Raw genomic sequence first — 121,896 nt, forward strand, 5'->3', positions numbered from 1 at the left:
ACCAAGGGGGAGCCTTGGTGATCCATCCCTTATACACTGAGATACCATGCAAAAACCCATTGCTTTTTTTATAGCCACAGATACATCACTCCAGAGAATAATCTTACACAAAATCTCTTCTCTATGCTTTGTATTAAAAATGGGTATTAAGGTTCCCTATTTGTCACCCTCCCAGTGGGAAGAAGCCAATGACCTGTTTCAGGCATGACCCCTCAGTGCTGTTATTGCAAGGCCATGTAACTCACAGCTGAATAGCTTCCCCCCACCTATCCTTACTTAGGGGTGACAGGTATGTCATAGAAGACCCTAGACAGCTGAGATAATTTTGTAGTCTGACAATCTCCTGCTCCCAGAGTGCCTCATAGGATGCTGGAGTCTGTCAGGAAAGTACACCTGAACCTGCGGAGTTTCCAGCAGGATCTGGGCCTCTTCATCTTAATGGCAGTGGGGACTGTGTTGGAAAACAGTCAGCTCACTCCAGGGAGCTCTTCCTCCTACAGTACAAAAGTGCATGGTCCTTGACCAATGGTGCCATTTCACAGACAAGAGTGTTAGTGATTCCTCATGCAAGGCAACCACATGTTAAGATTTTACAAGCTATATCTGAAATCCAGATGTGTTTGCAGGTTGGCTAGATATCCTCAGTATAAGCAGGCTTTCAAATAACCTTAATCAATGATTAAATATAATTACATAAGTAATTCACAAGGCACTAGGTAGAAGGAGCAGGCAGAAAGGAGTATCCTAATGCTCAGCAGGTCCTTTGTCATTTTTGGTCTCTAGATACTGACCCAGTCGCATGAGATTCTGGCTCACTATATTTAGATAGGCTTGGATTGGTTACATAGGGCCAAGACTAGGGTTGGAAGCTTCCAGAAATAATTTTCAAGTACAAAGGATATGTACATTTAATCAGTTCTTCCACATAGTTTCATAACATTGCATAATTTTTCTGCACGGCTCCACGTGGCTTTTGTTTCTCCCCTTTGTAGCAATTGATCAATCAAGACACTGTCAGGTTAATAATTTTGTTTTCTTCTTACCATACCCCATTTTTAGTGCTTTGTTTTGACTCCTATGACTAAGCAAATTAATATTATGATTCCGCTTTGCCCCAGGAAAGTAACTGAGACCTGTAATTCCAGCTTTTGATGAGATTTGTACAAGATGTTTGCAGGAGTCTCCTAGAGAACTGTATCAGAAGTAACTTTTCTATTAAGGTAGTCATGTTTCAGTTTAGCATTCCAAATACTCAAAATGAAAGTGCCCCTCATTTGTTTACAAAGGCTGCATCCTTTGATGAGAACCAGCAGCTCTTCACAGATACCAGAGCCATGCTCTAGCCAGAAGCCACAGGGCAGGCAGGAATGGAACAGGACTAAGCAGAAACCTCCCTTTTCCAAAGGAGGGAAAGCCAGGCAGACAGTTTGAAGAGAGCCAGTCCCCAGGGAAGCAGAGCTCACTCACAGATGCTTGCAGCTTAAGAAATATTACCTTGTCTTTTGCAAAGCCAAGGCTAATCCTAGAATCTAACAAAGGAAGATGTAACAAAAGCCACGCTGTCAGAAGATCAACTATTTCATAGAATATAATCACTTCAGTATTATCAAGCAGTAACAAGTAGCTGAGAAGGCTGTTTCAGATTAAATTTGCATGTCATGCTTATTAACTTCATTAGTCACAAGATCTCCCTTGGATCTGCATGCAGTTTGACAGCCCATCTGAATGTCATTGGCTGAACAGAGCCAGCCTTTCAAGACCCTGACAGATTATGACCACTCTTTCTTTCTGCCAGTGTCTACTAACATTAAAGAGACAAAACACAAGATAAATTTTGGCTTGCCAGCAAAGCCCCATGAGACATTTCCTGTCATCTCAAAGTTTGACTCTTAGGAAGCAGAAGCAGCACAGTAGTTACAGAAAAGCATTAAAGCAGGTCCAGTATATAGTCCAGCTGGATATCTCCAAAACAATATTTTATGCTAGGTATGCTTCAAGCCCTCCTCTTCTCTTTCTTCCATCTTTATCACATCCTCTCTCGCCTATATCCCCAAAATTAACAATACTAAGCATGATACCTCTGCAGGTTTGCAATGTGAAGTGCAACACACTGCTTGGAATACAGCATCAAAAGTGTTCTTGTAGAGTTTTAGGTTACTTATCTGAGGGTTGCTAAAGAACATGTGTGAATAAAATAACCCAATGGCATTTCAATCAAGACATATGATGGAAATTTAAAAAGAAACAAACAAGACTGGTTCAAATATTACATAATTCAGCTTCAGAATTTGTAGCCAAGCAATTAGCAAGATTCAAGAAGGATATTTATATGAAGAGCCAGAACTTCCTTTAGTTACTTATTTAGTTAGAGCCCTCAAATATTTTGAAACACTAATCTTAGAGAAATTAGGATTTTAGTTAAAAGTTAGAAGAAACTGGGCTTGAGATAGTTACCTGAAATTTAAATAATTTATTGCCTGTCAATTTGTGTTTGCTCAGCTGTGCTTGCAATGGAAAAGGATTAAACTAGTAGTTAGCTCCAAAGAAGACAAACAATTGCAACCAGAAACTCATTCTTTGCAAAACTGGAGTTGCCCCAAAAGCCATTTGTATTGTCATTAATAGAAAAGGTCAGGGCGAGGAATACTCGCCTTACTTCCTCCTTTTAAGACCCCTCCCCACAAAAACAACCCCAGACTTAATTCAAGAAGTCAACCATGCATTCTTAATAGCTATTCAAGCTAATTACCATAGGAAGCAGGGGATGGGAGGGGCTGGTATTATGAATACGTATTTGTTTGAACCTTTTGTCAATAAATAGACTCTGTGATCACCTGTAATTTCGCAGTGCATATTAGGGGGGGCTATCCCACGCTGCTGTCCAGCGCTGAATAAACATACACTTTCTAACTTTAAATTGTTAGAGAGTCTTTTGTCCATCACAGTTGAGTATCAGTATTAGACCAATATTTTGGTAAATCAATTTTACACTATTACATTCTTCATTTCAAGACTTAAGCTAAATCTAAAAACCAAAATGGGATTAAATAATAGACATCAGCGCTTCAAACACCTTTCAATAAATCATTTGCATTGGCTTGATCCGGGGATGAAATACTGAATATTGTGTACTTTTGATATCATTAGTTCAGACTTCAGGAATTGCCATGATTTTCTGTACATCAAAACAGCACAATGTGGAAGATAGAGGTATTCATTATTACAATTTTATGTATAAGAAAACAATCTACCAAAGTGAAAGAACTTTCAGCTTCGTGCAAATAAGGAGCAGGACAGATCATGGAAGATTTTGTTATCAAACTTCTACTCTAACCATTTCTTAAAAGCAATTCAAAACCACAGTGCTGTGATGCATTTCATACAGAACATGGCTGACACAACCAAGGGTCTATTTCCAGTGTGGTTTATGTTCAGTGTATGCTGAAGTCAGTCTGTTGCAGTGTCCCTAAACAGGACTACATTACAATGTGCTTTGCTAGCCACAGAATAAACTATCCATCTTATTTCTTAAGCCCTCTCATTAAATTTTCTTCCTGTTACCTTCTAATATCAAATTAAAATACAGCTTCATTATTAACTGTTTCATGTTATGACAACATTTCTGCCTATACTGTCCTTTCAAAGGGCAGAAAATGCAGTGTGAATTATTTCAAGCATCACTCCTCTTAAGGCTTTCCAAAGTTATCTGCAAGACATCATGTGAATCTTTCCTACCTGCACATTGGAAGAGCAGCAGCAAAACTTTGTGAGAGCCCAACAGAGTAGTGTTCAGGCTTTTTCAGCTCAGCAAAACAGTTTCTTGGTCAACCCTGCCCTAAGCACTCATCCAAAGTATTTGATTCTTGTCTCTCTGATGAGATGAACCTGGATCTCAGTTCAACAGGTCACTCTGCACCAGTACTGGATTCTAACTGTGGCACAAGGTAATGGGCACATCTGCTATGCAGGATCAAATGGTGTCCAGGTGTGGTTAGAGGTGACTGTGGAACAGTTGCTAGCCAAAATAAATCTGCAGAGGTTTATTTCTCCAAAGAGTTATGCAGACTTTATCCACTAGAGTTACAGTTCAAAGTGCAAAACAGATTTGTGAGAAATTATGAACCCTACTTAAAGAAGAATGCTGAGTGCTACTAGATAAACCCTAACTTCTTGCCTAGCAGCACCTATAAATATTCCTGCTGCCAGTTATCTGCAGCATTAAGAAAGAGAACCTAAAGGAGCAACACATCTTAAAGACCATGACAATCACAACATACTATTGTTATTGACAATAGTAAGGATGAACACACAGCTTCAAAAGGAGCAAAGAGAGTGGTAGATGTACCAGTGCTTTGAAAACAGTTTCAAAAATAGATGACAGCTGGCAAACTCCAAGTCATTTTGTGGTTTGTTCAACAGTCATAAATCATATTTTTTTCTTCACCTTTTACAACTTCTAAAGAGCCACAGCTGGCTTCTGAAGCCTTCAAATTGATCCACTCCCCGAGAATTAAAGCCATTCAAAGTTAAGGTGTACGGACTCAAAGCTTTGATTTCATCTGGCTCAGATCAGGTGTCTTAGTACAGGTTTAATTTGTATGTGAGTTCCTAAGGGAAATAAAGCCCTTTATAGTTCTTACTTCACTGAAAACTGCATGCCAGATGCTATGGAAATCCAAATGATCTGTGCCAAAATTAGGAAAGGAGAATGGAAGAAGAATAATAATAATTATTATTATTATTATAACAGGAGTTTCAACAGTGTCCTGGAAATTTCTTCTCTTTGGTGATTTAAAAAAATTAGGTATGCACACTCAGTTTCATAATAATAACCAGTTACTTTTCACTGATTTAAAATTTTCTTAAAGAGCTAAAGTTTGGCAAGGGCCCAAGCCAGACAGTTACACACCACACATAAGCTTCCAGGACACCATTACAAGGATCAAAGAACCTGTGTCGGATTTTGTCAGCTGGCTCTGTATTTCCATTTTGACTTGTAACTGACACTGTACAGAGTGCAGAAGTGCTCCCAGGTCCCCAAAGCAAGTCACACCATCCAGTTCATAGTCCAAGGGCTCACAAAGCCTAAGGAGACAAGGCACTGTCAGGCCACCTGTCCTTATCTGCAAACACAGAGGCAGAGAAGTGTCCTCTTCCCATGCTAGAGACATGGGCAGTGGGACTGAGTGGACCTTCAGTAAGTTTGCTGATGACACCAAACTGTGTGGTGTGGTCATCATGCTGGAGGGAAGGGGAGCCATGCAGAGGAACCTTGACAGGCTTAAGAAGTGAGCTGGTGCAAACCTCATGAACAACACCAAGTACAAAGTCCTACAGCTGGGTCGGGGCAAACACGAATACACACTGTGTGTAGAATGGATTGAGATCACTCCAGAGGAGAAAGACTTGTGGATGTTCATGGACAAGAAGTTTGACATGACCCAACAATGTTTACTTGATGCCCACAAAGCCTGGGCTGCATCCAAAGCAGCATGGCCAGCAGGTCAAGAGAGGTTCTCCCTCTCTGCTATGGTGAGACCTGATCTAGAATAGTGTACCCATTTTTGGGGCCCCCAACATAAGGACATAAACTTTCTGGAGTGTGTCCAGAGAAGTACCACAAAATTATCAGAGGACTGGAACACAGCTCCTATGAAGACAGGATGATGGGATGAGACAGCTGGGGCTGTTCAGCCTGAAGAAGAGACTACAAGACACCTTCCAGTGCCTAAACGGCATCTATAAGGAAGTCAGAGAGGGACACTTTAAAGTTGTGCTGATAGGACAACAGGGGATAGCTTTAAACTAAAACCAAATATGTGTAGGTGAGATATTAAGAAGAATTTCTTTACTGTGAGAGCAGGGAAGCATAGGGACAGGTTTCCCAGAGAAGCTATGGATGCCCCACTCCTGGAAATGTTTATAGCCAGGTTGAACAGGGCTCTGAGTAACCTGGTCTATTGGAAGGTGCCCTTGCCCTGGGAAGCAGGGTTGGAACTAGGTGACCTTTAAGGTCCCTTTCAACTTTCCTAATCAACAATTGTGGTGACTGTTCACTTTTTTCCCCTCAAAGTGTTATTTCACTTGCAGCACAAGAGAGAAAGCCAGTATCAATTCTTTCATATCACTGATCTGAGCAGGACAGGATGACCACACCTCTTTGCCTTTTGATTCTACCACCTCTTACAAGCACTGGAGAGATGAACAGGTCAGAGCTTCACAGCATGTCATTCCTAACACTTCTTAATACGCTACCCATCAGCAACACCCTTAGTAATTACAGTAATGTCACGACTGTAAGGCGCACCCTTTTGACTAAAATTTGGTCCAAACCTGGAAGTGCGCCTTATACTTCGGAGCACGTTATATATGGACAAAGTTCGGAAATTTGCCAACACAGAAGTGTGAGTTGCGAGTCGAACCGCAGCCGAAACAAACCCTAAACACTGATAGAGTGTCTTGGACTACAATACAGGATGTGATCAAAGTTTCTATTCTATCACTATCTGCTGTGACCAGGTGGGGCAGTGATCCTTATCTCCGTGGGAGATATTTTGCTAATGGGCCATCCACTGAAACCAGTAGGGCATTGTTCTTTATCTTTCCGCCCCTCATCCTTCCTCCAGGGAGTTATCTTCTGCTAATGACCCATTGAGTCCCACTGTGTGACTGATAAAATTACTGCATCCCATTGAGAGTTGCTCCAGCCAGGGGGGAGAACTCAGCCTTTCCTACCTAGATAAAAACTGGAATTCTAGGACATCAAGTAGCCCTTTCTCTACTGGACTCTAGAAAAAAAATGAGATTTCTCCACATCACTACTAGACCTCTGGAAGGAAACTGCACCTTCTACAAGACCACTGCTTCAACTAAACCACATCTGTCACTGCAAGAAGACTGCTGCCACTATTTAATCAAGCTGTTACCAACACCCTGCCTGACGGGGTGTCAGGTTGTACTCTGACTTTGTCAGAGTTTGGAGTTTGTTTCTTTGTAATACTGTATTTCTATTTTAATTTCCCTAGTAAAGAACTGTTATTCCTCATTCCCATATCTTTACCTGAGAGCCCCTTGATTTCAAAATTATAATAATTTGGAGGGAGGGGGTTTACATTCTCCATTTCAAAGAGAGGCTCCTGCCTTTCTTAGCAGACAGCTGTCCTCCAAACTAAGACACAAAGTCAGAGCACAACCTGACACCCGTCAGGCAGGGTGTTGGTAGCAGTCCCATTAAATGGTGACTACAGTCCTCCTGCAGTGACAGATGTGGTTCAGTTGAAGCAGTGGTCCTGTAGAAGGGTGCAGGGTCCCTCCGAAGGTCCAGTGATGATATGGAAAAAAAGTCTGGCTTTCCTCTGGAGTCCAAGGAAAAGAGGGTGACTTGGTGTCCCAGAATTTCAGTTTTTATCTAGGTAGGAAAGGCTGGGCTCTCCCCCCTGGCTGGAGCAACTCTCAATGGGATGAAGTAATTTTATCAGTCATGCAGTGGGACTCAATGGACCATTAGCAGAAAATGACTCCCTGGAGGAAGGATGGGGGGTGCAAAGATAAAGAACAATGCCCTACTGGTTTCAGTGGATGGCCCATTAGCAAAATATCTCCCACGGAGATAAGGATCACTGCCCCACCTGGTCACAACAGATAGTGATGGAATAGAAACTCTGATCACATCCTGTATTGTAGTCCAAAACAGCATGGCTGGCGTGATTGTTACTAATTCATTACTTTGTTGTGCGGGGATCCTCACTGCAAAAAAAAAGTGCGCCTTATAGTCCGGTGCACCTTATATATGGACAAAGTTCAGAAATTTGCCGACTTCCGGAGGTGCGCCTTATAATCCAGTGCGCCTTATAATCGTGAAATTACTGTAATCTCTTTAGTTTTTCTCCAACCACTTCCAACAGCACAGGACAATAATAGCTGAACTCTCATAACTCTTCAGATACTTAAATCTATGACCAAATCTGGGAGTGCCCTTCTGTCCCACAACAGTGAGCCACCAATTCCTCACCTTTTAGGTCGCTCAACTGCTCTCACCTCAGGCTAATCAGTCCTTTTCTCTCTTAGAAATTGGTTTCTGCACCATACTTACTCATAATAAGGCAACCTCTTCTCACATTATCCATGCTCATTTGCATACCTAACCCCACAATTTCTCAATCCTGAGTACTCCTTTCCTCCAGGAGATGGAAGTCCCAGACAAACATACATAACAGCCTTATCCTGCCAAGTATCTTTTCTCTCGTACCCTTCCTAGTAGCTGCCTTCTGTAGCCCTGTTTTTACATTAATAAGACCATTCTGGTGCATGACTGGACTAAGGGAGTCCCCAGGATGCTCAGCTGCTTGCTGAATCAAAATCCCCATCCTTGCAATGCTGCTATCTGCTAGAATAAGTCAGGTGAAGGGGACTAGTTGATAACAGACATTTGGATGTGGGATGTCTCCTTCATTCATCAGTTCTCTCAAGCTGAAAAACAGGTGTAGGGACTTTGTCCCAGAACTACCACAGCTCTCTCTCATTATATTTCTTTTACATAATATCAGAAAAAAAATGTTTTCAAAAATTATCAATGCAAGGATGACTATGCCTGTGTAGGAACAGTAGTTCACTAGTTCACCTCAGCAGTGAATGATGGACAACTGTGATGCTCATGCTGAAGGTAAAGGACTGGCATAGTAACTACGGCACACCAAGTAAAACCATCCATGTCTGAACACCAGATAGGAAAAATCCCAGTTCTGTGGTGGCTATTACCTTTAAAAGATAAAATAACAGCTTGCTTTGTACCTTATGAGCAGTCTTGTAGCATAAAGAAGGAGATTTCCGGCTTGTTGGAAATTAAAAACCTCTTTTAGGTTTTCTCCCTAACTGTAATGGAGACCCTGAATTCATTAATTTCTTTCATCAAGGAGGTGTTGTTTCAGAAAGTACAAAAAAGTTCTTGCTGATCTTTTTGCAATCACAGAGATCCAGGATTCACCTTGAGTCCCTGAGACTTTTCCCAGCCTGCTGGGAGATTCCCCCCAGGCAGCCACTCTCTGGAGTCATGAGCTCAAAAACCCATTTAGGTTCTGGAAATTTCTGCCTCTCTTTGGAGAGCTGAGGTCACCTCTGCAGAGCCATGCTCTCCTGCAGGCTCCTTCTACAAGTCACATTAATTGCTCAAAAATTCAACATTCTCCTACACATTTTTTGAGCTCTAGTACTGTAGTTAAGAAAACCTGTTATGGAGTTATGAGCTGTAGCTATATGAATTCTTCTCTCTGCAGCATGCAATGTTATAAATAGAATAGGAAATATATAAAAGTTTCATGTCTTACCCAAGTCCTTTAGCTGGCTAAATTCCATGTCCACAGAACATGTTTCTTCTTTACTCTTTGACTCTTTCAGTGTGTAGCTGACATTTTGGCACTTTCATTCTTTGTTCACATTGGCTGACAAGCTCCAAATTGGCCAGAGTCAACTCGATAATATTTTGCTTAAAAAAAAAAAAAAGGTTCCTGTCATGGCAGCCAGGATGCTGATCACTCATCAGTTCATTTTGGTAAGCCAGAGGTGTCACAACTGTACTCCTCATCTAGCCAACTGTTCCTTCATAAATAAAAGGTTTTATTGTGCCTGGAAGTATTTTATCTGGTCTTTCTAGAGAACCTCCAAGTCCAAAGCTCCTTCAGTCCTGTGAAGGCCTGCCTGCTCTTCAGTACTAGCCTTAACTACATTTGCAAAGTTTCAAATCATTCACATGCTATTTCCATCCTTTAGATCTTCATTGGTTACTGCAAGCACTCCCATTTTTTGTCCCACTTCATACGAACAGGAATATGCCAGAAATATCCTAGTTAAATTTCCTTGTCAAATGTCTCCTCTTCCTCCATCAGTTTATTTAGTTGCCCCTTTGATCATTGTCCCATTGGGCAGGTGTTCTGGGCTGCTGCTTTAGCTCAGTTGGCCAGAGCATGATGCTAATATCACACTGGTTATGGATTTGATCCCCAAATATGCCATTCACTTAAGAGCGGGACTCAAGGATCCCTGTGGGTCCCCTTCCAACTCAGAATATTCTGTGATAACCATCCTCAGACACAGCAATCTCCTGTCAATCACAGCAAGCCTCCAGTGCTTTCCACCTCTGCCAAAAAGATGGGAGATGCTACATCACACCAGGAATTGTCCATTCTTTTGCTACCATCCCCAGGACACCTGTGTTCATGCACCCTTTCAGGAAGATAAGGACACCTCTTGCAGTGAGACTTCCCATCAACAGGGCTGTTCCAAGAAGGACATGCCCACATCTGAACATTCTGCCTAACATTTGCAGGTGAAAGCAGGTGAGGGAAGAACAAAAGGGCTCCGTAGCCAAAGGATTAGGGGCCAGGTCCCACCTGTTGTGGGTGAGCTGTTGATGAATTGGTTGTTGTTTGTATATGTTTACCCAGTAAAATGTAATTGTTGTTAATATTTACCATATGCTGCTAATGCTTTGGTCCCCAGTTGTCTCACCTATGTGCCCTTTCCCTTCTGGGTAATGCCTCTGCTGATCCCCTAAAATGGCGCCTGTGAGGAGGGTGACGTTATCGAGCTGTAGGCCAATGAAAGCATTGCAAAGGACATTGGGACACTATTTGGCACTAAAAACTCCTTAAAACAATGAGCCCAAAGTAGCATCTGGAACTGAAAATAGCATTCCCAGGTTGAAAAAACAGTGCAGAACACAAATTTATCATCTCGAGCTGCTTTGTTCCGTCACCATGACCTGAACAGCAACCTGTAAACATGACCTCTCTCTTGACTACAAGCCAGAAGAGTCTTCCTACAGACCCTGTGAGGATGGACGGCCCAGCTCTGCCTTAGGACAAAGCTGCACTCCTCCTCCTTCGCGTCGTCCAAAGGGAACAGCAGTGGTGTGCACAGCCCTTCAGGTTCCCTGACCTCTACTAAGGGCCTTACAAAGGAGCAGGTCTCCTGGCCAATTTATAACACACCTATTCTGAACCCTAAACCTCCCAGTTCATTCCCCAGTCTCCCTGAGGTTGCCTGCTTCCCACACAAACTACCCATTCACCCTTGGAGATGTGAATATGCTGATCCATGCAGAGGTTGAACACAGGTGAGTTGCATACCTGCAATCCATAGGCAAGAAGGGCATAACACACCTAAGCACACCTAGAGAACTCACCCAGAGAGCAGATACATGTTTTAAACTGCATAAACACCTAATGCTGGCTGCTGCAAACACCTTTTCATAATGCTAAATGAAAGCAGTCATAGGGGCCTTGCACAGAGACTGCTGGCAAGGCATGAGTCCAGGCAGTCATTCCATACTTCCCAACACTATGGGGACCACCTGCCTCAGAGACCGGAAGCAAATGAGTATCTGGTGTCAGCCATTGCAATCAGGGCTACTGGTAAACTGTCCTGTATACTGGAGCCAGGGCTGGAGTCACACTTACTCACCAAAGCCAGATTAGATGCAAATTTAAACACTGAGGTGATGTCTATACAGCTGTGCACACATGCTCACAGCAAGTTCATTTATCTCTGCTGGCCAAAAGAAATAAGGTACAGTCTGTCCCAGGGGTACACCCTTTTAGACAGACCTCTCCCACACTGATGGGGCCTTCTGGAACCCCTCTGACTCTGTCAGCCTTCAAGGACATCCATATGAGAGGAGTCTGAGGCAGATAACCCTGAGAAGAACAGTCTATGCAGTGATCTGGCCTTTAAAGGCAATGAGGACCAAAAGGTGATAGCACAGTGTCCCAGCCTCGAGGTATTCTGCAGAATTCACAGCATAATAAAATTAGCACCAGTCCCCTGGGACTCACCACATCATTCATCAAGTCTCTATCATCACAACATGTACATTTGTGGCTAGGACAGTCCACCCCACAAAGGCAAAAGCGAAGGAAAAAAAATGACTGCCAGGATCCCCTCTCAGCCTCCTCATCCAGCAGCTTCCTCATTACCCAAATCCACCATTGCCAAGGGATTTCCTTGGGTGATAGCCCGCCAGAAAGGCAGACAACATCTTAGATATTTCCTCATCCATCTGTTGAAGGCAAATCCATCTGTTGGAACATCTTAGGAGCCAGTGAACTCAGGCAGCAAGATGCCCAGCTTGCCCAGATGGCTGCTTGGCAAAGACATGGGAATTGTCAGCACAGTATTGGCAATCCCACTGCTGCCACAAGCTGCTGAGTGTACTGACCCCATGCCAGGCACACTGCTCTGCAGACACTCCTGAGGGTTCCCATTCCTATTTTCCTTCCAGGCAGCAGACATCTCAACTCCCTTCTGCAGCAGGAGGGCCATCCTGGGTATTGCAGATATTCCATCTGCTCCTCTGCCCTGCTCCCCAGGCACAGGTAGGAGGGGATGGCCAGCTTATTGCTCTCCTCCATGGGGAAGCATGGAAGAGCGTCAGCTTTGCTGCCAAACAGAGCCCATCCATCCTGACCTGATAGCATCCAGGTGAGCTTACAGGTAGACACAGGCAATTTCTTTATGCAGCCTGAGACCCATGCACAGACTACAAGTGCTGTGTGGTCAAGCAAAAGGGTTCATTCTGGGAAAGGATGTTAGTACAAGCTTGAGAACAAAAGCTGGTCCTAGCACTGTCACCTGGGTTTGCCTCTATCCTGCTCGGACGACGAAAATGCAGGACTCCAGTGGTCCCTCTGAAAATGTTGCACCTCTTTCCTTCAGGTTTAGGACATCCCAGTATTGACTCAGATAAACCACTCATTGTGCCAGGTCTCCCTCTGACAACATCAGTCTCCAGGAGCACATCACCCACAAAATTCTTGCCATGTGTCACACCTGCCATGCTGGCAAGGGGACATGACAGGGCTGACAAGGTGGCCACAGCATCATCCCACACACAGCAGTGGCAGCCTGGGACATGCTCAGGAAGGTGACAGAAACAGCAAACACCAGACATGGCCTCTAAGATTCCTGCACCAGTGCTCTCACCAGCACTGGGACACTGGTGAACCTGCACCTCATGGAAAAACAGGCACAACTGAGGGCTGAGCTAAAATAATACTTGATTTAAGCCCAAGTTAGTATAAATGGAGACTCCACATGCATTTTTAAAATTATAAAATACACCTTTTTCTGCAATCCAAAAGCAAGTTTCAATTTATTTTTTTTTTTAGAAAGTGAAAGTCTTGCAATAATTTTTGCTATATTCTTTTTGACCAGAAGGTTAGCTGGCATAAGTTACTCAGAAGGAACATGTTATAGGAAAGGGAACATATGTGCCTAGAAAATAAAAAGGCATAGATAAAATACTCATTACCTCATTTGGGCCATCTTATGTGAGTTACTGACCTGGAAAGCAGAAAGTCTTTGCTACTGAATATAGGTGGAAAACCTAATTTGCCAAAAAATCCTATTGAAAGATGAAATAAAATTCCTTAAGCTAAAAGAACTCAGATGTTAGAGAATTTGTATCCATTACTTATTTTGGCAAAAAATTATATAGCTGACTAAAACTTTTAAACAAATACTGACAAAAGCAGAGTACATCTTTATAATACTTCTTTTCATGAAAAAAGGGCATTTGTTCATACTTGGATCCCCAAGTAAAGCATTTGCCATTGTTTAGCAAACACCTTTTCAGCTGCTTTTAAACAGCTAGGGCATATCCAAGGCATTTATCCCAGAATTACACAATCAGAGGATAAGCTGAGTTGGAAGGTACCCCCAAGGTTCATTAAGTCCAACTCCTGGCCCTACACAGCACATGCTCAAGAGTCACACCATGTGCCTGAGAGCACTGAACTCTGTCAGTGCTGTGACCACTTCCCTGGGGAGCCTGTCAAGTTATACTTGTCCAAGTTTGCCTCTGAAATATCTCTCCACTCCATAAGTCTCATCATGAGAACTGCAATTTGCTCTACATGTCCTGCACATTTTCTCATGGAACTAGCAGAGGTTAGTTTGGTTGTAAGCTCCCAGAATCTATTCCCTGCACTGAGACACTGGAGGTTGCCCCAGCAAATACAGAGAAAAGGCTCTAGTCCTTGGGAACAGGAGATTAAGTCCATTGCCAGAGCAGCCAAATCAGAGAGCAACCCAGGTCCTTGATGGACATCAGACCTTAAGAGAGGCCTGTCTAGATGGTTAAGACCACTCATGAGATGGGACCAATGTCCTATTCTTTCTAAATATAAACAGGAGTATCACCTCCTCTCAATCTCAGGCATTCTACAGAAGAAAAAAGTTGTCAGACTTTAATAATTTTATTTCAGTCACCAGTCACATACGACTCTTGATTTATCTCACACCTCAAAAATTTCTGATGACAATAATGGATCTGATACAGAAAGTTTAAAAAAAAAATCCAAAAAAATACCTCCACATTTAAAATTCCAGTTAGGAAAATACTATATTCTCATTTAATTTCAGGTTTTAAGATTGCTGAGGGAATTTTTGTTTCCATAGTGTGATGTTCATTTAAAATAATCAATCCAACAAACAATCCGGGATCCACTGAGGAGGAATCTCTCTTGCTTTGGGAGCCATTGTGATGTCTCAGTGATATTAACTTACCTCATTCTATACTGCATGCAGCATGAGCATGAAAAATATCAGCCTCATCAAAATTTTAAACAGCAAAGAACCCCATCATTGACTACATAATACTATACTGTACAAAATGAAACCTAAGTACAGATTGCTGAACTTTTCTGGGTAAAGATTTTCCTATTTCATCTCTTCTTTCATCACAGAGGTCATTTATGTCTTCTTGGTGTCTCCTCTGCAAGACTGAAAAATAATTAACTCCTATTCTGATCACTGCATTTTCTTCACACTCTGAATGGAGATTCCCAAGGGCTGCCCACAAGCTGATGTGTCTGCTCACAGTGGAGTCTGTCCTGAGGTGAGCAGGGCATTTCTGGCCATGCTCATCTTCTGCACAAAATACTTCCATAATGATGTCCTGTCTCCCTTCTGCCAAAGTCTCACACCTCATTTTCAGATGTTCACCCTTCCAACCCAAGACCAAACTCTCTGCAGAGAGACCACACATACAGAAGCAGCAGAATTTCTTCCACTTACTGTGCCAGGCTCAGTGATAGACTCAAACTTGGCTACTAACCTCCAGCTGGGGATGTGATTAAAGCCAGATGCCCTGCCAAGCACATAGTCTACCTTGAACTGCATTAACCTGCTTCCTGACCACTTTCCTCTGCTGTCTTTCCAGACAGCAGCAGGAGCCTCACAGCGGCTTTCTGGGGAGGGATTTGCTGGTAAGGCACAGCTCACACAGATCTCTCAGCTACAAAAGCCTGAAAACCCTATTGTTTCCTACAGCTCTTCATGATGGGGAGCAGGAGTACAGCCTGGGTACCTGGGGGCTGACAAGGTGTTTCTGGATTTCAGCTTTCCACTTTCATTCAGAGGTTGTGGTAGTGAAGACCACTGTGTTCTGCTTTCTCTTCTTGGTATTTATATTGAGGTTTGTGCTATCCTAAGTATCATTGGTCTGATTCTTCACAGGCAGTGACATCTCATAGCACTTGTGTTGCCTATCACCATAGAAAATGTAGTGACTGAAGTCTGTGGTAAATTTTACTTTCAAACATTTTCAGTCTAAAACTATAAGTAATAACTACTTCTGGAGTCCTCTGGCATCCATGTGGCCATCCATAAACTGCTTCTTGCACCTGGAACATGTGAAAAGCTTATTTCAAAGGAAGTTACTACTCATGCATGGACTAAGTTGGTAACAGACTGGCCAATGGATTGCTTCCAGTCCACTTCAGCTAAAAATAAAAATTGTCTGGAAGAAAGTTTTCCTCCACTTGCTGTAGATTGCTAAGTAGATGTGCTGAAGAATTATGCCTTTCTCGACAAGACTCACCTGAGAGTAGATGGATCATGTTTTAAGCCTTGAGAATGACACCAAAGCTTTAAATAGCTTATTATTCTTTAATTTGTTGTACAATCTTTGAAGGCCACCTAACTACATCACTCCCTCTGTTCTGGGACACCTCTCACCAGGTGTGAGACAGGCTCACAGACTTCGGGTGTTAAGTAGAGAGGTAATCAATGTAAAATTAGAAGAGATAGGAAACTTCTGACTGTGGAGTTTACTTATCTTTATAAAAAATGCCTTACATAAACCAGATCTATGCCCAGAGCTGAGTCTCAGTTTGTAGTAAACCCTTAGGAAAGCATATGTGAAGCTAATGGAAAACAAATGTCTATTTTGGCAGGGCCTGCAGCTAATGTCAGTTTTTTTTCCCCTTTGCTAAATAAATAAAAAATTGTCACAATGAAACTGGCTGACTGAAATACTTTGGTTTTCTCTTAACCGTTTGAGTGCTTCTCTGATACACAACATATGTGACAGACCTTATCTCTGTGGTTCATGAAGAGGAAAAAAATGCTAAAGAAATCATGTTCATTTTCATTAAAACATATAATGTCCTCAGGAAGGAAGTTCAAGTTGAAAACATAGATATGCTTCATGACTTGATAGCTCTCAGCAAAGGACTGTTTTAATTACTGTGTCATTTCTAGACTTTGTTTTGCTGGAGTCTGGCCAAAAACAGAACAAGAGCACCACATAATCTTTAAACTGTTTTCTAAAGAAAACAAAAGCCTAGAGAGGGCAGAATTATTAGCTGTGGCTAATACCTCAAAGCAAATTAACAAAAAGTATAGCTATTGTTCATTTCTGGGGCAAGAGCAGTACTGTCAACACAAGCATAGAAACCACCAGAAAATAATTCATCATCAGGATTATGGTCTAACTTATAGAAACCATACCAAACCACAACTCAGAACACAAGAGTCTGACTTTAACTCAGTAAAAACGAGAATTGAGGGTCACCAAACAGCTTGTAGGATGTTGACTCATACCATGGTTGAGAAATCAGTAATATGGAAATAGCAGGGCTGGTAGGGAATTCTGTGAATTTTACCTTTCTTGGGTGTGAAGTATCTGATTTCCCAAAACCTTGTCTCTTCTGGGACAGCAGATCCCAACGGCTGCAGGGGTGTACAGGAGAAGAATAACTCCTCTACCATGCTCCCTTTCTTTAAGCAGCTGCTGGAAGCATGGTTACAAGGAGACCAGACTGGTCTTGGTTTCATCAGGCCATTGCAGTCTTCCAGTCTTCCCCAAGCATGAAGTTGAGGAGGCTCACATCCTCAACCCAGATGCAGCACCTTGCCCTTGGGCTTCCTAAATCTCATGAGATTTCCATGCACCCACTTCTTGAGCCTGTTCAAGATAACACAGAGTCAGAGTGACACTGGGAGAAAGCCACCAGAGTGTTTTCAGGGATAGATCTTAGAAAACATGCCTTGTGACTGTATGAAAATAAACAGTCATCTAGTTTTTTACTAATTTCATGTTAAAGCAAATAAGCCTCTTCAGCCCTTCAAAAATAAGGGGCTTTCACCAGAGAAAGTAGTAAGGCAAGTAGGCATTTCTCTCACATTTGAGGAGAAATTCAAACCACTAGCGTGACCTAACTTTTGGGGAACAGACTTTGCAAGAAACAAAAGAGGCCAGGAGCTTTTGAACTGATCTGGAAGTTACTAACATGAGTTTTGCTGAAGTGACTGATACCTCAGGCAGCCATTTCCCTACCTTCAATACATGGAGTAATCTTCCACAAAATAACAGCTCACAGCCAGCAATGACTGAATGAATCTTCTTATAATAACCCAGACATTGAGACATTGTCTCTTTGCTCTGACCTTCCATCTTTCTGCTTCTGCCCAAATGCCTTTGTGCATCAGAGTTTCCTGACTCCTCTGACAGAGGCTTTGTTTAGCCTTTACTAAGGTCTAACACCCTGGTCTTCAGGTTCAGTGGGCACCACGTCCCTGTACTGCTCCTGGGACTCTGCTGCTTCTCTCTTCACTACAAATTTAACCTCAGATTGCCAGTCTGCTGGGCTCCTCTCATATATGCCAGCAAAGACCTGCCAAAAAAATTATGGATGTAAGAGGCGTTAGCTACACGAAAAAAAACTAAAAGTAAAGACTTCAGTCAAAAGTCAACAGCTGGGTAGTGAATTGGACTCACCAGAGAACTTTGCTACAATAGGAATTTCACAATCTTTTTGTAGCCTATACAGGTTCAGGAAGTAGAGTTCAGATTGCTTCAGTTCAAACAAGGAAAACAACTGCCATTTAGGAGGACCATTTGCTAAGAAGCCTGTTTCTCTCAGTTATTTATCCAGCCACATAAATTGTTGGGAAAAGGAACAGAAAGATGTCTCTATCTTGAAGATGCCAACTCTGAAAGACAAAAAACAATGAAGAATATTCTAGGCTAGAAGCTCCCTGCATTTATTTGGATTCAATTTTGTTCAGTATAGTGTGGGGTGAATCTTAATGCCTTCAACACCGATGAAAGATACATTTTGTTTAGGAACTGTCCTTATCTCAGAAATTATCAATCATAAAAAGACTGAATCAGAGGGAAGATGCTCTAGAGACAACACATCATCGTTTAGTAATTGTAAAGGACAAAGTCATCTTACAAGTCATTAATGACTGTTCAGAGACTTTGGCCATTCCTTAGCAAAAGAAAAGACATCAGAAACCATCTAGACCTGGCACAGAGAAGTTACCAAAGTGACCGTGAAGGAATATTGTATTCTGTACAGACACAGATGTTACCCTTGTGTGCAAGAGTGGACCCACTTATTTTTCTGTGCTGTATTTTAAAAGCAAGCAATGACAAATGGACCAGAACATGGGGGAAAGCCTACAGCACAAGAGTCTGAGTCAACAGAAAAGACTGTGGTTGCAACAGCTTGTAGAACACAGATGATATTGGAATAGCTGGCAGACCTCTCTAACCATCTTGGCTAAATTTAAATTCCAACATGTTGCATGCTAAAAAAAACCCCAAAAATCCAATCCAAACCAAACCAAACCAAGAAAACCAACCAAACAAGCAAAAACACAACAAAGAAGCATGATCAGCAAGGATGAAATTTCTGTCTACAAAAGCAAAAAAAGACTGTGTAAAACCAGCCAAATTTCCAGCTTTACACATGTGTAGAGATCTGTAGGGCTCTGTCATGACAGAAAGTACATTTGAAGCTTCTACAGGATCCTGGAAAAACTTCCCATACCTAGTGGAAATAGAAGAATATTTCTCTGGTCACCTGAATGCAATGAAAATTTTCTGGAATTTTAAGAATCCCCCATGATCCCTTTGTCTTGGTTTTCTTGTATCTTGAAATTCTTAATACTGGACAGGGATGCTACTGCACGTGGTTTGGGGACAGCATTATGATACAAGTACACAAAAATAATGAAATAATGCTGATTTGGTACAATATAACTTAAGAACTCACAGATAAACAATTACATCACCCATAAAAAGTATCTGAATATAAATTATCCTTGGCACAGCTCTGGTGTTTTCTAGCAATCACAGCTATTTCAGAAACAAAGCTTCAGACACACAAATTGGGAAATAGAAACCCTTGTCAGCAGCCAAAATCCTGATTAATAGGTGCTGTGCCTATCCCAGGGTCTTCTGTGCATTCTTCCTTGGACCATGTATATGCTTTGCATTAAATACGACCATAGTGATTCAGAAAATCTCCCTATTTCTTTTTCCTCTAATTGTTTTGCCTCAGAAACCTACTACTGTGCCCATAATCCAATGAGAAGTCATTGGGATTCAAATTGGAGTTTTAACTTCCTGTAATAGTAGTTTTCAGGGATTTAGCTCTCCAACCAACATCCCTGTACAGCTGGCTTGTAATGGACTTGCAAAGTGGTAACACCAGGACCTCTTCTGGTTCAGTAAGAACCAAAATCTTATCACCCAAATGACTTTATTTCCTTGAACCTGATGGAGTACGTTAGGAAACAGCCTTCTTAGGAGCTCATGCTCTCCACTCACCATCTTTCTGGGCCTCTATGAGTCTTCCTAAAGTACCTGGCAAGTGAGTGTTTCCAGATGTTCTGCAGACTTCAAGGTTGTGAGTGGTGAAACCCTAGCATGAAGTGGGTACCAGTGGGAGCACAAGACAAAATTTCACCCAGCCATGACTGACAGGCCTGCTGAGACACCGCCTGAGTATCACTTCTGGCTACACCAGACCACCTGTTCTGCTGACATTAGCCAAGTTTTTCTGTGTCAACCCAGATTTCTTGAAAACATTGCCCTTGGGCTGGTACCTCTCCTTCCATGCCCAAGTGCAAGCAGGAAGAGGGGGACAGATCTTTTGCTCTGAGAAGAATAATATTGTGAAGGATTAGGTGGTTAAATCTTCTGACTAAGCAAGCAACTATTCTTCTCAAAGATAAGACATGGGAACTTTTTTAATGGGGAAAAGCAGATGATTAAAAAAACTGCATGCCTCTTCATTCTTTTAATCTAGAAAGCCTTATGGAAAAAACAAAATCACTTTTTCATGTTGCTAAAACCAAAAGGTATTTGTTCTTTTATTCTCTTATCAAGGACAGGATAGAACATATCAAAAGATCTTTCCATCTTGTCTTCTGTCTCCCACCTCTTTCCCTGCCTCTGTCTGTGGCCATAGGGAATCCTGCTAATCCAGCCTTTTGCATGGAGGTGAAGAGGTCATTCATAACTGTGCACTTAGAGACGCTCTAAGAAATTTTCCAGCAAGCCATTCACTATAGACCTCTGAAAAAAATGCGTTAAATAATCTCTCCATGTAGGTATTACATTCTTTATGCTTCATTCCTGCTATCTCCTTATTTCCTGTGGATAGCACAGTAGAAAACTGAAAGAGAGATTTAGCCACCTACTCCCCAGATGTACAGTGGCTCCAGCTCTATGGCATCTGTGTAAACATCAGCAATAAACATCTAATTTAGATATTAAATGGAGAGTTTTCCTTTTACCTCCCATTCAGGCCCCTTGCATTGAAATCTTTTAAAGGCATCTCTGGCATTTTTTGTTATGAAAGCATTTTTCATGCTATTCATCAAGGAAGTATTTTCCCAGAAAACCATCCACCACTGGGAGGCATCAAGTCATAGGACAGCCCCGGTGTCAAGGCTGTGATGTTCCCACCAGGAAACATGAGACGGAAGAGCAGAGCTCTGAGCTGTGCAGCAGTTAGACACGAATGCCAAGGTTTGGTTGAGCTGTGGAGGTGTCACTACTGTCACATAAATGAGGATGTTATAAGAGGGGTCGTCCTAGGGTATTTAAATATTATCAAGTTAACCATGCTATTTAACTAATGGTACTTATTTATACGTAGAAAGAAAAACAAACAGAAAAAAAATACCAGCAACTTGTTGCCTATCAACACAATTATTAATTCCCTGAAACCAGTGATCTGTTTGAGTATCTTATAGGAGACAAAGCAATGCTTGTGTTTAGCAAAATACTACTGAAATGGCCTGGAGGAAGGGCACCAGTGGAGCATATCTTCCTTGAGAAGTGCATCATCTGGAAGGCTCCTTTTCACATGAGACAGGTTCAGTTCATTACCCTAATGACATTTTTTTTTGTTCTACTCAGCTTGCACAAAACACACCACTGTATTTGGGTCCACAGCTTGCTGGGGGATAGAAGAAGGGCTGTTGGAACAAAAGGGATCAGCATTTGTATGGAGCAGCTAGCAGGGCTGGATGAGGACAGAGCAGCCTGGTTCACACTGACAGCAGCATTTTCTTAATTGTAGTCTACTGCAGTAGTGGATTTTGACCTGCAGGACTCTGAAATGGGAGGGCTGAAGGACTCTGTTATCTTCCACATCACTCACTTTTGACTAGATTTACAACTGCTGGCAAAAGGGGCTTTGGCCAGGGGCTGCACTGGTTTTCCTGGTGCTTCAGTGCTTGACTTCTCAAACATGGAAATACTTACATACATTTTAATATAAGAACTGAAGTATTTTTCATTTTCAATGAGTTTTTCTCATTAAAACCTACTTAAATTGCCATCTTCAATGATGAGTTTAATCCTTGAATTATTAATACCCACCAATGAAAGACAGGAGATTGATTTTATTTCCCTGAGTTAGTAATGTTGCTGGAAGAAGAAAGCGCTACACTAACAGACAACAGACAACAACAGTCAAAGGGCTGTAGACTTAGCTTGTGTGGCTAGCTTTTCAGTTCAGCAACAGCTGATTTCAATCACTTCTAAACAAACTTTTGAAGTATTTTGTCCAACCAGCTAATGCCTCTATAAATATCTTCTGTTTGACTATGGACAAATTAACTCCCAGCTTGAAAAGCTAACCAGGATTTTTTGATGGTTTCCTTCATCTGTCTATGACAAATACTTATCAATAAGACACAAACTGTTCCTTTGGAGCTCACACAGCTGAATCCTGCCATGTGTTCTGTGTAGCTATAGGATACAGAACCACTGTGTTCTATTTATCTTTGTAACTCTGGAAAGCTCCTGCAGCCTGACAATTAAACCTCCTGCCTTGTTAGGGGATACTTTCTGAGTCAAATATTAAAACCCAAGAGTGCCCCAAACATCAACTTAATGAGGGGAGTCTTTTGGCCTTACTTCACTTTAGAGTGGAGTCCAAGACCCCAGGCAATGTATGGTCTCCTTCGGCCAGAGCATGTCATTGGCCAGCAGACTGTCCCACAGAAGGAGCTGCTGATCATCTGCATCCTATCAAAAAAATTGCACAAGATAATGTCCTTCTGAGTTAACCTCAACTTTGTGGAGCTGTCCAGAGAACTTCTGGGCTAAAGCACCAGCTTCTGGGAGCACTGATCATTATTTGTCCCTTAGATGTTTTCTGCTGTTTGTGTGTCCATCCCATGTGTCACCCCAGTACCAGGTGAGCTGTGGACAGGAGTTTCCCTTCCAAACAGACAACAGGCAAGCCAAAGAAGACAGGGAGCCAGGACTCAGCTGGCTGATGCAGGGCAGAGCTCAGTGGTAAACAGCAATGGTCAAGGATCTCTCACTTCTCACAGCCTCAAACCTGCTGCTTGTACCATCCTCAGAGGAAGATTCCCACTGGGAAAGGGAAGATGGTATAACACGGCAATATCCTGCAAGCCCCTTTGCCTTGGTCCCCTCTCTCCCCTCCTGTGCCAACAGGCATAAGAACATAGGTTGGGTTTTCTCAAACACACATTTCTTGACATGTTTTGATGTAAGCAGGGCCTTCAAAACTATTTTCACAAAAGCTGATCTGGCTGTGAGAGACATTATATGTTATATTTGAGTGAAAGCCATGTCTTCCTTTGGTAAACAAAAACCTTCTTAAATATCCTGATGGGAACTACTCTAAGGAAGCTGGAGCATTGACCATACCAGCCAAGGCAGAGAGAGCCTGAACAAGCCCAGCTCTGAACAAATTACTTCTTTCAAATTTTCCACTAGGAACTGTGGGTGTGCCATAGAACATGACTCCTGACAAAGGAATTTGTCATTTGAAAATAATCCCAAAACACTACTAAGGCTTAGGTATGAGACAAAATGAAAGCATTTATATTTCTGTCTTTGATAAATTCAAAATAGATGGTGTTTTGAAAGTGCTGTATCAAAATTTAAAGGAATTGTTGACATCTCGATTTATGCTACTCCTAAACCCAGCTTTGAAACATCTGCTTGTCAATGACTGTATCATTATAAGCAGATGCTGTCTTCAAAGACTCAGACAACAAAAAGGGAGGAGATATTTCTTTTTTCCTCTCTCCTCCGTATATGTGTGTACACCCATATATAACAATCCAGAGAAATTGCACTTGAAGAAAAATATGGAGCAATGCCATGGCACCCAGGTATAATAAACATATATGTCTACAGCCACCCATTACACATGAGTACTATGGCATATATCTGTAATTTTATCGCCATGCAATTCCCCTTGATTATACTGACAGCCTTAATAAGTTAGAAAGAATTTGGCTTCCATTATATCCTGCAGCTGTAAAAGCTTGGCAAGCAATACCTTAGCAGTAAACTTCAATTTCCCCCTACTTTAAAAAAAAAAAAAATTTAAAAAGAAAAGAAAGAAGGAAAAAGAAAATTTTGGCATAATATCCAGGTGTAAAAATAATACCATAGCAGTAGTGAAACAATTATCCTATTATCTGCTGGCAGAGAGGTAGCAAAAATAGTCTGTGTATGTGTCACTGTCTTCCTCCTTTTAAAGACATGTAAGACAATCCTCCTAGTGAGATAATAAAGAAAAAATATACCTGAACCTCCTTCTTTGCAAGCAGGAAATTCTTGTATACTTGAAAGCTCCTGTGCACATCTATTACCAGAATTTTGCTAATATTATCACAGAGTTATCTGGGAATGCAGTGATTACCAAGCAGCAAGGAACACATCTGGAGTATGTCTACATAAAGGGTCCAAAAAACACATATCTTGATGCTCTGTGTCCAGAAGAAAACCTTCTCTGTTACTGTTCATTAACCAATCTTTTATGAAAGGCACAGTTCAGTGGGTTCACATATGAGGTCCTCATCAGGCTGTGATTTGTGGATGACATCTAGCACCCCAGCGGTATTTACATCACCAGAAGTAACCAGGGGGCATGGAAAAGACTGCCAGCACCACGTGCAAGAAAACTAGGTTTGGAGTTTGATATTGTGACTCAGATTTGGTACAACAGGAATGTAAAAGATTATTTACACAAGCAGGAAAAAAACTACCCAGACAGGATCTCAAAATCACCTACAAATGAGACAAAGAAATGATTGCTGTTGCTGGCAAGGGGCAAACAGACTCACACTTCATTCATGTGGCTGCACTCTCTTCTGCAAGATCTGGGCTTCCCATGAGAAATAACGGAGTAAGAGAACAACTCAGAAGGTTCTGGTTTTACTGATCCAATCTTGTCAATTACTATGCCTTTGTCCTTCACTAATGAACCTGCTCTCTCCAAATGACATAGGTCTGCTTTCTTCAATGCAATCTGATTCAACATTATTACAGTAATTTCACGACTATAAGGCGCACCGGACTATAAGACACTTTTTTTTTGCAGTGACGATCCATGCCGCATGCAACGAAATAATGAATTAGTAACGGAATCCTGCGATCGTGGAGTTTACTGGTAGGTGCTCAATTTGCAAACATTTTTCACAGATTGGTGTAGCCTTTAAAAGCAGCCCCAAGCGCCCTCCCAATGTGCAGGCCCCAGCACTCCCACCCGCCCCTGGCTGACGAAGCAGGGCTCGGGGCGGCTGCTGCAGTTTGAGGCAGCTCGGGGTGGCCATGGCTTGGGGCGACCATGGCTCACACCTCAGGGTTGCTGCGGTTCAAGGCGGCTCAGGGCCACCACGGCTCGCGGCAGCTCAGGGTTGCCCACGGTTCAGGGCAGCTCGGGGCCGCCCGTGGCTTGGGACAGCTCGGGGCTGCCTGCAGCTTGGGGCTGCCCGCAGCTCAGGGCGGCTCGAGGCGGCGCGGGGCCGCCCGCTCCCTCCCTCCCTATGCGGCTCCTGCTGGCCGGGGGCCGCTCGCTCCCGCGCACCCCACGCGGCTCCTGCCGGCCACGGCCGCCCGCTCCCGCCCCTCCTCACAGTTCGGTGCTCCCATGGCACCACCCCCCCTCACGGCTCGTCTCACAGCTCCCACTTTCGGGTTGGCAAATTTCGCAACTTTGTCCACATATAAGGCACACTGGATTATAAGGCGCACTTCCGGGTTTGGACCAAAATTTTAGTCAAAAGGGTGCGCCTTATAGTCATGAAATTACTGTACTTGGGTTTCCACTATGTTGCCACAAGACAAGGCATTCAATTTTAGAATAAAAGCCACTTTTTCAAATGTACACAGAACTTGAATACTCATCATTAATAAAAGTGCACAGGTAAAATTTATTTATCATTGCAAGGCAATATAAAGATTGACTCAATTATTTTCTGCATGCAAGTACCTAGAACACACCTTTTTGTTTCCCACTTACAGAATGAAAGGGCACAAGTCAGTGAGGTCCTCTGTGTCAGTGGGGCCCCAGGTGCAAGCACGTGTGGAATATTCTCCTTTGCACTCATTTTTATGGATAGCCTACCAAGTGTCACTTTCTCAACATCCCTGGAGAATAGCCTTTCTCTTCATATAGACTTCTCATCTACAAGCTTTTTCCATTCCATGAGTCTGCATGATACAAAATTTGGTGTTCAGATGTAAAAATGTCTTCTGCTGTCTGACCTGTCCTGGCCTCTAGAGCAACAGGAAGACACCATAAGCCAAGCAACAAATCAGTCCCTGGTGTCACTCTTCAAATGCTGACCAAATTTATGCATAATCCAGGATTACAGTTTTAATAATAAGTTTCTAGAAAAGTGTCTGCATTTTATTCCAATCCAGTGCAATAGGCATTATTAAGCCCCTTAAAATCCTTTGCATTAATAGAGTAACGTTATTGCTCCTGAGTAGTTTTTTCTGTCCACAGTGAAAAACAGTCTTGCTAAAAAGCCACTCAGAGGGTTCCAATGGCTTCACCTTCTACATAAAGATGTTAAAAACAGTCTACCAAAATCTCATGTTTTTCAACCCACTATTAGCATCCCTTTGTTTATAACAGCAACATAAAGAAACATAAATTCCTCTTTCCGAGAGTCACCACAACCTATAAAACCGGACAGGCTGAAAGATCAAAACAAAAGCTTAAAAAAAGATGCAATATCAATTACCTATCCAAAAATACTTTAAAGGTGGTTTCATAAAATGTCAACACATCCACATTTTTAGAAAATGATGAAAAGGTAAGTATCTAAAAGAATTTGATTTATACTGACTGCATGGTTGTTCTCATGCCAAAACTGAATAGTACTCATAAAAACAAGAATAAAAAGATCCTCCATACTTTTAAAGCAAGATAATGTTTTATCTATCGTCATCCACCCTTCCAAAAGTAAGTTATACTACAATGCACTGTGCTGAGAGACATTAAACCTGGAAAACCTATCAAGTGACTACAACATATTTTAAAAAATAATCAGTGATAATGCTCTGCAGAGAGCAGTGAAAAATAATGACATCAAACCAAATACATGGCCCATGCAGTTAATACATTTGTTTGTGTGCTGGCTTCGTACAAAGGAAAGAGCACAAACAAAACAAAACAAAACAACAGCAAACAACAACACCCAGAAAAAAGCTCAGTTAAACAGACCCTGAATCAAAATTGCAGATCTGAACGATTAAGAAAAAAACAAGTAGTCTAATCAATGCAGATGAAGTGAAATTTCACTGTTTACTCAGTGAAAGTCACTAGAAGAAACAACAAACCAAAATGAATTTGATATCTGTTTTACATCCACCCAAATCACTCCATGGGTCTCAAACATGACCATGTAGGATTTGGTATAATTCTATGTCTTGGTCTTGTTACAACTTTCTGTGGGAGGTGCTTTCCTGCATCATGTGCCAGATGGAACTCAAGTAACACTGAATCCCAACAGCTCAACCTGATGTGTTCTCCACAACAGTACTGGACATGAGTATGTTTATTTGACTATAAATAAAAAACTATTATTTTGCTGGAGCTCAGGCTTGTTCTGAAAGAATAACTTCCTTCCAAATCACTGGGTGACAACAAAGAGGGGATGTCAAAAAGCCCATGTCAATAATCCCTTTGGACAGGAACTGTGCTTGAAGGCATCTCAGCCCATGGGCTGAAATCTCTCCTCTAGGCATATTGCAAAAAGCAATTTGGGAAAAAGCAATTGTCATCACCCTAAAATCACTAAGGCAATACAGTAAGAGATAAATTGTGGCTTCAGCATAGAATAGCTGATCTATATTGAAAGCCAAAAGGTTTAAGGAAACCAGGTGGACCATATTATACACACTGTGGCCAATGCTGGCTGTCTGCTACCAGATAAGATTTTCATGCAATAGTTCAGCAGAGAAACTGGAAACAATGAAATCTAAACTAGACAAGAAAGCTCACAATCTAAAGCTGCCTGATGTCTCTCCAGCTTCAGACAAACTTAAGATCTCTGTTAGAAGAGGAAGGTTAAACAGACTGACACCTCCTGAATGAGCACAGGATTTAACCATCCCTCCATCTTGGCCCAGTCTGAAAGATTCCCTTCCCCTTTTTCCTTGTTTTGGGCAGAATGCCTTCTGCTTGCAGCACCTCACCATCTGGTCCAGCCCAAAGGTACATCCCTGCTTTATCAGTTCAGCACCTCTTTCCACAATTTCACTTGAAAATGCACATGCCAGATAAGGAGAAATTTCTTCCAGATGTCAGGAACTGAACATGAACTTATCCTTATACAGAAAGAGGTGATACTATGTGATGAGAACACTGTGGGATAATTAGAAAAAAAGTCTTCTTTTAGAGGTCAGAGTTGAGCTGTCTGTCAAAACATTTTAAGTATTCAATGTCCCCACAGAATTCCCCACTCTAACTATGCCATCCAGAATCCATCTAAACAGAGACTTGGGAACATTTCAGAAATATGGTCTATGTATTGAAAAAAAACTTCAAAAGATGATAAAGAAAAACCTCCCTTAAATCCACATTGGTCCTAGGATTCGTCTTATCCAGCTCCAAGAGAGTGTCTTCCATGCTCACAGTTTACCTAAGGGAACTGGGTGCACCCCCCCATGAGATACCAACTCAGCATTCCCACCTGTGGGGACAGAAGTGAAAAGACACCCTTTGAGCTGAAGCTACAAACTCCAAATTACACAAGTGGGGCATTTTCTAGATGCAAGGCATGTTTCCTTGGCTTCTCACCACAACTTTCCTTGTACAATGGGAACAAAACAAATGCACCCCTTGTTCCAAAATCCAAGCGTGGTACATGCACATGATTGAATGCTTGCTGCCATAGTAGTGGTTTATGACTTACTACATTTAGCCTTGTTCTTTGTAGCTGTGTTAATATATATTCTTTTGCTTCACATGAGACTAAGTCTGGTTTTGATTAGGTTTGCAGAGAGCTGTCAGAAAGTCAGACTCCAGCAAATAAGCCCCTGTAGGTTCTCTTGGAAAAGCCCATAAAATGTCTGCTGTTCATTTAAATTAGGCTCAGAAAGAAACACAAACCTGAAGGCTGCCAGTGTTTATACATTTGTTTAAGATTTTTTTTTTTTTTCTTGTGGGGCAGAAGAGGTTGGGAGAGGAGTTATTCTGGGAATAAGCTTAGTCAGAGAGCAGCCATGGGCTCAGACCCTCATTCCTCCACACAACGCAAAGGAAAAACAGGCTTATGCAGGCACCTTGAGCTGTAGTATAAATCCCTCCCATGGATTTAAGCCCAGCAGTGGAGGAGCAGCACAACTACTTTGCAGACATTACTGAAACCACTAGGTTGTGGCAGTAGCTAAAGTGAGTTCTAAGGATACTTTCCTAAACGCGGCTTGCTTAATCACACATCTACACATCTCTGAGCCTCCGTTGAGGATATCTGCCTGGGCAACAACCCAGATGGCAAGGCAAGATTTCCCATGGCCCCTGAGCTCCTCCACGTCTAGCTCAGGTCTTCCCATGGGGCTGCCATCCCCAGAATGTGGTACCTGTCCTACACTTAAATGCCCCTACACACAGTAACATTTTGCCCTGCTTAGAAAGGATACATCAACCTTTATCTTGTACTGTACTTTTATTTTCTTAAGTGCTCACTGATTTCTATTTCCATGCTTTAGCTGCCAGGGGTGAGGTCTGCAGCGCCAGCTGAGATGATGACATTGCTCTGTCATCTTCAACTCTCACTCTGTGCTGTCTGAAACTCTCCTTACAGTTGGGTTTACTTTGGAGGCATTACTTGAGTGCCTGTCTCTGCTGTTTCTGAGCCAAGCAGGCTGGCTGCTCCCTGGCCCTCTCCCCTTATGCATGCACATGTGGATCCTCAGCTCTCCCACACCCCTGACTCACACATTCTCCATATGAAGATAATAGGCTCAAAACTTCATTTCTTTGCTCTGTCTCGTCTGGGTCCCACAGGCTCCAGCACGTCCCTTCCCCTGTGCAGATCCATGGCTGTCCTCCAGAGCCTTCCTCCGGGCACCTGCCTGCACATTTTCTACCCAGCATCATCCCTCAGGTTTTGGGGTCACATCTCCTACTGCTGGGCTGCCATAAATCCAGCATTGCCTCCCAAAGCCTTTGGCTGCATGTTTTTTCCAGGGAATTCACCTGACCACTGCATTCATGTGCACACACTGTTTTTTTCTGCTGCTCCTGCTCAGACCTTTCTCAATGTGTTTTTGGCCTCCCAAGCTGGGACAGAGGACAGGCACAACCTCTGAGGTCTCTCAAGGTGAAAATCCTCCCCCAGGACCTCCACCAGCTGCTAGTCCTGACCTCTTCAGGGGTTAAATGAGCCCTGTCCCTGAACAAGTGGCCCAGCCTTGAGGCTGCCCCTCTGGGGGGCAGAGAGGACAGATTTCCTCAGGATTTTGATGACTGATAATTATGTAACAGTTTGAGAAATAAGTAGCTCTAAACACAACTTGGAGGTTCTACACATGTCTTTGATCACTGTAGATCAGCATTTAAGTCCCCAGCAGGGAAATTAGTACCTTGGACCCCAGGGGGAGAGAATTTCTCTCTCCTTTCTCTTTTTCCTGTCTGGCCATCCACTCAAATGTTTACAGAGATGTTGTAGCTGCTGCATCTAAGCTATCAGAACAAGGTCCCTTGCTGCCCACTGCAGAGTCCTGGAGACAGTTAGGGAGTCTCTCAGTACTAAAACTTTCTATTAATTGTTCTTATTGTTGTTAGCAGGAAGGTGGGAAGGTACTAGTTGGCTCAGCAGGGCAAGTGACAGGTGCTGCCCTCCATGCAACCCAAACCTCTCTTTCCTACCACATCAGGGTCAGGCTGCATTTGGCTGAACACACACATGCTAATTGTGCAGTTAACAGGCACAAAACATTATCTGTATCTTATCTATTGTCAGCATTTGATTAATTGCTCCCAAAGACTGAGGCTTTTCAGACTTTCATTTTAATTAGGAGGAACAGTTGCCAAAAGCAATTTCTCTCAGGCAACTTTCACCATTTGTTGAAATATTAATTTATCTGATATTATTCCAAGGGCGGGTTAAAAAAATAAATGAATAAGCCAAACACAAAACAACAACAGCAACAAAAACCACTCTGTAAGAATAGCCCATCTATTCAAATTCTGAGAAGTCTCCTAGACAGCAGCTAGGAGGGAAGAGCTGATCTTGTGAAAAATCTCCTGTCCTTGGCCCAGCCGTATCTCCCAAGCAACTTTGTTCCCTGTGTGCACCCCATGCTTCAGGGAGATAAGGAGGAAGCTACTTTTTAAGTGTAATCAAAAATAAGGAAAAGATGTACAATTACCTTCAAGAACATTTAAAGGCCCAGGAAGGCTTAGGAAGGCTCTTAATATAAGAGGCAATCTGTCTTTTGATCATATTCCCTCTAATCCTTCCTCCCTGCCTTTATTATGCACAGGAATTTGTGCATGTAAACACTCCTCCATATGCCTGGGTTGTTTTATTTGTATGAGAGGATGGAGCTGTTCTACGTGCACAATACTGGGGCACAGAAAGTGATTGATGCTATCCAACAGGAGGGGGATGGCACCACAGCCAACTCATGGGACTAGGGGAGCACATCACACCAAGCACTGACAATGGTAAGGCTGCATTTGCTCTGCAGACACATTGCCTGTGAAATCCAGCCCTGCAGCACAAAAGGTAAGAAACTGTTCCTGACCCAAAGATTTTAGTCTGAAAATCACACAGTAGATGGACTGCGAAAGAAGAACCATGAGAACAATAACCACATGCTGTGGGTGCACCGAGATTTAGATATACATTAACAGGATATTTCAGTGACAGAGGCAATCCTGTACATGTTGACTGTTTGCCTATTACTGGTTGCATGATTCAGACAACAAGCAACGGCACCAAATAGCCTGGGGAAAGCACCATTAACCAAGGGAACAGACTTCAAAGCCCTGGATGACCCAGGACTTACATATAAACAGCACAAATCCAGAATCATGGCAGAAAATACTTTTAGAAGGGCATTTTATTTGTGACAAGTGCCACACAGATATATTGTGGAGATGCCTATGAAGGCCCTTGACAAATTTACGAGGTAGGCAAATTCAACTAAGAAAAAAAGCATGAGCCATGTCATCAATAAATCAAAATTCAAGGTTAGATGACTTATAAAAATTTCAATGTTATTTAAAACTCTTGCTGCAAAGTATCAGGTACATAACTTCCATTCTTTTCATGAGGATATTCTAGTATTTCATTGTTAATACTGACAGAGACCTGTCCATTGAATGGTCTCAAATATTTCAACAAGTTTATAGTGAAATCTTCACATTTATTTCTTCTCTAGGCAAAGTGGACATAAATAGAGCTAAGTAAGATATTTTCCTTTGCATCATCAAGATCCAGGTAGCTACTTTGAAACTCTGTAAGGCAGGTTACTAAAATCTGTTCGGGCAGCTTAATGCAAAGAATCACCCTGCAGCAGGTTTTAGCAATAGAGGACCACACCATGATGCATTATTGCATTCACAGACACCATTGTCATGGTATGTGTCCAAAGTTCAGCATTTCTAAAAGAACCATGTCATTCATATAAAAAGCATTTAGACATCAGGAGTCCACCAAAAAAATGCATGGATGAATTAAGTTCTGGGCAGAAAAGGCTCATCAGTTTGAAACAACTGAGGATAATAAAGCTTATTAACTGTTCACAGATATTGAGCCACTTCCCACAGGCACATCACAATGGTACAATGAAACTGGTAAGTGTATGATACAAAGCTCTTGTCAAGCCTTATCCTGAATACTGGGCACTGTTTGCACTCAAGAAAGATGGACTGAAACAGAAATATACCCAGAACCACTCAAAAAGGAAATCAAGGCAATGAAAAACCTCTCTTCAGAGGTGATGAAAAGATTTGGTGGTTTTAGTTCAGAGAAACAAAAACTAGGAGAAAAGACGATTGCTCTCAACAGAAGGGCAAATACCAAAGGTGGGGAACAAGAACTTCTGAAGATAATCATACTGGCAGAAGAACAAAGAGATATAGCCTGCAAATTCATAAATTTGAGCTGGATTCAGAAGAAAACTTCCAAGCATTAGAGAAATGACACTCTGGAACAACATTGCAATTAAAGGTAGGGCATGGTATTAAACAAACTTTCTTTTAAAACAGTAATTAGTAAGTTGAAGAACATAATTATCCAAACTAGTTCCTGTGACAGCAGCATTCCCTACAGCTGTATCCCAAGGCTTCAGCAGGTGCAATGGACTCTGTCTTTGATTAGAAAATTAACAGAGGTGCAGCAAAAAGCAGGAATCACATTCCTGATTCAAAGACTTTGCAGACTTCATTAGAAAAACATCTATTTCAGTCACAGACAAAGGGAATACTGAAGCAACTTGCCAGTCAACTATCACAATTGACAAATCACAGAGAAGATAAAAATTTTGCAAGCTGCCATTTTCTTGAACAGGGTAAGAACTAGAAGTAATTTTAAAAGGACAAATGTTGAGAGTAGTTAATTTTCAATCTGAATTTCAGTTTGGGATTTGTTTTATATATGTTTTTGAGAAGATTGGTCACAATACAACCAAATAAATACCACTCACTTTGGAAAGAGTCATTAATTTAATTTTCCTTCAATAGGAAAAAAACCTAAAGTCAAATAGTTTCTCCAATAATATATTGATAGTGATGTTCATCTTACAACACATATGTCAGGATTTCCATATTCTTATCAGGCAGCAAACTTCAATAGTTCAATCAGCAAGCTAATTCTCCATTTGACATCTATTGATACTGCTCTGATCTGTGACTATTATACATTAACTGGCAATACATTACCTCATTATGGCAATAGCTTTTAAAACTGCAGTTGAAATGAAAACCTGTTTTTTCTGTTCTTAAGGCAATAGTGCCATCTTGTGGGAAATATTCAGCTTTGTGTCCTGTGCTGGGCAAAGGCATCTGGAGCCTTTCTTAGAGAAGAAAATGAGATTTTTTTTTTCCCCTTGAGTTGGCTCCCTCAAGTTAAGACCAAAATTTTCACCTAAAATGCCCACTAGCCCTTTCTAGTCACTATGGTAAGGTTTCATAAGGTTTTTGCTCTTCTCCAAGGTGTTCTACAAACCACAGCCCTGTTTGGGTACACACCAAGGGAGCACACAGTCTGCATCCTGCCAGAAGGGTCCCATGGGCAGAAGAGAGAGCACCCAGCCCAACTGCAAGCAATGCTACTCTGCATTGTCCAGCAAGACCAGCCTTCCTGACCAAATCCATGCTGTGAGTCCTCGGCTCTGCTGCACGTTACACACACATTTCCAGTCACATCTTAATCTTGCTTCTTCTGACAGTATTTTCAGATCGTTTTATCTATTTTGGGCCTCTTCTCCTTTTAATGACCTTTTCCCTCAGTTTCTGCAGAATCAAAACAAAAGCAACATCTCACAAGCCAGAGAGCAGCAGACATCTTTTTACATTTAAGATGCTGTCAGCCCAGCAGAGTGTAAACTATGAGGATGCATCTGCTTTTTCCACAAGCAATGGCTCTTCTTTATTTCCCTTTTTAATAATGGGGGTTATGTTTGCACTTTTCCAGTCCATGTGAATTTCATGGGACTGCCGTGACTTCTCAAATATGATGGACAGTGCCTTAGTCACTTCCTTGGCTAGTTCCTGTGGATGTTACTCTTGTACGTATTCATACTGGACTTGTGCACTTTCAGGCTCCTGAGATGTTTTCAAACTCATTCTCTTTCTACAGCAGACAATTTTTCATTCTCCAAATCCTTGATTTCACCTTCTACAACTTTGGCGATGTTGCTGGAGCACTTGCTGGTGAAGACTGAGGCAAAAAAGTCATTGACTACCTCAGTCTTCTCCATGTCCTGGGTAACTAGGTCTCCTGCATCCTTCCTGACAGGACCCACATTTTTTCCTAGTCTTTCTTTTATTGCTATTGCACCTGAAGGCTCTTTTTCTCTTAGTTATGATGCTCTTGGCTGGATTTGCTTCTGCTGGTAAATCAGACCTAAACAGATCCTTGGCTTTTGGGCCAATTTCTCTATTTATCCCAGACTACCTTTTTCCCTGTTTCCACCCTCTGTAAGCTACCTGTTTAAGTTTGTCCAGGAGCTCCATGTTCATTCATACAGGTCTCCTGGTGTTCTTCCCTGATTTCATCTTTGTAGAAATACATTGCTTTTGACCCTGGAGAGACAATCCATGAATATCATGCAGCTCTCTTGGGCCCCTCTACCCTCCAGGGCTCTATCCCACAGCACTCTTGACAGGGAGATCCTTGAAGAGACATAAGTCTGCTTTCCTGAAGTGCAGAGTAGCAAGCTTGCTTCTCACTCTTCTCATCGACTCAAGGATCTCAAACTACACCACTTCATGGTCACTGAGGCTCAGGCTGTCCTTGAGCTTCACATTCCCCATCAGCTGCTCCATGTTGGTGAGAATGAGGTCCAGCATACACCTCCACTCACCAGCTCTTCTGTCACTTAGAGAAGGAAATTATCATCAATGCATTTCTGGAACCTCCTGAACTGCCTGTGCCCTGCTGTGTTGTCCCTTTAACAGGCATAAGGGTGGTTAAAGTCCCTCATGCAAACTTGAGGCTGCTCCTACCTGTCTGTAGCAGGCCTCATTGACTCAGTATTTCTGGCCAGGTGGCTTGTAGCAGTTTCCCACTAATAATGACACCAGTTCCTGCCCTCCCTTTCATCGTTACCCAAAAACTTTCAGTCAGCTCCTCATCCATGCCCAAGTAGAGCTCCATGCACTCCAGCTAGTCAGCAGACAGGGCAACACAGACGGGGCAACACAGACAGGGCAATTCATCTCCCCTGCCTTTCCCTCATAACGAGCCTTTGCCCTTCCATTCCAGCCCTCCAGACACAGGAGCCATTCCACCATTTCTCAGGATGCCTACAAGATCACAGCCCTGCAGGCTTGCGTATGTCTCTTTCTCCTGTTTACTTCCCATCCTACCTGCTTTTTTCAGAAATTTAGGATTTAAGCCAGGCCCCTGGTGAAGCTGACTTCCTGCCTAGAGTGGCAGGAATTCCTTGGTGCTGTTCCTTCAGGTGTTCCACACTGATCTGCACACCCTCTCCAGACTCTGGCCATCTCTTTCTGTCTCGGAGAGACAACTGGTATGAGTGGGATGGCATGTCATCCCACATCTTATCATTGTTAAATCTCTTCAGATCTCTCCAATTTTTACACTTAAAATGTAATAAATTTTTTTGAATTTTAAGTAAGAGATAACTGGATAGGATTTTTTCACTGTATTCACAATTACTGATCCATCAATATAGTATGAAGGCCCATTAAATGAGACATTGAAGAGGCCTCAATCAACATTTCAAGCTTACAAATACTCAGCGGCACACTTTCAAAGTACTTCCATTGTCAAACTACAGATTTTTATAATAATAATTTCTAAGTAAAAATGTATTTAAACAAGGACTATTACTGCCTTGCTAAAGGACATATGTGCATTCACACATAAATAAAGTCAATAAAGCCCTGGGGATTGTTGGAGTATTGGCAGTTTATGACTGTTCTGTGCAACTTCTGCATTGTAGTTAGAAAATTCAGTTTATCACAAGGATATATTTAAAAGGTTGGTGTGAGACTAGCACAATTCATGATTATCGCTATTTTCTAAAATTGTAAACAAGCACCAATTAATTACAGTAATTTCACAACTATAAGGCACACCCTTTTGACTAAAATTTTGGTCCAAACCTGGAAATGCGCCTTATAGTCCGGTGTGCCTTATATAATGTACAAAGTTGCAAAATTTGCCAACCTGGAAGTGCGAGCCATGAGCCGAGCCGCGAGGGGGGGCGGCGCCACAGGAGCGCCGAGCCACGAAGTGGGGCGGGAGCGGGCGGCCATGGCCAGCAGAAGCCGCACAGGGTGGGTGGGACCAGGCAGCCCCTGGCCAGCAGCAGCCGCATGGGGACAGAGGGAGCGGGCGGCCCTGAGCCGTGGGCGGTCCCGAGCTGCCCCGACATGCTCCGAGCCGCCCGTGGTCCCAAGGCGTCTGCGGTCTCGAGCCACCCTGAGCCCGGTGAAGCAGCGGCAGGACCAATGCGAGCCCGCACAGCATCGGCAGGGGGGCGGCGGAGCTGATCCAAGCCCGCACAGCCCCAGCAGGGGAAAAGCGGGACCGATCTGAGCTTGCTCAGCCCCACCAGGGGAAAAGTGGGACCGATCCGAGCCCGCCCGGCTCCGAGGCGCCCCGAGCTGCAGGTGGCCCTGAGCCACCCTGAACCACAGCAACCCCAAGGTGTGAGCCGCAGCCGCCCCCAGCCGCGGCAGCCCCAAGCCGCCCCGAGCCCTGCCTCGCCAGCCAGGGGTGGGTGGGAGTGCCAGGCCCCGCGCATGGGGAGGGCGCTTGGGACTGCACTTAAAGGCTACACCAATCTGTGAAAAATGTTTGCATTTTAGTCAGGTGTGCCTTATATAATGTACAAAGTTGCAAAATTTGCTGACTCCCGGAGGTGCACCTTATAGTCTGTTGCGCCTTATGGTCGTGAAATTACTGTATATTGTTTCCAAGTAACAGCTAACCTCAACATTCTGCAACATTCACCATTTAGGTTATATTAAACATCAAGATAAACTGCATCATTTGGAATCCGTGGAAAACAAACAGCCTAGATGTAATAATTCTATCTCCACCTGCAAGATTACATCATGAGTTCCTGAGAGCTTTGTAAATTTTTCCCAAACGTTCCTGCACTGCATGCACCTTTTTTCTAAATCAAGAGAGTTTAGTTTCTAAAATTACAAATAAGCCTTCTATAATTCTAAAAAGCACACTGAACACAAACTCCATTTGAAATGACAATTGCCACTCGCATTATGAGAGATCAGATGTATTTCTGAAGAGAAAAGGCACCAGCAAAGTTGTTGAATCCAGATGGGACTGCATAGACAGGAACACGTTCAGTTAGCGCCCTATGGAAGAAAAAGTTACATTTCAGTACAACTGTATTTTCTAAATCTTTAAATTGATTTGGCTTCAAGATAGGCACACATTCATACTGCCCGAAATCCCTCACTTTGCTGTCACCACTTCACCATTTCCTTGGAATTTGAAAGGCAGGAAGCCAGCAGATGTGCAGCAGCAAATTGTCTCTAGTGTAGGGAAGGAAGCAAGTTTTACTTACCACACCACTGGCCACAGTGAAGGCAACCAGCAGAGAGAAACCAGTGGTCCAAGTAGAGTGAAAAAACAAGCTCTTCTCCAAGTCAGAAATCTCAGCCTTTTTCCACACATAAAAAAGGGCTGCCCCATTTAAAAATAAGACTTGGGCAAGTATTTTAGAATCAAAGACATTCAACATGTTATTTTTTGTCCTTCGTTCAATCATTCAGGGGCTTAATGTGAAAACCATGAGTCACTAGGAACCAGTATGCCCACTTACTTCTGGCCCTTGTTGTTGAAAGACTGCGGCTTCGATTTGCCTGCAACACAAACAGAAAAGGAAAATCAGGTGTGCTAAAGAAGTGTACCCAACAAAGCCACCTGGGGACCCCTCAACATTCTGAAAATTGGCACATGTATATATAGAATGCAGCTCTACTGTTACAAGTCAAGTTCAACAACTTTCTCATTTTTTTTCACATCCTGAACACACACAAAAAAGTGAGCCCTATCCAAAGCCTCTCACATTTTCAATATTCACATTTTAATTTGAGGGCACCTATGTTCATTTAATAAGATGGGGTAACAATTAGAAGAATATACACATTTTTTTACAGAAATAATTAAAATGTTGTGTAACCACACCATATGCAAAATTCTGCTAAAGTTTCATATATCTTATTTGTACTACCTTCCCTTTCTGCCCACCCTACACTTATTTCCCACTCCTTTGATGCATTTAGTAGATTAGGAGTAAATTTAGGTTACTAATTCCTGAAGGCAGGAAGTGTGTTGTATATGTACTCCAAAATGACTGAAACACTTCCAGATTATGCAATTATTTATTCAGAAGGGCGCTAAAGCAAGGGGAGTAGGGGGAAAGCATTCCAAGATACACAGTTGATACTTCTGAGAATTCAACTATGATCTATTTCTCATACAGTAGCTCTACTGATCATTATACTAGGCAATAACTATCTGTCACTTCAGCTTCACCTCATTCAACACCATCAAGCAAAGGCATTTACTCCCAGTGTTAAAATGTACATGTGACACATCAGCATTTTTAATAGGCTGCCTACATTCCTAGTTAAAATACTTGATGCTGTCAACAGTACAAACATTCAGCTGAGGCTTACTTGACCAGGCAGGAGACGACGACCACAGCTGCAGCTTCTGCTTCTAATTTTGCATCTCCGAGGACACTACAAGAGAAGAGTTTGACAAACCACTTCTGAGAGAGAAGGTTTAATAAAGACAGACTCTGCAAGCAGACTTGCCATCTGGAGACAAGGTTTGAGGACAGAGAGGAAACACACTAAGCTTTCTACTTAGAACAGTCTCTGACAACAATCATATATCTGCATAATTATTGCATTAAGGAAAATAGAACTATTAATCCTACATACAGGATGAGGCACTAAAACCTAGCCGGTATTTGATATACTACTCCACCCATATAGGGAGCAGTTAAAAATTTATCTTTTTAGATTTTAAAAACAGTGCTGAAATCCACTTAACATATTCCTTTAACAAAATACATACCGGAATCATGTTTTTTGTGACTACCTCTCCCTTTACAATTACAGCATCATTTTCCAACAGAGCAGGCCAGACATGATAGGCCACAAAGGAGGCTGAGAAATCTGAGTCAAAACTACGATAGTACCTGTTGAAACAAAGAGTACAAGAAATGTCTGGATAGAAGTGCCATAAATAAGTTTCAAATCATCAGTGCTGATAAAAAGCAGCTACAGCTCTAATAACTTTCCACATCACAAAAATACATATTCTTTATGTGATCCTGTAAAAGAAATGGACTTGGAAGACAAACTTAGCAGAACATACTATATACTGACAGACATTCTAATAAAGCCATCTCACACTTCAGAAGGCCACTAGACGTTAATTTTTGCATAAGTCCCATACAAGCCATAGCCCCTGTGTCCGCTGACAGATCAAACCTTCTGAGCAGCAATTTGGCCCTCTTCCTGGAATATCTTGCTAAAACAAGCCCCTATAAAGGATGTTACAGAAATACTCAACAATAAAGTTACATCCTAGTATCTTATGAGACACAAGGCAACTTGATTAAGATAAGGTCCTCATATATTGATAATGAAACAGTGACATTTTAGCTATGAAAAATTAATTCAAAGGTATATATACTACTACTCTACATCTGGAATATTGGCTAAATAACACATCTGGCTTTATGGATTCAAACTCAGAACAAATACCAAATAACAGAAATTTTTAAAAAGCCATTCATCTATACTTTAGCATGTATTACAATAGCAAGTTATATAAAACAATGTCATAACCACAGGCATGAAGCAAGGCATAGGGTTAAATGATGTTTGGCTGGTCTTTTATGGAATGCCATCACACATAATAAACAGAGATATTTTAATTTCTACAAGTTTTGTTTCATGTCTGTGTAGCACATATACATGCTATGTATGTAAACATATATATGCACCACATTTATCTAGATAAACAGACAGATGTGTGTCTCCCACAGCAGCACACCAAAACATATTACATGTGGTTTCTTAAGCCCATACACACCAAGTAGGTGGAGAAAGCATCCCAGAGCCTTGGTGCTTCTTAATTTAGCCAATAGCTTTGAGTGTCAAAAGCGAAAGCTAAGTCCCATATTGAGTAGTCCTGTGTGACTTTGCACTCTCCTTTTGAGAGTCTACTTCTCTATTTCTCTCCTTGACTTCTCAAGCTCTTCACCACCTGTGTTCCATTCTAAATTATTACTAGAAACCTCCTTAGTGATGTAAGGTTTTTTGCTTTTGAGAGCAATTTTTTATGACCTATCAATCCCATTAATTTTCTAGACAACATGGAAGCACCCTACAGTTCTCTGCCTGCTAAAAAAGCAGCTTGACCCTATAGAAAAAAGAAAAATTAAGTCATGGTGTGAATTTTTTTTTTTTAACAAAATTCCCATTTTTAAGAGGTAGATTTGGTTTTGCTCAGCTCTAGACCAAAAGAGATGGGAGCACATTAATACTCATATGTTGTGCAGCAGCCACAGCCTGGAGGTTTCACCAAACGTGTTGATGATCCTGGTAATGACACCAACTGCCAGATCTCAGTAAACATGACTTTTACAGAACAGACCAGTAAGGAGGAACAAAGATGCAAACATTTTTTAAAAGGCAGACACAGACTAAACAGGGAAAGCAGATGATCATTTTCCTCTTAAATGATAAATTCAATATGCTCTCGAGCCTTAATTTTATCCAGAAAATTGCTCTGCTGTTCACTAAAAAAAATTGTTAACACTTATGTACATGCTGCTATTTATACACTATCCTAAACCTTAAAGACATACCAAATACACTACAGGTCAGGGTGTTTTTGCCTCAAATTAATGTTTAGCAATCTTAAACTTTTATATTAATTAGGAAACAGGTAGACTAAACAACATTTAATGTTTAGAGTCTGATTGAATATAAAGATTTCTTACATGCTCTTATTGAACATTTCTCCATCAACACCAACGGCAATATCAAGAGGAGGAATGAGTGTCTGCATTTCAAAAGCCAAACAGCATATCTCTCGAATCAAAGAGCTGATCACAATGAAATCAACTTCTGCTGGACATGGAAGCTTTGGGTGTATGTTCATGGCACAAATTACTTCCTGAAAATAAACATACATGACTACTTTGCACTCGCTAACAATTTTATTCACAAGCAAGTATAGAAATCCCCCCTAAATATGCCTCTCAGCTTTCTACATTTAAAAATCAGTATAAAAAGCTCATAGTAATGTTGCCCTAGACTATACCAGAAAACAATGGCTTCAGAAAAACTGTGCTGGTATAAACTAATAAAACAAGCGATTACTAAGTCATACATCTACTAATCCTAGCATTATTGTTCTGCAAAGTAAACTGCTACAAGACAAAGTCCATACAACAATTTTTTTCTCCTTCAGGTTACAGTGCATTTCTAGTTTACATATTCTGAATTTACGAGCTCCTGAAAGAGCTCATCATGTCACTTCCCCACTGCCCTTGACTTACGTGGATGCTGGAACAAACATCAAACAGATCCTTGTGGCAAGCTATATAATCCAGGGTAGCAACTTCAACTGGCGCAAGTCCATCGCAGGGATGCAGAGCCAAAGTCTCTTTTACACTTACTTTGACCTTCCAGAAGGCCAGCTTTGCTGCATGGAAAGATTCCTGCAAACATAAAGAACATCTAGTTAAACAAGGAGACCTGTATTTAACTTAATTTTTATCACCTATCTGAGAAAATTATTGTAACCCACTATCATCATAATAAGGAGGAATATAATACACTTCTATAAAGGAGAAAGTTAACTCATCAGGAAGGAATTCTCTGATTGAGTGTAATTTATTTGCAGAAGATTAAAAAGCTTCCCACCTAACCGTCTATATTTGCACAAGATGCCATCACACACTCATGATAAATGCAATCACATAATGAGCTTTATGCACCACAGCCTAACATGTAAGACAGGAACACTTCATTTGCTGGGAAAAGAGGTTGAATTGGAGAGTGTAAACTAGAATGAGAGTCGAAAGAAAAGAAAAAATCTTCAGTAATTTAAATGTGCTTGGGATTACACACAAGAGATGCTGCTTCTCTAACACACGTATGCGTTATATCATTTTTACAAAAAAGAAGATTTAATCAAGAAAAAATGAAAACAACTTTTTACGAACTGAGTTCATGGTAAATATGGGTATCTAGTGGTTTCAAGGGACACAATTAAAACTAAAAAAACACATAGCTACAAGCATGGGAAGATTTTTAGTGTTGCAGTACTTAATGCAGCATTCCCAAAAGAATTTTTCTAAGGCAATGTCGATCACTGCAGGCATCATCTACTTTTCAGACCAAATCAGTCTTCTTTTAGTACCTGTACAATAAATCATTGACCCTGTTCCAATCTTGGGACAGGTCAGGTAGGACACTACACTGAGAGTTCAATGTAGAAATGTGAGGGGAAGAAAGAAAAATCAAAATAAAAACAGGAAGAAAGCTTTTCTTCTCTGCACTTGACAGAAATGCTAATTTACCCACAATTTAACCCAATGCAGACATAGGGTTTTACAACACACCTCCAGTTTGTAAAATGAGAAGAAATACTATTTCTTTCTCACCACAGCTGCAACGTATATTATCTTCTGCACCACCTCCGTGTTACAGACGTATGGTCTCAAGATTGACTCTGCATCCAAGCGTTCTTTAGCATAAATGAAGTTAAAGCGAGCTATGAGGCAGGCTCGACGTGAAGCACATGACCGCCTGATCTCACAAGGTGACCAGGTCCTCATGGTAACGCAGGGCTTGCTCACGCAGGGCTTGCTCACACAGCACGGGGAAGGAGAGCAGCTCTTGCTCCCACAGCATGGGGAAGGAGAGCAGCTCTTCCTCCCACAGCACGGGGAAGGAGAACAGTTCTTGCTCGCACAGCACGGGGAAGGAGAGCAGCTCTTGCTCGCACAGCACGGGGAAGGAGAGCAGCTCTTGCTTGCACAGCACGGGGAAGGAGAGCAGTTCTGCCCAAGCCTACGACACACGTGCAAAGAAACTTCATGTCACTTTACCATCCTCAGGTGTTTTTCCCTAAGGCAGATTTTTTGGTCAAGGTAATTGAGTAAAGTGAGATGTTGAGCCAACATAAAGAAGCTGCAGCTGGTTAGTCTAATATGAAGGCATTTTCATCAACATGTTTTATGGGCTAAAGATTAAATGGTAAAAGTAAAGTAATTCCTAAAGCATGTGTAGCCAAGCACTTTGTTCCTAGGAAACACACCTTTAGCTAGTAATATTTTGGAGATTTGTTCTTCTTTCAGTACTGCTGAAGTCAAACAAGGGAAAATTGAACACTGTACAATTGCAGGGTAGAACTTTTTATATGAGGACTCCTCAACAAAAAACCTCTCTTTTTATTCCATACAGTTGCTTTCTATGTATTTTGTAAAGCTGCATTATTTGCTGTTTTGTCTGAAACTTAACATAGTTGCTTTAAAATAAAATATTTGGGCACTAGAAGAAATCTTCTAAAGAGTTTATGTTCCTTCATAACAAAGCAAAAATCTTAGCTTTTGTTTATACTTCAGTTTCAAATGAGGAGGAAATTTATGCTACCCAACACAACCGATTTCTATGATTCAGGGATTTCTCTGTGTAAGGCCTCTACCTGCGCTGGAGAACAGTTTTTTGAGCATCCAGGGCAGACATCTCATCCCGCAATTGTTGAATCCGATGGTCATAGTCACAGTGGCGAGGTACCTTCTTCGAGTTGCACCCTCCAAGACGGGAAGCGGTAAGACTTAATCACACAGAACAGTCAGTCACAAGATGTCCTATCAATGTAAACTATCTATCAATTAATCCTCATCATCAAACAGGAGCAGAAAAAAGAGGAATATTATTGAGCAAGCTCCTCATGTTTGCTGAATAATTTCAGCATTCTTTCCTTATGCTGAAATACAGGAAAAATCAGGAGTTTAAAAACAAGGGAAACAAAGCAGAGCTTTGATCTTACTTTAAATTGTATAAGTGTATTGTGGCAGGAAAGTGAATATAGCACTATGTGCTATAGGAAAAATCACTGGTGATTTTTAACATTTGGTGTCCTTACAATAGCTCAGATGATCAGGTCTAAAATAAACCAATTTCTTTCTCATATTTAAGATGTTAACTAAACCAGTTCAGTTTCTTTCCTACTCATTAAAAACCTAAGTATTTTCTTCTACCCAGCTCTTGGGCTCTTTTCTTCGCTGTAATATATTAGCCAGTCAAAGGATATCACAGATATTACTCAAGTCATACCAAAAGCTAACAATTCCTCTCCTGCTGTCCCCAAAAGAAGGAGTGTTTCCTAAAGATTGGCAGACAACCAGTGAAGCAAGTTTATCTTCTGTCCTTCATTCCTATTTAATATCAAAAACTATCCAAGCATCTCTGCTTTCCCTCCAAACATTGGTATTACTGTTGTTTTCCTCTTACCAAAAGTGGAACGAAAAAATAAAAAATACACTTTCTATTTATTATGAAGGTATTCATTCCAGCTTTCCTTTTTTTTACTGGAGGACCCTGGTGAGATTTTTGAGGACCTAAACTGATGAAAGCTCTAACACTTATCAATTTACAAGATTCCTGTTCCACCTTTTTAGGGAGCACGCTGACTGAGATGACCACAGGTAGTAAGGCCAGCAATGTCTGCTAAGAGGAACGACTGCTCAGTTCCATCCTTAGTCAGCTCCTTCAGGAAAGACTTCTACCGGGAATAGTAGTAAAAGAGGATTAAATAATTCTACTATAAGGACAACTGGGAAAAAAAACAGATTTGGAAGATGAGTTCTAGAAGTAGGTATGCAAAAAATCCAAACTGATATTCTTGGAATCACTTAGTAAGGGCATGAAATTACATCACTTAATGTACTGACCCAAGACTTGTGAATATTCGTTGTTCTCATGCTGATAGGACGCATGATAATCTATCTGCCACTTGGAGTTACCTCTTAAATGGTCCTGGAACTGGTAATAACTTCACAAATTTGTATCTGGAGCAATTTACTAATTTTTATATTATAGTTCTCAACAAAATATGCTTCATGCACTAGGCAAAAACTGTTCAGGCCTAGGCACTTATCTGGAAATCCAACTGTCTTCGTCCATCTTACGACAGTGGATTTTATTTTCTTGGATATTTATGTATCGATTACATTGCATAATTAATTGTGACATGTTGCAGGTCCTTTAATAAATGTTATACTATAGCTACCCAATTGATTTTTTTATTTAGGGTTTGCTCAGTCTTAAACACTTCATAAACTATAACTCCACATGGGATTGTGATGGACTATACAAAACCTTTTTATGTAGAATACTGGCATGTTTTCCAACACCTCTGCCAGAAGCAAAACCTACCAAGTCAATTTATGAATGTGGGTGTGACTGTATCATTTGTACCCCACTTTGGATACAGGCATGCATGATACAGAGCCTAGATGCATTTTGAAAATCTGGTTTTAGGCCAGAAATTATATATATCAAGGGAAAAAATTGGCTTATTGAAAAATAAAAAGCAAACAAAAGGAATTGCAGCTCATTTCCCTACTCTCGTTCCATCTGGTTGATCTCTATCCGAGTTGAAGTTAGTTTGTCCTCCAGCGCTTGCAGTCGACATTTCGGATTGCAGGTCAAATCTTTCAGCCGTAGCTCACACCCAGGTGAATCCTACCAGGAAATGAAGTCACACTGTTTGAATGCTCTACCTCATAGACTACCTCAGCAAAGTACAATAGCATTATGGGCAGATGTGTTTCTAAATATTTCAGCAACAACCATGTCTAAAGAAACTGAGAACAAAACCAGTTGCATTCTCTCTGAGACATAAGCAATATCTTTCAGGCACACCAAACAAAGATTCAATTATTTAAAGAAAAATATTCACTTATTTTATACCTCATGGTAGAAATTATGGAAGGTCTGCATATGCAAATTTACCACGTGAATCATCAGAACACAGCCTATTGCAGATGTGTTGCACAGTTGGTTTTTCTCAGTCAACTTCTGATTGACTACATCACCAACTGAAGTAAACTTTTTGGGAATTCATGTACACAAAATAACAGAAAAAGTTATTAGAACACAGGAGGCAAGTATTGCCATTCCAGACAGCACACTACTATACATGCAGCTGCCTTTAACAACCCACAGAATGGTCTGATAGTACTGGAATTTAAAAAGTAATTGTGCAACAGGTTTTTCTTTAACTTTTTAATATCACATCCAACTACAAATCTGTAACTGGTGTGTTTGGTGTACCGTCATTTAATTATATAGTTATTTTATATTTTGTGGGGGTTTTGGCAGAACCCCACTCCTGCATTATACTAGACTCTGACTCTTAAGGGATATCACTTTTTATTTGCCCTATTTCAACTGTGAAAGATTTTGACAGAGCAGATGTAAAAATGAGAAACCAAAGAACATGGAGACATCACTGTCAAATCTCAGGATCTTGAAGATCTTCCCCTAGTCTGAATTAGCCAACTCTCTTATTTTCTTTCAAAACAGAAAGTCACAACATCTCTGTCTTTTCTGCCAAACTGTTAGTATTACAACCCCTTCAGTACATTCCAAATACATAACAAACTCCAAATATCATGGCAGGAGCATGGTGGTATCATGACACACATGAGCACTTCTTTTTAACGCTTCATTAGATAATATAATGTTAAGATATTCTTAGCGATTTTTCTTTAAAAAAAATAAAATAAAAGAAGCTCACAGATTAATGCATGGAGTTCATGCACACCTTCAGCTTACACATGTATTTTCACAGTGTTATTTTTTTCTAAAATAAATATGACATAAATACTTCTATGATGTCTCTGCAAATGTAAACATAGCAAATATTTACCTAGAAAAGGAAAGCTGTATAATAACACAGACTTCTTATACAAAGCAAATTCCACCACAATAGCATGGTTATCTCCCTAGGTGTCTCCACAAGCAACTAAGGACATTATTTCATTAAGTAAAATCTGAGAGGGAGGCTAATATTAACAGAAAATCATTAAAGCTCTTCTGCAGGTATAAATTCACATAGTTCTATTCCCTTAAAATAAGTTTCTTACACACCTGAATGAGGTTGTCACATCTTGAAGGAGTACAGCATATGCTTGACATGGGACACCTTCTTATTGTTTCTGTACAGTCATCTAAGAAAACACATACATTAAGAAATGGTGAGAACGCTTACAGAAAGAGCCAGAGTTGGAAAAAATGCCACATGCAAAATGTGTGTAATTAGTAATTAGACAAGATACTGATTTACCTTCTCGAGATGTATCACTGAGAATTGAGTAGAGGCGCTTTTGAATCTCATTGTTCAGTTCCAGTATTTCATAGCATCGGTTCATATTTTCACCACTGGAATTCCTCTGCAAATTAATGTGAGTTACTACATCTGTGTGGGTTTTCTTACTTAGAGTTATTCCTATTACAGTCATGACATTTCCCCCCCTATAATTACATCTTCCCAACCTTTTCTTACTGGAACCATTACAATATTCACTTTTTAAAGTTCACTATTTTAATAGGCAAATGAACAAGACATCAGGACTTCTGTGACCCAGTTAATTCACTGCTTGACAAAAAGTACTCCTTTGCCATCATAAAGAGGCTGCAACCACAAGTGTCTCTAAAAGAAGAATCATAAAAATTATGAATCTGAGTTAAAATATTTTAACAGTTATTAAAATAATAATCTAGCAGATTGTTGGATTAAAAATAACAGTCCAAAATCTGGTTTTTCATATTAGCTGAAATAATACATACAAGGCTCTGATCTTGCTTTGTCAGCAGTCACATGCCTCCAAGCAATTTCACCTGATCTTTAAGAGTTACAAAACTGAAACATATACTACTGAAGGAGAAAAACCCAGCATTATGCCTAGGAAACAGCAAAACTATATCACTTTCAGTAAATGGAATTTGAAAAGGAGTTGATGGGGTTAATCTGTCCAGGATACTACTGCACCTGCCAGGAGAATACACACTTTTTACTTTATCTATAACCTGTGTATCACCTCCCACATAAATAATCCTCTAGGTCTTCAGGTTTTAATGACTCCATATGGTTTTCACAAGCTTCCAAAACAGCTGAAATTTCCCCCCCCCCATGCCCTCATCAGTGTTTTGATTATTGCAACAGGCTTTCCTCGGGCCTTGGGGAGCACAGTCAACCTGCTCACTTCCACAAGAACACGACCGCAAAGTACATTTTTCCAATTTATTATAGCAACATAACAAGGTGTTTCTATCTGCCAGCTCCTGTTTTCCTGCAGCCTGAAACTGTTCATTTCCCAAGACCTGAAAGACTATTCCCAACCAACATATGATGGAGAGGTCAACCCCCACTGCTGCTCAGCCCTCCTAAGGTCTACCTCCACCATCCACCTGCAAGATTTTGAAATACATAGCACTGCTCCTCCTCTGGCCTCCTCTGTGGTAGCTTTACCAGCTATTCTCAAACTCCTTAAAACTATCCTTTGCAGTGAATCCTGCAGAAAGTTACACTGGTTATGTAACTGTAACTCCCATCCAACCATGAAGTAAAAGAAAATAAGGGATTTTCCCTGAAAAGGCTGCATCACTTCTCTCACCAGTCACAGCACACAGTAGCTGGTTGACCAACCATCTGCATCCTGAAGGAAACCTGTGAGTGGAAACCCGGATGCAGGAGTGAAAACTCTGTTAAGATTTTCCACTGAGCAAAGTCACGGCTATCAACTCTCATGTTCCTTCGCCTCATCTTTCCCTCATTTTACACCTTTTCTACTGCTTCCACTGTTTCACCTCCTCAGTTTCCTGGTACCCATCTGCAGCCTTCTCCTCACATCTTCCCTCGCCGCCGTTCTGAAGCCCTTCGGCGGCCGTGCTGCCAGGCAGCAGCCTCCCATCTCTGACAGGTTTCCCCAGCCAGAAGAGCTGGGATGCTGGATAACACGTTTCTGGTTTTAAGCACCCTTTTTCCTCACGTTCTCCTGACCGTTCCTGGGCCTCAGCCGATTCCTTCGGAGCACAAACCCCACCCGTGGTCCTTCCACCCGCCGCTCTTTAACTCCAACGCTCTCTTCTGTTCTAAATGCAGCCAGTACCGCTCAAATCTCACTTTTAACCTTCGACCCTTCTTTTCAGGGGACCTTGTCATGGACAAAAAGCCAAACAACCGAAGCTGTGGGTGCTTAAAAGGTGTTAAAACTGCGCTAACTGGATGCGCGTGCGGGGCAGTGCCTCAAACCGGCGTGTGGAACGCCGAGCGCCGGCCGCTACCCCCGGCCCCGAGGAGTGCCAGGACCCACCTCGAAGTCTTGCTGCCAGTTCTCCAGCTTCTGCTGCAGCTCTCGGACGCTCCCCGAGTTCACCAGATTCCTTAAGTTGTTAGCCATGGTCAGATGTCAGATCGCTCCCAGCGGCGCAGCGCTAACTCTCCTGTCCCTCCAGGAGCTCTCCTCGGGCGGCGCAGGTGTAATACAGATGTTAGAGGCAGTCCGGCCCCCTTGCCCTGGGCTTGGCCGCGGCCTTGGCCTTTACAGCCGCGGTGGTGACGGCAGGGCCGGCGCGGCGGTGGCGGTGCCACGGTAACGCGGTAACGCAGCGGCGATGGTCGGCGGCCGCCAGGCGGCGCTGCTGGGTAACGCCAGTGGGCGCGGGCCGCAGGGACCCGGCCCGCGGAGCGGCACCAGGGGGCGCCCGCGGCCCCTGCGCAGCGGCGGCGGGGGAAGATGGCGGCGGCCGGCCCCGAGCAGGTCCGTCCGCGGCGCCGCACGGGCACAGGGAGGCGGCGGCGCCGTCCCCGCCGGGGCCAGGGGGGAGCGGGGCCGCGGGGAGCAGGCGGTCCGGCCGTGGGGTGCTGCTTGCGGAGAGGGTGCTCGGCGAGGGCGCTATTTTCACCGCGGTGGGCGAGGCTGGAGTGCCGGAGCGCTCCGGCCGGGGGCGAGAAAAGCGCTCGGGCGACGCTGCCCGCCCCGCGCCTGGCGCTGTCCGGGCAGGACGGGCTCGGCCGTGCCGGGGAGAGGCGGCCCGAGCCTGCTGTCCGGGCGGGGCGGCCCGGAGCGGCGCTGCCCTGCCCGCAGGCAGGGTGCGTGACAGAAATAGTTTGTGCCCTGGGAGTGAGTGAGTGAGTGAGGCGCCTGGCATTTGAGCGCTGCGGGGTCGCCGCCGCCGCGCGTACCGAGGCGCTGGGCACTGACGGGGGTCGGGGTGCCTGCGGGGTCGTGTGGGTCTTGAGTGAGTGACATCTCCGAGGATCGAACCCTTCATAAATTCGTCCAGGTCGAGCACCTTTCTCAACACCATCTCTTACTGATTCTTCAGCAGCAGCAGAAAACACGGTGTTGCTACTCGTTACATCAGTGTAGACGTGAGCAAGTGCAGTTACTTAAGGTGTAGCTTTAGGATTCACTTCAAGTGGACAAACTTAATTCCGTCCAAAAGATCTAACGCCTTCTTTGAAGATGTGAATCCCTAAATAGCAAACTGTTCCATTCAAAGGAAGGGGAACAAAATTTTGGACAGCTACGAAAATACATTAAAGGTTTCTTTTCAGTGTGAATGTGTACAAGAGTTTCCTCTTTTAATTTGTTACATTGACAGGATATCCTTTACAATCTCATAACTTCAGATTATTACATGAAAGCTACTCTGGCCAAGTTCACCATGCCAGGTTTGAAGCCTCACAGTATCTTTCTCAATGCTGCATGTAACAGCAGGAGTTGAATGCAATCCCTGTGCTGTCAAACTAATATAAAAAACTGTATCCATCACACTGTTTTTGAATAGTCACTCAGAGTCTATCACACATGAGCATGGAGGGAACTAAAATCCTATGTATTGGCAGATGACCTGCAGGTTTATGTCCTGTATCATCCCTGAGAGGTAAAAACTTGATGAATTTCTTGGTAGCTGGTTTGTTTTAGTTTTTAAATTGTAACAATGTAATTAATAATTCCTATTTGCCATGATAAAAATTAGATATAAAGACATATGTTGCCTGAAGGTATCTGGATTTTAAATTTAGTCATTGTGTTAGCAGAGGTTGCTGTGGTTCGAATTGTGTATTCTGATAGCAGGGTGGCAGACTGAAATCTAGTACTGAACATAATATCCGATATATTCCACTAGTCAATTGACATATTTTGCATACATATGTGTGTGTTACTGTATTGTTATTACATGCCTTTTAAAGCTAACCCATGCCTTGTGTTACAGCAAAGTTCTAATGGGCCAGTGAAGAAGTCTATGCGAGAGAAGGCAGTGGAACGCAGGAACGTTAATAAGGAACACAACAGTAACTTCAAAGCAGGATACATTCCAATCGATGAAGACCGTCTCCATAAGACAGGGTTACGTGGCAGGAAAGGCAACTTGGCCATATGTGTGATTGTTGTTCTTTTTATTTTGGCCATCATCAATCTGATTGTGAGTATAATAGCTGTAGTGTAAGCAACATTAGGTCGTATTTCATTCTGACAGTTCAGTAAAAAAAACCCAAAAACTTCCAGTATGACTGAGGACTTAAAATTAACTGAAGGAGATTCTGATTTCCCTCCTTCCTTTTTAGTTCTTTTGTAGTCTGAGCAAGATTAGATGAAAGAATGTGTAAATTCAGGCATAGATATTTCGGTTATCACGGTCACCCCATGAGAGTTATTAGTACATATGCATTCAGGATCTATGGCATATAAACTATGGTTACATTTTACATTACAGAGCTGTATGTGAACATTCAGAATTAACCAGCCACTGCACTTTAAAGCTTTACTGTTCTAATTACCACATTTTTATTGCCTGGGCAATGAAAAGTAATAAATTATTTTTCCTAATTGCACATCCATGTGTGAGGGTGCCTTCTTGCAGTTCAGCGTTAAGGATATGCCAAGCTGAACTGTTCGGGAAATTTGTTTAGTCAGTGATTACCCTTAAACAGAAAAAAGATGTAATTATAGATGTGATTTAATATTTTATATATATAGAAATCATTTTAGTTACTGTTTCAAGTAAGTCTAAAAATAATTTTAAGTGCTTTTCATAATTAAATGTATTATGATGTTTTCAGTAGGAAAAGACTAAAGTAAACTCACACTTAAAGTTCGCTTAAACACTGGCATTAATAATATTTCAAATAAAACTTCTAACTAATACAATAATTCTGGTAGTAAGATCCAACCAATCAACATAATCTTTGAAAATGTGTTTCTCTTTCAGATTACCCTGGTTATCTGGGCAGTGATAAGAATTGGTCCCAATGGTTGTGACAGTATGGAATTCCATGAGAGTGGCTTGTTGCGGTTTAAGCAAGTGTCTGACATGGGTGTTATACATCCCTTATATAAAAGCACTGTAGGAGGGAGACGGAATGAAGACTTGGTGATCACTGGGAATAATCAGCCTGTAAGTTATACCATGAATTGAAAGTTTGTGAGCAACACTAGAGAATTACACTCACATTGCTAATAAATCCTACATATGAAACATCATTAAGTTCATGCCTTTGTTTCTGAAGATTGTATTTCAGCAAGGAACAACCAAGCTTAGCGTGGAAAAAGACAAAACTTCTATTACCAGTGATATTGGCATGGAATTTGTTGACCCACGAACACAAAATACTTTGTTCAGCACTGACTATGAGACTCATGAGTTTCATCTGCCAAATGGAGTTAAAATCTTGAATGTACAAAAGGCCTCTACAGAGAGGGTATGTCTCTTCTATTTTTTAAATAAGAATACAGCCCATTGTTTGTGTAACAGTAGAGTAGGGTTAGTGGTTTTATAGAGGGTTGAGTGTGCCTTTGGAAGCACTGAGCAATCATAGGAGGAACAGATTAAGTGAAAATGGAGGAGTAAGTTTACATAATCTGTTTTAACAGGAAGCCTCCTGTATTTGGTACAAGTGTAGCTGTGTATCCCATAAAATTGTCATATGAATTTTTATTTTTATACAAAAAATTAACTTTACATACCTTCCAAAATTCAGTAATCCTGTTGTGAAATTGAATGTGGAAAATAACAAATATGCAGAAGCTAATGGCAGAAGGGCAAAACGTACAGTAATTTCATGACTATAAAGCGCACCCTTTTGACTAAAATTTTGGCCTGAATCCGGAAGTGCACCTTATAGGCCGGTGCACCTTATATATGGGCAAAGTTCGGAAATTTGCCAACCCAGAAGTGAGAGCCACGAGCCACGGGGGAAGCCGGCGGGGCCGCGGCTGCCGGGTGGAGGCGGGGCATCGGCCAGCAACCACGCCGGGGGAGCAGGCGGCGGATCCTCGCTGCAAAAACAAAGTGCGCCTTATAGTCCAGTGCGCCTTATATATCGGCAAAAGTTCGGAAATTTGCTGACACCCGGAAGTGCGCCTTATAATCCGGTGCGCCTTATAGTCATGAAATTACTGTACATTCAAGTTTTTATTAAATTGCATAGCACTACTTTTAAGGTAATTAAAGTTACTCAGACAAACGCAAGTGGCACATTTTCACTAATCTTTAATGCAGGTTTTTTTCTGGTTATGTTCTTAGATTACCAGCAACGCAACCAGTGATCTAAACATAAAAGTTGATGGTCGTGCCATTGTCCGGGGAAATGAAGGTGTTTTTATCACAGGCAAGACAATTGAGTTTCGAATGGGTGGAAACATGGAACTTAAAGCAGTAAGTATTTCAAATCAAAGCAATTTTTTTAACAGCTTAGTTTCAAATATAGGTTTCTAGTAAACTGATGTAGCTTTATATAGTTTCAAATTTTATATAAAATACTCATGCATAAAAGTCAGTATATTTAGTAGAATTTAAATAGACGGTTTATTACTTTGCTGTCAAGTAGTGGTTGAGTAGCTTCAAGTAACATTAATTTACTGCTGTTAAGACACCAAAAACCTACAATGCAGTTAAAGCTAAACTATTGGCCTCTGTACTGACATGAATACTGAAGGGAATTAATCTCCCCTAGAAACTTAACTAGGTTGGCAACCTTTGCCAGAAGAGCAAAGTATATAGTTTGGAGCATCACCTTCTGTGCTGCTGCTGTAAGACTCACTAGCATTCCTTTAAGATTTTTGGAAATTAAGATGACAGTATATATGGAATGATGGAAAAGAAGGATAAAGGTGTATGCACTTTCAAGTGTGAATGAATTTCATGTATGAACTCAAACACTGTTTCCCGTTTTATGTCTGTATTTTACATGTACTTAATTTGCTAATAAGAATGTAAAGTACAAAGTCACCCTACTGCTCTCTTTCTCAATATCGATCCACCACTGGAATAACAAAGTATTGCTGACTGTAGTAAAGAAATCCATAGGCATTGCTGTAATTTTCATTAAAAAATTAAACATTTGTATACATACTTTTTTATTATTGTTGATTCTACAGCCGTCCTAGAGAAGTTATTTATCCATTAAACCAACTTCTTTACATTAGAAGTTGTAATTCTATAACTTGGTTTTTTTTTTTTTCTCCTTAATAGGAAAACAGCATCATCCTGAACGGAACTGTGATGGTCAGCCCGTCACGATTGCCAAGTTCTTCTTATGGGGAGCAGTTCAATAACGGCAACTGGCTGCGCTTTAAGCTCTGCATGTGTGCGGATGGGACGCTGTTCAAGGTTCAGGTGACAGGGCATAACATGGGCTGTCAGACCTCTGTCAACCCGTGTGGAGCCACACACTAAAACAGACTGCTGCTGGGCCAGGTCTCTTTGTGTTTACATAGATTTGTATGAAGTAATTGCATGCCTTCAAGGGTTTCTTTTTTTACAGCAGTTTATACTAACATTTCTTACATAGTATTTTTAAGGGAGGGCTGTTACAGTCAGCAGTATTAGGTCATCATCCTGTTAGCTGCAGTAGTGGCACTGAATCAGTAAGCTTTCAGTGTACATGCATACTGGAGTACCTTCTCAAATTGGGATCAGTAGAATGTATGTATAGAACATGATCTTGGCAACAACTCTACTGCCTGCACATGTCTCTCGAGGAGGTTTTGTCCTGTGTCCCAAGACATTGAAGACTGCTGAAAACACACAACTGCAGTCTGAAGTACTTCAACACGAATGTCAACTTTTTGTTGGAAATAGATTTTCCTAAGACGGCTGAAGTGGCAGACTTTTCTTTCTTGTTGATACATTAATTTATCACAAACTTAGGTGGTTTGCCAGATGTGTACTGAGAGGGGAGATGGCAGATTCCCTTTAAAATATCACATTATTTCTGCCATGTATTTTCACATTGTTAAAAAAATATGCTATCATAAATAATATTTGCAAAGTAATACTGAATATGGAAATGTCACTTGAATTTTGAAGTAGTCTTGCAGTTATTGAAGTGTTGCTTGAACTTCCATTCTGTCTGTGCAGTTAATGCATTCTGCAGTTGCTTAATTTATGTGTTTATATTAGAAGTGCTCTAATATGAATAGTGTCTGAGTCCATTACTCAATAGGTAATAATCTAAGCATAAATATTGCAGCAGTGTCCGAGGTCAGATCTCTCCTTCCCCATAAATGTCAGTACTGATGCATTACTGAGAGCATCAGAATTAAATTCTGAAGTTAAACTGCAGCTCTGCAATTCTAAATGTGGTGGTAGGACATCAGGGTAAATACATGTGTGTCAGAATTTGTCAGCAGTGAAACTATGCTGAACTGGGGTCTATTACAGCCTTCCAACTACTTGTTTTGTGCTAAAAATAGACCAGCTATTTATAAGATTGCTTCTTTCCCCACCCAATGTATTTCTTCAGTTTAAAATAGCTTTGTTTTGCAGTAGCATCAAATAACCTTAATATTGGAGGCCTCAAAGTGACTTGTTAACAACTTTTTGACAAGTTTTTTGGTAAGCACACACTTCTTTACCTAAATGTTGTGCAAGTTTTTACACATTACCTTCAGAACTGATTATTTGTTACAGAAAGGTAAACTACCTACCCTTGTTTTACAGTGCTCAGAGTATATAGGATTCCGTAAAATATAAATCAGCTCCTGCTGAACAAGAAATTCATATCTAAGGTCCCAATTTCTGAATTCTGGAAGGCAGTAAGCACTCATGCAGAATTGCATGGGTGGAGGTGATTTTTGGAGGAGTATTCATAAGTCAGGCATTGCAGCACATGGGGGAGGTCAGAGGAGTTGCATTTTCCCCACTGCTCAAAGGTAAAGCCAGATTTTGATGCTCAGTAGTTGTTCAGATTTTGGGGCTGGACAGCAGTGGAACTCTTCTGACAAAATCAGAATAAGCAGAATATAATGCAGCAAAACACATTGAGTTCTCACATTAAAGATTATGGAGAAGTACTAACATTTTGCATACTGCCTTTGTGGACCTTATACTTTTATTAGAGTTAATAGTTACTAAACACTTCAACGCACATTATGCTGCTTTACACCCATCTTTGCTGCTAAGTAGAACCTCAGTGTTGTTACAGTTAGGAGGAAATAAACTAACATTTTTAGAATTTTCACTCTCATGCTAATCTAAGTTTGTCACTTTATTTTTATGTATAAAAATGCAAACACATCATAAAATATAAAGAACAGTATCCTCAAAGCTGAAGTACATTCTGAAAATGATAGATACTGCCTTCGTCAAATACGTTATACATGTATTAGAGCTCTTCTCTGATTAATACTGACATGCCTATATGTTAGTATTGGATTGCAATTATCAAGGGCTCTTTGTACAATACTGCGTGCAGTGTAGAGCTGAAAGATTTGTCACAGAGGTACTGTTAATCACTCTTAATCATGATCTGCAGAATTGTTTCTGAAGTGTGGATTTTTTGTCAAGATGTAGCTAAACCAATCATAAAAATACCAAATTAAATAAATTATCAAATTTGGTAACCACTATGTGTTGTTAATATGTTTTATATTTATATTACACAGTTTGAGAAATGTTGGTACCACACATGCCTTTTGTTGAGCATTTATTTGTTAATCTTCTAATTGCCTAAGGTACATTTTTCTGTTTGTATTTAAAACATTGAGTGGAATAATGTTTATTTCAGTCCCACATGTGCATTTAAGATTCTGTGTGTATAAAGTGCATTCTACATGCCTCTGTAAAATGCCATACTGGGTACGCTGAAACAACTTGCATGTGAAAAGTTCTCACCATCTGTAAGTGTGGTGGTTGTTCCAATGGGTAAAAGGCAGTAGAATTTCAAATGTTTGTTTTGAAATAAAACAATAAATTCTAAGATGCAACTGCAGTTCAGAACTGTTGTTTGTAAGAGTAGTTTTTCATTACAAATACATTGTTTTGTTATTGATATAGACACTGGAAGTATAAAAATTGTTCCACACCTGTTTATGATAGATTGTATGTGGTGGACTTTGCTCAGTGTAGTCGTGTGCAATACCTGAAGCAGAGTTCAAAAGTCTCCACTGTTGTTAGATCTCAAGCTCTAAAGAAGTTGTCTTTCTCAACCAAAAGGCTGGAAAAGAAAAAAAAGGTTCTAACTGTTTTTTGGGATATATGGAGGGAGGGGGGAGGTTACCAGTTTATGAATGTTCTTTCTGAGAATAAGTGACCCTCAAATAATGAATGTTTAAGGCAGAATGTTGGTAATGCTGTGGTTATTCGGTGTTGATTTTTTTTTCATGTCAAACTGTTTTCACTTTCTCTTCTTGTTGTGCTTAATTTAACCATAATTCTATGTTTTATACATAGATACTATGGATAACCTTCACTTGCATGTTATAGCTGTGGTCTTTTACTTTAATCTTCCTGGATCAGTGGGAACCAAGTCACAGCGGATTCTTCCTGCTACACATCAGCGTTCAGAATGCCGGTGGGATGGGCAGTTCTTACTGAATTGCTCTTTTACAAGAATATCTACTATTCCAGAAGATATTTCACAAATGGCAGTGACAGCTGATTTGAGTTACAATAATATTAAAACTTTTGTGTGCTCTGGTGGAAGAAATGAAGAGTGGATGCTAAAACACCTGAACCTCAGTAACAACCTGATTTCTGAGCTTACTTTAACTACTTGTACAAATTTGCCCATATTAGAAACTCTAAACCTCAATGATAACGCCATCCACACCCTGACGCTGGTCATGCCTTCACCTGCACATGGGTCTAAAAAGCACAGCATTGTTGATCGTCTCCTGCCTGCTTTGAAAGTATTGTCAGTTGAAAGAAATAATCTTAATACAGTTCCAAGAGGTAAGCATTTCAAAAATCTTTAAGGACTTGACTCTCAAGGATTTGACTCCCAAGGGGTAGGTTGGTTTTGGATATAGTTCTTGCGTCTTACTGAATCCAGAATGTGACTTTCTCGTTTTATTATACTTAAGGTGAGGGAAAGTTCCACCAGCAAATAACAGAGGCGGAAGTTAATTGGTTGTTTGTTTACTGTGTTAGGTTTCAGTATTTCAGAGATGGGAAAATATATTTTGTTCAGTCCAAACAATTTTGCTCAGTGTTGTTTAATACTCTATCACAGCAACACCTTGGTGTAACAGGAGAGGGCTGTAAGGTTTCGAGAAACTTGGAGAAAGGCTTTGCTGGTCACTGAGCAATGCTGGGCAGCTTGGCCTTTATCAAGGGATGGTTCACAGTGGCCAAACGGTTCAAATGAAGCAGAAGCTACCAGAAGAGCAACCTAAATAAAATATGTTGAATTTATTGATGTCTAGTGACACCATCAGATTCATTAGAGTTTGCAAATACAGGAGGATAAATGATGACAAACAAAAATACCACTTACCCCGCAAAGTCATGTCAAGATAATATATTTGCCCCTACAAAGGGTCATGAAAGTTCCATTTTTCTCCTTTTATGCTATTAAATCATTCTCTGGCACACAGGAAACCCATTTCACGTAATGGTTTTGTAGTGTCTGTATAGACAAGGTATCTATATAGACAGTATAGAAAAGCTTACATTATAAAATATATCAATGAAGATTTTGTTTGATAGATAAATATGACTGCCCATTATAGGATGCCTCAGAGGGTCATACAGATCGATCCTCTTCTACAGGAGACTCAATTTTTTAAGTTCAAACTGTTGTGCATAGTACCACCATACTTCAAATTATACTTAAATCCTGTGTTAATTTAAATACATGTTCAGAACCTTATTCTTGCCCAGAATACTTCACTAAAATTCTGAGGTTTAACCTCTGGAAAGAAAACACAAACTGCAGTTCTATAGCAGAGAAACCCTTCTCCCAGCTCCTCCCTCCCCCCAGGAGTAAGGCTACTGCCCACTGCTGCCATAGTGTATAGTTTTGGCACAAACCTTAATTCAGGGAAGTAGCCACAGTAAAATTCCTCCTGCAGGTGCACTGATGAATTTATGAACTGCCAGAACTTCTGCATGCCTTTCCTATCACCTACCTCTAGTTTTATACCAGGAATGAATCATTCCCTCTGCTTTTCACAGTAAACTCAAAGACCAATTGCTCAACAAACAGAGGTGCTGGATGAGAAAAGAGGTTTCTGTAAAGAAGGTGACACCAAGGGCAAAATTTTTAAGGACTAGTAGCTTCACAATAATGCTGTATGATCAAAAAAAAAATCACTTTACAGTAACACTGTGGGGTTGAACACTTAGTGGGGATGCTGAATGTTCAAGTGCCTGCCTTTCCACTAAACCTTGCAGACTGGAGCTTCACTGCACCTCAAAAAATGAGGTGTCTCCAGCAATCAAAAGTGTTCCTTTTGTAAGGTGGATGTTACTGTAATTAGGACACCCTGAAGAATATACTTCATAATTCACAGGCAGATAGGCATAAGCAAAATGGTTGTTTCCATTTGGTTTTACATCCTATGAATGCAGTTCAAATAATTCCACATATGAAAAACTCCCATGAAACTGCCCATGCAAATGGATAAGAGATACTACATTACCTTTTGCATCTCTTTTACTTACAATTAACATATTTGGATCTTGTCACTCAAGATATTCCAGCCTTTTTACACTCCTTTCCTACCTCCAGTTCTCCAGAGAAGCTTGCTTGAAGTACAGAGTTTACAGTCAGAATAATTTTGATAGCACAAAGAAATGCTAGGGCTTTTATGAAAGTGTCAATTTTTAAGACATTCACTGACTGTGACTGTTTTAATGTGCCAGCTGTTGATGCTAAGCAGCTTTTAGAATGGGACAACCCCTGACTAGGACAGGCATAACACAAAGGCTGCAGCCACTCATTGCAGTAGTGAGGAATGGCAGGAATTTTGTGGCAAAGAATTTTATGCAATTGGGAAAACAAGAATATGAAATGTAAAATAGGTTGTTTTCTTCCTAGGACTAGGGCTCCTGCAATCTTTACAAACTGTCCATATATCATCCAATGCCATACAACAGATTGACCCAAAGGATTTTCAAAACTGTTCACAGCTGAAGGACATTGACCTGCGAAACAACAAGATAACTAAAATTCATCCAGATGCCTTCAAAGATCTCAACAAATTACAGGTTCTAAAGCAATACAACTGTTTCAATATTTTATGTTAATCATTAAAGATATCATTTGTCAACTATTCAGCATGATTATATGGTTCTGATTATAAAAGTAGTCTACAATTTAAAAACTAGAGCAAATGGTGAAAATATTTTTATAGATTTGCTTTTTATATGTAGGAAAACACATGCTGAAATGTACAAGATATAACATAAACTCACAATTTCTCTATGCCACAAACCAGTCCATAACTGCCTTAAACAAATACATGTCTGTCCCCTTCTACCCCGATCCTTTCCATGGCAAGAGCCTTGCAGCTCCCTATTCACACAGAGATAAGTCTACAATGGGAGAATTCTAAACATCACAATTTAAACTTTTCATGTACATTAAAAAGCTTAGGACAACATTATTGAAATCCTAAGCAGATGTATTGCTCATAAGAACTACAGAAGTGCTTGTACACTAAAACACTGTTGGTAAGATGTTGCAATAAGAATTCCATTGAAAGCCTTATCAAATTAATTCTGTATTATTTCCAAATAGGTCGTGGATCTCCGTGAAAATGCTCTGACAATCCCTCTACCACAGATACTTGTCAGTTTGAACTTTTTTCGACTTGAAGTGTATTTGTCAAAAAATGCCTGGATATTTAACTGCAGGCTAAACACTTTTAAACATTTATCTCATTTTGTCTTTGACTCCACAAGGAAAAAATTGAGCCTTTCATACAAAAAGTCTGCCAACAACTCCCAGAAACCTCTGCTGTATCTTTCAAGTTTCCATTTAAACTGCAGGGACAAAGTTTTGCTCAAAAGGGCCACAGTCCCAACAGGGAACACATCAGTGCTGACCTGTAACTTGGACAACATAAGGGGTATGTACATCAGGCACTCCATTAAAATGCTGCTAAAATTCAAATCAATGCAGAATGATCAAATAAATCTGGTTTTGAAAGTGTATTTCTAAAGACACCATTTAAAAATAGCTGAATTACAATTTAACATGCAAAAATATTTAATTAGAAAATAGTGTTCTGCTTAAGAATATTTGAAAATTAGGTTTCCTGAGTCTTCGTCCCCTTCCTTATATTAAAGGAGGGAGGAAGTGATGCCAAATTGTATACAAATAAGTCTCAGTAAGTAATGCATTGCAAATGTACTGGTTCACTTTGGCCTGAAACAAAGGACCAATTAGTGGGATGGCACTTCTGAGGCATGAAGAAAACCAAGAAGGATGCAATAGTTTTCAGTATTCAGTTACAGCAAAATGAAATAAAAGGTTTATTTGCAGGGAAAAAATTTCTATTTCTTCTAAAAAAGTACAGCTACTGTAGCACACACTTCACTTACATTTAAAATTAATAGAGAACATTGAGGGTATAAGCAACAAAACCTATAGAGCCAAGACTTACCACATAGATGGAAAACCAAGACCAAACTTACAGCAGAAGGGGTATTTATCATGTGCCATAAGGCAAAATGGTTTAACTCTTATGGACTAATAGCACTTGGAGGTGGTAAGGCTTTTCCCTGGGAATACTTCATCCCCAAATGAAACTATCCAGGACCAATCAGAAATGCCACCTGCTTTGTCTGCTTACAAGAACAGTCACAGAAACCTGGACTAAAATCAGCACACTGGATTGCAGCAGAACTCAGCTGGGAATGAAAGCTGATGCAAAGACAAAGCCAAAAATACGACTTTGAAACAAATTGCTAAAAGCCAACAGCCAGCCATGGCCCACACTAGCTCAAGTTTGGAACAATTGCTCAGTCTGTACAAATATCCTTGATTTACAGACTTTTTTCTGCAGTCAGATCAGCAACTACAGGAAAATCACAGTGGCTGAACCACTGTCAGTTAAGAAGTGATGTTTTATCCCACAGCTACACAGTGACCATGGCCAGGCTGCAGAGCAGCTGACTGTAGACATGTCTCTTCCACAAGGAAGATCAGCAGTGTTTCTAGTACACCTGAACTTGCTTAGATGATTTCAGTGACCTCCCCCCTCACACTACCATTTTTCTTGTAAAGTCTGCAATTAAGACCCCACATCTTCTTAGTTTTTAGATGGGAGGCAGTGGGGACAGGCCTGTAATATGGTTTAGCAGACTTTGCACCATGTAAAATTACTTACAATGGATAAAAAGAAAATGGGGTTTATAACACACTGTTAAAATTATGGGAGATAGTCCAGAGTATGTTCTTAAAAACATCATTGGACCCTGTAAACCAGGTACCTTTTAACAAAGACTGCATTTCTGTTTTCTTTCATTTCAGGCAATGGAGTCTCTTGGTGGACACCTAAGGGCAGAATTTCAAAAAATCACAGTCTTCCTGATATGACACTGGATAAAATGAATAACTTAGTGATATACAATGCTGAGAAAACTTCTGAAGGATTATATTTGTGTCTCTTTAATATAACAAAAGAGAAATATCTCATTTATAATATAGAGGTGAAAGAAGGAGTTTCAGCATTTTTGGTTAGAAAAACCAGGGACACTAACACTGGTTTTAGACAGGAAGAAACAGGGCCAAACTTTGCACTGGCTGTCTCCCTCTCTGTGCTCATCACATTTGTTTGTGCCTTTTGTCTGGGTGCTTTTGCTAGACCCTACCTGGAAAGCCTGTGGAGACTCATGCGCAGGAACAAAAATTCAGGTTCAGAACACGTGTATTCTAATCAAGCTTTTTCAGATGAAACCCCAAGCACAGAACCTTCTGCAAGCAAACTAACAAATATGCAGCATGATACATTATTTTGTGGTAAGAGTTCTTTAAGAAACACACAGATTTTTCCTACAGAAACTTCTACTGTGTATGAAAATGTCACTGGCAGAGGTGTACATTCACCAAACCCCAAAGCACAGTACCAGAAACAAAGCAATACTGAGGTCAACATGAAGAAAATACCAGGGTTTTCAAAAGTCCAAACTAGGATTGATGATAATGAAAGTACAAATGTTTATGATACCGGACTATTTTTTGTTGAGACGGACTACCAGAAGAGCAATGAAATAACACCAAAAAGCAAAGTAAGAAACAACTCTGGCCTGCTGCAGTCTGAGATCACAAAAGTGACACCAGATTCTGCAAAAAGAAAAGGTATTGTTTCACATAATGAACCCAGGCACACTAAAAAATTTATGCAAGGAAGGAAAAACCGTGAAAAACAACTTGGTCTAAATGGCAACAAAAATATACCTAGTGATGCTGGAGATTTTATTTCACCCAGTAGCTCCAGAAGAGATGCAGATATTAAGAATGCAAGCATCTATGAAACAATAGAAAACTCTCCCCTTTCAAAGCATGACTATGAAAGGATGCATTCATATGAAAAAAATGCTTCAGCTGATATATTTGGTGACAGTTCTTCATCTGAAGGGATTCCATTCACAATGAGTGACTCCAGTTCTTTAGCAGACTTTGAACTGGAACAATCTGATGTTAGTGACAACCTTCCAGTCTGTCAGTCATTGCTAGATGAAGCCAATACAGACAGTGGAACTGAGAAATTTGCAACACCCCCAGAGTCCCCAAACATTACTCCTGAACTTCAGCAGATTGGGAAAAATGAAGATGAGCACAGTGCCTATTTTGAAACCACTATTAATTATGGATCAGATACCACCATGCATGAAACAGCATCCCCTTGCACTGAAAAACACAGTGGCCATGTAAGCATGTCAGATCCAGATACAATTAGCTCTTCAAATCAAGAAATTCCAGATACATTTGATTATTTTGCTAATACAGGATCAACAGTACAAAACTCTATTTCTGATTCTCTCCAGAGTCAAAGTACAGATTCTGGTAACATAGTACTTAAGTTAAAACATTTTCCCACATATGACACAGAGAAAACTTCTGAAGAGGATGAACTGCAGCTGTCTCTACTTCCCAGAGAACCACAGCATTCCCTCAGCTTCAGTCACATGGAACAAAACGAAAATGCATCAGCAGAAAGTACAGATGAGCAAACAGCCAGGAACTCCCCAGAAAAGAATCATGGTGAAGTAGACATTATATTAAGAAGAAACATGAGTACATCTGAGGACAATGGCTTTATTCCTGCTCCCACTGATACTGGTTTGAATGAAGTTGTAAAAAAAACATCACTGCTGCATTCCAGCAAAGAATCATCACTTCAACTGATGCCTGAACACACATCTGAAAAACATTTCATGTTTGTTACACAGCAAGATGACTTGCTACCACAGGGGGAGCAGGCTTGTGCAGATACAATGAAAGAAGGTTCCAATGAGAAAAATTCTGATGAATTCACAGAATTACAGGATACCAGCAATTGCAGTCTTCCTGAAGAAATGCAGTCTTGTAATCCTACACCAGTTCTGCTGCACCTTCATAATTCTGGGAAAACACAATTGGAATTCACAACAGATGATTGCTTCCAACTGGATCAGAGTGATGAAGATGCATATTCCTTCTCAATCCCAGAAGGTTTCTTCGATGAAAGCACACCATACAGTTCATGTTCCTTCCCACAAAAACCTGTAGGAAATACAATCTCTGAAAGCACTGATTCCAGCAAGATGAAGGCTTACACTACTTTGACAGAACTGGAGAACCATTCTGCAACAACTGTAGAACATCTCCAAAATTCCAGTGACAATCTCAGCAAAAAAAGGCAGACAAATTCAGGACAGAACCAGTTTTTTGTTAGGAAGAAAAGAGCATTTGATGGATTTGCTAATATTTTGGAAAGTAGGAGAACAAACTTCAATAGTTGAAACACAAAACGGTAATACTAAGCTCCCACAGTGTTTATGTCATTACAGCAGATGCAAACTTTATTTTGTATTAAAGTGAAATTACTTTTGTTTAGAAGGGTACTCATAAAAAAACCAATAATAAGACTTTATTAAAAGATACTCCAGAATATGAATAAGGCTTTTGTTGAATTACATTTACTTTCTCATTATTGGCAGTTGATACTAATATATCATTTCCCTTGGAATTTGCTTCAGATACTCACTGTTTCATCTTTTTGCCTAAAATAAATGCAATGTGGAAATTTACATTATTACTATTATTATGTTTTCTTATGGTACTCAATCTGTACAGTGAAATAGTATATACTACTGTGTTTTGTTTTTTAAGCCAGATTTGTGGATTATCTCTGAATTCCTGGTGTTGCAAAGATAAATAAAGTCCAAGCAGTATTCAATTACATGCCCAAAATTACTTTTTAATTTGGCAAAAGAGAGAAAACCACCTTTCTCAAAGAAACAGAATAGAATTCAATTCTTGCAGAAAATATCAGTTATAGAAATGCAGCTATAATGGGACATCACCCAAAGACAAAGGATCCCATACCCACTTGAGAATTTTACTTAAGAAGGAAAAAGAGTAGTTCAAAACTATTTTAGAACATCAGTAGCCAAAAGATAGTAAACGTAAGGTAAAATTACCTCTGAATATAGCCCAAGGCCCTTTCAACAGACTGAGTACCACTGATAGAGTTCTTGAAGGGAAATGTCATCATGAAAGGGAGCAGACCCAGTTCTGGGAAAATGCAGGAAGCTGGCTACAACTCTGGGAAAACTCTTCCACAAAGACACTTATATTAACTCCTAAAATCTCCAAACAGAAGGAACACATTTCAATTCCATCACAAGAGCAGCAAGTCCAATGGCACACTACATCACTGAAACCACCTTTAAAGAAAAAACTAAGAACAAAGAGCCCCTGACAGCTTTCAGTAAAACTCATAATCCACACAAGTTCTCTGTGAGCAAAACAACTTTAAAAATGCAAGGCCTGAAAAAAAGCACTGATTGCTCTTTTTGGCATCTATGAGTCTTCAAACACCATTAGCAGTTCTCCAAGGCCTGTCACCTTTTGGCTGTTGCAGCTGCTAACATGTTAGAAATCTAACCATACAAGCAAGACAATTTTGTGAACCATGGGGAAAAAAACCCACTCAAGTGCTCTACTGGTATCTCATACACGGAAATGCTCAGCCATTTACTTGTGCAACAATCCAATAGGACTTCAAAATATATATTGGAATATTATTTTCTCATATTTTTTTCTGACCGCGAGAATGCTGCAGGGGTGAGGCAGACAGTACACTACTTGTGAGAAGCTGCAGTATTTCTAAGATTCCCTTTATGCCACAAAGTTGTGGGAAAGTTTCTGTTCTCATAAGGCAAAGTAAATGTGCTCCTTTATAGTGGGATTTTAACACGTGGCAAAGTATTCATTCTACTGTCAAAATATTACGTTTCGTCTCAAATTTATCTTTGTATTTCTGCCTAATCTTGCCACTGTCCTTTGCTACTCATCTCTCCAGTTTTAATATCACATCTTCATTCAAATCCAAACCCTCTGCTGCTTCTCCTTCATATAAGTTGACTTCATTAGCAATTGCTCTTTAATACAAAACCCTTGTATTTTCTGTGACTTCCACACAGTACTCATCATACTCTGCTCCTCCCCACTCACCCCATGTTAGCATGCCCTTCTGTATAGAATTAGCTACACAGTCCCACACACACTGATCCCAAGATTGTATCCTCACCTTTCTTTACATTTCATCCACTGTATCTTGCTCACACTGAAAACTGATTTAGCTTATTTGGCCACTGGGAAAATTTCTAGACACCTATACTAGTAGGAAGCCCATTGCTGTTACTATCCCAGATGACTGTAGGTAATCAAAGTCACAGAATAAGCTCAATATAAAAGGTGCCTGAGTGTATGCTGTATGAATTTGTAACTGAACATGAGGAATCATGACAAGAGGAGGTCTGGACACACCCTTCTCACAGGGCAATGGCCTGCCAGGCTCCACAATCGACAAGACACAGAATCCCTCATATAGTGAATCAGGACAGGAAAAAATACAGGCATTTTAAGGGTAGATCAAGAAATTCAAATACAGTAATCAGAATGAAATAAAACTCATTTTCAAGCACATAATAGTTTGATAATCGTGAAGTTATTTGCTGTCAGTACTAAGAATTTCAATCTTTCCTGAATATGCTGAAAATTGGGCTGGAAATTAACCTTTAAATATAAGAAGACATGCACATTTAACCCACACATAACCAACAAAAGCAACTTTTTTGGATAGCAGCAGTAAATTTTTCATTCACCCCTTCTGGTAAATACAGATAAGTAACAGCCTACATTCTGAAAATTGGCAAAGCCAGCCCCAGCCTTCATCAGAAACATAAATGCAATGGAAAACTTCTTCAGGATGGGTTCTGCATTACAATATTCTAATTTCAATGTAAATACATTCATTTCAAGTAATATTTTAAGTCCAGGTTGGAAGTAGTATCTGGAGGTTACTTAGTCCAATAATCCTGATCAAGCAGGGCCACCTAGACCCAGTTGCTCAGGATCACGTTCAGATGGTTTTTGAATATCTCTGAGGATAGACTCAGTAACGGTGCATGGTGACCTTCACAGAAAAAGACAGCAGTTCTTGGTGTTCAGATGGAGCCTCCTATGTTTCAGTTCATGCCCACTGCCTCTGGTCCTGTCACTGGGCACTGGTTGAAGAGTCTTTGTCTTCTTTACACCCTCCCTTCAGATATTTAAATATTTTAGTAAGGCTTCCCAGAGCACCTTCTCTTCTCCAGGCTAAATAGCTGTATCCCTTTCCTCACAGGAAAGAAATTCCTATCCCTTCATATCTTAATGGCCCTTTACTGGACCCTCTCCAGAATGCCACAGGGTCTTTGGTACTAGGATGCCTAGAACCGGACACAGTACCCAGGTGTGGCCTCACCAGTGCTGTGCTGTGTAGGAGGGAATAATCATGACTCAGCCTGCTGGCAATACTTTGTGTGAATCAGACCAGGAACCACTCACCTTCTTCACAGTGAGGACTTGTTGCTGGCTTGTCTCAGACTTGGTGTCCACCAGGAGCCCCAGTCCCTTTTCTGCCAAGTTCATTTCACCTGGGTGACCCTCAGCAGATACTGGTGCAGGGGGTTGCTCCTCCCCATCTGCAGGACTTTGCAATTCTCCTGGATGAAGCTCATGTAGTTCCTGTCAGGTCATTTGTCAAGCATGCTGAGGTCCCTCTGCAAGGCAGCACTAGTTACTGGTCTCCAATCAGAGTTTGATTTGCAAAGCACCACTCTCTGGGCCTAAATTTTCAGGTTTTAGTCCATCTATCTGCTTATCCAGCCCATACATCAACAGCTTTTCTAATCAGAACCCTGTGGGTCAAAAGGCTGGATTTGATGAGTGGGTAACAATTACGCTTCTTTAAAATTTTGTCTTGAGACATTTTTGCTCAAATTGACTTGTTGCTGAAAACTTGTGTATTATAGTACTGTTTTACACTGACACACCTCATTTGAACCACAACCCTTTTGAAACACACACTTTTTCCCAACAGATTTAAGCACCGATTTGCACCATTAGAAACAATGGGACAAGATCCTACACATTCCCTGCTAACACCTGATAAGCACTGCCTGCTTATGTATGTTCAGATATGAGAATTTCTGAAGTATGAATCACAGAAAAATCTGAAGTCAGTTTCTGAAACCAACACAAATACTGTTTATTTGTGGGATGCCATTTTACAACACCATGAAAAGACCTAAAAAAATCAACTGGATTAACTCATGTTAGGTGGCATAATAGTATTTTCATCATATTGTGAGTCACAGGAGCTTAGCACACCTTATTGATGAAATATCCAAGTAACTAAGATGTAAAGCATTCACAGTTACAGGTTAACTGCTGTTCCTGCAACAGCAGTGTTGGTGCTATTTTGACACACGTACACATGCACACATACAGTGGGGGAGTGGGCGAGGATTTAAAAAATAAAAGCGAACCAAAAAAATGCTGAATTTTGGTCTCAATTACAGAAAACAAACTATTCAGTTTGTGGATGGATTCTACATACTTTTAGAACAATACAAAAAGACAAAATATAAGGCCTAGAAAGAGGTATGTTAGCAGCTATAAATAAAACCAGGGCACAAGCTAACCTTTAAAGCTGCCTATATTAATTCCAAAAGTATCAAACAATTTGTTAGACTTGTGACTAAGGGTCAACAGAAATCTGGGAAAACCTGAACACAATTGAAGTACATTTCTTGTCCTTCAAAACAGTAACTTGGGAACATAAACCAAGTAGCAACAAGCTGTACTAATTGTGATTGTATGAGCATATTTCTGACTAAATAAAACTTGTGTTGTTGCGGTAAAATGGGAGAAGCCTCTGCAGAATTAGAAATGGCTACAAAAAGATAACCCAAGTAATTATTGTAGCTTAAAGACAACCTTAAAGAGGTTTTAACTGAAAACTCAAGTACATAAATAATTTCACTAATTTCTATGTTCTTCAGCTTGCTTTCCTTGGAAAAGATAAAAAGTGAAAAAACAACAGTAATAGAGAATTGTATTAATACTTTAAATACTTAGTATCACTTTGCTTTGGAAGTGAAATTTAATTCATGGACTGTTTTGGTTACTAACATTAATAGAATCATTTAGGTTGAAAAGATCCTAAAGATTATTGAGTCCATAGAGCTCCAAATGTTTGTCATCAAGGAACATCAACTGATATAGTCTCTGGATACTATTTTACTTTCACTAACTGTCTTTCCAATTTACACCTCCCAAATACCAAAAATTAACTTTAGATTGATCATCAAGTTTCTCCTAAAAATTCAATAACAGTACACCAGACACATTAGCACAAGACCCATGACATTTTTTCAGGAATGACTTCTCAATGCCTTGTCCCAGAAAACAGCATATTTTGTACATTATTTTTCATAAGGGTTGGGAGGGTAACCCATAATCAAACAGAAAAAAAATCTACATCAGCTATTTGATGGCAAAATAAAAAAAAAGAAAATGCCACACTTGTACTAAATACAAGATTAATTGAGTAGGTTAGTTATGTTTCCACAACTATAAAAAATTTTTCCAATATACAGGAGCAGGCAATGTTAGGATCTGCTTATCAGCATATATAGCAAAACCACCAGGATGGATAGCACAGGGAAGCTCATCAAACCACACAAGTCCATTTCAGTCCATTTGTTCACTATAAATGTCAGTAAAGCTGTCTCTAGTAGCTGTAATTGAATCTGTAGTTTACTTTATGAAGATGCATGTTTACAAACCTGCTGATGGCTACAGATTCATACTGTTTCAAATGGAAGAAAAAAAATTGCATCATCTGATCCATTTCCAAACACATTCTTCCTCTCCATCACTTCCAGTTACTTTTACCCAAATTAAAAGAAAGAAGTTTGTTTGCTTACACAGCACAAGTACTTTCTGAGGTTTTTTCCCCATTTCTTCGCTTTTAATTAAATTTTTTATTCTGATAAACATTTGCAAAACTGCCAACACCTGGCTGAACCGATTTCTGTCAACCCTTATATGAAAGCTATACCTGTAACAGTAATAGATTAAAAGTCTTTGGCTCTTGCTTCCATTACTGGAAGCTCAGTTATTTTTGACGTACATACTTGTATTTGTTGCAGGATTCACACCAGTTTGTGCTGCAGAGTTTCCTAGAGTAAACAGCTAGCTTAATGTTTTAAGAACAATTACATCTACTTCACTTAAAATCTTGGCAATCACAGTTTGGCCTAACGTTAACTTATATTGCTTCTAAGTTCATTCTTCGAAGAACTAAACCAGCAGGTCCACTGGTATTTCACTACAGTAATACTATTGTAATATACACATTTACATCAGAAGTCTTAATAAAAGGTGTGTTTTCTTAAGAGGCTTATTGTAAACATTAAATACCACACTCCACTCAATTTCTTGTGCAAACTGGCGTCAAACATGGAATTAAGGTTATGTGCATTAATACATGAGAAAGCACTGACTGTGTATGTTTTACCACTACTATCTTTAAAAAGCACTATTTAGTGTTAAAGAAGTCCAAATGCAGGTATTTCACAGGAAAGGTAGTATTTTCTTCTTAGAATAATGAAATTCTAGGTTTTGTATATGCACGTATATTGTATATTTACGTATATACAAATATACACAAACAGACACACAGTTTTTTCTTTGGCAGCTGAGTTTGAAAAACAAAAACCAAGAACAACAAACAGATCTGAACACAACTGACCACCTGTAGCATCACAATTACAACTTCCTGGCCCAGGGCAGCAAACTAATGTGCTTTTGCTAAACTAGGCTTAATCCTGAAAGGAGCCAAGTCAATGGCAAGTCAACTTGTTCCTGGCTTGATGGCAAGGATAGAACCTTCAACACAGAAGAAAATTTCACTTCCAACATAAAATGCTTTCCTCCTGTTCCCCTGGATCGTATTCTAGGAAAATAACTGCCAATACCTTGTAAAATATTTCTGTAGAAAAGTAATGTTATTTCTTGTTCCAAAACACCCACTGGCTCTTTGTTGTTAAATGCTCCATGAATCAGTAACATTTTAATAAATCCTTAGGGATCAAAGTTTAATAGCACCAGATACTTCAAGGACCTATTTATAAACATCAACACTAACATTACTTAATAAAGAAGGGTAAGGCAAAGACAATATGACAAAATTATAGAACTTAAACATTATTCCATTCACTCATTTTTTTTCCCCGAAATAATCACTAGAACCATTCCATACAGATAAAGAGATGAGTGAAACAGGCAGTGGTCCCTGCAAAAAAGTACTGTCATTTAATGCTGGTGTCTTACATGCCCATTGCCTGCAATGGACATTCTGCCAGGAAACTTTAATCCCCAACAGGAAAGAAAAATAAAATATTTAGACTACTCAACATTGTATTTTTTTCCTTATCATATTTTCAAGTACTTAGAAACATGAAGCTGGAGGCCCTTGGAAAGATTAGTGTTACAAACAAAAAAATCCCCAAAACCTTTATTATGTCTGTGCTAGGGGTGAGCATAATTCATTGCCCAAACTATTAATTTCAGCTAGAACTTTCAATGTCATTGGGTCACTAGATCACAACATAGACCAAACACTCTTGGTACACCAAAAATTAAAAGGAGTATGCCAAAGGCAATTTACAAAAGTCTAAAACCCATTTTTAAAAGGTACTTTAATTTGTTCATTTGTACCTGTAATGACTACTGCAGTTTTAACATTAAAAAGTCAGTACTCTTTTTTCAAATGGAAATAATCTGTGGCATGTACAACTATTACAGTGTCGAAATATTTATATGCATATATCTTTTTTAAGACACCAATATTTCATTCCTATAAAGCATTAGGTCAGGTTTGGCAAATTCTGATGAAAGAAATCACAGCTTATATTCTCTTCTCAGAAACTGGTATCTCAAATAGTAACATTGAAACTGTAAATAGTTCTTCCACATAACTATGTCCAGAAAGTCTGAAATGTTACATTTGAGACCAGAAAAAAAACAAAATAACTAAAGTTTCAACAGACATAAGTGATGATTAGAAATATGCCACAAAATTATTTTTACAATACATTTCTGCAGAAATAATTCCTAGGTGAAGCCTTTTTTTATACACATATACAAAATTTAGACAGCAATATACACTTAATCACAGTGAAGACTCTGGCAAGTTCACCAATTCGTAGTGTAAATACAAAATGCAAAGCAGCCTTCAAAGAGAACAATGCTAAACAGCAAGCATAGCTAGCTTGTTAAATAGCAAACATCAAAAATTCCCTGCCAAAGGGATGCAGTGCAAGAAAAGCAGCATGCACTTTGATACAAATAGCAGTTTATGGCTAATGGTTGACATAACTGTGGTAACAGTGACTCTTGAGTGGCTGTGCATAGTTAAACTCCTATGTCATCTGTTTTCCTTTATACCATTCCACAAACTCATCCAACAACACTGGCCCTGTAGAGAGATCAAATAACTGTGTTTTACAAAGCTTTGTAAAAAGACACTGAATGATTATGCTCAGAGAAATAAATTATTTTAGAACATCAACATATGGTAGTACTTACAGGCTCCATCTTCGTCATAGTTACTGAGGTCAAGGTTAATTGTTCTGCTGAATTCAAGAACATTACACCACTGGTCCTTATTGATAACTTTGTATTTTGATTGCTGCTTGAGGCAAGAAACAGAAATTACTGAAATGTATTTCAACTGTTTAAAACTCAGACTTTCTTACAGAAAATTTAAACTTTGTGATGCATTATTGTTTTAATCCGTATAACATCTAAAACAATGGATTAAACCAGTAAGTATTTAAACTAGTGTTGAATAATGCTTCCAACATCTTTTGGAGGACAAACATACAGCAATAAAATAAAGGCCAGAAACAAATAAATAACATTCTATGGTTTGTCCTGCATTACACAAATCTTAACAGAACAAGAATTTGGGAAAAAGGAAAAAAGAAAAAATAATGAGTTGCATGTGCTGCTTTGGTGGTTATTATATCCCAAACAGTATTCTTAGCTGTTCATTCTACCTCAAGTTAAAAGTATCAGAGAAGACAGATTAAAAAAACCCTGTCATTCTGTTTCCAATTCCATACCTCTAGAAACTGATGAAATACTGGAAAAAGGGACCATGCTTTTCCTAAAAGAAGGCCCAACATACACTTGGCAGTATTGATATCTAGGCTGCGCTGGTCCTTTTCCTGCATGAAAAGGTCAAAAAGGAAAACAGAGCATGAATTCCAGATTTTTCACTTCCCTTACAGCTCACCCACAGACAAAATAAATTAACAAATAAATAATATGTAGCAGTGTCTAACAGTGCTTTTTAATAAAACACAACTTGCCAGTAAAATTTGCTTCCTTATAGGTAATGGCTTGTTATACGGAGATGTTGCTTTCTATAGATGTTCCCAATAAAATATCACCGTTATGGCATATGAGGCATAAGGTCATTTCTGACTTCACACCTCCCTGGCAATGGCCCACGTTTGCAGGTATCCCTTGCACAGCCACACCTCTCAGAATAGCAGTGCTGTACCCACTTCCTGCCCTATCACTACAACTACATGGACTTTCAACAGACACTCAGCGCTACTTGACACCTCCTTCACTACGCCAGAGTAGCCAAGAGAGGATCTTTGTTATTCTAACTGATTACATGAAATTCAGATTAAATTATCAAATCAGCAGACACAACATAATATACTAGTACATTGAGATTCCTCTCTGGACTATCCAGTTTTACTTCAATGTAACAACAGTATATTTAAGCTTAAGGGCTGATTTGTTTTGTTTCTGCTAAGTAAAAGCAGCAGCATCTGTACCCAGCAGGTTTGTTAATCAGTGGCAAATATTTAGTAACATAACTTCTGCACATCTCAAAGTAAAATGTATGTGTATGATTCCATTTTGTTAAGCAGTTTATTCATCTACATTTGTTATCATGAAATTAAACCAATTTTACTGAGAGACATAAACTCCCACACTTTTGTGCCTTGGTTATAGTACCGAGCTACAAACTGACAAGTTAATGAAATCACAAAAAATAAATTTCCATATTAGCTAATGCAGACCTTGTTCTCTGTATATATTCATGACAGTGGACTGCAAAATCTAAAGTAAGAAAATACAGGGTATTACAGAACCATGGAATGGGTAAGTGGAAGGAACCACAGCGGGTCAGCAGGTCCAACCCCCTGCCTGAGCACGGTCACGCTAGCACACATGGCACAGGACTGCACCCAAGTAGTTCCTGAATATCTCCAGTGAGGGAGACTCCACAACCTCTCTGGGCAGTCTGTTCTAGTGTGTGTGGTCACCTACACAGCAAAGTTCTTCTCCATATTCAGGTGGAACTTCCTATGCAGCATTTTCTACTTATTGACTCTTGTCCTATTGCTTGGCACCACTCAGAAAAGCCTGGATCCATTCTCTGACGCCCTTCCTGCAGATACTGATAGACACTCATAAGCTCCTATCCTTTAGCCAATCCCACTGCCCTCCACTGGATGTGCTCCAGGAGCTCCATGTCTCTCTTGTCCTGAAGAACCCAGAACTGGACACAGAACTCCTGATGTGCCTCACCAGGGCTGAGCAGAGGGGCAGGATCACCTCCCTCAGCCTGCTGGCAATGCTCTTCCCAATGCAGCCTAGGGTACCACTGGCTTTCCTGGCAAAAAGAGCACACTGCTGACTCCTGGACAGCTTGTTGTCCACCTGGACATATCCCACATAGGGATATTATGGATGCAGGGACTACCTAACAGATCACTGCAAGACAGATAGCTGCCCATGACAAAGGAATTGAGCCCTATGTCTCACCTGTACAAATGCAGTCCTATGTATTACAGAATACACATCTTTATTAAAAACTTAGCTCAAATCATAACTGAATTGCCTTCTATCACATAAGAAGAATGTGACAAAGCAAGATCCCAGTTCTCAGTCAACAAATGAATGCCATAGTTACAAGGTTATGTTCATTTAATACTAAACACGCCTCAGTTCTAAAATTGTGTAGACAGAATTTAACACAGATTTGTTTTGAAAGCAAAGTGGGGAGACCAGCAATTCTGAAAACACGCTGTTTACATTCTGGGCACTAAATCCAAGAGGGATTTAGAGAAAAAAAAAAAATTCCATTACGAACAAGGTTTTTCAATTAGTAAGAAAGATGAAAAAGAAACCCACAAAGACATTTTTGTACTAGTATGATATAAAACTTTCCCTTATTTCCAAGTTCAAAAAGTTCTAAAAACCAATTCTCTTTCCAAAGCCCATCTACACTTGTCACAAATACCTTTAAGCAGAAATAATGCTGCTGTCAGAATACATTTTATTTTACCTACCGCTTATACTCTGAATTCTTCCCACACACTCAAGTATTAATGAAATCAGGCTCTATTTACTTTGGCCACACTGGTTTTTCATGCCTTATATTGTTAGATTTCTACATTCTCTCTCTCTGACTACTGATCAGAACAAATTCTTCAGATAAGCCCTTTCTACCTACTTCCAACTGCCAAATGGCACATCTGCCATGAGAGATGATGCAATTGCATTCTTAGCATACATTCTGGACACTTACATTCCTTGGATACAGATGAAGGAATTTATTAACAAATTTTGTTTTATCTGACTATTTTTTTACACTAATGATAGACCGTCTTCCTGATTTTTCCCCCCTAATATTTCACATTAAAGATCTGTTTAACCCATGCAATACATGCATCTGTGTGTTCTCAAACTCAGCAATAACAAGGGCAAACGTGGATTGAGGAATATATCTGTGCTTAGTATCAACATATGGTGTTTTAAATTATTTCCTCAAATCTGTGCTGACTTAAATTGTGCTTGCCACATGAAACCTTGATGATACATTTTTATTCACAAACTAACTTGAAATGCCAAATCAACAGACTCTTTCAAAAATTTTTCTCTTAAAACTTACGAAGTTTAGACATATGGGTTTTTTTCCATTGAGCACTTCCCTGAAAGACTTATCCTTAGGACAGAAATTATACAATCTCCTGAATGTGAAACCATCAGCTTTTTTCTATCAATCACTTCGATGATTCTGAAGAAAGTTACACCCAGTTTAATCTGGCTTCTACAAATATATCCACCTTTCTCAGTATTCTTTTCTACTCTTACTGGATGCAATTCTTCTATAGACTTTCCCCAAGTCTGTAGTATCAAAAGTTCAATAATCATATTAGCCAAATATTCCCCAGTTTATATATCACTGACTTCAATTTCTATAATCTGCAGGGGCTTTTCATCACAAATGAAGTCACAGCACATGTGTCTCAAGGTTTAAATTCTTTTTCGAGACCTCTTGAAAAGAACACACACACTATCCACCTTTTAAGCATCTGCACTTACTTTTGACAGGCCATCAGCTGGCACAAGTTTGCTCTCTATTACCAATATTTCACCAGTGTCTTGAACTTCTTAGACAATGCCTTTGCATTGTACATTGAAAAAAACTGGCAGAATAAAGCTTCATATAGCAAAGGAGGAATTAAAAGGTTGATACAGCTTTTCTTTTTCTCTCATACTAATATCATGCATTTTTTTATATTCAGCTGCAAGTTTCCTTGTTTAAAAGTGAGCAACCATAAATCTGAATGCTGAGATGTAGAAAGCACTGAGGCACCAAAAATCGAAATTGCTAACGAGAGACTATCAGAACTGCTATCAGTTCAATTTCTTCTTATTTTTCTCATGCTACTATTATTGGTGCAAGCTTTCTTACTATTTTTAGTTCTCTTGCACTGAAACTGAACAGTTTTACCTTTTTATGTTAAACCTTCTGTACATCCCATTACATTCGCAAAATGAATGTCGAAATTCTATTTCAAAATGTTATTTCAGAAAATAAAGTTCTCTTATTACTCCCTCCAAGCATGAACAGTCTTATGTTTATTGGTTCCATTGCAGGCAAAATTTCATCAAAGCATGTTTTATAGCAGGAAGACTGATATTATGGTATTTTTTAATAAATACTGAAAACATCATTAAAACCACTTCAAAAATCTTCTGAATCAGTATTTATATAATATCCAGCTTTTATCATGTTACCCATTTTTACCAGCTATTGAAATGTGTGAAGTGTCTTCCTGTTTTAAATATGTTTATGCTCACAAAACTCAGAGTAAGGAAAACCACAGTAATTCTGAAGTCAGGGGAACTCAGTGGTAAAGCTCCAATATAAAGCAGAATGTGGCCTAAATGATTTCCCTGAAGTCATAAAATAGCTTGAGGCAGTGACATAACAAAACATGTCACTAACCACTAAGCATTACACATCCTATATACAGTAGTTTCACGAATACAAGCCGCACGGATTATAAGCCGCACCCCCGGTGCCTCGACAATGTTGCTGTCTTTGTCAATAGATAAGCCGCACCCCGAATATTAGCCGCACTTTCGTTCGTCGCGAGAATCCGTGCGCAGCTTTCACAAATTGGCCAATTAGTAAGAGGATCGCGGCATAGCGGGCTTTACTGGCTCGGGGCGGGGCCAGGCAGGCTCGGCCCGCTCATGGTTGCCGACGGGGCCGGGTGGCCCAGCTCAGCACCACGGCTCGGCGGGGCTGGCCGGGTGGTGCTGCCGCCGCCGCCAGGCTCGCTGGCCCCCCTCTCCCGTCAGCACCGCCCCGCTGCCGCGTTCGCTCGCCCGGCTGGCAGGGCTGCCGCCGCCGGGCTCGCCGCCCGCCCCGCTGCCGCTTTCGCTCGCCCCGCACCGCGCCTCGCGAGCGCCGCGCCCGCCCCGCGCCGCGCCCGCCCCGCGGCGCTTTCGCGGCTCGCGGTTCGCGGCTCGCGGTTCGCGGTTCGCGGCTCGCGGTTCGCGGCTCGCGGCGGCGCTTTCGCGGCTCGCGGTTCGCGGCGGCGCTTTCGCGGTTCGCGGCTCGCGGTTCGCGGCTCGCGGCGGCGCTTTCGCGAGCGGCGCTTTCGCGGCTCGCGGTTCGCGGCTCGCGGCGGCGCTTTCGCGGCTCGCGGTTCGCGGCTCGCGGCGGCGCTTTCGCGGCTCGCGGTTCGCGGCTCGCGGCGGCGCTTTCGCGGCTCGCGGTTCGCGGCTCGCGGTTCGCGGCTCGCGGCTCGCGGTTCGCGGCTCGCGGCGGCGCTTTCGCGGCTCGCGGTTCGCGGCGAGCGGCGGCGCTTTCGCGGCTCGCGGTTCGCGGTTCGCGGCGGCGCTTTCGCGGTTCGCGGCTCGCGGCTCGCGGCTCGCGGTTCGCGGCTCGCGGCGGCGCTTTCGCGGTTCACGGTTCGCGGTTCGCGGCTCGCGGCGGCGCTTTCGCGGCTCGCGGTTCGCGGCGAGCGGCGGCGCTTTCGCGGCGAGCGGCGGCGCTTTCGCGAGCGCCGCTTTCGCTCGCCCCGCCGGCAGGGCTGCCGCCGCCGCCACCAGGCTCGCCGGCCGCCCCCTCCCGTCTGCACCGCCGCCGCGTTTCCTCGCCCTGGCCGGCACTGCAGGCCCCCGCACCGCCGGGTTCCCCCACGCTGCTGGCCCCGATTATGCTGGGCTTCCCCCGCTGCCAGGCAGCCCCACCCGCCGGCCTTCCTGCTTCTGCCATGCTCCCCTGCACTGCTAGCCCCAGTTCTCCCGGGCTCCCCCGCCCTGCTGGCTCAGGCTCTGCCGCCCGCCCCCGACACTGCTGGCCCCGCCTCTGCCAGGCTTTCCCACCTCTGCCGGGGCCGGCCGGGCTCCAGCTTGGCTTGGGGCTGCCGCGGGCTCTCACTTCCGTGTTGGCAGCTTTTAGAATTTTGTTAATAGATTAGCCGCCCCGGAATATTAGCCGCACTTCCGGGTTTCCACCAAAATTTTGGTCAAATTGGTGCGGCTTGTATTCGTGAAATTACTGTAGTTTTCCAGTTTTGACATTTTGCATACACTGCTTTAGAACACAAATGGTTCCATTTGTTAGAAGCAATCTTGAGTGGTACCTTCAGAGAAACAAACTTAGAAGTATATGGTCTTTTAAATATTATTTATGACAGTAAAGTTTGTAATTTCAAATGCACAGTACTTACTCGTGCAAAGTCAAAGGCATATCTATAAATAAGTTTAAAATTGGTAGGCTCATTTAATAAAGATCTCAAGTAATCCAGAGAATTTCTCAATTTTTCTGTAGTATCACACCTACAAAACAAGAACCAAGTGAGTTTAGAGACTGCATTTTTATTGAGATGTCTGATGTTCTAAGAAAGAATCTCTAACATGTATCCCCATTAACCCCAAAACACATCACTCTGTACAGAGGCATGTTTTTGAGCAAGCCTGCATAAAATGCTTTATTGAACCCATTGTATGAAACAAATTTAGATAAAGTAGCAAAGTCTTACACTGGGACTGACTGGCTTTGTAAAAAATGCACTCTCCAATAGATAAAACTAAGAGCTTGTGCATGCATGGAAAACAAACAGCAAATCAAAGCAGTGAAAAATGCTTCTGAAGTCTTGCTAAAACTATTAAACTTCCTATACAGTTTTAGTAATTCTCTTCTGGAAAGTCCGTCAAAACAGTTGTTTCTTTCTCCAATTCTCTATGAAACACAACTATTCAACTTTATTTATGTTAATTTTGCCATAAAATTAAGCTTTTGATTGGAGAAAGCAACTCTTAAAAGGAACAATGCAGGTACAGAAAGCTAGTATTATCTAGCGCTTTAAACCACTCTAACAACATACCAATAGCTAAAAGACACATGCAATCCAGCAACAAAGATAGGTGTCCTTGGTTGCAGAAAGAGATTCACGACATTTCTCTTTCATTGAGACTGCAGACCTTTTAATTCAACTGTATTCAAATGTGCAATGTCAGGTTTCAAGTTGTCTCTAAGCAACCACATCATCATAAATCAGGCCAAAAACTTGTGACTTCTACTCCATGGCAGAGCTCTTTGCTTTAGGTGTTATGAGTCAAAACAGTAAAGTGCATCTTTTCTGAAAAGCTGTGTTTCATACAACAAATTTGAGAATTTTCAAAGCACTTACTGTAGTGATGTCATTCCTTTTAACCATTCTTGTAATGTAAAGTAGCCCATGTTTTGAGCATCCAACTTCCATGCTAGCACAAGCATAACTACCTGTTTAAAAGAGAAAAAAAATGCAGACTGAGAATTGAACAAAAAATCCATGTGTTTTACAAATAACCACTGTTCAGCAGGCTACAAATGCTTTTACTTGTGCAAGTGGAAAGTTCAGAACTTTGCTACGCTGCTTTAGAAGTTAAAATAGAAGTGTTATAATGGCCACTACTGCCCACAATATTGTTCCCAAATGTGTTTCAAAACCTCCCTGGTTTATATTTCTTGAATTTTTTTAAACTCTCAATAAATTTTTAATTCTCTGTAGAACAGCAAGAGCTGTAAGGCTAGTTCACATATACCATAGCAGATAAGGCATTTTCAAAATGGATCCTGAACTTACATTTTCTGGTTCAACTCCAATGTCTTCACAAAATTTCTCCATACCTTCTGGCCCTACAATGTCATCTGTGCCTGCAAACGAAATGACTTTTACTTATCTCTAAAAATTAAAATAGCCTGTCCTTTACAGCACAGAAGTGTAATCACACAGTACAACCTAACACGTTTGTTTTGACATGATATAAATATTTCCACACCTACTATCAATCAGACTTGGATACACTTGTATCTTTATCTCACCTTTGGAAATAGAGAAACTGTAAAACAACTTTTCATCCCTGCCGATCTTTCTACCCGTTTATTGAGATAATCTTGGAAGTGTAAATCAGTAAGATTTTGAATAATGCACTTCAGACTAGCAGAACACTCACATAATATTAACATGCTTAAATGAGTGGACGATCTAGTGACACTCATTCCCTGGCTAGAATATCTACTGTTATCACAAGATCAAATTACATAAAAACATGATGTACAGCTATACAAGATACAAGACATTATCACTCCCAGAATCTCATTCCTCATTGTTTCATATACTATCTTTATATGTTATCCTGCTTATTCATATTGCTACACCATGGCCACACATCATCTAACTAATAGTAAATGCAATGGGAATGAAATCCTGAATTACAGTTATTTCTTTGCCTATCTAAAAGGAAAAAAAAGATTCAAAATAAAAATGCACCACTGATATGACATGGTGTTAAGATATTTTTAACTTCTACAACAGTCCAGAAAAAATTATACAGACATTAATAATTGTACTGTGCAATTCTATTTTTAAATACATGTTAAGTATTTGAACTATTTTGTTAGAATTATTTGACTCATGTTTGAAAGGGCTCATTTGAAAAAACACAGGTTGAAATGCCTACTTTCCTTCAATATAAAGATCATGCACAAGAAAAACAGGATTTATAAAGGGAAGATCAATCTGTATTTTATTATTAGGTGATCTATTCTAGAAATAACAAGGTTTAATTATGTCTTTTCCCATTTTTTCATAACAGCCACTCACTTCTCAGAGTGTACACAACGGCCTTTAAAAAGACTCATTCTGTAATGCAAAAACACACCAAGGGAGGGGAAAAAACCCAAATGCAGTGTCAACTGTCTGCATACATAAAGAAGACTTATGAAGGAAGAACACAAGAGATTAACCCTCGCAAATTCAATTTTTAGAATGTTACTCAATACTGTAAACAGAATCGTACTCTCCACTTTTCTGTTTTATCTTGGTGTGTGCATCCAGTGGAAACCCCAAAGTTCTTTCACAAAGCCTTCCTTTCATCCTTTCTTTCCATGAAAGTCTTGACAAAAATGAGTCATGCCTGTTGCTAGAGTAAAAAAATAAATCAAGCTGGTCAGATAGGCAGACAATCTAACAGGTTGGATTTGGCTTGAATTTGTCTGAAACTCCTCTCACAGACTGCCACAGACAAGTGAGATCTCAAAGTATTTAATTTCATTTACATAATTTTATTAGGAGAAAAAATTGTTTATTGCATCAAATTAAGTCATTCTTCATTATGGTTAAAAAGTAGACAGAACAAGTTGTTAGACATGTTATCCAAGACAGCACCAGAAAAATGCAAGTTGACATTAAACATGTATTTAATTTCTTTTTGGTCTTCACAGTTATGAGATCATTTTCCCCCATATGTCAAATTCTTCCTTTCAGAAAACACATGCAGGAAAACAAATACAACAACCAACCTCACTAATAAAAGATCACCTTTTGTGACCACAGGCCATGATTTACATTCCTAGAAGTAATGCCTGAAGAAAGTTCTCATACATAAGGGCAAGAATAAATAACACAGGCTATCTTCCCTAGACCTTGTGATGGAAAACTACCTGATAAAACTAGTACGTGATATTTGAATTCATTCACTTTGCTTGAAACCCTAAGCATCAGATTCAGCAGGAACAATACTAGTGTTACTACCTCCCTCATCCTTTAGGTTTTTTTAATTAAAGACACACCACTTCTGAAGCTAATTCTGTACTATACAGCACTAATATGGCAGATGACAGAGAGGTAAGAACATTTTCAACAGAAGTACAGATTTAACTGTAGATTTGAATAGTAAAGTATACATGTTCCAAAACATTTCAAATCACACACCTCCTGTATTCTTTTTATAGGATATAGACAAAGACAAAACTGAACTTTGAACTCTTCAACCTCACATCACACAAGATAAAGTTTCTCTGAAGACTTACACAAAAAAACTCTTTATATTCAGTCTTTTGAAAGCTCAGTTAATGCAATTTTCATACTCAAATATAATTTTTTATTGGCAGGAAATTTGCTTTTCACACTTACCTGCATATTCATAGAACCATTCTAAGCATCTCTTACTTGAAAAGACTTCTTCTTCCTCTGCTTTTATTCTAGTTGAATCGTATTTTCTATACATACTTAAAAAAAAGAAAAACAAGTAATTAATTCATCAACATTTTTAAAAGCAATCTTCTAGTCAACAGCCACTCCTAGCAGAAACACTATTCCTTTCAGTTTACTCAACATTCTGTCCTCATATCCAGTCACTTGGAACACTGCTTAAGAATCACTGAAGCGAAATACTTTGTTCATTCACTGTGTCATAATTTCACTGATTCATAATCATTACCCATGTAAATGACCTTCCCCTAAAACAAATATAGTTTAGTTCAAATTCAACACCTAACTGTTCTGTGCAAGCTCACAGTAAGGTCTTACCTTACACCACCAGTACCACAGTCAACTGATGGGCTGCAATCCAGTTGTGGGTCTAAGGCCAGAGATTCCTTGTCACAGTCAACACAGGTCCTACCTCTAGGCACACCCATACTTTGTGCACTTTGAATTATCTACAGAAAACTGCAAATACTTTCTGCCATCTCAAAAAAATTCAACAAAAGGCATAAATGCCAAAAGAGACAAGACTTGCACTTATATTATTCTAAAGCCAGTAAGTTGGTAACACGAAAGAACCACAGGAAAAAGGTTAAAAGTCCTCATCAACAACAACTCAAGGAATGACATTCATCATGCAGCAAAGAACCATCTGAAAAGCTGGCCCCTTCCCTCAGAGACTACCAGAGTAATGCTCTTCTCCTTTGGCAAGAAGTGTAAGGAATTTTAACTACACTAAAGAAACAAATGTAGTGTCTGAAACACATAAAGCACAGAAAACATGACAGAATTTGAAGAGTTACTCTCCTGTAACATCTTCTGAAACAGGGGCAGTATCATTTGTGCCTGCTAGAGGAAAGAAACTCAGCAGTCCAAGTAGTTATCCACTGCTGCATATGCATTCCCTGATCCATTTCTACCACTCTTCAGTAGCTTGGGCTCATGCTGAAAAGAGCAACAAATAAATGGTTTAGTCTAGAGGAGGTAGCCAAGAACAGCTCTGTAAGTGTTCCAAGCATGCAGAGCTTCCTCTCACAATGTCAAATCCTGCTGTGGGAGGACAATAAAGCAGCTAACTGGTTCAAGGAGAATTCTGAAACCATTTGAATAATGAAATTAATTTGATTTCACCACTGTTTCATCCTTCTAGAAAGACATGTAAAAGACACCTAGATTTATGAGCTTAGAGTACACTGATCCCACTATCAGCTGTGAGGAAGTGCAGCTAGAATTTAATGCACACAGATCATTCTGACTCGAATTCAAAGAAATATTTCATGTTTACTGTCATAGTTCCTTTAAAGCAGCTTACTTTTACAAAAGTAACACTAGTCAGAACAAAATGATAAACTGCTAATTGGAAGACAAATACAAATGAAGCTTTTAAGAAATTTCTTAAGAAAAATTGATGCTGTACTGAAACACACTGATCTGCAACAAACTGGAACAGAGCATAGAAATGTCATCCATATTTTTAGGTTTGGGTTTTTTTTTTTTCATTTTGAAAACACTCTTTTCCATTTGAATTACCTGTTTTGTATAAGCTTTACTGAAGTTGCAAAGGAAAAGGCTGACAGCATCGCCCAGTGAGAGCTAATCCAGAAAGTATAAACCTGAGTTGGAATAAAATATAATTTTTTAATAGGTCTGATAACATTTTCATACTTGCAGAATGAACTGTGACTATGAAAGACCTATCCAATAATTTTAGGCTATTCTGAATTCAGAGCAATCCAGACAAAGAAAGGAGGCATTCTGCCACTTTGGCAAGTCTTAATTATTCAGTATCCCCTTTTTTTGTCACCACCAAACGTGACAAACACCATGAAGAATACCAAGTTGGAAACTGTAGCAGGAGCTAGTCAACATCTTTATTCTATTCTCTTTATTCAAGAAGTCTGTAGGAGTACTGCTGGGACCTAGGAGAAGGCAAAGCTAATGAGGTCCACAAAGAAAGGTATTTATCACAAGACTCAATGTTTTTTCTTTCAAAGGGATGATAAAGGATTGCCTTGCCCTGCTTGTTCATGCAAATCAACACATTAAGCTGTCGATATGCATATGGTGCATTTAAGAAGGAACACGTTAAGCTGTTGATATGCATATGGTGCATTTAAGAAGAAACCCTGAAGAAACAGACTTAATGACAGAACTGTAAGTCATTCAGGTATTTCAGAAAAAAGGATTCCTGCATCTACAAATGGTGGAGCTAAATACTGCAGCCTGAAACAAGACATCAGTGCCAGCAGTTTGTATAACAGGAATGTTGAGCAAGAACAGAAAAAAACCAGCCCTTTTTATACATTCTCTGCATCTGCACATAGCAGAAGAATTTCAGACAACTGACAAGAGACTGAAAGTCACTTGTGTTTAAGGCTAAGGTCACAGTTTAGGAACTGCAGGAAGTAACAATAATAAATTAGGTGCCCAACATACAGCCAAGTAACTCCAATGAAAATGCTCTTGCCTCAAACTTAGGATTGCTGCAAAAGCCCAATACCTGACCACTGGAGTTTGATTTTTGAGACTCCAGAACTGATTACAGATATTCCAGCTTGTGTCAGTTTCACAAGTTGAGAAAATAAACTCAAAAGGGATATAAATCTTGAACTATCTCACTGTCTGCTACAAGTTAAGTAGTCAGATATGCATTAACAGTGCAGGTGACATGGTTTATAAGGACAACAGACTATGCCAGAATTAGTGATCTCATGTATAAAGAAAAACGCTTTTCTCTCTTTTTTTCTTCTTTTCTCCCTTATCTGCTTACTCCAAACATTAAATGAGTTTCTCACTCCAGCCTAGCTAAGTCAGCTATTTCTACTAGTGAGAGACTCCTAATCTCTGAAGTGCCTAGTGAAGCAAGATGAGTGGGGAGATGCGAACAAGTAGACAAGTACCCCAGGACAAATTTGTTAATCTGACAGCACAGAGTAAAGGTGTTTTCAAGGACTACATCCACTGATCTGTCATTAATATGGATTGGATTATCTCAAGAACCATATTTGCAGAGGAGAAAAAACACAAATTTCCAGACACATTTGGCATCCATTTTATATCTTGCAGTATTCCTCATCTCTGTGGAATTCCTCAGAACATACTACAAGATGATGCACCTTATCTTTGTTTTAATGACAGCATCTCTTGCTATGCAGAAAAATACACTGCCAGAGTGCACAAGGTAGATATCTGAATACTTTGGGAGTACTAAACATCTAATGAACAAATCTGAGTTCCAAACAGCAAGTCCTCAATGGCTCACAGTTTCCTCAAGATGACCAGCACCAGTACTTTCAAACAGATGCACAACCGTTATGCCAACCAAGTTCTGTTTGGTACTTTGCTTCTATATTGATGATCTGTAAGAGAAAACTGCAGTGTCAGTCACACCTTAGATGTGAAAGAACACTGTTCAAAAACTGAAAAAAAAAAAAAGGAGGGGGAGGCAAGGCACAGGAGGAAAGTAAAAAAACTTAAAAAGATGGTTTCCATAAAGAAAGAGCAAATTAATATACCCCGTACTTTTCGTACCAGAATTTGTACCACTGCCAAAGAATGCTGACATGGAAACAGGATTGCTAAAGGTCATTTTCTCCATCATCAGTCAGAAAGGTGCATGCACAACTTTTTCCAAGAGTGTCTGCTATACCTGTCACTACCAGACAATACCAAACTCAGAACCTTTGCTTTTGGAATTACCCTTCCATTTATGAATCATGACATGATATCCATCAATAACAGCAAGAAACAAAAAAAAAAACCAAACAGACAAACAAAAAAGTATTACCTACAGACATAAGTATGCATTTGCCTTAGATGAAACACATGTAGGTACAATAACTCAGAAAAATCTTCATTTAAAAGAGTTTTTGTTAGTTTAGCATGACACTGTGCATGACAGTGACAGCAACATACAAGTTATTTGTAACAAATATCCCAGTAAGAAGCATTCAGGTTTGTTTTTTTTTTAATTATCTCTTTCTAACACGCATTTTATCAGCTAGAGAGAGGAAAGAATGTGAAACAGGGCAGGGCAAAAGCAACATGAGGTAACATGTCTTAATTTCGTAAAAGTGATTTCAATTACTTAACCACATCAAAATGTAATAATTTTCTCATAGATGCTTGCACCTCCATCATGACCTAATAGTTGACTCGAAACATCCATGTTTAAACTTATATTTGAAATACTCATGTGAGCCAGGGAATTTTGATATCCCAGTAGAAAAGGTAAGACAATGTAGTTTATAACTGGAAGTGCTATAGGTAAGCATCTACAAAAAAAACCAAAAAAAATTAAAACAGTGTCAAGGCATGTCATGCTTCTTTGAATACACGGTCATCTACATCTTTTCCAGATCATTTTCTTCTCTTCCTAACTGATTTTGTGGGAAAGCAAACACATGAAGATTCCATCCAGCTTTTATGATGTGACTAGGCAAGCCATTGTAAGAGCTGATGGTTGCTGGCAGCAAAAAGATCAAGCTAAGGGCAATTCTCTTCAACCCACAGCAGTCTTTAAAGTTGGGTTATCTACTGCTCTGAGCATGTTCCACCTGTGCTGGAGTTGCTTAAAGCTCCACCCACTGCAGCTCCAGCCCGTCCCACTGCAGCAACTCTGGGCTGTGTAGTTCCAGAACACTCAAACCAAGATCAGTGGAAACATTGAGCTTAGGTCACACAAAACATTCTCTTCATGGTGGAAGCTGGCAATAGTCCATTGAGAAGCAAAAAAGAAAAGAAAAAGGGAAGAGGGGGAAAAGTTAACCTTTCATGAAGATTTACAGCCTGGTTATTTCAGATGGTCAGTGCTTACTGAAGACATCAAGAAATTCACCAACAGAAGCTTTGTTCCTAAGCAACCAAAACTTACTCAAAATCTTTGCTGAATTTTGTTTAACAAACTGCTGAGCTGAGTAACAAATTCAAACTGAGTAACTAATTACTTCCAGATTATTTGTATTTCGAAATATGCAAATTTTTGATTGAAAAAGATGCCCCAGACTACTTCCATTAATACTAATTTAAAATTTTGGCTGAGAATTTTCATCAATGCAACACATTGAAAGTATTTTAAAAGAGCCTTATCTATTCACTCACAATTATGATTCTAGTAATAGTTTCATAAAAACTGCAGTAGAAATAGAAAGGTGGGAGAAGATATGTATTGCAATTTGCAAGACATGACAAAGACCACTTAAAGCAACTCTCAGGACCAACTTAGTTGACTGTTGAGTTTTATGAATTAATATGCCTTATATTTAAAGACTGACAATCTTATCTAAACAGCAAAATATTTGTAATTTTATGATGTTTATTTAATGAGTAGTATATGTGTAACAACACACATCCTGACAGTCACATGTCTAGTTTAAGTCAAGTGCACTGAAAAGCTACAGAAAAAGGAAAAATTATACTTGTGTGTGCCTGAAAACCTCTACTTCAAGGAAAAAATCTACACATCTATGACAGCTGGGAACACAGGCAGCGTGCATGGGGCAGTACCAAATCAGTTAGTAAACAACAACAGAACAAAAACCAAACCAACTCTCAACGCCAAAGGTTTTGAAAACTTTGAAAGTTAGTTCACTCCATGTTAATGACACTGTGTTTTCAAAAATTACATTTTTCCACTACACAGCATGAAGTCTACTATTCAATAAAGAAAATCTATTTTTTATGTTAGTAGGCCCTTTTGTTGTCCCTACGCATACAGGTAATTTCAGTGAAAACACATATCTAATTGTTTGAAAACAAATTTCAGGGAAGTAGATAAATATTCCTAGCTTTCATTCTCCTAAGCTGACAATACCCATTACTGCAAGAATTTTGCCTTCAGTGTGACTCCAGAATAAGCAGTAGAATTATTTTTTAAATGAGACTGTCAAAAAATAATTGTATTATAATTATATCAGACAGCTCATTTTTCCCTAAGGAAAAAGTAATATTAGGCTAGATACTGTGTAACAGATAAACAGCATTAGACAATTACCCAGAGAGGACTATGATTTTACCGAGCAAGTATCTTTATATGAATCTTGCTTTACCTTTCTGGAGATGCTTAACACAGCGATAGAAGAACAATGTACAGAAAATGTAATTTTAACTCCAATTTGAGAATACTCTATACTGTTACAGTTTTAGGTACAATAAAGTCAAGACCATAATACTGAGATGAAAATACAAATGAAATCTTCAAGTCTTTACATTCGGGTTAGCACATGCTCAACTGTTCACTTCCAACTGCTGTGCTTTAAGGCAAGATAAATCTTACTGTTATCTATAAAGCACTGAGTTATTTTTATTATACATCATCTGGTATAAAAACTCCCTCCCACTGAAACACTGTATTCATGCATGCTTCATGGTGATGCTATGAACACTAATTAGGAGAATTCAAGTTCTTATTATGTAAGGGTGGAATACTAATGAACATGTTTGAAGTCTTCCATAATCAGTCTATGCAGTAGATCAGCATTTCCAAATAATTTCATAACAAGATTTATTCCTATAAACGCTTTTCCTCAATTGACTGTGTACTCCACTAATGCTTCTGAGATGAGGCTGTATTCCTAACAACCTGAAATTAAGGGTGTAAGATATGTTTAAGTTTATGACTTTAAGAGTGTTAAGAAACTGCCTTCTTTTTCAGCATAGACACCTGCTGAAAGAAGCTATGGAAGAAAGCATATCTAAAAATATTACTATCAGATTTGAAGAGATTATAGGAATTAATCAAAAATAGTGAAGAACAAAAATATCACCCAACAAAACACTCCATTATAGATTTTTTTTAAAAATACATTTTTTTAATGGAAAAACCAGGAGACATCATCAACATTTAATCTCAGCTGCAGTAAAACCATTAATGATGACATCCCTTGAAAATCTACTACCCAGTATTTTCACACTGAGAACAAACAGGAGACTTACAATTACTGAATTTATTAATGTGACCCTGTAAGTCTGCCACTGTAATGCAGAAATATACAAAAATTTATGTCATTCCATTAAGTATTTGAGGTGACAAATCACTTTAGGAATCAATTAGGAAATACAGTCTCTTCTGGAAAGGACTGTGTAGTTTTTCAGACACTGACTGCTTTTCTTCACTTAATACAGAATTCACACAGACTAGTGTCCCATGCAGGCTTATCCTGAGTTACCAGAATGCAGCTTCTAGGAAGTCTGTCTCTAAAACAGAAGCTGAGAACTGGGCCTAGGAGCCCCTTATTCTATAAACTGGCATTCCACTATCCATACTGTTTTTACTGTATATAGCATTCTTTGCACACAATGTAAGCCGAACTGGCTTTGCACACTAGGTATGTTACAGCACACTGCTGTAGAGTTTCCTAATTTCAGACAGATTTCTGCTCAACTGAGATGTCTGATCCAAAAATCAAACTTGACAGGTATGAACTCCACCTGACAAAACAATAATGGAAGTAGGCAACTGCTTTTTGATTAACCTGTTCCCAGAAGATCACAGGGGTAAAAATCCTTCCTTGAAAGAAAATACAGCTTCAAGACCTGGCTGAACATCCAGCAAATAATTTCATATAGCCAGTCATGCTGAAATAAACTGTTTTCTTGAAGACCAAAACAAAAGAAACACTCTAGGAAGCAGAGAAAGCTCAAAAACCTTTACAGGAAGTCAGTCAGATAAAAATTGGAACCACATCAGGGGATATTACCCCATGGTTCATGACTAGCAGATCTGGATTCTCCTCCAATTCTAAAAGCAGGCTGAGGTCTTCCTTTTAATAAAGACTTAGACATGGCAGTAGAATGAAGACTAGATCCATTACTTATAAACTGAGAGGCAGATATTAAAAAAACCTTCAAATTACAATTTCAACAAGCTCTTAAAAGCTTTTAAATATCTACTATTCATAGAGAAAAAGAAAACTGGTTTTTATAATTTTCTTATGTAGTAACACAAACCAGTATTTCTTACTTACAAGCAAGCTTACTTTTTAGGGGGTTGCTTTTTTCTATCATCACTGTCTTGGCTAAGGTAGATAGAGTTCAGTTTTATGAACCTCTCTATATTTTATAAATGATCTGTCCTCACACTACTTCCACACTGTATGCCTATCATTGAATAAGCTGCAATGTCCTCTACCAACTATTTAGCTTTAACATTTCATTATTTCTGAAAAGCAACCAAAAATATTAAGAACATGAACAGCTTTTTTGTTCTACTTAATGTTACAAAGCAATGAAAGAGAGTTGAAATCTCTTTCTTCTGCATCAACAGATCATTTAATAAATTCCAGTGCAGTTACAGTTGTGCAACCCTATTAAACACAATAGAGTTATAGGGGCATGACCAGAGGCTTAATTTGGCTATCAGTATTTTTCTTACCCACGCTAGAGTATAAAAAGGAGAGTACCCAGCCTGATTTCAGGCTGACAGGAGAAAAATGCTCTTTTAACTTCCCTGAAAGTACTTGCTATGGAAGCATAGCAAGTACTGATGTTCTGAGACACCAGTAATACATGAATGTAATAGAGTTCAAATTCCACTGATTGATGCAGTGCCAAGAAAACTTCCTAGTTGTATAAGCCACTTTTCAACATCAGAACAGTCCTGCATCTATCATGCAGAAGGGTACAGTTCTATAGTGCCTCAAGTTCTGAATTCAGTCCACATAAATAGTGATTCTTGCACACAGGGAGCACGTGCAATGGTTTCTGAATGACTCAACACACTACACACATACTGGAAATCCAACACTTGCAGAGGTCTCAGCTATCCAATACCTACGCCAAAAGAACACACTGTTCATGCACTCTATAACCTATCTGGCTTCTGCTGTCCAGCGAGAAGCACCCTAATAACCACCAAATCACTGGCTATCACCTTACCTGGGCAATTTCCCCTTATATGTTCAGTATCAAATCACAACGTAACAGGGAGAGACTAGCAGGATTTCAAGAGCTGAGTGGACTATAACTATACTTTTTTGACAGGCTAGGGGTTGACAATGCCCAATCCAGATCTTATGCATGTATTGCATGTATATGTGAAAACACTACGGTATATCTTAGAAGTTGTTTTTGCACAAACAAGTATGTATTTTGACAGCTGGCAACTAGAGCGAGGAGAAGTTCCCTACATGTTTCTTGTATGTGTAGAGAAAGGTGAGATGCAAACTGAACTTACATATACTTATCAATATCCCACAGTTCAATCACCAGCTATGGTTCCACACTGAGAAACCAAGCAAATTTCAATATAACTTCCATTTGTATTTAAACACATGATATATCAGCTATTCAACTTTAGATATTCCATCAGTCTTAGCTCATGGTAAGATGACATACCCATCATGTCTACTTTTCTTAGCAGATAAATCATCTCCTGCTGCAGGTCTCCTCTTTTTCCTTGGAGGCATCACTTTACTAAAGCAGTCTGATGAACTGCAAGACCGAAGACTTCCTACAGAGGGAATTAAAAACACCAGCACAAAGAAATGAAACTGTTGCAGACCAGTTAAACTGTGTCCACTAATAGGCATATTACAAAGGGAAGGGAAGGAAGTTAGGGGATTTAAAAATTATAAAAGAAATGGTCTCTTTTCAATAGCAAAACCCATCTCACTTTTACGTGGTATTCTATGACCAGATTTCCATTAAGGTCAAAAGTACTATAACAAAATGTACAGTAGCACTAGCATTACTTCAGTCTAACAGCAGTCAAGCACTGAAACCATCCTGAAGAAGAATTTAGGTCCTCAACAAGTCATCCTTATTTTTAGTCATTTATTCACATCATGACTTCTAAGACTTGATCACTGCTTTTTGAAATACAGACATGAGTAAACACCTACCTCTAGAAACAGAACCCTTTCTTTTCAAGCCCCAAGATTTTTGTGATATAGAGAGCAAGAGGTAGGAAAGGTTTTATTGGTTCTTTGGTGAAAGGTTTTTTTTCATGTTTTTGGGAGGTTTTTGTTGTTGTTGTTTTGCAGAGATAAGAAGAGACATTCAGCAACCACCAGGGAAAAAAGTAAGTGGCTGGCTGTACTATTTGGACTGAATAGTTCTCAAACAATTAGGGTCCCCAAGAAGGAAATAGCCAATTCAAGATACTGATGCCAATCAAGTGGCAGTCTTTCCATCCCCTCCTCTCAGCTACACACTCCTATGTCTGTGGTTACTCTTCAGTGTGCCAACCCAGCTCACCAAACCTGTAGGTAATTAACTAAAGAAAAAAAGAAGAACAACTTTCTGTACATTAGCACAAGAAAGAGCACAGGACCAGCCCTTTTGACCACAGTGAGTCATTAAATTGCTTTTGCTGTCTCACGAAAACAGTAGGTTAACACTCCAGGCAAAATTTTGTCCTATTTTCACATGCTGAAGACCACACTGACACCTGAGAAAGGCGTGTGTAAGAGCAGCTCAAAGAGTTATCCCAGTGTTACACAGAGAATTTGAAAGGAAAAGGAAGAGAGAAGGTATAAAAATCCAGACATAAAGCGATGCCAAAGAAATTTGCAAGAAAACATTAAGAACTCCAACATTCCTAAGCTACCTTCTCTTTGCTACAACAGCATCCAAGTTTAGCTATGCTCAAGTAAGATGCCCACAAAATCTTTTCTCTTACAGCACAGCACAGAAGCAAGCAATATAAATTTGGCTGCTTTTTGACACCAAGGGAACAGACTGAAATCAGAGGCCCAATTCCCAACACATACTGACAGCAATCTTTTGCTTACCTATTCTTCGAATCTTTGAAAGGCTCTCTCCTGTTACAGGGGAAACACATGTAAGGAACCTTACAGCCTCACAGGCTTTGCTACATGTACGTTATTTCAAACATGCACAGAAACTCTTATGCATAAGAAACCACGTATTTATCTAGTATTGTGTAAGATGTTCAACTTAATTTTTGTGTCAAGATGAACTAATCTGGTTTCAACTAATAAAGTTTTTGTACCAAGTACACCTTCTTTGTTCTTATCTTTATTCATTTCTATCTATTAAGAAGAAAATTAATCTCTCTAGTTCAATAAATACTCTCCAATTTAAAAAATTCTTCCTATATATTCTTTTTTTTAACCATAAAGCTCCCTCCCCATTATTGTCCCAGGAAAGTATGTCCATACACTGTCTTTTTGAAAGAGAATTAAATTCAAGTTACAATTTAACTAGTCATCAAAAAACTTGCAAGTATTATACTCCATAAACTATTACCACAAAAAAAATCATGGTTGTGTTCGAAGAATATACTTCCAGAAGCACTGTCCAGAATGCATTACCAAATGGAATTAATGACAATAGTATTTATTTTTTTCTTAACAATACCAGATATATTTGAAAGAGGTAAGCCAGGGACCATAAAAAACTCACAATACACCCAGTGCATTTTACAAATTTAACTAAGGAACCTGACCTGCTGAATGTCATTTGTTCCATCTGCTTATGCCTGCACACTAATGATACTGAAAAACTGTATTCTCATAAGCTATTGAACCTGTGATACTTTATCTTTTAGAACAAATTTCTAAAGACTCTGCCAGTAAGTACTTTTTGAAAGCCCACACAGAATAAAAACACTTAAGATGATAGCAGAACTCAACAGATGGCTAGAAAGAGTCAACAGACTTAAGACACATACGGAACTTAATAAATGAAAATGTGATAGTGAACATCTCTTTTGAATAATATGCATTTACTTGAGTATAATCTATAGCTATCTCATTCTTTTGACAGCAAATGGATTGTTTTTAAATGCCTTTCTTTTAAAAAAGTAAAAATCCATTTTTGATTGCCATAGGTATTGGATGCTGCTAAAATGCAAGAAAAAACATATTCCCCCTCACCCCCCACAAATTTGCTCAGTTTAATGGTCAGTTGATTGTGAATAGAAATATGCAAGGCCTCTGAAAAAAGAAGCATAGCAAAAGATAAAAATAAAATAAATAAAAGTAAAATAAAACAGCTATAGAACAGAGAAATCATTCTGTCAGACCTGCAACCCCAAACAAACCAAAGAATTTAACTCAAGAATTCCTGCTTGGACTCTCTGCCTCCTTAAATGACAGGATATTTTTAAGAAGATGGGTGAACTTGTTTTAAAGGCTTAAACTGATTACAGAATTCACTACAACCCAATTTCTCCAATGACTCCTACAAAAAACTTGTACCCCTCTTGGTTTGAATGTAACTAGTTGCAGCTCTCAAACTGACAGAAAAGGGAAGAAAAGAGACAGCTCAGAAATTGGGAGGTGGCTATTAAATGCACACATATACTTCTCTCACACACTGACAGTACACAGACACCAAGTGGACAAATATATTGCAAATGCTTTCGGAGACTTAACATCTTAATAACTGAGGTTTGGAGCAGGTCTTCACTAGGCCTTAGCTGTTGAATAATCTCTAAACTACTGAAAAACACAGTGTAAGGATTTTACTTTCAAAGCATTTCTTTCACTACTAAAATTGGTGTATTAAATTTGAAGGGCAGTTATAATTTCTCTGTAATGGTAGCAGAATATTTCTTTCATTTTCATATAAAGCTAAAAATTATCAGTTTGGGGTTTTTTTAGTTTGCACTCCTGCAATTTCTTAATTTATAATACAGCTCACTAAGTAGCAGTATTAACCTTTCCTACACAGAGCTTTCTAATTCTAAATATAATTTCTAGGTCTAGCAGGGCACAACAAATTTCAGCTCCCAAAGGTCTGACCATCTGCAAACAAACATGCAGCTATCTAACTACATGCAAATTTGACAGAATTTTACTTACCAAGTGCAGCTTCACTGATGTGATTATCTTCAAAGTCTCTCATTCCTAGGCCTCAACTCAAGACTGGCAGAACCCTCCTAGTTCTCACTGGTTTTTTGACACTTGAAGCTAGGATTGGCAAGGTAGAGCCTCCAAATGGCTGCTGAATAGACCACCACCAGCCAAAAGCCTGCAGAGTTTAAATGCTGTTTTCCAAACATCCTATTCAATACTTCCAAATTTGCAGGAGACAAAGCTTCCAAGGGAAAGTATCAATTCAAGAGTTAAAATTCACCCTAGGAGATTTAAAACAATATACAAAAAACCACAGGAGAGGGACAGTCCTAGAATAGCAACAAAACCAGAATAAACAAAAGAAAAAAGAAAGTCAATAAAGAAGAACTCTATAAGTTGTGTCCCTACATCCCTACAGAAATTATTTACAGGCGTGGAATCTTCACCTTCTCTAGATAATGCCTGTGAGGAATCCTGTTCTTCTGGTGCTTCAGTAGAAAGATGCTTCAAAGGAAAAATAATTAGAAACTGTGAATGCTGAAGCAATTGGGAAGATATAGCTGCTCACTTAATAACGTAACAAAACGACCACAAGCACAGTTAACAATCATCAGTTTTCAGACACAAGATGAGAAAACTAAGATACTCATCAAAACATTTAACAACTTGCAATCCTGTTGCAAAAGAAAAAATCATCTTCTCTGTCTTCAATTCCACACTACAGAACTGCTCTGGACTCAAGAGGGGTTTCTTCTCTAATATAACAAAAGAAGAAGCCAGAGAGGCAAAAGGAATTTCTCCCCCTCCAAAGCTTCAAGAACAGCAGTGAAGCCTTCTTTGTGTTGAAGAGATTACCTCACTGTTTGATACAAGCCAGGTAAGAGTAGGAAACATACTTTTAAAGACTTTTTAGTCTGGATAAGTAAGTAATTTAATTACCAAATCATTACGTTAAGCTATTAATAAGATGCTAGATTTGTAGCTATGACATAAAAACAAAAACAACTGTTATTACAAACATGAGTTTTCCAATTTAATGCATATACATATTAAAAGAAAAAGAAATTGTCTACAGAATTTGAATGCCTGCTGTTCTTACACCTACAAACAGATGAAAAGGCAAAGGCCCATGACACATTTGAAGTTTATCTTATTTTTCAGACAGATATGGATACTGAATGATAGCAAATGAGACTGCAATCGTTGTAAGGGACTGGAATTTTGAAACAACTTCCATCTTAGCTCTCAAATCACTGAAGGAATTTTGAAACTGCCACTTCCCTCTAGTTCTTTGATATTTTGAGGTCTGTTTCAAAAAGGAAATCTGGCTAATACTTCAAAAAGATACAGTTTGCTTCAAGACATTTTTTGTTAGCTTATAGACAACTGCTTTGAAGTAAATATAATATGCATTTAAAAGTCAATACTATTATTATTAACCTAAAACTAAGATTTTTAAAATAGCTTTTAGAAATCTCAATCAAATTTAGATATGCATGTATTAAGTCATCCCAAAAACAAAGTCCCCAATCTAATGACAATAACCACGATAATTATGTCAGAAAATAAACAGCAATCTTTAAGAAAAAAGGCCTGGGCCAGAAGATTTAGTGTTAAAATGATCTCAGAACTATAAAAAACCTTGATATGGTTAGGCAACAATGAAACTTTTTGCAACAATTCTTAATCCGACTTTACGAGAGTTCTAGACACAGAATCTCATATTTACAGCACCTATATAATTCTATAAATTGTGTAACAGAATTAATAGGTCTTGACAACTTCTTACTGGAAAACAGAAGTTCCAAAAGTTTAGGCACACTGAAGTCACGCAACTTGCAAAAGTAACTCTTTAGATTTACGTGAGTCTCTCCAACTAAGATGTTTCGGAAGCATCAAGTCCCATACAAAACACAAGCAGGACACCTCACTGTACTACATTCCTGATGGCCAAAGTAGCTCCTTGCATGTCTATTTGTCCTCATATGAGTGAAATCAAACACACATTTCAACTGAACATGCCTGGAACTTATGCAAACATTTGGGCTTCATCTCTTCCTACAAGGAGACATAAAGAGGGCAGAAGCATAAGAAATAGTGGAAATAATATCTGAAGATCAGGAGGGAACCTGGCATTATCAACCCATATTTTTGGTATTTGGTATATCTCATTTCACATTTGTTTCTGGTTTAAAGGTTCTTTTACAACTATTGCAAAAAACTACACTTTCAGTGGGATCTTGTGCCCCAACTCATTCAATAGGCACATTTAAACTTTGGAAACAGCTTAATTGAAACAACACTATGCAGGCAACAGGATTCATCAGTGTCAGCGTAAAACTGTTCATCAAAGCCAGTAACATGCTCAAGCACCTTCTAACAGAGGTAATGAGAGCACCAAGGCTAATTTCTTATACTTTATGATGGAAGTGCTAGGCAAGAAGTAAGACAAATTCCAAATACCTCAAGTGCATCAACACTTACTAATTACTGACAGAAGGGGACTATCTCAATGCTTCACAACAGGTCTTGGTGACCAAGAGTAAACAAAGATTGTAGAACACATTTTCATACATGAAATCAGTTTGTAGCTGTTTAGTTTAGAGCACCTGGGTCACGTAAGAGAAAATTCCAAACCTCCATCATGAGATGGGAGAGGACACTAGTTCTAAAATATGGACACTAAAATCTCTGTCTAGAACTGTCACAACCTCTTTTTCAGAGGCTTTTCATTTACATAATAAGCTAATTTCAAGTGTCAAATCACTAACCACACTGAAGGAAAGTATTTCAGAGAAGCCTTTTGTGGCTGGGGTAAGAGCTCAAGCATGAAACAGTCACCTGCTGCTGTAGAGAGGAGGGCGCATAATCCCTAAGAGAGCTCAGTCCAATCCCAAGCAATGCAGTCCTATGCATCTCTACTCACTGCTCTAGGCTGAGTGTGTGCTATATTTCTAAGTGTGTGCCAGAACTCTCCAGGAGGAGCTGACAGCTCTCTCCACTTTCCTAAATGCTCAAGGTAACATCAGCAAATATAGCCATCACCTGAGGACAGTGAAAAAGTTTTGAGTCAGATGGTAGGATAGACACGGTCAATTTTAAAGAATAGCTCTGCTGAGTGAGTGATCAGGGCTTGAAGGCAGTAGGTTATTTCCCTCCCTCCTCAAGTGTCATGCCTGAAACACAGAAGGTAAAGAAAAATAAACCAAGGAAACTGCCAGCTCAAGTAAAAAGTGCAAAAAGAAGTAACAACTCTTGCAAAACATCAAGTCATAAAGCTCAAATGCTGACAAATCAAGAATGTCAGGAAGCTGGTATCAGGCACCTGAGAAGAAGGCCTCAAAAATGATGATACTTCATTGAACAAAACACAGATACAAGCTTATAAATAGACAGTGTTCATACACTGCCTGAAAATCTGCACAGGAAACAGAAATTACCCACATTAGAACCAGTCAAGAAAAAAGCTGTTTGTTTGGAGCACAGCATTTAAACTCAGTCACAGGCATCACAACAACCAGAAGAGGTCTTGCTTCTGCTCTGTTCTCACTAATGCTCTTTCAAGACTCAAAACACTGTAGGAACATGGACATTCTGTGGCCCAATAGGTTGAGTCCCAGGAGTGAGAGAAATTTTTCATTAAGTCTTCTAAACTAACAGATAGTAAAATTACAGACACTGCTGAAACCTGTTAAAGTCCTACATAATTCAATAAACTAAAAGCACAAACACCTATTTTGAAAAAAAACTTAGAAACCCTGGCACTTGTTTCCTAAAACTCCTTTAGCCTTCTAAAGCATCTTTTTCAGGCATCTTAGAGAGACTTGTTCAATAAAGTTTGTTTTAAAATTGTTTCAATCTATTTTTACTCCATCCCTATTAAATACCTGTCTGGTGATCGTCTTGACCAACGTCCTCTGTCAGATTCTGCAAAAAACAGGAATGATACAGTTAAATAAGATGGTGATGTTCATCCTTCTGTACTATTTTTAACTTTTACTTGATATTAGTATTTATCCTAATTACTTATGGATCATCTACGTAAGATTGTAGTCTTTGTGTTTTCAGCTCATATTTACCTAAAACATTACTCTTGCAAATTTATCTAAAAAGTTCAAATGAATTGAATTTGATACATATTTTTGAGTTTTTTTCAATCAAAAACACAAATTATTTCAAGAGTGAAAATAACTACCCATTAGATGGAGAATTGGCATTATTTTATTTAACAATTCCACCAATAAATGCAGCATTAGAAAGACTGTATTTATCATTTAGCACAGAAATGGCTTTACTTCATGATTAACACATATATTCTAATGAAAACTGATTAAAAACTAACTGAAATCTTGGAAATAAGTTATCCCCTTCTGCAGGCAGAGTCTTTTCCACTAAATCTGTAGTGTACACACAGAAGCCATATCACCATTTCCAGCTATGGTTGCAATAAAACAAATGTAAATACACAGCACATAAACAGGGAGAGTCTTCAAAACCACCTTGTTTCACTTTATGCATGGGTATAAGAGGATAGCTTGCTCATTCAATATGTTTTCCAGCAGAACTGTAGGAAACTGGATAACTGTGATGATTACCATCACTTAATGTATCCAAGAAAGGTTCTGGTATAGAGGCAACATCTAAATCCAATGTTCAAACAAAGCTCAAATTCCACTTTGTCCTCTGGAGTATAATCTTTCACCTTTTACTAATACTACTTATCTCTTCACCAATTCAAACCCAACAGCCTTTCATACAATAAGGCAGTTATAATTTTTATAAGTGTAATTGCTTGATGATTTCAATCATGAAATATTCTGGACCAAAGCCCTAGCTATTCTGCTAAGAGAAAATGGCAAGTCATTACCAGCCTATTGAGGGTGTGGTAAATCTTGTGAATATTTGCCAGTGTTGATAGATGAGAATTCAGTTGAAAATCTAGAGTGGGAAAAAAAAAGGTTTTAAATTTCTGTTTTTCAGATGCAACAGTCACAATCTTCCTATGTTCTGGCTATTTAATAAAATCATCACAGCCCCCTCCACATTTTTGCTCAATATTTTTCAGCACTGGCATTTTCAACACCTGAGTAGAATAACTGAAATCTGTAAAAAAATATCCTACATATGCATTTTTCTTAAGGCATGGATGACCCCCAGCAGAACAGAAGTATAGCTAACTATAACTATAGCTGAATTAAAAAAAAAAAGACATAAAACTCTTTTTTCCTTTACAATGGGAATCATTAAAACTTCCATGTTACACAATCCTTCTGTTTCATCTATTCCAAAACCAAGTTAAGTATCATGTAACATTCTAAAATCATTAATAAAAATCCTAGTTCTTAAAAAATCTGGTTTTATTAACACATATGTACTTGCCTTTATACTAATTTCCTTGCAAAAGTAACTAGAATACACAGTTGAAACATGGCTTTTTAATAACAAACCAAAGGTTACAATGCAGCAGCTGTTAAGAGCCAAAAAACCTGATAATAAAATATTCTGACATTTCTTGGAAGAAGTCATCGCATAAATGTTAGTTTTGCTTCCACACTCCAAATATAAAACACTTGAGTTGGCTTCAGTTGCTAAAGAGCAACCAACTAATTTTTCTCTATTCTTTTGAATTCTCTATTTTTGCTAGGAATGTGGCGAGAACAAAACTGGAAAGTAAGTAATTTACAAAAGAACAGCTGAGATCCAGCCAGACAGCAAGCAAACCAAGAAGAATCTCAGAAGCTGAACACAAACCACCAAGAGGGCTTAGACAGCAAACTACTATAGAGTATCTCCATTTAAATTAAAAATAAATTAGCTACCCCACTAGAATACATGTGCCAGAACACTCTAGAGAAATGCACTGTATGATAAGCAAAGTATTCCAAGCAAACTTCTGGATATGAAAAGCTCCTGTATGTGCCTAGTGTCACTACCCAGCTAATGCACTAAAGCATTTCTAATATGAGACATTTAATTTGGCTTTGCCCAGCAGCTGATGCAAGTAAGGTGAAAAACAGAACTCCCTTATTTCCATCCAGAGCAATTCAAAGGAATAGCTCTCAAGATACATTTAAGATGACCAAGATAAACAAGAGTCATCACTAAACATCTGACTGCCAAGTCAGTGAACCACACTGCCATGAAGTTCACAAATGGAACTGAAGAAACTGCCTACTCCAAGTGTATTTGTTATATACATCACTGTGGAATTCTCTTGTCACAATGAATTAAAAAGAAAATAAAAATAAATCAAAGGATATTTTCAGGAATCATGCATTTAATACATTGCTTTAGCCAGAGAATCATTTAATTAATTGCTACCTATTTCTGAACATGCTGTCTGCAATCCACCACAGCAATACAATTACTCTAAGTCAGAAGCACCAGAGATGGAATTTCCAATTTTAGCTAACTGTATATATACCAAGTCAAGACAATCTAGATCTTCTTACCTACAATAAGCAATAAGACAATCCTGATCTTCTAAGCTCCAATAGGAAGCTCTTGAACCTTGAACAGGCTGCTAGAGTTTTTCCTATATTAAGTGCTCAATAAAGTTACATTTTTGCTAGTAAAACAATACTAAGTAGAACCATTCTGCAAGGAAAAAAAAATATACTGAGTTTCTTAGTAAAGCGCAAATTCATATAAAGCAGTGAGAAAAAACAAAATGAGAGGGGCACAAACAGGGATAAGGACAACAGGGAACATAAAAGCCATTCTGAGAAGGGCAGGATTAAAAGATAAGATTTGGTTTGTTAACTGGCAGATCAGACTAAACTTTCTGGAATATGAATTTTACAGTTTCCCTTGCTGCTTAGCCTAAAATCTACAAAGAACATGAGTTAAGAGAAACCAGTTATAACTGGAGGTAAGAAACTGAAAACACTAAGCAAGTATTTATTTATTCTAATCAAATATTAACTTTAGATAGCACTCTTTAAAATGGTTGAAAAAATATTCTAAAATTAGGGTTATATCTATAGGTGTCATCTTTGAAACAAAGCATTCCATGCCACTTCGAAACACAGTTCATGCCAGTATGTTTTACATGTCCACTGGAAATATCCATACAATTTTAAGCTGCTGCTTCAGAAGTAGGTTTGATGGACTTAGCAGGGTTATACAAATACATTTTCCAGTTTTTACACAAGAAATATCACACCATACACCTAATGAATATGGAAGACTGGAGTCCAAAGTTTTCTTTCTTCCACAGGGGACACTTGCACAGTGTAGGGATATTATCTAAAACTGAAAACAGATTTCTTCTATAGTTATAAAAGCAAATGCAAGCAGCACCCATTAAATTAGGGAAACTAAATTACAGCTCAGGTTATTCTCTAAATTGGTCAGTGGGTCAGTGTTTGCTTTGCCTATATTTCAAAATGATACACAAAGTCTTCTATGCCACTGTAAAAAAGCCTATTTTGAAAAAAACTATTTTTTAAGAAACAAAATGCAAAAAACAACACCTCCCATGTTCTGGGAAATTAGCAAAAAGCACTGATCAACAGTGGTCAAGATGGCAAGCAACTGGACAGTTGACTAACTGCGTTCTTCAGGAACACACTCTCCCCTCCACCTTCCAAACTTTCCACACTTGCTTATGCAGCCTCCAAAGCTGTGCCTGCTGATCCCCTTGGTCAGCCCACTACACCTGGAATCTTATCCACAAAACAAATAAAAAACCCTGCCAGCCTAGTGCTCTGAATCAGATCACCACGGAGGTGCAACCCCAGATGAGTTAGAGGAAGAAACAGGAAAGTTCTTCTGAAGTGGGAGCACTATAGTCTCGTGGCAGCAGCAATGTGTTAGATGAATCCACCTGTCCATCCCAGCACCACTGAGAGGAGCAATGTATCACATGAAGCTACACACTCAACAGCTGGTTGTATGAGCTTTATACAAATAATGCCATCAGGTGTGAAGCTATTTTTCACCTGAAGACAAGAGTTTTGAAGCACATGAATTAGTCTGATGGGGTTTTTTTCCTACAGAAACTGCATTCAGCTCCAGGGTCCTCAGCACAGGAAAGACATGGACCTGTTGGAGCAAGGTCACAAAGACAACTGGAGGAACAGAACACCTTTCCTATGAAGAAAGGCTGAGAGCTAGGGTTGTTCAGTGGAGAGAACAGACAGAAGACTCCAGGGAGATCTTACAGCACTTCAAGTGCACTTTAAGGGGACTTGCAAGAAAGCTGGAGAGGGACTTTCCAAAAGAGCACGTAGTGACAGGGCAAGGAGGAATGGCTTTAAACTGAGAGTAGGTCTAGATTAGATACTAGTAAGAAATATTTTACTGTAAGGGTGGTGAGATCTTGCCCAAGGAAGAGGTGGATGTCCCAAGCCTGACGTGTGTGAGGCTGGATGGGGCTCTGAGCAACCTGGTCTCGGTGGAAGGCATCCATGCCCAGGGACTGGAACTCGGTTATCTTTCAGATCCCTTCCAATTCAAGGCATTCTGAGATTCTGACACACCACACAGTTTATTGACCTCAAATCAGAAGAAGGAAACCTGCTTACTTTGTAAATACTGAAAGATGATATGTGGAAAGTTTGCTATGATTTTAAGGGGTGTATGTCAAACAAGCATATGTGTTTTGTTGATTAAACTATTTTTCCTGCAGAAGGTAGCTGATCTTCAGTGAGGTCTGAAGCAATGAAAATTTCAAATGGTATTAATACTTTGCACTAATTCAGAATACAGTGGCTAAAAAAAAACTGAGTAAAATAATTGCATATCTAGAACCCATAAAGGAAAGAAATAACAGAGTCAACCAATTTTAAGGAATTTACACATTGTCTGCAGTTTGTCACTAACACAATGTTAAGTGTTAAAGGCTGGGTTAGTAAATTAGTTTACAATCATATACAATCAAAAATTAAAAAGAAAACCGTTTTAAAATAATTTTTAGAATACATGTTAAGGTTTAAACTATGGACTTGAGTCACAGAGAGATAAAAGAAACAAGGGCTAGCTGGGCTTGCTTCCATAACAAACTAGAGAAAAGACATTCTACACCCTCTCATTAATGCACAGATGAAATACAATAAAGAAAACAAAAAAACTCAATGTATCTTAAATATAAGCAAAGTATACAGGTAAACTGGACTCAAATACTCTTTCTTATCTGAAATGAAAGAACTTCAAAGGTCAAATCCCAAATTTATCAGAAGGAGTAATGTGTTGCCAAACTAATTAATTGAACATCTGAATACCAAAAAAAAAAAAAGTACCTGCCTGAACAAAACCTTTAACTTAGTTCCTGCTGTGGAAATTTAAAACTTGGACAAAACACAGCTATAGGGTTCAGTACAATTTATTTAAAACCTAGTAAAAAATTAACAATAGTAGCAAACAAGAGATAAGCTGACTCCAAGTTTCCTCTAAAAGCTCGTAATTTTTTTAAGCAAATAGAAAATCTATACAAAAATCTCACTTTAACAGTAGGTCTAAAAATAGTTAGCCTTAATAGATATGCCATATATACAGCATTAAAATTTAAAGATAGAACTAGCAGTAGTAATAGAATAGTAGTAATTCTTATTATTGCTAAGATACACATGTACTCCTCAGAAAAAAATTAACAGAAAACACACATCAGGGAAACTCATACCTAAAAATTAAAATAGCATGTTTAAGCTTTTATTTAATTGCTTTCCTTGCTTTCAAGTAATAGAGAGAGAAAAAAAAACTTGTAGTAGTACTGTCAGTAATAGTTCAAAGTTCTGTTGCCTTAGTTAGCTTTAAATAAACTTTACTTATTCAGAAGAAAACCATTTACTCTCCTATGAAATACACTATTCTATGTTCTGTAGTCTACTACAGGAGTAGTTAGGAATTATCCTAACAACAATACAATTTATATTGATGTATGATTAATTGATTCATGAACTTAGAAGTTCAGATCTGAAACCTACACTTGGTGAAAGCCCTCAACACTTATGTTCAGGAAACAAAATTTTTGTATTCATTACTAAATACAGAAGGCAAAAGAAAAATGTACATCAGTCCTATTTACACAAAAATTTAACACACCTGAAGACTGAGAATCCCAAACTGCAGCACAGAGAAGACAGGAGCTGACTGTGCATTCCTGTCAAGGACAGGATGAAGAATATATTTCCAATGTGTCTGTAGCTGTATCCCTGCAGGCAGTGACACCCTACACCAGGGCCAACCTGCAGAAGAATCCTTTCTCCCAGTCCATCATGTGACAACAAGCCTTGGGTCACAGGAGACAGAACAGGCTTGAAAAGCAGGGTTTCCCTTGATTTGGTGTGGTCAAATAAAAGGCATGATTCAGAAAGTGAGGAAAACAGAAGTGAATTCCAGCTTGGAAAGTAAGGACATGCAATTAGATGGGATGATCCAACCTATCTTGAGGAGCATCAGGACCTAGTCATTAAAGCTAAAGACACCATACTGCAGAATGTTTCTCCTGCCTGCTTGCACCAAGCTCAGAGCTACTGCTGACACCAGCGTATCCAAAACCCACAGTTGCAAATTTGTGCACATTTTCCAAACACAACAGCCTAAAATGTTCTGAAGCAAAACACAGACTGACTTAAGCTAGTAAATAAAAAGCCCTACAGAAAACCCAAACCCAAGTAAAAAAATATGGTCAGAGTTACTACGTGCACCTTAGAATAATTCAAAGGTAAACATTCAACCATTCAACTCTTAACATTTGGTATTACCACTTAGAATGACTACTGCAACAAACTATTTTAAGATCACTGTATGCTACATAGATAGGAAAAAGCATAATTCTCTTTTGCCCCCATAGGAACAAACCTTTATTCTACCTAGATGTTTTTAGAATGCACTAATCTGAACGCTTGTTTACTAAAAGAGCTACGGCAGTTTAAAGTTAATTGAGAATTTTAGAGCTATTTAAGTCACGCAGAATTTGTGTAACTGCTACTTTAGTTTGAATACATTTCCATTTACCTTAAATTGATTGAACAAATGAGTTAGGCTAATTCTCCTATACTAACATACAGGATAAAATACTCTGCACAACTGGTTAATGGCAGGATTTGGGTTTGCTTGGGAGGGGGTGATTTTGATTGTGTGTTTTGTGCTACATAGCAAAGACCTAACACTAAGTGGGTTTCTGGTGCAAAATATCTCCTTCTGCTGATGAAAAGTGTTCATCCAGTCTAACACTTATTCCACCATCAGATTAATTCAAACAAGTGTCAGTGAGCTCGTTTTGTAACATTGGCGACTATGACCTGAGAGTTTTTTGCAAGCAGTACTCCTAACTTCATGCTAGGTATCATCTGGCATCCTACAAAGGGCATAAAGCTAATACAAACTTTGTATCTTGTGCTGTAGCTAATCCAGCAGAAATGCAATCCTGTCAAGCACACACTACTGGGGTATCCAGCACCATGCACATCTAGTATGCATTACAATGGAGCTGCAACAGCCTAGGAACAGCTATGCCAGTCAAAAGCATTACTGTCCAAGCTGCTTGTTTCTTCCTCCCTGCCAAAGTTTACTGATCCCACAGCTCTGCCAGCAGCACAGGCCATGGCCACATTCCCTAACCCACTTCAGGCAAGAAATCAACCTGTCAGTTTAGACAACTTAAGTAAGTGGCAAAAGCTAACCCAGGTACATTTCCCTGAGTGGATTAGAGAGTGCTCCTACAAACCACTTTACCAACAGAGCAAGGGAAGCAGTAATCTGCAGCTAATGAGCAGTAATGAGCAACTGCAGCAGACCCAGTCCCACAGTCTAAGCACCAACATACCTGCATCAAGTGTGTCACTCCAGTCAGTTCCCCAGGACAAGCTAAAGCCTTGCAGCTCTAACTATATATAGGTATGTATATAAAACAATCTATATACACACAATTTTATATGCTGAATGAACTGCTAGTTGTATCTATCTGTTTATGAGCCAAAAGTAAAAATTCTGTTTAACATCAGACCATGATTCTAATTAAAACAATTCAGTTGGACAGTACGACAACAATGCTGGCACATTTAAATTAAGGGTTCCGTTTCAAGCCCCTATTAGTAGTCTTACTTAATGTAGAAAAAATAATCACACTATTAAATGCCCTAGTATTTAAATTGGATACAAGAGTTGAACACTTTCACAGGATGTACTGTACTTCCTAGTGCCATGCTTTTTGGCAAGCACAAGACAGACAAATTAAGCAAGTTATCTTCTGCTTGAAGACGCAAACAAAACTCGGAACAAATGCTTTGAAAAAGCCCAAAGTCTTTGCTTTCAATACCTGCAAAGAAAGTGTGGGAGGAGGGGAACTAAAGAAAACACAGGATTAATAATTCACTAAGAGTTAGCACAAAAAGTACTCAGACAAAAATAAAGTTAAATTAAGTGCTGCAATTACACAAATAAGAGCTCATCCTGACACAACAGAATAAACAGAAGCAGTAAAAAAAAACTTTACCTGCCTAATTCAAACTATTGCATGGTCTTGTACAGAGAAGCTTTTCCAATTATAACTGCAGGAGCTACAAGAAACTCTTAAGCAAACATCTTCAATAAAAAAAAGGAAAGTTCTTTTCCTCACGTGACATGAAAGGTGTATATTCAGAAAGTAAAACTGAGACTGAGCAAAAATATATGAATGGAGTTTATATCATGAGAACAGATAAGGATCTAAGAAGGATCAAAAAGACGGCTCAAAATAAACTTTCAGTAAAGAGACTACCATAAGCCAGCTAATGTATGTGCAAAACTATGCTATGAACAGTCCTTTCTTTGAGCATTTAGATCAATGAAAAAAACCAACCACTATGAAGCTACACATAATGAATTTAGTTAATTTAGGAAAACATATCTACTTAAAATAACACATACACAAGCAAAAAAAAATAAAAAAAAAAAAAAAAAAAAAAAAAAAAAAAGGAGGCATAAGATTTGATCATTCCACAGCACATTTTTAATTAAAAGCCAGTAACAGCTAAGGCTGAGGAAGAGTACTCTTCCTATTTTCCACAGACAAGTTAAAATTAAAAAAAAAAAATCACTACACAGTCTAAACATCCTACATAAGGGAGCCCTGGAATATTTGTAAACGCATCTAACACATGTATTTAATGAGGACCTGCATGTTTTTTTGGACGGGGCACATGTCAAAAGACACTAAACAGAAGGCATTTTCTAGAATAATTAGCCTTCCATTTGCAATATGAGGCAATTATTTCTGCTTTAATGTCAACCTTCACCACCAACACATAATGATCCCTAAATATAAAGGTAAAACAAACCAGAACTACGTAAAAAATTATATAACCTTGTGAGTTAGAGCCTTTACCAGGCTGCCCCTGTATGACATCTCATTTTGAGAGACACAGAAGGATCCGAGAAAATCCAGGCATTATGCAGCATTTCTTTCCACCATTGCTTTCAGGACGTTGTCCAAAAGTCAGACCATCATTCATTAACGCATGATCAAAACTTCAATTTTCATTCTCTTTCCCACAAGCAAGTTCTACAGTAATAAAGCATCTCAGAGATGCAACTCCTTTGGCAGTGAGAACACGTTCCAGGGGGATTTCAGACGGAAATCTGTCGCTGTGGCAGGGCAGTTTTGTGCTCGGGACGACAGCCTGGTCTCCCCAGCGGACGTGGACGGTGCCTGTCCCTGAACCCCGGCCACGGAGATCTGTGACCCCCTACGCCATGCAACCCGTCTGCAGCAGGCGGTCCCTGCTGCACGGAACGCACATCCAGAAACTCTATTGCGGAGACAAAGCCCTCGCTACGCTCCTCCAAAACAGGCGGCGCGATCCACCCGTGCTCCCCAGGGCGGGCGGGGACAGCGAGTCCGGCCGGGGGTCCGCGGGGCGGGGCCAGCGTGCCGCGTCGCCGCAGCGCCCGCTGGGAGTTGTAGTTCGCCACGCCGCCCCGTTGCGTGGGGCTGCCGCCGCAGGAACTCCACCTCCCACCATGCGCCGCGGTTCCAGTCCCCCGCACAAGCAACCCGGTTCTCCCGCACCGGCCCGGCGGAACCCGGTGAATTCACCCCCGCCCGTCTTCCCCTACACACGCAGCTCCGCAGGCCGCGCTCCCCTCGGCAGTCCCGGCTCTCTCACAGCTGGTCACGAGCGCCAGCCGCATCCTCACCCGCTCGCCAGCTGGGTCGGGCAAACTGCGTCACACCCTCCGAGCGCCCCCAGCCCTCTCCGGTGCGGCTGCCCCCGTCCGCTCCTGCCCCCCGCCCCCCGGGGGAGCGCGCTGAGGGCCGCGGGGCTGCCCTGTCCCCGCGGGGGGCCCCACCGCCAGGCGCTCACACACCGTCCCGCTCCACGGTGGTCCCGCACCCGCGGGCCTGAACCCTTCCCCAGCATCAGGAGTCCCGGTGGCGCGTTCGGCCAAGCCTCACAGGTCAGGGGCCAGAGAAGCTGCCCCCAGCCGAGCGGTTCTTTCGGCTGGGCAGCGGAGTGGGCGGCGGGCCCGGCCCCAGCGCTACTCACTGACAGCGGCGGCATCCGAGTGCATTTTCGTGCAGCGCTGCACACGCTGCCGGCCGAGCCCGGCTCCTGCCCTGCTCCCAATCCAGAGCCTGGGCACGGACACCCCCGCCCCGCCCACTGTCCGCGCCCATTGGTCAAGACTGCCGGGGGACGCGGCGAGCTCCGCCCTCTTACTGGTTGAGGCTCCTGCCACTCTCACCCTGCCTGCCCCGCAGCACCTCCCCGGCTGCCCATTGGGCAGAAGGCTGAGCCGGCCACGCCTCCCTCCGCTCTGACTGGGCTCTGGTGCTGCCAGTTTTTCCCGGCCTTTAAAGCGCGTGCAAAGAGCACCACTTTGTGTCACCCGCGGCGCTGATTGGCTACGGGGACCAAGGGCCGTGCCCACGCACTGATGCGATTGGCTGAACAGGGAAGGGGCGTGGCCTGGGGCTGCCCCGCCCTTCAGGGGCCGCGGGCGGGCGGGCGGGCGGGGAGTGCCCGGTGCCTGGGGCGGGGGGAGCCGGACTGCGGCACTTTCTTGTTGCTCCGTTATCCCCACGCGGTGTGATCGAATCACCGGCTAGTCTAGAAAGAATTCGTTGTTTCTTCCATCTCCCTCTTCCAAAGGAGAACAAACGGCAAGCTGCCAACGCCAGCCGAACGCACACAAGTGTCAGGTCAATATTACGGCAACGGCAGGATGGGCGGTGGGGAAAGCTGGGGCCAAGATTGCTCCTTGCGGGACGATGGCAGCGGCTCTTGCCCCTAGGTACTGTTCTCGATCCCTGAAACCCAGTGTGTGGAGCCACCCTCCTTCCCTCTCCTTGCACAGAGAGGTCGCCATCCCTGAGCAGGGGAAAAAGACATCCTGCAGGTCATGGCTGCTTAGCATGCGAGCTGAGCATCCCGTGTCGCTCCGGGGATAAATGCCTGGCACTCCTCGGCGCTGAAACACAGATCCGAAGAGACTGCTAGAGCACTGTGCACAGTGGAGGATTATAAAGGCAGAACTGAGTGTGAAAAAACCCTTCCGCTAAGAGGTTAAGTTAAAAGAAAGTCAAGGACTATGAAATTGAAGTAGTGCCAGATTTAAGGTAATCGTCCCTTTGGAGTAATGCATTAACATACGTCCTGAATTAACTGATCACAAGTTGGTTTGTATTTCTTTGGGGGTTTTTTGTAAGCTTTGCCTTACTCAGTGAGTCAGAATGTGCAGATGATTTATTTTGCTTGTTTTTTCCACTGCCTGTTTTACAGAGAAGAGGATGGAGTCCTCAAGAAAATGAATCAGCTTTTCAGAAGTCATGTACTAAAACCCATATCAGAGCAATGAAAGCTTGCGTTATTTCAAATTCTTACTTACTCACTAACTCGTTGAAATTATTTCTGTAGAACTTCCTGCCTGTATCTCAGGATATTTTCCTATTTTCATCATCTTTTCTTTAGCTCAGTTAGTTGGTGTTAATAACACTAAGGTTGGATTTCAGTCCCTGTATGAACCATTTACTTGAGACCTGGACCCGGTGATCCTTGAGAGTCCCTTCCAACTCAGAATATTCTGCAATTCTGTGAAACCTAAACAAAAAAAAAAAGAAATTACAAAGCAATGTAAGATAGGTTTCACTTCTTTAATAGTTCTGTAACATCCCACATGCCAGACATTCACATTAGTATGTGTAATCCCAAATTCTTGTATCCAATAGGGGCAGCATTGAGTAGTTCATCTGATCTAATTCTAGTTTAAGAGGAACAATTCCTTTAGAGGTGTCTGCTTGTTCACTTGACCATAAAAAGCATGCAGGCTGCTAGTTCAGAATAAAAATGTATTCAAAAAGAAAATATCTTCCATACCTTACAAAGTTGTAAATTGATATGATGTTAAAAAAAGTGTCACAGAAAAACGCTTTTTGATTGTATCTGAGGACAGAAAAGTTTGTACTTTCCCCCCATTTATATTAGTCTAAAATGAAAGATACTACTTGGCCTTAAAAATATTTCCTACAGCTTCTGTAACTACTTTCATTCTAAATTGTAAAGCAATTAAGTTTGACAAGCCTATTTCAAAACTTTAGTGTATTTCTGAATGCACAGGTATAATCTCCGACCCTTAAAAATGAGATCTGCAAAGAAATCCATAGGGAAACAAAAAAGAAACTTTCTTTCCTTAGCTTCTGCCTGCTAAATAGGGGATTCATGCATCAGCCAGAAAAGGCCTTCCCCATGAGAATAAGGCCCATTAAAATATGCACCTTCATTCTAAACTCAAGAAGTTCTAAATAATCCCCTTTTTTACCACTATCTGTAAACTACTATGCAGGTCTCCAAGCCTGCAGATGCTACAAAATCAGGCCTGTCTTTCCCTTCTGAACTCTGAGTTTATAAAATGCAAAAATGCTTTATTTTACATAGAGCAGATCCATGAGGTCATGGCTGATCAATCACTGTATTGGGTCACTTGGCCAGATTCTGATAGCAGGACTACAGGAGTGGCTTCTGTGAGAAGCTTCTAGAAACTTCCCCTATGCCTGACAAAGCCAAGGCCAGACAGCTCCAAGACAGACAAATCAGTGATGGGGGTAATGCCTCCATGGTAACATATTTAAGGAGGAAAGAAAAGTAATGCACAGATTCCATCTGCAGAAACAATACATGATGAACTGACCGTAATCCCCATTCCCCATCTCCCTGAGCCACTGTGTGGGAGAAGCAGAAAATCAGGAATAAAGCTAAGCCCAGAAAGAAGGGAGGGGCAGGGGAAAGGTGCTCCTAAGATTTTACTTCTCATTGTCCTGCTTGATTGGCAATAAATTCAATTACAGTAATTTCACGAATACAAGCCGCACTGAGTATAAGCTGCATCTCTGGGTGTTGGCAAACATTTCGTTCTTTGTCCATAAATAAGCCGCACCTGAGTATAAGCCGCTCTGTCATTCGCAGCGAGGACCCACGTGCAACAAAGATGCCAATTAGTAACAGAAGCGCGGCATGGCGGGGTTTACTGGCTCGGCCCGCTCGGGGCTGCCGACGGGGCCAGGTGGCCCAGCCCGGCGCCGCCACTCAGCAGGGCCACTTGGGGCCGGCCGCCGCCTCTGGGCTCGCTCGCCCTGGCCCAGTGCTGCCCCGTGGTGGCAGACAGGGACGGAGCCCCCCCCGCTCTCGCGGCGGTGGGCGGAGACGGAGCCCCCCGCCTCCTCCCCGAGCCGCAGCGATGGCAGCATGGGTCCCCTGCCTACCCCCGACCCGCGGCAGTATGGGTAGGCGGCCACGCAATGCATTATGGGTAGGTGGGGCAGCAATGCATTATGGGTAGGGGGCACCACAATGCATTATGGGTAGGCGGGGGCCGCCGCAATGCATTATGGGTATGCGGAGGCCGTAATGCATTATGGGAAGGGGGTCGCCGCAATGCATTGTGGGTAGGGGCCGCCGCAATGCATTATGGGATTGGGACCGCCGTTTGGGGGGGAATAAACTGGGGGTCCCAGTGCGGGCTCTGGGCCGCCCCCATTCAAAATTTGAGCAGTTTTGAGCAGGGGGGACGTTTTAAGGGGCGACCTCAAAACTGCCCCGCTGAAGAGGGGCAGGGTCCTGTTTTTGGGGAGGGGGGTATCCTGTTTTTGGGAGTAGTCTCTATTTTGGAAGGTTTCATTTTTTGGGAGTGGGCCCGTTTTTGGAAGGTCCCATTTTTTGGGAGGAGACCTCATTTTGAGGAGGGGTCGCATTTTTTGGAAAGTCCCGTTTTTTGGAAGGAGTCCCCATTTTTTGGAAGGTCCCATTTCTGGGAGGAGCCCCCATTTTTGGCAGGGCGTCCTGGCCATGTCCGAGCCCTTCAGCCACTTCATGCACGCCCTGGTGCGGGTGCTGCCCCCTGTGGGTTCTGGGGGGGATCGTGCCTGTTGTCCCCCCACCCTGTGACCCGCCCTGTCCACACCCCAAGCTCAGGCGGCTCTGTGGGTCCGCGGGGTCTCTGTGGGTTCTGTGGGAGGGTTGTGCCCGCTGTCCCCCCCCCGCCATGACCCCTTTGTCCCCCTCCCCAGCTCCCGGGGCTCTGGAGGATCACTGCGGGTTCCGGAGAAGTTGTGCCCGCTGTCCCACCCACCCCCCCTGGGATCCCCCTGCCCCCTTCCCCAGCTCGTGGGGCTCTCTGTGGATCTGCGGGGGCGGGGGGACGGGGCTCTAACCTGGTGTCCTCCCCCTCCCGTGTTTCCCCCCCCAACCCCTTGCCCCCTCCCCCAGCTCGGGGGGCTCCATGAGGTGCTGGAGCAGCTCCAGCTCTGCGTGCTGTCGGTCACGGACGAGGGGGCTGCGCTGGAGGGGGGTGACGTTCTGTTCACCGGTGAGTCTGAGGGGCACCAGGACCCCCGGGACCCTCCTGGGACCCCTTCCCGGACCCTCCGGGGGTCCCAACCGCCCCCTGCCCCCCAGAGTCCAGGAATTCTTTGTGGGAATCTCGCCCTGGACCAACCTGCGAGGGACCGAGGCCGTGGCCAACGCCTTCAGGGTGAGACCCCCGGGGGGCTCGGGGGGCTCAGATCCCCTGGGGGAATTTTGGGGGGCTCTGGGTGGGATTTGGAGGGAATATCAGAGGGAATTTGGGGGTTCAGACCTACAGAGGGTTTGGGGGGATCTTGGGGGAAATTCGGGGGGCTTTGGAGGTTTTTGGGGGGGAATTTGGGGGCAATTTGCAGGGGCTTTGGGGGGTTAAGGGGGCTCTGGGTGGTTCAGACCCTCGAAAATTTTGGGGTTCGAACACCTGGGGGTTTGGGAGAAATTTGGAGGGGCTTTGGGGTGATCTTAGGGGAAGTTGGGGTGGCTTTGTGGGGAAATCTGGGGGAATTTGGAAGGTTTTGGAGGACTTTGAGGGAGCTCTGGGTGGGTCAGACCCCCAAGAAATTCTGGGGTTCAGAGCCCAGGGGGGTTTGGGGGAATTTGGGGGCAATTTTGGGGGGCTTTGGGGGAAAAATCTGGGGCATTTTGTGGGGAGTCTTTTTTGAGGGTTTTTTGGGGGGGGTTTCTCGGTGTCTGCAGCGGTTCCAGGGAGGTTTCTGGGGGTCCTGAACCAACCCCACGCCCCCTCCCCAAGACTTCACGGTGTCCATGCTGCAGCCACGGCGCGCCCACCGGGCCCTCAGGGTGGGGAGGGGGCTTCAGGGGGAAAAATCCCAATTTGGGGTGGGGGCTTAAATGGGGGGAGGAAATCTCAATTTTGGGAGGTGGGAGGGGAGGGGGTGACTCCCCAAGGGGGCCCCAAAAAACTCAATGAGACCCCAAAAACTCAATGAGACCCCTAAAGGGATCCCAAAATTCGGTGAGAGCCCAAAAACCTCTGAGACCCCAAAAAACCCAGTGAGATCCCCAAACTGCTCCCAAAACCCCCCTGAGACCCACAAAGGGCCCCCAAAAACTTAATGAGACCCTTGAAGGAACCCCCAAGATTTGGTGAGGCCCGAAAAAACCCAGTGAGACCCCAGAACGGCCCCCCAAAAACACCCCTGAGACCCTCAAAAACCTCCTGAGACCCTCAAAATTCCCCTGAGATTGCCCCAAGGGGTCCCCCAAAAAACTCAATGAGATCCCCGAGCAGGCCACGAAAAGTCAGTGAGAGCCCAAAAACCTCTGAGACCCCAGAAGGGCCCCAAAAACTCAGACACCCCCAAGCAGCCCCAAAAAAACCTGGTGAGACCCCAAAAATCCTGGTGAGAGCATCAAAAAACCTGGTGAGACCCCCAAAAATTCCACTGAGACCCCTGAAAAAATGCTGCAATATCCAAAAACACACTGAGACCCCTGAGCAGCCCCCAAAAACTCAATGAGGCCCCCAAAACCCGCTGGGATCCACAAAAGCCCAGTGGGACCCCTGAACGGCCCCAAAAAAACCTTGTGAGACCCCTAAAAAACCAGGTGGGACCCCCAAAAACACACTGAGACCCCCGGATTCCCCCCAAAATCCCACTGAGACCCCCCAAGGGGACCCCAAAAAACTCAATGAGAACTCTGAAGGGGCCCCAAAATTCGGTGAGGCCCAAAAAATCCCATTGAGATCACAGAACAGCCCCCCAAAAACCCCCCTGAGACCCCCCAAAACCCCCTTAAAATCCCACTGAGACCCTCAAAGGGCCCCCAAAAAACCCAGTGAGACCCCCAAAAAGTTCACTGAGACCCCTTAAAATCCGCTGTGATACCCAAAAACACACTGAGACCCCTGAGCAGCCCCCAAAAACTCAATGAGGCCCCCAAACCCGCTGGGATCCACAAAAGCCCAGTGGGACCCCTAAACGGCCCCCAAAAAAACCCAGTGAGACCCCTAAAAAACCAGGTGGGACCCCCAAAAACACACTGAGACCTCCAAATTTCCCCCAAAATCCCACTGAGACCCCCCCAAGGGGCCCCCAAAAAACTCAATGAGACCCCTGAAGGGATCCCAAAATTCGGTGAGAGCCCAAAAACCTCTGAGACCTCAGAATGGCCCCCAAAAAAACCTGGTGAGGCCCCAAAAATACCAGTGAGACCCCCAAACTCCCCCCAAACCCCCCCTGAGACCCCCAAAGGGCTCCAAAAATCTCAATGAGACCCTTGAAGGAACCCACAAAATTCAGTGAGGCCCAAAAAAACCCAGTGAGACCCCAGAACTGTCCCCCAAAACCCCCCCTGAGACCCTCAAAAACCTCCTGAGACCCCCAAAATTCCCCTGAGACCCCCCCAAGGGGACCCCAAAAACTCAATGAGACCCCCGAGCAGGCCCCAAAAGTGAGTGAGAGCGCAAAAACTTCCGAGACCCCAGAAGGGCCCCAAAAACTCAGTGAGACCCCAGAAAACCCAGTGAGACCCCCAAAAAACCACTGCAATACCCAAAAACACACTGAGACCCCTGAGCAGCCCCCAAAAACTCACTGAGACCCCCTGAGACCCCCCAAAACCCCCCTGAGCCCCCCACCCCTCACCATGTGCGGGTACTTCTCGGGGTCCGTGACGCTGATGTCCGTCAGTTTGATGTTCAGGTATTGGGGAGGGGGCAAGGGAGAGGTCAGAGGGATCTGAAAACCCCCCAGGACCCCCCCAGACCACCCTGGGACACCCCCACTCACCTGATCCACTGAGTGCAGCATCCCACAGATGCTGGGGAGAGACACAGGGGGATTTGGGGAGGAGTCTCAGGGGGTTCCGGGGGGTCCCAGGGGGTTTTGGGGGGGTTGGTCATGGGGGGGGTTCTGGGGGGTCCCTCTGAATTTGGGGAGGGGTCCCTGTGAATTTGGGGAGAGGGAACATGGGGGGTCAGAGACCCCCAGAGACCCCCCCCCAGACCCAAAAAACTTCCACAGGGACCCTCAAAAATCCCCCTGAAATCCCCAGACCCCATAGAGCTCCCCAGAGACCCCAGACCCCTCTGGAGCTCCTGCAGGGCCCTGGGCCAGACCTGGTGGGGCAGGGGGGGTCAGAGACCCATCCTGAAACCCCCCAAACCCCCATTACCCCCCCAAATCCCCTCTGTCCCCCCCAAAACCCCTCTCTACCCCTCCATAACCCCCAGAAACCCTTCTTTCCCCTCCACAAACCCCCTCTGTACCCCCCATAACCTCCCCAAATCCCCCGTAACCCCCCCCACAACCCCTCTCTTCCCCCAAATCCCCCATAACCCCCCTGTACCCCCCCTAACAACCCCCCCAAACCCCTCAGGGACCCCCAAATCCCCCCCAAACCCCCTCTCCGGGCGGGGGTCCCAGGCCAGGAGGTGTGGGGCAGTCCAGGGAGAAGTGGGCAGCGATCAGGACACGGGCAGGGATGTCGGCGGAGTGAGGGGAGGCAGCAGCAGCACCGGGGGGTGGTCATGGCTGGGGGGGGAAATGGGGGTCATTGGGAGGGTCCTGGGGTGGGATTTGGGGGTCTGAGTGGTCACAGCTTCAGCCAGAGCCTGAGGTTGTGGCTGTTACGATGGGCACCTGGGTTAGGAAGAGACAAAGTTACACGGCGTTTCTGTGAGCGAGGTGGGTGTGCCCATGTGCTGTGAGATGTGCAAATCCATCTGCCGCACTTGTGAAAAGTCTCAAAGGCTCACAAATGGACATTTTACACCGTGCTGCCTTCAAACCACCCCCACCCACTCTAAGGTAACGCCTAACTGGATAGCCTGCTCACCCTCCCTCTCCTGGTCACAGTCCTCCCTTCAACCTCAGACATATTTAACACAGGTCAGATGCCTTTTGTCATACAACAAAGGTGCTGAAAAAAATCTCAGGTGTCATACTTTACTCAACCTAAAATTTCAGGAACCAGTATTCCACCAAAGAAAAAACACAAAAAAAACTCCCAAGAACAACTAAAAATTACAAAAGCATCTTATCACCTATGAACACACAACCCAAAACTATGAACTTAAATGTTCACTGTATTTAATGCCATTTTCTTCACACAATCGTCAAAGCCTCTGCTTTAGATGCCCAAAAGCACCTACTGAAAAACAAACTGAGATAAGGTGAAACACCCTCTTCATTGAAATGAGAGGAGAACCCTTATCCCAGCTGATTCCCAGAGAGGGAAGGGAGGCCCTTAGCAAAGGCTGTGGTTAATATACCCCTATATATATAAATATATATATATATGGGACCGCCTCTCGTTTGCACGAGGTATAAAAGGCCTCAGAATAGCTGCAGCTGTTTGGCTCCTCAGACTTGAATTCGAGGTGAGGAAATTCAACAAGAGAAAGGTGAGTCATTTTTCAATGCAAACAATTTTATAGGAAATGCACATGCTTTCCTTTTTGCAACAAGTGCGTTCAGAAAAAGGGGTAAAAATTGCATCAGAAATAAAACTTTGTGTTTCGGCAGCGTAGCAAGATAATGTAGAGCATTTGTTAGGTGGCAAAATTAGTCCTTAGTCAATGCAAAAACTTACTACACATGTAACTAACTAGGATGGACAAGAACAGGAACGACAAGAATGGTGTAAGTGTCACAGAGACCTCTATTCAGTGCTATCTATGTTTAAAAAAAAAAAAACCACGGAAAAGAGTAAATTCTCTGTGAAGTAATTCTCACCCACCCACACATGTCCATCCTGGGCAGCACCTGAAAACAATGTGGGAAAATGAGAGTGTTTTCTGTCAGAAAATTAGTAACTATAATAATAATAATAATCAGAACTTCTGGAGAAATTTAGTAGCATCACTTTCATATGATAAGCACAGGCCCTGCCATCCTTCCGGCCCAGGTGAAAACAGGAGGGAGAACTACAGGAAAACCAGAGTCTCTTGTTTGGATGTATTTCCTAAAGACTCTACTGCATTGGATGCTCTTTGTGTTCTTTTAAAAAATGGATTGCTGCTAAAAACGTCCCAGGCCCAATTTTATCAGCCACAGCCAGGACCGGGTGAGCTACAGCTGCAGAGGCAGGGAGATGCAGGAACTCAGCACCCCAAAGGTAAGAGCAGGGGAAGCGGGGTTTTTCTGCTTAACCTGTATTTCAGTTCTGCTTCCCTTCACGGCTCCTATTCTGCCAAGGTCACTTCCATTTTCAGAAGCCTGTGTCCCCTGTAGCCAAGGCTGGAAATCCTCACTTAGGATTTCCACATCACATCTGGATTTGCCAGGAAGCGTGCACACGCCGATGCGCATTTCTGTGATAGGTCACGCAGAAATCAAGCCAGAAAAAACCCAAACCAAACAACAGCCCACAAAACAGAGAGCTTAGTGCAGCTTCATCTTCATGTTCTGCCCAGGGATGGAGAGAAAGGGGGAAAACTGTTCTTCCAGTTCTGCACCGAGCAGTTTGAAAGAGCCAGCACTGCCCTCAGCTGCAGCTGTGCAGTCTCTCCCTCCTTCCCGCAGCCTTGCCCCGTGTCCTGCTTTGGAGGACAAGTTAAGGGGGTCTCAGGCAAAGATAGGCGTTAAGCAATAACAGTTCTTCACTAAGATATCTACAGGACATCCAAACCACCACCAGCTATGACAATTAGCGACAGAACATAGCAGCAGAACGAGTTCCAGCCCCCCTCGGCCCCAGGCGCCGTCTCCGCGCTCTCGGTCCCGGCGGGTCCCCCCGCAGCTGCGGAGGGCAGGACAATGGCCCAGGTGGGAGAGGGATGGAGGAGGGACCCCCTGCTTACCTGTGGCTCCAAGAGGTGTCCGGAGGTGGCAGGCTGCTCGGGGCACAGCGGCAGGGCGGCGGCGAACGTGGCTCCCCGCTCGGGGATGGCCGGGGGTCAGAGCACCGCACATCTTCCTTCCCCGAGCACCGAGCGAGAGGGAGACGGAGAGCTTGTCCCAGGGCACAAAGAGCTTCCCCGTCCTGCCCCCAGCCCGCCCCTGCTCTCAGGTGTCCTCCCCGCCTCTCCTTGTGTCATTAAGCACCGTCCTAGGGTGTAGCCAACGACTTTCTTAACATTACAATGGGGACAAT

At 41.1% G+C, this 121,896-nt stretch overlaps 4 protein-coding genes across 11 annotated transcripts; 2 read left to right on the plus strand and 2 right to left on the minus strand.

Moving 5' to 3' along the window:
* Positions 1-37,421: 37,421 nt before the first annotated feature.
* SPATA18 (spermatogenesis associated 18) lies at positions 37,422-50,242 on the minus strand. 2 transcript variants are annotated; one of them, XM_033060805.1, is made up of 12 exons: positions 49,961-50,242; positions 47,932-48,037; positions 47,736-47,815; positions 46,207-46,325; positions 44,281-44,412; positions 43,238-43,646; positions 42,128-42,289; positions 41,567-41,742; positions 39,628-39,751; positions 39,222-39,287; positions 38,363-38,402; positions 37,422-37,892 (listed from the first exon to the last, which is right to left on the minus strand). In XM_033060805.1, the coding sequence occupies exons 1-12, from the start codon at positions 50,045-50,047 to the stop codon at positions 37,885-37,887; spliced, it is 1,509 nt and encodes a 502-aa protein (XP_032916696.1). In that variant the 5' UTR covers positions 50,048-50,242; the 3' UTR covers positions 37,422-37,884. The 2 variants fall into 2 exon arrangements, with proteins under 2 accessions (XP_032916696.1, XP_032916694.1); XM_033060803.1 differs by lacking the exon at positions 37,422-37,892 and having other exon boundaries at positions 37,899-38,402.
* Positions 50,243-50,351: 109 nt separating this feature from the next.
* On the plus strand, positions 50,352-57,875 carry SGCB (sarcoglycan beta). Its single transcript, XM_033060807.2, has 6 exons — positions 50,352-50,407; positions 51,870-52,079; positions 52,866-53,051; positions 53,164-53,355; positions 54,180-54,311; positions 55,128-57,875. The coding sequence occupies exons 1-6, from the start codon at positions 50,384-50,386 to the stop codon at positions 55,329-55,331; spliced, it is 948 nt and encodes a 315-aa protein (XP_032916698.1). The 5' UTR covers positions 50,352-50,383; the 3' UTR covers positions 55,332-57,875.
* An 88-nt stretch (positions 57,876-57,963) lies between these two features.
* Positions 57,964-70,755, plus strand: LRRC66 (leucine rich repeat containing 66). Its single transcript, XM_033060815.2, has 4 exons — positions 57,964-58,829; positions 60,919-61,088; positions 61,621-61,951; positions 63,358-70,755. Exons 1-4 carry the CDS (start codon positions 58,334-58,336, stop codon positions 65,829-65,831), a joined length of 3,471 nt encoding a protein of 1,156 aa, XP_032916706.1. The 5' UTR covers positions 57,964-58,333; the 3' UTR covers positions 65,832-70,755.
* A 2,355-nt stretch (positions 70,756-73,110) lies between these two features.
* Positions 73,111-111,634, minus strand: DCUN1D4 (defective in cullin neddylation 1 domain containing 4). 7 transcript variants are annotated; one of them, XM_033060808.2, is made up of 12 exons: positions 111,526-111,634; positions 101,922-101,992; positions 100,942-100,981; positions 95,024-95,053; positions 93,627-93,741; positions 84,222-84,316; positions 81,891-81,961; positions 81,456-81,547; positions 80,493-80,601; positions 74,556-74,660; positions 74,017-74,119; positions 73,111-73,906 (listed from the first exon to the last, which is right to left on the minus strand). In XM_033060808.2, the coding sequence occupies exons 1-12, from the start codon at positions 111,548-111,550 to the stop codon at positions 73,851-73,853; spliced, it is 912 nt and encodes a 303-aa protein (XP_032916699.1). In that variant the 5' UTR covers positions 111,551-111,634; the 3' UTR covers positions 73,111-73,850. The 7 variants fall into 7 exon arrangements, with proteins under 7 accessions (XP_032916699.1, XP_032916704.1, XP_032916700.1 ...); XM_033060813.2 differs by lacking the exon at positions 111,526-111,634 and adding an exon at positions 110,343-110,360; XM_033060809.2 differs by lacking the exon at positions 95,024-95,053.
* Positions 111,635-121,896: the final 10,262 nt, after the last annotated feature.

Source organism: Catharus ustulatus, chromosome 5 (genome assembly GCF_009819885.2).
Source record: "Catharus ustulatus isolate bCatUst1 chromosome 5, bCatUst1.pri.v2, whole genome shotgun sequence".
NCBI classification, from domain to species: domain Eukaryota; kingdom Metazoa; phylum Chordata; class Aves; order Passeriformes; family Turdidae; genus Catharus; species Catharus ustulatus.

Coding starts and splice junctions, on each gene's coding strand:
- SPATA18 (XM_033060803.1), bottom strand. CDS start 50,047: ATGGCTAACAACTTAAGGAATCTGGTGAACTCGGGGAGCGTCCGAGAG. Junction 46,326..47,735: donor GATGTGACAACCTCATTCAG/GTGTGTAAGAAA, acceptor ATTTCCTGGTAG/GATTCACCTGGGTGTGAGCT. Junction 38,403..39,221: donor GTCGTCTCCTGCCTGGTCAA/GTAAGCCTCAGC, acceptor TTTGTGTTGCAG/GCAAATCGAAGCCGCAGTCT.
- SGCB (XM_033060807.2), top strand. CDS start 50,384: ATGGCGGCGGCCGGCCCCGAGCAG. Junction 53,052..53,163: donor TCACTGGGAATAATCAGCCT/GTAAGTTATACC, acceptor TTGTTTCTGAAG/ATTGTATTTCAGCAAGGAAC. Junction 53,356..54,179: donor AAAAGGCCTCTACAGAGAGG/GTATGTCTCTTC, acceptor TTATGTTCTTAG/ATTACCAGCAACGCAACCAG.
- LRRC66 (XM_033060815.2), top strand. CDS start 58,334: ATGGATAACCTTCACTTGCATGTTATAGCTGTGGTCTTTTACTTTAAT. Junction 61,089..61,620: donor AAGATCTCAACAAATTACAG/GTTCTAAAGCAA, acceptor ATTTCCAAATAG/GTCGTGGATCTCCGTGAAAA. Junction 61,952..63,357: donor TAACTTGGACAACATAAGGG/GTATGTACATCA, acceptor CTTTCATTTCAG/GCAATGGAGTCTCTTGGTGG.
- DCUN1D4 (XM_033060808.2), bottom strand. CDS start 111,550: ATGCACTCGGATGCCGCCGCTGTCA. Junction 101,993..111,525: donor CTCGGATGCCGCCGCTGTCA/GTGAGTAGCGCT, acceptor TTCCCACTCTAG/ATTTTCAACTGAATTCTCAT. Junction 74,120..74,555: donor TATTTCATCAGTTTCTAGAG/GTATGGAATTGG, acceptor TGCCTCAAGCAG/CAATCAAAATACAAAGTTAT.